Here is a 144,179-nt window from a genome sequence, read left to right as displayed (position 1 = left end):
ACCAACTTGAGGGGGAGTGTTGGCATAAGTTGTCTCGTTTCACTTATGACTGATTGGCCATGATTGGTGTTAGAATATTTGATGTATATTTTTCCTTCTATCTTTCACACAGATATTTTATTTTTAGGAGAAGATTGTGCATTTACTAAAATTAACTTCCCTTGTATCTGTATAAATTGATGACTGATAATCATTGAATAATAAGGAAAAATGAGTAGTGACCTTTTCCGTGGACGTAGGCTCAAGTCAGCTAAGCCACGTAATTATCATGCGCATTTTCTTCTTGTTTTAACATATTGTATATTTATTTCTAAGTCAATTTTCACAATTTTACATAGTAAAATTATAGACAATTATATTTCATTTCATTATCTTTTTGGATGGCAAACAAGTCACTCATGCTGAATTTGCTGAAATTTTCTCCCCCACCCCCAAGAAAAACCCGAAATAAAACATCTTTCTTATTTTAATACTATTAATTTGACATTGGCATAAAGTTTTCACTGGGTTAAGGTTGCAAATGCTTAATAAAACCATCCATGTCCCGCAAGAATGTAATGGAGGGGTCAGCATCGCAGACATGGTCCACCATTATGACTAATTGAGGACAAGTGGTAACAGTCCCCATCCCCATCACTGATCCATCCCATGAACTTTTTCAGCAGTCACTTACTATGCTGCCTTTATTTTTATTTTTGCAGAAAAATATGTTGTGTTTGATTTTTATATGATAGAATGATTTTAAAGTGGGAAATCATATCAAATGATTATGTGTATTCTACAGACAGAACGATCAATTTGCTTTCGTTTAATAATCAGATTCAAGTTAAGTGATTAAAGTCAAACATCATATCAAATGTATATTTAAGTTTAGAAAAAATCTAAGTGCCTAAAATAATACGCTCAGTCTCTTCCCTAAAATTGAGCCATATAAACTTATTTAGATTACATTGTATTGGAACCTTAACCCGTATTTAAAAATATCAATTGATACGATATAAAAGAAACTAAACAAAAGTTCACGAAACAAGTCACTCAACAATGTGCGATGGAGGTTTGTAACCTTATGGTCATTTAGACACCAATCAATTCGTACTCGTAATAGTCTACTAACTATTAATACCCCACTCATGGAGCACGATAATTAATTAAATAATCATTACAGTGGCATTGCATGTTTGGTATGTAAGCAAAAATACGAACACATTCGGGAAGTAGTTGAAATGATGATCGATAAAAAGCTAATCAAGTTAGCGTGAAAGACTAGCGCACAAGCTGCTGCCCAGTTATCGCTACAAGCAGACATAAAACGGTCACTTGACTCTGTCTGTGTGCCTGCATTATTATGCAATGTTAGGAATTAATTGATTAATTAATCGACAGGAAGGGTCGGTCAGTTGATTGTCCTTGAAGAGATATATATGAAAGATCTTATTATTACTTTTCAACCCAATGCAACCCATCAATGTGTACATATCAGTCTTTGTCAGCTGCCAGCTGCATGCATGCATGTGCTTTTAGTCTAATTAACTAAACATGCACTCACCCACGCTTTTATCTTTGTTCAGTCTTTTTAAGCAAGTAAACTCATCCATCACCATCCATCATGGAAAGCTTCAAATTAATCAAAATGAATTATGAGTATATATATAGCATAAAGAGCAAACTGGATTATCAATCATTCCCCCAATCTAATTACTTTAAGCTAGCTCATCATCGATCTGCTGTTGGCTTAGTTCCCTCTCTCTCTCTCTCTCTCTCTCTCTCTCTCTCTCTCTCTGTCTTCATTATTTTGCCTAATATCCTCATTCTACCTATCACCTTGTTAGGGATGCCCAAGCTGTTCCTAGAGAGAGAGAGAGTTAAATAAGTGATTTGTTGATAATATAAAGGACAATTGACGATGAATGGAGGAGACCCACGGCCACGTGAAGAAAAATCCATCTTATCCCATAAACAGGCCTGGGTCGATGTTAGATTCGTGATGATCTTGTTTGGTTCGTTGTTTAATTTAATAAAAGCTAATTATTTTTTCGCAGAGACTAATTTTTAATAATTTAATACAGTATATTATCTGAATAATCAAGTAGAGGGTGAGGGAGATACATAAGAAAATTATTAGTTGAAAATTTTGGAAAAAGAGAGCATGCGCGCAACATCCCAGAGGGCCGACGCCCGAAAACGGATAGGAATTGAATTATCGGGTTGTCTAAACCGAGTGATAAACTTGATATTATATTTGAAGTCTATTGTAATATATGGATTGAGAAATAGGTTATTTAAAAAAAAAAAAAAAACTGGATAGGGATTGAATCATCGGGGTTGTCTAAACCGAGTGATAAACTCGATATTATATTTGAAATCTATTGTAATATATGGATTGAGAAATGGGTTACTAAAAAAAAAAAACTGAGTTGCCACTAACCTATTTATTTTAGGTACAGTTAAAACACCTATTCAATGAGCGGTACCTAATTAGCCTAAGATAACCTTCAAAATTTACCGATCAAAATTTTAATTCTTCTATTTATTCATTTACCTAATCTTTAAATATCGGATACCCCTGCAAGATATTAGAAATACTGAACAAGTATTATTGTATTTCTTATCTATAAGAGTATACATGGGTGCCTATTTATATAGGAGGCACGGAGTGCTATACAAGTGTAGTACAAGTGCAGTACAAGTGCAGTACAAGTGTAGTACAAGTGCAGTGCAAGTGCAGTATAAATGTAGTACAAGTAAATAAGGAATACATGTTAACTAAATAAAGAATACATGTTAACAACCCCCCTCAAACTCAAGGTGGGTGGGAGATCAACTTGAGGTTGTCAACCAAAGCACGATGGCGTCCCTTAGGATGTGACTTGGTGAAGATATCTGCAAACTGATATTTAGAAAAAACTGAGAAAAGTTTGAGAGCATCATGGACAAGATGATAACGGATAAAATGACAATCAATCTTGATGTGTTTAGTTCGTTCATAGAAGACATCATTGTGAGCAATGTGAATGACACTTTGATTGTCACAATAAATAGGAGTTGCAGGAGATGTGAACACACCTAAGTTCTTGAGAAGCCATCGTAGCCAAATGAGCTCAAATATTGTATCAGCAAGGACATGATATTCTGATCCAGTACTGGAGTGGGCCATAAGGGTTTGTTTCTTACTTTGCCAAGAAATCAGAGAAGTGCCAAGAAGAAAACAATACCCAGTGGTGGACCTGCGATCAGTGGGATCTCCAGCCCAATCAGCATCAGAGAATGCACGGAGAACAAGCGGAGACTGAGCAGAGTAGAAAAGGTCATGGAAGAGAGTGCCCTTCAGATATCGAAGAATGCGCAGAACAGCAGCATATATAGTGAGTTGATCGTGGAGCAGGCAGATACTAGCTTACCTGGTAAACAACATAGGAGATGTTTGGACGAGTGAGAGAGATAAACTAGGCTGCCAACCAAGTGTCTATAAAGAGAGGGATTAGACAATGGTTTCCCCCCCTAAGGGAGTTAGATGCATATTAAGTTTAACAGGAGTGTCAACAGTCTCGCTATCAGTGAGTTTAGCTTTCAGATGCATACCTGACCTGAGAAATGTAAAAACCATCTATGGAATGAGTGATTTCAAGACCCAAGAAGTAGCTGAGATGACCAAGATCTTTCATCCCAAACTGCTGACTGATAAAATCCTTGGCTTCTTGATTGCGACTAAGGTCATCACCAGTTATGATCATATCTTTCACATATAAGAGAAACAAAATGACACCTTTGTTAGTGCGACGAAGAAATAAAGCGGAATCATAAGAACTGGCAGTGTAATCCAAACAAAAGATAGTGGAGCTGAACTTGGCAAACCAAGCTCGTGGAGCTTGTTTAAGACCATAAAGTGCACATCGAAGGTGACAAACCTTTTAGTTCAACAGAGAGACCAGGTGGAGGTTGTATATAAACTTATTCACTTAACTCCCCATTAAGGAATACATTTTTTACATCCATTTGAAAAAGGTTCCATTTACTAGAAGCAGCAATAGCTAAGAAGGCACGAACTGATGACATACGAGCAACTCTGGAGCAAAGGTCTCCTTATAATCAATCCCGTACTCCTATGTAAAACCTTTTGCAACAAGACGAGCCTTATAGCACTCAATGGACCCATCAGAGCGAGTCTTGATCTTGTAGATCCACTTACAACCAACAACGAATTGTCTAGGAAGGAGAGTAACCAAGTCCCAAGTATAGTTTTTAGATAATGCATCAAGTTCCTCTTTCATTGCAATCTGCCATAAAGGTCAGTGGAGGCCTCATGATAGGTGTGAGGCTTGTGCAGTGTAGCAAGGGCAGTGTAACAATGATAGTCAAGTAAGTGAACAGGAATAGATCATACTCGAGTTAAGTGACGAGGTGGAATGTCTTCAATAAGAAATTCAGGTGAAGCAGAAGCAAGGGACCCATGCTCAGGATTGGGTGGCTCCTCGTCGACCTGTTCATCTTCCACCTATTCATTAAAGGGTGAACTGGGAAAGGGATCAAAAGTATCTGGTGGTTGGACAAAGAAGTCTATAGGAGGATCATGAGCATCTATAGAGGAAATAGGCGACTCATCTGGAAATATTTTTGACACAGAGGAGGTAGATAGGGAAGAACGAAAGTGAGAGAGCTCAACAAAGGATCGATGTTCCCAAAAGACAACATTACAGGAAACATGAAGATGATAAGAGACAGGATCATAACACAGATACCCCTTTTGAGTTTCTCCATAGCCAAGGAAACAACAAAGTCTAGATCAAGGCTCAAGTTCGTTATGCTCATGTGGCTGAAGAAGAACGAAACAAACAAAACTAAAGAAGCGAGGGTGATGATAGTCAGGAGGTGACCCAAAAAGATGCTCATATGGAGTTTGATTTTGGATGACAAGACTGGGAATGTGATTGATAGTATGAACAGCATGAAGAACAGCTTCACCCCAAAAAGAAGCAGGAATTGTGGTAGAGAGAAGGAAAGCACGAACAGTGTCCAAAATATGACAAAGTTTTTAGTTCGGCTCTACCATTTTGCTAAGAGGTACCTGGACAAGTTAGGTGATGTACTGTGGCATAGGAATGCAAAATGGCTTGAAAAGCATATTGAGTATATTCAAGAGCATTATTAGATCGAAAATCTTGATACGTTTGGAAAGTTGTGTTTTAACCATTTTTGCAAAGTTACTATAGATTGGTAATGTAGCGACCTGAAAATTTAACTGCTAAAAATATAAAAATGCTCTGATACCACTCGTAGCGCCCCGCACCCGAGAGTGGGCCCGGGGTGTTATTTAAAATAAAATAAACATTTCTCATACCATAAAGTCACAACCCGCCCTAACAAGGGAAATCAGGTGTTCCTGTCATTACTAAATATAAAACATATAGTGGAAGAAAACACCTCAATCACATTACCAGAGTTCTAACTATCCACAAAACACACATGCATAACACTACCTATCAATATATTACAACCCCAACATGACAAAATAAGATATTTGGTATCTCACCAGTTCTAACAACTACTCCCAAAAGTCTAATCCCAGCCCCGATCGAGGTAAGCTAGGTACGGTTCCCTATAGGACCTGAAAAATTAGATGGATAATGGGGTGAGACATTTCTCAGTAAGGCAGATTAGACTATCATCAGTGTGTGGCTAACATGAGTTTTCCTGTGAGTATAAAACTTCCATTATTTAATTGTATCTAAAATGACATTTAAAACTATACTGAACTGTATATCTAAAAATACATATGATTTCTGAATAATATACAAGTCGGCTTAATATAGCCCATTAATAGTAAATTTTCCCATATATGCATAAAATAAAACACCTTGTACTGTTGAAGTAGCATCATCATGCTTTCCTTGCCAACATGTTTCCCCCATGACAAGTTGTGCGGCCCGAAGGCTAGACTTAACATATGGCCAGCCGACCATAGCCGTGTTAGAAAAAGGTAGTAAGTATATCGGTGCGCGACAGTCACGAGTCATGTGGCATGGCTTGCCACAACTGTAACAGTTACGCCCAAATGACTAGAACTCACCTTCATGCCATCTGTGGCACCTGATACAACGATCACGCGATTAATCCACTTGAGAACCTTGACACTCGGTATTCTGGCGGTAACCCGAGCCCTTGTTCTTCTTCTTCCATGATCCCTGACTAGAACCTGATGGCACTAGCCTCTTCTTCGGTTCTTGATCCACCTCATCCTCCCGGATGTTGGTCTCGATCACAGTGGCCTTATCCACCAAAATCGAAAACTCACGGATCTGCAGCATACCCACTAATCTACGGATGTCTTTCCTCAAGCCCTTCTTGAACCTCCGAGTCTTCTTGTACTCGTTCGAGATCAAGCACAACGTAAAACGGGAAAGCTCTATATACCGAGTAGCATACCCTTGCACAATCATATCTCCTTGTGTCAGAACAGAGAACCCATCCGCTTAGCATCGCGTGTGGAGGCCGGGAAGTATCTCTCAAAGAACACTTCCTTGAAGCAACTCCATGTCATCTCTGTAGGACTGGCTCTATACTTATCCAACAGACTCACCATAGTCCACCATCACCCAGCCTCCCCAGACAGTTGGAAGGTAGTGTAAAGGACTCTCTGCTTTTCTGTGCAGTGTAGGACCTTTAGAATCCTTTCGGTCTTCTCAACCCAGTCCTCTGCTATCATTGGATCAGGTCCTTCTGAGAATGTTAGAGGGTGCATGTGTGAACCTCTCGATGGTACACCCCACAGCAATAGGAGAACGTTCACGTCTCCTAACACTCCGCCCGATCTCCCGCATAACCTTCCTCGTCAACCCTCGAGGCACAGAAGGTGACTCATCGCTCGTAGTCTCCTCGGAGCCACTATCCATGTTGTTTTCCTTGGGCTCCATTATGAAAATAGAATAGGAATCAATTAGAATCCTTATGTCATATACAGTTTATGCAATCATTGACATCTAATCATGTTAACTACCCTACTCACGGGTCCAGGTCTGTCCTATCACACCAACACAAAATCATCAATGGTTTGCTATGATTTTATTGAAATCGTCGTTCTAGGAAAAACACAGAACACCGCCATCAAGTCCCTGTCTAGCAACAAAACAACTCTCGACCTACTCTACCCATTTCTTACATCCTATACTATGGTATGTACCCACAGCTACGCCTAACCAAGTCTACAAGACCTACCAACCTGATTAGCTCTGATATCAAGTTGTCATGCCTTGAACCCAACAATGGGACCCAGGGTGTTATGTAGTAACCTAACCTATCCATGTATTATACAAAGCACAAATGATACTATAATGAATAAGGGTCCAACCCCGTGGGGTTCCCGTACACCCTATACACATTCACATACACGACATATACACAGTGAAAAAGTTCATTCCATACATACATAATATCATACCAGAGTCTATACAAATAGAGTTTAAGCTCCATAATACAAAACATAACCCAGGGTGCCAGCAATACCCAAAATGACAACCCCATTACAGTCCAAGTACTTACACTAGTACTCTACACAGTAAATCGACCACCATGCTTCCAACACAAGAACGCTAGTTCCGGTTACTCGAAGGACCTGAAAACATGTGCGTGTGATAGGGGTGAGACACCTCTTAGTAAGGAAGAGTCAGGTTATATCGGTGTGTGGCACATAAGTGTTATCATGAGATATAAAAATATACACAGTTCAGTTCCAGTATTTCCAAAAATAAATTCCCAATACACACATGGTCAAGTAATCTGATGTCGTCACACCCTTTGACACGAAGTCGGCCCACATTACACGGTGTCCTCGGCATGTGGCGCAGCCCTAGGCTCCCATGGCATCGTATCGGTACATCTGGTGGATCCACACCCTTCAGTGATCAGCCAGTAAGAGGCGATATTTCACACCTTCGGATATAGAGCCGGACACTCTTGCCACTGGCAGGTGGTATTTCACACCCTCGGATATAGATTCGAACACTCTTTCACAATCCGGAACAATTCAGAACTCACGTTCCCATATCTCATTTCAGCAAATCACAACTCATGCATATTCATATAATAGTTCATTCCACACTCATTTGGTAATCACAAAATCATGATTTCAAAATACAGTTTAAAACAAGTCAAGGCACGGCCATCTCCATAACACAATATATAAAACAATATATCCACGATTTTCCAACAAAACTAGAGATGCAACCCGATGCCCCATTTTCCCCAAAACTGTAATATGAAAACCCCATAATTTTACCCGTTAGATTTCCCTAAATAAGTAGTCAAAACACATATACGATTGTGAACCACAGTTCTATCGAATTCGATTTCAAAAATAACCGATATAAACAGAATCCCCTTACCTTTCCCCAAAAATCCAAACACGAACTCTATGGCTCCTAAATCAAGGACCGAGTTCCCAAAACCTACAAATCACAGTACAATAATTACTTACAATCCTACGCTCTACAGATCTACCGAAACGAAAATGAAAACCGAACCCTACCTCAATTTTTGGGTCAAAACCCGAAGACCTCAAAAATGAAAATCCATTCCACAAAACACGTAGAGATTTCTTCCCTAATCCTCACAGTAACGTTGGTTTGTCGATTTTAACAACGAACGGCGAAGAAATCTAGAGAGAGAGTGTGTGGCTTTGAGTTCTAGAGAGAGAGGGAGAGAAAACCTTAATAACTTAGCTTCTAAGCAAAGAAATGGATATTTAGAGCACCTTTAAATTGGCTAACTTTGTCGATGAGGCGGCGTCTTCGTCAACGAGCCAGCGAAGGAAGTTCATCAACATAGTGGTGGTCTCGTTGACGAGCCTACGATTTTCAAATTTTCCAAAACCTCTCGGCTTCTCCTTATCGACGAACCTCTGAATTTCGTTGTCGAACAATAGAAGTGCCTTCGTCGACGAAACTCTAGCTTCGTCGATGAAACCTACTCAATTTATTGTTTTGCCCTTTTCTTATTTATTTATTCCATATCTCACGGATCCGGTTCTTATATTGTTGAATTTTTGAGTCCTATATCTGTTTTATGATAGACCACATCTCATGTGTGCATTTAGTTTTTGAACAGATTTATAATGCAGAAGGCACAAATAAGAGATGAAATATGAAAGCCTTAAATGCACACCAACGATCATATTCCAAGGTGTATCCCATGAACAATCAGAGGAGCAGAAGACTTGAAGACTTTATTTATTATTTTCTTAGTTGTAATAATTATTTAGGTTTAATGTGTGCATGCATATCATATGATCTAAATTGAAGCGTAACTTAGACCTTAGATTGACCATAGAACCTCCAAGTAACATGAAAAACCTTTTTCATAAAATGCCTAACTTATACAAAGGTTTTAAAATGGTTTTGAAGTTGAAAGAAGGCAAAAACTATTTTTTACAAAGGGGTTAGTCGACTGGCCAACTGACCGAATAGTAGAAATGAGCGTTTTTTTCAATCCATAGCTACTTCTCTTAAAAAGTGTTGAACATGAAAGTTGTGGGATTTTCTCTTAGCCTTCTGTTGATACCAATAAGGTCCAATTTAAAGTCATATAGAAAATGTTATGACCAAAATACTGAAAGGTGTCCGTAGTAGAAAAATTCCCTTCATGTTTCTTCCGTCTCATTGATGGGCATTTTTCTCAATCCATAACTTCTTATCTTAAAACTTGATCAACATTAAAATTGTGAGATTTTTTCTTAACTTTCATTTAATATCAAGAATGTCCAATTTGGAGTTGTATAAAAAAGTTATGACCAAAATATTGAAATATGTCTGCACGGAATGCTCCTCGACAGCCAAAAAACAGCTAGTTTTCAAATTAAATCATATTTTAATACCCCAACGGCCATAAAACAGCTAGTTTTGGTTTTTCCCTATGAATACAAGCTAAATAAACTTGAAAAATTGAGAAGAAACATCTTGAGAGCATATCTACACATTCTTTATTTCTCCCTCATTTTTCATACCTTATTTGTGCATTAAATTTCATATTTCTCCTACTCTCTCACTTTGAAAATTCTCTTTGGGAGAAACTATTGTGGGTTATTGAAGGAAGCTTGGAGCATATATCTACTGGTATATTTCTACTTCAAAGGCTTCTTTTTCTTAAGGTAATTTTGAAAAGGTTTGAGCATATATTCAACTTTATATATATTGCCTGAAGGTCTCTACTTTTTATTCTTATTGTTTTTTAAAGATCAAATTTCTCCTACTCTTCTTGAAAATCTTTTTGGAGAAAAATATTTTGGAGGTTTTATTTAGAAAGGTTTGAGCTTATATTCAAGTTTATATATATAGCTCGATAGCCTTTTTATTGTCATGTTCTTCAAATATCAAATTTCTCCCATACCTTTTATTTGAAAATATTTTGGAGAAATTTATTTTGAAATTGTCATGAAGGCTTAAGCATATATTTAAACTCATACATATATTTTTAGAAAGCCTTATTGAATTTGCTTTTGTAAAGGTCAATCATTTTAAATGAAAACCCTAACTTCTTCTATTCATTTATTTGGAAATATTTTTATTGGAGAAAATCTATGGGTTAGTTCAAGAATGCTTTGAGCATATATATTCATTGATATACATATTGTGCTTGAGAAGCTTCTTGACAATGGCTTGATCTAATATTCACTTTCATATATTTTGCTCAGAAGTCTTATTTACATTAAATTTTAAAAGGTCATTTTCATAAAGAAAATCATTTTCTATACTCTCATTGGTTTACTTGAAAAATATTTTGAGAGGAATACCATACTCTACTGAGTTTCATTTTAATATCATATGAGAGTGCATTTTAGTTCTTCGTTGAGTACATATTTGCTTAATTTGAGAAGCATTTATTTGTACGCAAATTTTTATTATTATTGTTGTATTCCTAACGTGTGGTCAAAAGAGGATTGCACTGGCCTTTAATGTGCACCGGATTGGTTCAGACTCGGTTAGGAGAACTAGAAGCACCATCCTGTAAGTTGTAGTTATTGGTTGTGGCTCAACCCCGAAATTTAAGTTGGGGTTTACCTCGCCCCTTAAGGAGAGGTTGCAACGATGTTGCTCCATCCGGTAAGTGAGCAAAGGTAATGGAATCCTCTAAGCTGATTTGGCTTGAGGCGGGGACATAGACAGGATTGGCCAAACCTCGATAACAAATCTTTTGTGTGTGTGTGTGTGTGTCTCTCTCTCTCTCTCTCTCTCTCTCTCTCTCTAAGGACCCGAACCCGAGTGGATTCCTACATATAAAATTTTCAGCGGACGCATATAAATCTAAATTATTTTTATTACCAGAGTACTAATTAGTTTTATTACAAATATATGACTCAACTATTAAAATGCAAATTTCTAAAATTCTAAAATATACAAATATATTCTAAATTGTATTATGCTAATTTTTTTTTTTATTCTACTCTGCTCTTTCTATTCCCGCACATGCACTTGCTACGCCAAATTTCTGGTACACTCTTCAAAATGATTTGAAATATAAAATAATGATTGAGGTGAGACGACGCTCTGTAAGTAAATAAGATTATCATTAGTGTGCAGCCAAAATGAGCTTTCATAATATTTTAATTTCGTAAAATAATATTTAATACTATAACTTCAAAACTGTTTTAAAAATAAATTTAAATTTAAAAATTTCTGTATAAAACTTTTACTATTATCTGTATCAGTAAAATTTTATAATCATATATTATAGTTGTTAAACTAAACTTTTTAACTTTTAAAACTATAACTATAATATTCAATCATATATATATACTTTTCCTTATTAAATCATTATCTAGGTATAAAAATGCCCCCGTTCACATAAACATATAATTTTCTTTCAATTCATCAATAATTATGTATACGTAATTAAATATGTATATACACGTACTGTAAAAACCACCCATAGACCTGTTAATCGTAAGTCATGTTTACTCCCATGATTGGGTTGTGCGGTCCGAAAACTGAACTTAGCTGGCTGGCCGGCCAAACTAAATCAACGTATATCATCATTAAGTGAGATTTTTCCTATTAAACCTTGGTCCGACCCATGTGTGTACTTAGGAAAAATCCACTACCATATAAACCACTTTGTAAACAGTGTAGGTGCACTATGATCTGTTTAAATTTTAAACTACGGTACCGAACATTTGTAATTTTCTGTATCATCTAAGCAATAAGGGGTTTTAAAAATATTTTTATTATATAATTTGTACAATTAAAATAATATCATGAAAATCTCATTTTTACTCATATATTTGTGAAATATGTAATGTATAAATAAACTCATGCCATACAATTTTCGTGTTAAAAATATATTATTGAATAGAAATTTATGATGTAAAATACCCGAAGGGTTTAGAACATTTCTTAACTAAAAAATAAATGCAAGTATATTAAAGAAAAAAACTAGTATAATTAAATATGCGTAAAAATAAACTCACGAGAATTTTATGAAATTAACATAATTGAAATTTACTTACAAATAAAGTCAGGTATGAATTTTAAATAAAAATCTAACATAATCAAATTTATTTATAAATAAACTCGTGTATGAATTTTAATAAAAGTCTAATATAATCAAATTTACTTATCTCTTACTTAACCTTGTGATATGATCACAACGAATATCTCTAAAAAATGAGATCGGAAAGAATGGATGAGTGAGAATTTTAATTATAGTAAAAAATCTCCCTCCACCACTAATTCTTTCACTCACTAATCCTTCTCTTCCTTTGAAAATTTTTTTGTGAAAAATGAAGGTTGAGAGGTTCCTATTTATAGGAAAATTTTGGGGAAGAAAATTGAATTTGCAAAAATGTTGGGAGAGTGGTGAAATTATAATTTTTTAAAATTAAGGAATGGGCATGAGATGGGTTAAACATGGGTTAGGTATGTGATAAGGATAGAGATCATGTGGGAGTGCTTGCCACCACTCCCATTTAATTAATTCTTAATTAATTTTTAATTTTTTTTAAAAAAATCATCATTATTATTATTATTATTATTATTATTATTATTATCATTGTTATTGTTTTTAAGCTATATTTTAGTATTTTTTTTTAAAAAAAATTATGTTCGAATTTCAAAAATTCATGTGGGCTCCACACAACTTCGAGACTCAAGTGAATCCTACGTAACTCCAATAGTCCTTACATGATTTTATGAGCCCTATGTAACTTCGAGATTCATGTGGACCCCACACGACTCTGAAACTCATATGGGCCTCACACAATCTTGTGGGCCCCACACAGTCTTATGGGCTCCACATATGATACTTATATTATTATTATTATTATTATTATTATTATTATTATTATTACCTTGTATTTTTACAAATTATGTCTGTCAAAATACTATTTTGTGTATATATACTTATTTATGCGTACAAACAATGTTTATGCTGTTTATCTTATGAAATTCCATTTTGATCAAGTCGACCTCCAAAGAGCGACTGAGCTGCAATGGTCTCTGAGCACTCGTTAAGACAATGTCTTTCTTAGGCATCAAACATAGAATTAAGGATCCTACAGAAAAGAACTTCTGCATTGATATTAACTTAATGACCATTATTATTATTATTATTATTATTATTATTATTATTATTATTATGCTTTAATCGTATATATATTTTTGGGTCATCTCTCTCTCTCTCTCACACATTTTAATTCCACACTTTAATTTTTGCATATTTATGAATGTTTATTTATTATTATTCTCATTTTTCATACACGTTTTAATTTTTAAATGAGATTTAATGTGGTGAATCGATGAAGTTTAAATTAGTAAAATATTTTTTAAATCCCAATTCACCCCCCCTCTTGAGATCACACGATAACTCTCATAATGACTAGATAAATTGGAGTGTCTACATGCCTTCTTCATAATAATGGTGGTGTGGTTGTTATTTAGAGATTGATCGTTAACGTCAATTTCGTGGTTAGGATAGTATCACCTATTTTTGTGAGAGACTTGATATTTATTTTTCACTCTAATTTGATTCCACCTTATGTGTGTGACTCATGTTTTATTGGACTTTAAGAAATTTTTATTCTTGATGGTTGTGATCAATGTATGCCTATATTTTCAATTAGGAAAGACTTATTATAACATACTGTTTTGATATTGTTGGTATTGGTGTATTCCCAAGAGGGGGGTGGATTATAATTTTAAAACTTTCTTCCGAGGTATAACTAATCCAACAGTAGTATACCACAACCTAGGGTTTGTCTAGAACATATACCAATCCAACAGATGAATTACTGAACAGATATTAAAACAAATAAACAATTCTCAATAATTCACAATCATTCAAGGTGCATATGTAAAACAGTTAGAGCATTAAACAATAACATATAGGTGTGGAAATTAAATTGCGGAAATGTAAAGTGCACACACGATATGTTATCGAGATTCAACCAATACTGCCTATGTCCCCGTCTCAAGCTCATAAGTAAGAGGATTCCACGAAGTTGCTCACTTGTGGGTAGAGCGACACCGTTTACAACACCTTACCAGGATGGTGCACCTAGTTCTCCTAATCGGGTCTGAACTAGTTCGGTGCTCTCTTAACCGGGTTTGAGCAAGTCCGGGACTATTTACAGGGCTAGTCTTCCTCTTCTGACCACACGTCGGGAATACAACAGATAATAATTTGTGTACAAGGAAATGCTTCTACTATAAGCTTATGTGTACAACAATAAACACAAATACACTCACGTATGATATGCAAATAAGTTCAATGTGAGAATGCGACTCTCACAAAAATAATCGTTGAATAAAAATGTATATGATGAGTGCTCAAAGATTTTATGCCAAACTAAAACTTTTTCTCCAAAATATTTTTCCAAGTGAAGCGTTGGAGAATCTAAGGTGATGGCTCAAAATGTTTTTGCAAGCACAAGCACGTGAACCTTTGAATCTTGCAATGGATGTGCAAGATCCACAAACAAAGATATGGATTTTCTCCAAGGATATATATATATCAATGAATATATATGGAGAAAACTTGGATTCATTCTCAGAAATATGATTTGAAGGGATAAACAAGATATGAGAGTCAACAATATGAATTGTAAAAACAAATGCTTAAGATAAATATAATGCTCTCTTGAAAGATTTTTCAAAGTAATAATAAAGAGAGAATCAAAAATTAGCTTAGGAAGATGAAAATATGATATAGAAATTTGAGAGGATTTTTTAACTAATCATCTTGCTAATTATGAGTTATGAAGGGATATATATAGATATTAGGAAAAATATGACCATTGAGGACATAACGAGAATTTTGAAAATTATTTAATTATGTTTAACAAAAATTAACCCTGTTTAATTGCGGTAAAAATTTCACCAACCCGAGAGGTTCAGTCGACCATATTCAAGGTTCGGTCGACCATAATGTTAAGTTCGGTCAACTGTGTCAATTTTGAACTATGGATTTAGTCGACCATCTCAGGGCGATTTTCAAACCCTTCGTAGGTCTGGTTGACCAATGTGACGCCCCGATTTTCATACAACTTTTTTTTAAAACAATAATAAATAAATATTCATTCGTCATCAATAACATCCATAAATCGGCCACGTCAATAACCTTATTACCATTCATATGACTCGACCCGTATTGAGTACCAGGTAAAAAGTTATTCTATTTATATAACCTAACAGCGAAGACAGTATATACATAACAGTCAGAATGCAATACCCAGAGTATCAACATACATATATGTACAAATCCATCACATACCCCAAAAATAACTCAACTCTAGGGAAATTACATCTCCCTAGTCCAAAAACTCACCCTATGTGTCAGGGTCCCAACTCCCTATGATCACGAAGCTCTATCACCCGACCTATCCATGTTCCCTGAAAAATTTAGATAATTTGGGTGAGACACATCTCAGTAAGAATGAATAAATTATTTACAATGTGTGGCCATATGAGTTCAGTTATAATACTTTTTACTTTTCAAATCAACATTTCATCTGAGAAAGAATATACTGATAAACATATTCTCATATTTATATAGATATACAACACAAGTTTTTATAAGCTTTAAACCATTTCTCAAATTCAATGATTTCCATCACATATTTACCCGCGAAGTTCCTGAGAATAGGGAAGATTACTCGCCCATACAGGTAGTTTCCCTCTACCCTAACACGTTATGCAGTTAGGTATGACCACATCTGATACCTATCATGGCATTCACCTACTCAGTAAGCCCTCAGACGGAGAGTTTCACTTCGCCTCAATTATTTATTTTATAAAACGCACACTCTTTCATTTCTCATAATTATTTCTCATTCTAACACATTACATATCTATGTATACATAAATTCACATTTATGTACTTTACATAATACAATAGATCACATAATTCTCACTTTCAACACATTCATGATTTTTGTACTGAGCATACCTCCCCAATGACATCAGTAGGAATCTCACAACACAATTTCCATACTGAACATACCTCCCCAATGGCATTAGTAGGAACTTCACCACACAATTTCCATACTGAGTATGCCTCCCCAACGACATCAGTTGGAACTTCACCACACAATTTCCATACTAAGCATATCTCCCCAACAGCATCAATAGGAACTTTACACACACAATCTCCCTACTGAGCACACCTCCCCAATGACGTTAGTAGGAACTTCACACACACAATCTCCATATTGAGCATACCTCCCCAATGGCATCAGTAGGAAAGGAATACCACCTACCCGCAGTTATTATGCGATATTGGCATATCATCAATCATATATCAGTATATACGTTTCAGAATTCACGTTCTCATTTTCACATTTCAATATTTCCATATCAATATATATTATTAATCTCATATCAATATATCTCAATTCATTTCAACATAAATGTTCTCATCATTTTCTGTGCACATTTCATCATCTCATAATAGTATATATTGTGTTTCACGTATTTCAACATTTCTCAAAATACGCATATCAATAATTTACAAAATCTCATTTTTCATGCAAAACATTTCTACTCACATATAAATACCATATTTCATTATTTTTCACTAATTACATCAATAATTCTCATTTCAATATTTTTTTCAGAAAGTACTCATCGTTATATTTCACATTTTTCAACATACATCGTATGCCACACAGTATTCATCTATTATTCATAAAATATTAATTTCACACTCCAAAATATCACAATTTAAAATTACTTAAATGCCACACAATTTATCTTATATTTATATCATAATAATTTTCAGACAAAATACCATATGCTCATATTCACATATTAATTCAAACAATAATTCTAAAAATATTGTTATAATTTATTCCCCTTACCTGACTTACTGAGAGTCTCGTTAACACCCATATCCTACGCCCTTAGCGCCCGAAACTCAACTCCTGCAATTCACATTTTTTCCCAGATTAATTAACTTATTTTTTCCAAAATAATATTCAACTAACCTTTGCTAGGCTCCATATACCCCAAATTATCATTTAAACTATTATTTAACACCCTCACTTAATTTTCTGAATTATGCTTGCGGGTCTCAAAATTACACCCGTGGCGCTCACCCAGGCCCTAAATTCCGAAAATCCAACTTCAACCTCAAATGTTCAATATTCTAGCATTTATAAATCAACCCTAATTAATTAAAAATAAACCCCTTAATAACCCCCTTATCCCAAATTTGGGGTTATGCCCACAACGACCCCATGAGAAATTCGCTCTGCTAGACTTGTAGAAAATCATCCATAGATTCTTGTGGTGGTGTCCGATCGTCGATTGGGCTTATAATTTGCAAGAAATTAAGGAAAAATGGGAAATTAGTTTACCCCAAGAGATACGCCTACGCCGCTCCTACCACCAATCCGCTTCGGTAGAAATGACGGCAGCGGAGAATGGAGTCCAGTGGTATCTTCCGATTTTCGATCGAGCGAGAATCCATCACAGAACTGAGGAGAGAGGGAGAGAGAAGGAGGAGTGAGAGAAAGAGAGATAACGCTCTGCAACTGGGAAACTCTCAGTTTCCATCTCAGGTAAGATTGTCACTTCCTTTATTTTTTTTTTTTTTTTTTACCTTTATCCATTATTACCATTATAATATGCTTTATATATATATATATATATATATATATATATATATATATACACACACACACAATAACTTATCCTTATATATATTTAAACATATATGTATACACATAATCCTCAGATGTCTTAATTTAAATAATTTCCTTAATAATGTTTAATTAATTAGTTAATTAATTAATTATTATTATTATTATTATTATTATTGAAATCACCCCACTAATCTTGTATAACCATTTTTGGGATTATTACAACCAAGGCAAAGGTCGATTGACCATTTTTAAGGTTTAGTCGACCAAGGCAAGGTTCGTTCGGCTACTCAACAAGGTTCGGTCTACCGTGGCCAAAATGAACTATATATTTGGTCGACTGAGTAACTAGGGTGTCAGACATGTGTTGATTTGGTCGATCGTAGATGACTCGTTCATTTCAGAACGGTCGATCGTGTAAAGTCAAAATGTTGATTCCCGAATGGTTCGGTCGATCGTGGCAATTATAGCTCCATAGGTTCGGTCGACCGAAGCTTTGACTTTTGGTTAACTTCTCAGTTCGGTCGACCAAGGTCAAATGACCTTGCAATGGTCGGTCGACCGAGGCAAGTGAAATTCCTATTTTGCCCCTGATTTTGACCTTAACAAAATTTTCCCTTAAATGTATGAGTATGGTTTTTAAGTGAGGGATTTTTCCATGAAAGGTTTTGTGTCCTAAGGTCAGTCTATAGCATAGGCTTTTTAATTAAGCCCAAAAAATTTAACATCGATCGACCGAAGTCTGAGTCCCTATGGTCGTTTGATTCCCTCTAGTCCGACTATGGCCTTTGAGCTCATTCATATCATGCATGTCATGCATTATTACAGACCTAATTAAAAACAATAATGCATTTACAATAAAGAGCAAAATGTCTTCTTCTTCTTCTTTTGCTCCTCGAATTCGTCATGAAATACGCCAGATGATATGGTCTTTATGTTCCTCCTGACTTCCATCTCTTCCTTATATGTGAGCTAAAGTATTAAGCCTACTCAAGTACTGAATATACACATACGATACTTGCGGTTTGTCATTATCAAAATCAGGAATCAGACTCAAAAAGTCAACAGATATGGTAAAAAATTTGAAGTCGATTCGATCCACCTGATGGTTTTTCCTTCACATAAAAGGTTTTTCATATAAATTGCATTTGGGATATAGATTTAAGCCTTGAATTTGAAACAAATTTAATAAAATCTTGCATTACATTTTGTATAAATCCATACATATGTTTCAAATCCCAGACCTAAAATCCATACTCTCAAACATAGGGGGTTAGTACTTTTGTGTAGATGTGGCTAATTTGTATTATTAATTTCTCAATATTTCTAATTTTTGGTAAATTGATTATTCTCTTTAGTATTGATTTGAACTAAGAGAAAGATTATTTAGGCTATTATTTTTTCACCATTGCCTCCATACCCACCCTTCCACATATGGGTGTGTAAATGAAACAACAAAAAATATAATGTACAGGGTATGTTTGCTCAGGGAAAGCAATTTCATTTAAAAAAAAAAATTACAAAATGATATCTTGCTTTTATTTTTTTCATTTGTAGAAAAAATAGAAAATTACTTTTCATTGTTTTTAGCTTTTACAAGTAAGTGTTGAAAAACTGAAAAACAACTAATGTTAGAATTTTTACAAGGAAACTTTGAAAACTAGGCCTATTGTTTAGTTTAGATGAACCAAAAACCAATCTCCTTTCTCACTTGTTTGAAGTTATTATTTGACTAGGAAATGGCTTAGAGGGAATCGACTTGAACCTCAATTTACTTGGACAAATAAGCTCAGATCAAAATCAACTCAAAATATATACTAAGTTGTGGCTAGCTAGTGCACTGGTTCACTTCACAACCCAATTGATAAAAAAAACTTGCAAGTCTAAGGTAGTGTTTGAGAATATTGATTTTGAACTTTAGATTTGGGTTTGTATGCTTGGGACGAAACTTAGTACAAATTTATATTGTGTTTTGTCCAAATCCACACAAATGCAAATCCAAAAACTTGAAACTCAATCTCCCAAATATAGGGTAATAGTTAGTGCATCATAAATTTGACTCTTGTTGGTTTTTATCATTGTTGCACTTTGTTGTTTTAGTTTTCATGTCAATATTTTACAGTTTCGCATCCTCAAATACCTCAACTTCACTTGCTCTCATTTTATAGTTGTTCTTCATCTCTCAAAACCCATCCAGCGACAAGGTTTCTTCGATCTATTGTTTTCTATGAGAGTATAAACAAGTGATAAGCTAGAGGTACAATTTCATTAAATAGCAAATAATGTTCTAAAAGTCTCGAAGATCATTATTTCCAACAAAAAAAAATGAACATAAATATGTCCTAAGTTTATAAATTTGGTATTTATATCCTTACTTTCAAAAATATATATATATATTTAATATTCACAAAAAAGCTGTTTGGTTACAAATGGAGAGTTGGGGCAAGTATTTTGTAATACAATTTTCATTAATTAAGGATTATTATTTTGGTATTGCACACAAAATAGAATTTGTATGTATAAATATATAAACCTTGTGTTTAACAACATAAATTTGATAGTTTGAATTTGAATTTATGTAGGGTTTGGGTAAAATGTGATATAATATATATTGAAATTCTTCTAAATTTCATATGAATCTAAATCTAAAGTATCAAATTCATACTCTTAAATATTAAGAAATTACTTTCTTCCATAGTTTCATAATTTCAAAGAGAGAAAAAAACAAGGTTGAAAAGAGATTATAAGAACCTCTTAATTTAGGTTTTGGCACTCATTAAGTACAGTTAATAAATCTCTAACTCAAATAGTGTATGAGGGAATGTATTTTTAGTTTTCAATTTAAATTCATGTGAATTTAGAGGATACACAATGAAATTTGTACTACTTTTTTTTTTTCAAATTTACACAAATTTACATCTAATATCTGAAATCTAATCTCCAAATATTTTTTTTAAGAAGATAGTAATAGAGCTATATAGATGGTGATGAATTCTAGGTAGTTTTTAAGGAATACAAATTTACTAATTATTTATTAGTTAATAATTTTATTTTCATTTTAAACTTGTAGAAAAATGGTGTTTTGGGAATAATAAGGGAAAAATACATGTTGAAAACTACCTACTATTTTCTTAATTAATATTAAAGATTGTATATATTTTTACTTTTTATTTTTTTTATTTTCTTTTTTATCATTTGTTTTTAACTTTCATATGCTTTTTTTTTTTTTCCAATCCCTAAAATTATTTAAAACAAATAAAGCTACATGCCTTCAATCATTTTTGGACAATAGAGGGGGACTGCAATCCAGAAAAAAGCTTGCTTTGTGTAAGCCTTTTTCTCATAGTAATTATTTGGCAACTTTTTAGGACTAAGAACTCAAAAAATATCCAAAAAAAAAAAAAGAAGGAAAATATCAAGAAATTCATATTTTCATGTTTGGTTATCAAGAAAAATGAGAAAGAAAATAAAAAATATATTGAATCTATTAACAAAAAAATGATTTTACACATCATTGATATATAGTTTTTCCTAATTTTTAGTCATATTAAAATAATCTTTCATTTTTTATAGTATTTTATATAGAAGAAAAATATAAGAAAAAATAAGTTTCCTCCTTTTTCTTTTTGTTTCCTTTCTCCAAGCAAAATCCTTGATTCAAAAAGGCCCTAACTGTTTTCCCATTCGATCGTATGTTGATTCGGCCTAGGCATAATCCAATATTGAATGATGTCTTGAATTAATCAAATTAAAGTTTGGATTGGCTAGAAATCGAATTAAAATCGAATTGTTTCAAACCATTAAATCAAAATTTGATTAATCAATTTTTAAACTAATATCCAATAGTCAACTTAACTTAATAATTGGATTTAATTTAAAATTTAAAGCATTATTCATTAATATTTTTCCTGTATAATACTTAATTTGTAAATTTTAATATGTTCATTATTAAAATTTAAACATTGATTGGTGATGTATGTTCTTTTTGGAATCGTACTTAAGACATGCCTTCTGGTTATCCTCCTCATCCTCTCCTTTTTTGTGGTTCTATCTTTTATGCAATGGACTTTTCTTTTTCTTTTCTTTTTTTCCAAGCATTCCTTTCTTTTCTTTTCTTTTCTTTTCTTTTTTTATGGCTAGAATCTTGGGGTGAATGGAGTTCTTTGGACCCTTATGTTCTTATATTAGAGTCAGGACGAACGGATCATATCAATCACAACTAGCACCAAATAATTCAAAAGTGATCCATGAAAAAACAAACTCAGAACTCTTCTAATTCTTCATTTGACCTTATGATTACATTACACTACCAAACATTTTTTTTTTTTTTATAAACCATCCACTACTTGATTTCTTAACATAATTGTTGCATGTCATATGACTAGTAAATTGCATGCAATACTATTGACTTAACTATTGTCATATGACTTGTAAATGCAATACTATTAGCTTAAATGTTGTCCTATGACTTGCAACTTGCATTTAATAGCAAACATGATTATCAAATCTTAATTTGCAATATGTTGGTCTTGTTATACAATCTTGATATTTTTTTTTTATACAAGTAATATACATATTTTGTGTAAAAACATTTTTTTTTCTTAAAAAAATTGTTAGCGTTGGAGGAGTCTATGGGTAAGCACCAACTTGATCCAAAAGCTTAAGTTTTTTTATTTTGGACCCAACCATGTATATAAGCACCCATCATCCACTCTATTTTTTCAATTTGAGACAAACTTATAAGTGGAATTCTCAACAATCTCCCCCTCACTTATGAGTTCCACCTACTCCATCTTGAACGGAAAGCATCTCTCTCATGAGAGTAAGCCTGTTGTAGATGTGGCTCATATTTGAGTGGAATATATGAACCAAAAGGCATAGAGAAGCATTGAAAAAAAAGGAGATACCTGCAGGAGGAAACCGTTGCCAGTTTGCCCAATGATTTGGCATCAACTAGGAAACCGTCAACAGTTACCCTGAAACCTTTGACGGTTACAAGAGCAGTCTACAGGGAAATTTCTTTCTATCTAAAACGGCCCGGCTATAACCGTCGACGGTTTGGTTCAATGAAAATATGGAAACTCGAATTGTAGATCAGTAGATTAGGGGGATTTGGAGGATTTTCCTTCCGGAATGGATGTAGGACCTCTTGTGCGCATAGGGTTGATATATATATACATGTTTATGCAACCCTAATGTAAGCTTGAAGAATCTGAATAGTGAAAAATCTGTCATTACTTTCGTGGACGTAGGCACATTGCCGAACCATTTAAATCTTGTATCTTTTGTCTATTGTTTTTTAATTACTTTGTGTATGATTGTGACATTGTGCTTGCTTGATCTGTATATTGACCATTGATTATGTTTGCATCAATTGTTCCAAATTGATTTGAGTTTTGCATGATTCCGCTACGTGTTCAAATCCAAAAATTGTTATCTTTGTGTATTGATTGTCACAAAAATTGATATCAAAGTTATTGGTTTTGCAATGGCTAGGATCTCTTCGGCAAAGTTTGATGTTGGTAAGTTTGATGGAATGGGAAATTTTGGACTTTGGCAGAGGAGGGTGAAGGACGTGTTGGTGCAACAAGGTATAGTGAAGGCAATTTAAGGAAAGAAGTTGGATGACATGGATGACGCAAGTTGGAAGGAGTTGGAAGCCAAAGCTGTGGCTACTATTAGAATGTGTATGGCCAATGAGGTGATGTACCACATCATGGACGAGGAATCGCCAACGGCAGTTTGGTTGAAATTGGAGAGCCGATACATGTCCAAGTCTCTATTGAACAAGTTGTATCTTAAGCAATGACTTTACGGGCTTAAGATGGAAAAGGGTTTAGATCTGAATCAACACATCAACGTATTCAATTAAATCATTAGTGATCTAAACGGGTCGATGTGAAGTTCAAAGATGAAGACAAAATGCTTATGTTGTTGAATTCCTTGCCTACGTCTCCAACGTATGAGAACCTAGTTACGACTCTGACTTAGGGAAAAGAAACCCTGTAGTTGGAGGATATCACAAGTGCCTTGTTGAGTTTCCATCAAAGGAAGAAGGTCAGTGAAGACAATACTCAAGGTGAATGGCTTATGGTGTAGGGAAATCAGGATCGTGGGAGAGGCAAATCTCGTGCTAGATCAAACAATTTTAGGGCTCGGTCCAAATCCATGAAGAGGAAGGATGTGTTGTATTTTAAGTGTGGTAAAAAATGGGCACATAAAACTCGAGTACCCAGAGAGGATGAAGGGGAATGCTAAAAATAAAGAAGGGTCATCAAACACAGTGAATGTAGTAAAAGAAGGAGACTTTAGGAGTAGTGATAGTGATATGCTCTCGGTTTCTTTTCGGTCGGATAAGTTTGCAAATGCTTGGATCTTGGACTCGTCGTGTTCTTATCATATGACGCCCAACAAGGACTGGTTCACAACGTACGTATTGGTGAGTTCTGGTTCCATTCTGATGGGGAACGATGCTGCGTGCCAAATGATCGGGATGAGAAATATCAGAATCAAGATGTACGATGGTGTGGTGAGAACGTTATGTGATGTAAGACACATACAAGAGTGGAGGAAGAATCTAGTTTCGTTAGGCACCTTGGATTGTAATGGGCTTAGTTACAAATATGAAGGTGGGGTAATGAAGGTGAGCAAGGGCGTTCTAACCTTGATGAAGGGGAAGAGAGTGCCGGGGAATATATATACACATTGCTAGGTACAACGGTTGTAGATGGAGCTGTAGTCACAAAGTTTGAATATGACAGTACAATTTTGTGACATGTGCGGTTACGATATATGGGTGAGCGTGGGATGAAGGAACTTTGAAATAAAAATCTTTTGAAGGGTGTAAAATCATGTAAACTGGAGTTCTGCAAGTACTGTGTGCTTGGGAAGCAAGACCAGGTTCAGTTTATGGCAGCCATGCACAAAATAAAGGGATTACTGGACTATGTTCATACGGATGTTTGGGGGTCGGTAAGAGTGGCATCACGAGGGGGATTGTGTACTTCATGAGTTTCATCGATGAATACTCACGAAAGGTCTGGGTGTACTTCATGTAGCATAAGTTTGAGATGTTTGTCAAGTTTAAATTATGGAAAACTGAGGTGAAGAACCAGACCGGGAGAAAGATAAAGTGCTTCAGGTCAGACAACGACACTAAGTACACAAATTTGGGTTTCGGAGAGTTTTGTGAGGAGCATGGTTTAAAGAGACACTTTTCAGTATGCCAGCAGTATGCCAGCCACCACAAAAAAATGGTGTGGCAAAGAGGATGAATCGAACCCTAGCTAAAAGGGCTCAGTGTCTTAGGTTGAATGCTAGACTTGCATTGAATTTTTGGTCTGAGACGATGAGTGTAGATTTTTTCTTGGTTAACAGATCACCAAGGGCATCACAAGATGGAAAAGTTGCTAAGGAGGTGTAGACAGATAACGAGGTAGGCTACGCCAGGTTGAGAGTATTTGAGTGTCCAACCTATATGCACATTCCTTGTGAGGATAGATCAAAGCTTGAGGCAAAGTCTAGACATTTTTTTGGAATATCAGAATAGTGTGAAAGGGTTCAAGTTGTGGTATTCAGTGGCAAACAAGGTGGTGATCAACAAAATGTGGTTTTTGATGAGAAAGTCATGTTGAGACATACTTAGGAAGAAGAAGAGAAATAGGTACCAGAAAACTATAGCAGTAACAAGCATGTGTTTCAAGTGGAGTTGGGGACTCAGGGGAGAAACGCAAGGGGTTCTAGCTTGAGAGATCAATAGGCGGCGCAGGTGGAGTCAGCAACTCAGGGTGGAGATGATGATGATGATGTTCAAATCACAGGGAGTTCTACTCAAGTGACCAACAGCCGTTGTGCAGTATAGTTGTAGACAGAAACAAATGCATCGTTAGGCCACCCCCAAGTATGGTTTTGATGATCTGGTATCTTATGCTTTTGTCACAAGTAGTGGGAATCCTACGACATTTCATGAGGCCGTGCACAACCAAGAGAAAGGTAGTTGGATAAGCGTTATGATGAAGGAGATGGAATCATTACATAAGAACCAGATGTGAGACTTGGTGGAGCTTCTAGCTTGGAAACAAGTGATTGGATATAAGAGGGTATACAAAAAGAAAGAAGCAATTTCATAAAAGGAAAGAGAGAAGTACAAGGCTCGCTTGGTATCAAAGGAATACTCGTAGAGGAAGGGAATTGACTATAATGAGATATTCTCCTTTGTAGTCAGGCACACTTCCATTAGGGTAGCGTTGCGACTGGTGGCACAGCATGATATGCATCTATAGCAGATGGACGTAAAGACGATGTTCCTCCATGGTGATCTGAATGAGCTAATTTACATGACACATCTATAAGTGTTTTTCCAAACTAGACAGGAGCACTTAGTTTGTAAACTAAAGAAGTCGCTTTATAGGCCGAAGTAGCCTCCGAGGCAGTGGTACAAACGATTTGATGCCTATATGATCCATATTGGCTACAAGAGGTGTGAGTGTAATTGTTGCGTCTATGTAAGGAGTATTGATGATGGGTCTCTCATATTTCTATTGCTTTATGCAAACGACATGCTAATTTCTGTTAAAGACATAACTGAGGTGAATCGATTGAAGACTCTGTTGGGAATGGAGTTTGACATGAAATACTTGGGTGCAGCCAAAAGGATACTTGGCATGGACATTCATAGGGATAGAGCTACAGGGAAACTATGGTTATCTCAGGGCAGCTAAATGGAGAAGGTGCTGGAGAGGTTTATCATGGTAGATGCTAAATCGGTGAGAACACCGTTGACGAGTCATTTAGGTTGTCTACCCCCCAGTGCCCTAAAATGGATGATGAGGTCTATGACATGTCGAAGGTCCCCTATGCCAATGGAGTGGGATGTCTGAAGCATGCCATGGTATGTACGAGGTCGGATTTGGCACAGACTATCACAATGGAGAGCAAGTTCTTTTTGAATCTGAGTCGATAGCATTGGGATGTTACCAAGTGGATTCTCAGATACTCGAGGGGTACGACTAGGTATGTCATCATGTTTCGTAGACAATAAAGTGATCCATCAGTAGTGCGGTATGTGGATGTAGACTACATAGGAGACTTGGATGACAGAAGGTCCACCACAGGGTACGTATTCACCCTTGTGGGTGGGCCCATTTTTTGGAGGTCTATGATACAACCACTAGTTGCCTTATCTACTACTAAGTTAGAGTACATGGCAGTGGCTGAAGCTGCCTAGTAAGTGTTGTGGCTCACATGATTAATCAAGGAGTTGGGTGTCCAACAAGATGGAGTTCAGCTACAATGTGATAGTCAGGGTGTCATCTGCTTGGCAAAGAATCAGGTGTATCATGTGAGGAAAAAGCACATTGATGTGTGGTTTTACAGGATCGGGGAACTAATTGATTCAGGTGAACTTTTGCTTGAGAAAGTTCACACATCTAATAATACAGCTAATATGTTGACAAAGCCTATCACAATGGATATGTTCAAGTATTGCTAAGACTTGATCAACGTCTCTAGGTGCTAGATAAAAGACAAGCCCAATCTATGGTATCGGGTGGAGCAACGAGTATACTTTCAGTTATTTTTCTCCTAAGTGGTGAATATTCACATAGGTGGAGATTTTTGGATATGTGGCTCATATTTGAGTGGAATACGTGAACCGAAAAAGCATAAAGGAGCATTGAACAAAGGGAGAAACCTGTAGGAGAAAACCATTGCAGGTTTGCACGATGGCTTGGCATCAGCGAGGAAACCATCGATGGTTACCCTAAAACCTTTGACAGTTACAAGAGCAATCTACATGGGAATTTATTTCTGTCTAAAAGCGTCAAGAATTTGGTTCGACGCAAATATGGAAACTCGAATCATAGATCAGTAGATTGGGGGGATTTGGAAGTTTTTACTCTGAGAATGGATGTAGGACCTTTGTGCCCATAGGGTTGATATACATACATGTTTATGTAACCAATATGAATAGTGAAAAATCCGTCGTTGCTCCTATGGACCTAAGTACTTTGCCGAATGACGTAAATCTTGTGTCTTTTGTCTATTGTTTTCTAATTACTTTGTGTATGATTGTGATATTGTGCTTGCTTGATTCGTATATTCATCATTGATTGTTTTTGCATCAATTGGTTCAAATTTGTGACGCCCCAGAACCCACCAAGTCAGGCACAGGGTGTTATGTGACCATTCATCCATCTCTAATACCATAAATATTGTCCAATTAGCGGAATATAATTAAACATCCTCAAATAAATACTAGAGTACTAATTTACACAACCCAAAAAGGAATTCATCTGTCAATATTACATAATTAGAATTTAAAACAACATTAACTTAAAGACTTTATAGTTTTTCAAAATACTCACGCTACACTAACCAACCCTGCCTTGAGCTCGGTAAGCTTGATCACATGAATATCACGAAAAATAAGTTGTATGATGAGGTGGGACACTTATCAATAATGATGAAATAAATTATTATCAGAGTGTAGCAACATGAGTTTTAGTGTATACAAAATATAATCATTTGTTAAATGACAACAACTGTTAAGATACTTATAGACTATATTCACACATGCAACATCTTTTATAAGCGAGAGTTCCCGATGATTAAGGAGATTACACGCCTATACATGTAACGCTCCTTTGCTCTGATACCTTATGTAACCTTGCCCATTTAGTTTGGGTGTAGTTACAACCGATACCTATTGTAACAACTTGCTTAATTTATCAAATAATAATCATAAATAATAACAACATCAACCCGAACTCATGGGTAGTGGGGATAGCCCTATCATAAAAAGCGAAAACCTAAACGGCAGTAAGTATAAAATTACAACCATCCAACCAATATAACATAATACCAGAGTCTACTTACACCAAGATAACATACATGTATTTTCAATCTCCCATAACATTCCAAGTACAACTAGGATCTCACAACAAAATAATCTTGATCCTAGTACAAAATCTTACCCTCCTAGTGGGGTAACTCAACAAACTCAACGACGACCACGACTCACTGATCTCTTAGGGTCTCCTGAAAAATTAATTAAATTCGGGGGTGAGACACATCTCAGTAAGGGAAAATAAATTAAATATAGCTGTGTGGTAACATGAACATTTGATGCAATTATATATATATAGTACATTTCATATTTTTGTAAACGTTCCCCATATCGTACTGAATAATCATATACTTTCATATTTACTAATAAATCATATCGTTCATAAAACATCTGTTATAACTGATAATACTGAAAGCATACCTAGAATGAATAGCTAGTTAATGTCATGTATTACCCCCCATGACGGGTTGTGCAGCCCGAAGGTGGGACCCGACAATGGTTGACCCACCACTACCGAGTCAAGAATGTCTATAAGTACGATGGGCCTGCCTCACCCTGGTTCATACTGCCAGTTGAATGTCTACAACTCTTCACTGAAAGCCACATCGACTATCCATCTCCCACCCCCTCGTGGGGTGGTTAGCACAAGTATGAACATAGATATCTGATCTATATAGCTACGGTACCGAGCTCCTGAAACTCAACTAAATTAACATCTGGGTTTTGATAACATATAATACATGATATTATAGAATTTTTCATAATTTCATAAATACGATCTTGTGCCGAAATCATTTCATAAATATGGCCTCGCATCGAACACTTCATAAATACGGCCTCGCGCCAAAATCATTTCATATATACGGTCTCGCACCAAACATTTCATACACATCATGCTGAAAATAATCAATTATAATGTACTTGTCAAAATCATCATAATATACTGTATCTTTTCATAATTCCTGAAATCATGCTTTACTCGTAAAATTTGTGATATCATTACCTTCCATGAAAAATAATGTTCATGCCACACAAAGTTAAGTAGTTCTGTATATTTCATTCTAAAATCACATTTTTCGTACGATAGTAGTATTTTTCCAATAACATACATTTTCTCAATAATATTTAAATATCATGCATATTCCCTGAAAATTACTTTGCTGATAATAATAATAATATGTGAGGAAAAATAACTGCTTTAGTTTATTCCCTTACCGACAACTAAAAAGCCCCTATAAACTCTGGTCTCACACCCGTAGGATTTCCTATTCAACACCTTGAAATCGACAACTTGAAGAACTAAACTTCGGTGTTTTCATGTGAATATCATTTCCTATAACTACAATAGGACCAAATTTGGTATAAAAAGTCTTACCTCAACTCAGGGATGATTTTTGACTAGCTTCCACCAACGATATGCTCTGGCAGATTTGGAGAGAACTTTCCCAGGAGCGTCGTGGTCGCCTCAGATCGTCAATCAGGCGAGCAACGGAGTCAAAATTTATGAGAGAAGGGAGAGAAATCGAAGGGAGAGAGAGAGAGTGAGAGATTTCTTAATTTCTGCGTTAAAAATCCAAATTTTGCTATTTATAGGACCGGATTCGTCGACGAGACATGTCACCTCATCGACGAGTCCTGTAGAAAGTTCATCGATGAACCTGCACATTTATCGACGAATTTCAGACTTCCCCAAAACCCTCTATCGATATCTTCTCGTCGATGAAACTTGACTTCATTGACGTGACCCTCTTATACCTTTGTTGATGAAGCCCCTGTGTTCGTCGACAAGGACCTGATGATTTCCCTCGATTAATATTCCCAAAGTGCAATGTCGCGTTCGTTGATGAAGTTTGCTGTCTCCTTCTGTTTCTGTTTCCATTTCTCTTCCTCTTTATTTAAATACCATTTTTATTATTCAGGTCATCACACCTATCAAGGCACTCGCCTTACTCAGCAAGCCCTCAGGCGGAGAGTTTACCTCGCCCCGATCACACGAAATACTATAGAATAATATACATTTAATACTTTGCTTTAATTAACTATCATTTACTAACTATAACTCACACATTCAACATCAATCATACCATAGAATCCGCATGCACATATACCACAACACATTCATAGTTACCATACATTCAACCCATATTCATGCACTCACACCCATAAATGAAAATGCACATTTACTTCACTTCCCAATACTTTCTTACACAAGTCTTCAACGATAGCATATACTTCACACAAAGTTTGTATATTGAGTTTCACCACTTCATCACGCCACACAGGCCTTCAGCATCAATATAGACTTCGCACAAAATTTCTATACTAAGCATCGCCACTTCATCATGCCCCATAGATACAACATACAAGACCCTATTCATAGTAAAACAGTAAGACGACCTCCTCATGCTTGCTAACGTCTTACCTCATCTATATAAATGACAAAACAGTAAGACGACCTCCTCATGCCTGCTAACATCTTACCTTATCTATATAAATAAAAATATAACAACCTCCTCAAATCCTGTCAACGTTATATTGTGATTTATAACAGGTACAATATAATGAACTCTTCACTCCTGCCAATGTTATATTACAATTTACATAGATAATAGCACAACACCATAACATATAAGATACACACCCCACAACAATCACAACCAATTTATTATAAAAATGTTAATTTGATGTCACACGATTTATGTATTTAACCATACTTTACTAAACTGCCTGTGAATAATAAATCATATTTTAATAATTCAAGACCATTAATTTCATCTGTTTAATTTATTCAAAAAATTCGTTATAATAATCCAGAAATCAAATACTTTAATTCAATTGGTTCAACTTTAAAATAATTATTATTATAAAATCTCTGGGCTCACAAACACTAATTTAATCAATTCAAAATAATAATAATAATCCAAAATCCAATTTCCATATGCCAAAATATTCAGAAAAACGTGTATAGAATTCCCATAATCTTATATTACAATTTAATCGATTAATTTATAAAATTTCCTGACATTATTTATTCCCTTTACCTTATCTCAGGAGTGGTTCTTGTGACACTCCTACAACAAATCTACTCCGGTTAAAATATTGATGGTTGAATTTGGAATACAAGGGTATTTTCCGTTTTTCGATCAACGCATGTTTGACCAAGAAAATTGAGGAGAGAGGGATTGAGGAGAAAGAAAGAGAGAGACAAAAAGAGATGTAGAGAGAGCGCTGGGGGGTTGAATTTGGATGGATGCTTCCTCTTGAAGCATCCTTGGTTGCTTATATGTATATATATAACATATATTATTATAATATAATATAATATAATATAAATATATTATATTATATTATTTAATTAATAATTAATTAATAAATTAAAATTATAATTTTAGTTTTAATTTATTATTATTATTATTATTATTATTATTGCACTTCTACATATATTATTTTTGAGGTCGTTACAAAATTAATTTGAATTGTGCGTTATTTCGCTGCGTGTTTAACTCCAGCAATTGGTATCTTTGTGTACTGATTGTCACAATAAAGCCCAATTATCCAACAATGGCTCAAGTGTGTCTTACCACTACGCTTTACATGCCTCGTATTGCATTCCACGTTCCTCCGAACCAATCCTACCTCTCACGTTTTGACTTTATTCGTATCCATCTTCCAAGCTTAGATGATCCTTATTAACTTTGGTCACACCATTAGCTTTGATATCAATTATAGAAAAACAAAACTCAATGAAATATTATTAAATAAAGATCAAAGAAAAAAACAAAGAACAAGAAGTCCAAGGAGAAAATACAAGCTCGGCAGCCATTGTATTATCACTATACAAATTTGCGACAACAAAATGTCAATATATATACCTAGGTTTTAACTTATGGTAGTTATCCAATGTGGGTAGTCCCATATTATCCAATTAAAATAAGCCAATAATAAATTAAGCTAACAAATAAAATCAATTCTAGACTTGGTTTATGGCCAACATTACCTCCCTTAAACCAAGCTTGTTCAAGGACACCATGCCTAGCATCTTTTTCAGTCTAAAGAATAATTCTGACTTCAATGGTTCGTAAGCAAATTTGCCACTAGATCTTGGGATATGTAAAATTTAAGGATAATATCCTTGTTCTTCTCTAGCTCCCTGATGTAGCAAAACTTGATATCAATGTGTTTGCTTCTTCCATGAATAACTGGGTTTTTAGATAAAGCAATCGCTGATTGATTATCACAAAAAAAATTTGTTGGTTCTTCCGTCCTATGCTGCAAAAAATCAAGCATCCATCTCGACCAAATTGCATGTGTTGCAATTCTCACCGCTGCAATATATTTTGCCTCTATGGTAGATAAAGCAACCACTTATTGCTTTTTAAATAACTTTAAGTACTCTTTTGTATTTTTGCATATCTAGCCCAGTCACTTTCTGTGTATCCAATAAGATTCAGTAAAAGCAAGACGTGTAGGCGAATCGACTCTCTAAAGGTAGACATAAGTGTAGGAGCACTTTAAAACTATTAGTCTGGGAATAAAAAAAACCATCAAACTGCGCACCTTTAATGCAATGAAGGATACACTTTACTGCTTGGAAGTGAAATTGATAAGGAAACTCCATAAACTTGCTAATTATACCAACACGAAACTCAATGTCTGGTCTAGTTGCAGTTAAATATCTCAAGCTACCAACAATTTACTTAAAATATGTACTATTCACATAGTTACCACCCCCAATTTTTCTTAACTTCAATTTTTCTTCAACTGGAGTCAATATTGGCTTGCAATTACTCATTTTGATTTTTTTTAAATATCACTAGTATATTTAAAAAATAAATAAATATCCCATCATCTGTCTAAGTAACTTCCATGCCCAAAAAATAAGACATTAAACCCACATAAATCATTTCAACATCTTTTATCATAGCCTCTTTGAAGCTTGAAATTAACTCAGAACGGTTTCTAGTAAAAATCAAATCAACCACATATAAACACACTATGATCACACCACCCTAGGAATTAATTTTCGTATATAAATTGTGTTCATGTGGACACCTTTTGAATCCACGTGAAAGAAAATAAGAATCAATCAAGGCATACCAAGCTCTAGGAGCTTGCTTTAACCTATGCAATGCTCTTTTCAATTTATAAATCTTATTTTCTTCACCCTTTTTTAACATAACCTTCAGGCTGATCAACATAAACTTCTTCCTTCTAATAACCATTTAGAAAAACATATTTAACATCCATTTGAAAAAAATTTCCATGAATTTTGTGCAACCAATAAAATAATCATATGAACAGTATCAAGTTGAGCAACAAGCGCAAACACCTCAAAATAATCAACACCTAGTTTTTGCTTGTATCCCTTCATTACCAATCTCGCCTTTAGTGATCCATGTAACACCCCGACCCCGAGGGGCCTGGGATATTAACTTTTTACTACTGATTTACAGCGGAAGCAAATAAACTCAATTTTTATTAAACCAGAGCACTAATATTCCATATTACAATCATTTATTTCAAAAGAAGACAAATTACACAAACGTAAATATCTGAAATCATACTATATTTCTAATTAATCTTTATTTTTCTAATCCCCACCCGCATGCTTGCTAAGCCTGATTTCCGACATGTCCTTCAGAGTTATCTGAAATAAAATATGATTGGGGTGAGACGACGCTCAGTAAGTAAATAAGATTATTATTAGTGTGTGGCCAAAATGAGCTTTTAAAGAATTTCGTAAAATAATATTTAATACTATAACTTCAAGACTGCTTTTAGAATAAACATAAATTTAAAAATTTTTGCCTAAAACTTTTGTCATCAATTTCAACAGTAAATTTTTACAATCATATACTACAACTGCAAAATTAAACTTTTAACTTTAAAACTGTAAAAATATTTAATGATAAACATACATATACTTTTCCTTATACGTTTTCCTTAGATCGTCATTTAAGTACCAAAATGATCCTTTTTACATAAACTTACACTTTTCCTTCAAATCATCAGTAACTTTGTACACGTAATTAAATATGTATAAATATATATTATAAAAACCCACCCTTAGGCCTGTTTGCCGTAAGTCATGTTTACCCCCATGACTGGGTTGTGCGGTCCGAAGACTGGACTTAGCTGGCTGGCCGACCAAACTAAATCAACGTACGTAAACTTTAAGTGAGATTTTCCTTATTAAGTCCTGGTCCGGAACCAGGTGTGCACTCAGGAGAAATCCACTAACATAAATAACCACTCTGTAAATAGTGTGGGTGCACTCTGATCCGTATAAACTTTAAGCTGCGGTACCGAGCATCTGTAACTTTGAACTTTCATTGCCATAAGGGGTTTTAAAATCATCTTATTATAATTTATGCAATTTAAAATAATATCGTAAAAATCTCATCTTTACTCATATTTTCATAAAAAATGCAACGTAGAAATAAACTCATGCCACACAATTTTTGTGTTAAAAATATATATAATTTTATTTTTGAATAGAAAGAAATGCTGAAAATTTACCCGAGGGGATTGGAACATTTCTTAACCCAAAAATAGATGCAAGTATATTAAAGATAGAACTGGTATAATTAAATGTGCGTGAAAATAAACTCATGAAAATTTTGTGGAACTAATTGACATAATTAAAATTTACGTACAAAATAAACTTGGGTATGAATTTAAAATAAAAAGAAACTAACATAATCAAAATTTACTTACCTTCTTCTTTTACCGTGTGCTACGAACACAATAATTATCTTTAAGAAATGAGATCAGAAAAAGTGGGTGATTAAGAATTTATTCAAAAATTCTCTCTCCACCACAAATTCTTTCACTCACTAATCCTTCTCTTCCTTGGAAAATTGTTGTGAAAAATGAAGGTTGAGAGCTCCCTATTTATAGGAAAATTTTGGGGAAGAAATAGAATTTATAAAAGTGTGGGGAGATGGGTGAAATTATAATTTTAAAAATTAAAGAATAGGCAAGGGATGGGCAAGGTATGGGTTGAGTGGAGGCTATTTGGGAGTGCTTGCTACCATTCCCACTAAATAAATTTTTAATTAATTACTTACCTAATTAATTAATCCATTACCTAACTAATTATTTTATTATTTTATTATTTTTCTTAATCATTATTATCATTGTTATTAATTTTAAACTTGAGTGGAGGCCATTTGGGAGTGCTTGCCACCATTCTCACTAAATAAATTTTTAATTAATTACTTACCTTATTAATTAATCCATTACCTAACTAATTATTTTATTATTTTATTATTTTTCTTAATCATTATTATTATCATTGTTATTAATTTTAAACTATATTTAGTATTTATTTTATTTTATTTTATTTTTGAACAAGAATTAAATTTAAATTTTAAAAACTCATGTGGGCCCCACATGGTCTTGTGGGCCCCATGTAGTCTTGTGGGCCCCACACAATTTCGAGACCCAAATGGATCGTACGTAATTCCAATAACTCTTATACGATTTTATGCATCCTGCATAGTTTTGAGACTTGTGAAAACCTTCATACGGTTTCGGGACTCATGTGGGCCCCACACAGTCTTGTGGGCCCCGCATAGTATACCTATATTATTATTATTTTATCATATATTTCTTCAAATTATATCAGTTAAAACATTGTTTTATGTACTCATTTACGTATATAAACAGTGTCTTGTGGCTCCGGGACTCATGTGGACCCCACATAGTCTTGTGGGCCCCACATATGATACCTATATTATTATCATCTTATTATGTATTTCTACAAATTATGTCTGTCAAAACACTATTTTATGTATATATACTTATTTACGTATACAAACAGTATCTATCCTGTTTATCCTATGAAATTCCATTTTGACCAGGCCGACCTCCAGGGAGCGACTGAGCCGCAATGGTCTCTGAGCACTCGCTAAGACAAGGTCTTTCTTAGGCATCAAACATGGAATCAAGGATCCTACAGAAAAACACTTCTGTATTGATATTAACTTAATGACTATTTTTATTATTTTATTATTATTGTACTTTAATCATATATATATTTTTTGGTCATCACAATCCACCTTAGCATTCGGCTTGTACTTCCTCTTAAAAACCCACTTGACTCCAATGGCTTTTACTCCATCGGGAAGTGTGGTAGGTTCCCAAGTCTTTCTCAAGGACATGAATTTCTTCTTCCATTGCTCAGATCTAGTGATCCTCCTGGGACACCTCACCATATGAAATAAGGTCACAATTTACAAATAAGGCAAAATTAACAATATTTTCATATGATAAATTAGTATCATCATTAAACAACATAATCCTTCAAGCGCATTGGCATAATGCTCTGTCTCTTAGATCGCTGAGATGACTCTGCATGTATAGGAGACCTAACTGATGAAGATGAATCAATAAAAGGCTGCTTAGACTGATATTTAGGTTCCTTAGGAATAGTAACTAGTGATTATGCCTTCTTCCTAGACCGATCCCTTGTAGTCTGTTCATCAAAAGTGACATCCCAACTCATAACTGTCTTTCTGTCTTAGTATTGTACAACTTGTAACCTTTCATTGTTGTACTATAGCTGACAAAAATATATTTTTTTACCTCTATCATCCAACTTCTTCTAAATAACATCCAAAACATGTGCATAGGCCACACAACCAAATACTCATAAATGATGATTATTTGGTTTGTATCTACTTCAAGCTTCTTACAAGGTCTTTTCATAAACACTTCTTGTTGCACTCCTGTTCAAAATATAAACAGCACAAGAAACGACTTTTGCGCAAAGATTTTTTGGCAAATTTTTAGATCTCAATATGTATTGAATCATATCCATAATAGTCTTATTTTTCTTCTCTGTCACTCCATTCTGCTAGGGAGTGTATCTAGTAGTTAACTGATGCTTAATTCCATGATTTTTCAAAAAATCATCACAAACAATATATTTTCGACTTTTATCAGTTCTTAAAATTTTTTCTTTTATTTTCTGTTTGCTTCTCAACATAAGTCTTAAAAGACTTAAAAATATCATAGGCTTCAAATTTTTCTTTAAAAAAAGAGCCTAAGTTTTCCAACTAAAATCATCAATAAAAGTAATAAAAGATCTGTTATTACTCATTTATGCTTCTTCAATTGGACCAAATAAATCTGAATTAATTAACTCTTCGCCTCGTCCTCCATGATTTTCCTTTGAGAAAATGTTCTTTGAATTTTTTCCTAGTGACATAGGTTTCGCATAACCTCTTAGGAAAATCAATCTGTGACAATTTTGAAACCATATTCTTGCAAACAAGAAATCCTAGACTTCCAAAATTCACATGCCCAAAACGCATGTGCCATAATCAGTCATCCTCAACAGTCACAAAACTATGGCAGAAAGTATATCCATAATTAATTTTCAAAGGAAATAGGCGGTTGGGAGCCATATTTACCTTTGCATGCAATTACAACTCCTTTCCGGTCATTATTAATAGTGCAAATTCCATTATGAATCTGCATGTCTTATATTTTTTCTGACAATTGTCTCACACTCAATAATTTTTAATGCAGACTCAGAACCTAAAATACATCAGAAATAAAATTGCGCGATCCATCTTTCAAAATAATAGAAAATTTTCATTTACCAGTAACTGGTACTGTGGAGTTGTTACCAAATTTTACCTCAGAAGGGAACAACTCGTCCAAGTTTGAAAAAATTTTCTTCTCATCGCACATGTGATTACTTTATCTTGATATTCGGTTCCCAAACATGCCGCTAAAGTAGTCTCTGATTTTTATTCATAATTTTTAGTAATTTTGGCTCAATAATCAGTTATGTTATTTTGTTGTGGAAACTAACACTCACTTGTATAATGCCCTAATTTTAGACAATTGAAGCACTAGATATTGGATTTATCTTGCCTCCAATGTCCTTTTTCATAACTTGATTCAAAATTTTTCGTACCCCTATTACATGAATTTTGACTTCCCTAATTTGATTAGGCTTGCTTCTGAGGTTTATCCCTTTTATTGTTAATATTCAACTAACTTTGCAGGGTTTCTTCAATTCCAATATGCAATTTCTCAATTAATCATTACTCATGTGTCTATAAGGATGCCATCAGTTCTTCTAGTGTCATCATAGTCAAATCCTTTGACTCTTTCAATTGAGGTAATTATGTACCCATACCTAATTGTCAGGTCCAAAGAATTTTCTCCATAATTTGCACACCTTCATCTCTTTGCCATTACATTTCATCTGATTTATGATAGCTAATGTTTGCAAAAAATAATTGAAAATTTTCCCAATTTCTCCATCTAAAGAAGCTCAAATTGTCTACACAAGGTTTGTAGACATACGTTCTTTGTTCTTTCAACACTTTGATACAATTTCAACAAAGCATCCCATGCTTGCTTTGCCGTTTTGGTATGCGCAACTTTCTAAAAAATCGCCAATGACCTGAAAAATGTAGTGTCGGGCCTTGACGCTCTTTTGACTAGAAGTAACTAACTTAGCTATCTGTGTTGCCGGTAAAACTGCTTTGTCATTTGGTTCTTCGTAACCTTGATTTACAATGTCCCATATATTTTGGAGCTCAAAGAACACCTGCATTTGAACCCAACAATGTTCAATATTCAATTTACCATCGAATCGTGGGATTGTTGATTGAATTCCCGCCATCTTGGATCGCAGGCTCTGATACCACTTATTAACGCCTTAGAAGAAGTCTGTGGTGGGTAGACTTGATTACACATGGATCAACATCAACTTGACTTAAAAGTTTAAGTCTTTGGGTATTGAATTCAATCATGTACATAAGCACTCATCATCCACTCTATTTTTCAAATGTGGGACAAACTTATAAGTGAAATTCTCAACAAAAATAATTTTACTTATGTGCATAAAAAATATTTGTTTAATACAATGAGGTTGACATAATATAAATTATACGGAGCCAAGTAGCGTGACATATTGCATATTATATCTCGAGCCTTTGTTGCTACAAGTTTTTCTACTTTCTTCTAAAATTTTTTTATATCACTTGTTAAGTTAGCCAAGTATTGACCTATGGCTTGTAGATTTCTAATGAGTCTTATTTCTAATTGACTTTTATTATTTTCTAATTTTTAAAACCATTATGAACATTTTTATTTTAATTATATTTTAAATTTATATAACTATTTTATTTTATTTTTAACCAAAAAAGCTATATAAAATGATTGATTTAAATCAAAAAATTGTTTGGACATTAAATTTTTTTGGCAATAATTCTCCAAAATAATTGAAAATCGTAAAATTTAATTTTCATTTTTTCACAACCTATTGGAAATTGATTAAAAAAACAAAACAATTGTTCAATATAAACAAATGCTATATTATAATTTGTATACTCGCCATACGGAAATGAAAACAAAAAATGAAAAATAATTATCATTGTTATTTTATGTTTTATGTTTATATTTCTTCGCAGTGAAAAAATAAATTATAAAAGCGCGTTTGTTTATATTGTCAATTTTTTGCTTCTGTTGCCGGTTTTTAGCCGTTTGCCAAAAAAACTAAAACTAAAATTTTATGGTTTTCAATGGTTTTGACAACCTGTTGCCAGAAATTTTAATATTCAAAAATAAATTTTTTGAATTATATTATTCATTTTGTACACTTTTAAATTAAAATAAAATTTAAATGATTTTATAAATTTAAATACAATTAAAATAAAAATATATATAAATTTCAAAAAATAGTAATAAAGCCAATTACAAAATACTTTTACTATTTTTCAATTGTTATGTCCAATAATTTTTTTTTGTAAAGTAAAATTCGAAAGTAGAACAATTAAAGTAAAATAATTATAATAAAATTTATTTTTATTATAATATTTTTAATGTGTATTATTTGTAATTTTATTATTTTAATTATATTTTTATAATATTATTTAATTTAAGGATGAAAATTAGCATTTGTAATTAAGTTTTTAATTTGTATTATTATTTTGATTATATTTTTGAATTTCATTTCTACAAAATTATAGAAATAAAATTAGAGACGAAAATAAAAAAAAGAAATAGAAACTAAAAATTAAACACAAGAACCTATTTGGTTAACATTTATAAAATTAATATAAATTAAAAACTTAATTAAGAAATGTTAATTTTCACCTCGAAATTAGTTAATTTAAAAAAAAAAACATAATTAGAGTAACAAAATTACAAATAACACACATTAAAAATACTATAATAAAAATAAAAAATATTATAATTATTTTACTTAATTGTTATACTTTAAAAATTTACTTTACAATCAAGATTTTATTAGATATAACAATTAAAAAATATAAAAAATGTTTTGTCTTTAGCTTTATTATTATTTTTTAAAATTTATGTATATTTTAATTTTAATAATATTTAAATTCATATAATCATTTATTTTAAATTTTAATTTAAAAGCGTATTTAAAGAATGATTTAATTAATATTTTTTTTAAATATTAAAATTTCTGATAATAAGTTGACAAAATGATAGAAAATTATAAAATTTAGTTTTTAATGTTTCACAAATAGCTGAAAAAAGATAATAAAAATATAAAAGTAACAATATAAATCATAAAAATAAAAATAATGGTATAAAAGATAAACTGACCTTTTTCTTACCAAATCTCAAATTAGTCAATGCAGCGAAGCATTTTATGAAAAAGATGAAACTTGCTCTAACTCGTATTTACATGATTTTTTAAGAATAAAATTAAAAATAATTAATTGATGGTATTCTCTGCCATCACTGGTTTCGCTCGCCGCTCTGCTTGGTGCTCGCCATCCTCGCCCTCCTCCAGTTTCAGCCTCATCCTCGTTCGCAGATTCGCCACCTTCGTCCCCGCCAGGAATCGGCACCGGAGCTGGAAAACAATGGCTTCAACGGCGTCAGCTGACGAGAAGCTCACTGCTCCTTACGGCTCTTGGAAGTCCCCCATCACAGCCGACGTCATCTCCGGCGCCGAGAAGCGCCTGGGCGGAACCGCCGTCGATGGCCGTGGCCGCCTTGTCCTTCTCGAATCTCGTCCCGCCGAGTCTGGGTATGTATGTGTATACTCACGCTTTCGGTACCAAAACCAGTTAATTTTCGCCCATTCCACTCGTACCCTCTGAACCCCTTGAACCCTACAGGTTAATGTACGATACACTCATACACTGAGTCTATATTGGGTTTTCAGCGATTAATCATGTGATATTTTTCTTTTTCGATTGAGACTGTATGGTTTGACTTGGTATTTGCTTGACGAATAAAACCGTTTATGCGGATTCGATTTTCTTGATTCAGACGAGCGGTTCTTGTTAAAGAAGCAGAGAAGCCAGGAGATGAACCGGTCGATATTACGCCGAAAGAGTTTGCTGTGCGGACTGTGGCCCAGGAATATGGGGGTGGTGCCTTCAAGATATTGGGGGACGTGGTGATTTTCTCGAATTACAAGGATCAAAGATTGTACAAACAGTCAATTGCAGATGCAGGTGGACTTTTTTTTCCAGTCATTTACACATGTAATTCAGTTTCGTTTGATCTTCTAAAATACTGCCATGGACAGGATTGGTCTCTTAATTCCTAAAGTACATATACATGATATGTGCCTTCTATCCCTTGTGCGGATTGTCAGGGGTATTATAATTTGGCTACGTACGGTCTGTTTTGGTGGAGTTTCGTGTTTCTTGTTCCTTTTTTTCCCCCAAAAAACCATTGTCCTCTTGTGTTTGCGTGTTTATTTACTTCTCATTTAGATATGTTGCATTTCTTTTTGTTTTCCTATAAAAAAAAATCCTAACGGTCTTTTCTTTCTTCCATTTAATTTCTTGTCTGAAGGTTTGCCCCCTGTTTTGACCTATTTTCCAAATTCTATTGACAAGTTGAACTAGTCTCAGCTATGTTCTAAGAAATTTATAATTTTTCTAGCAGCTTCTTGTCCTATGCCAATTACTCCAGACTATGGTGGGCCGCGAGTTTGTTATGCAGATGGAGTGTTTGATTCACGCTTTAATCGTTATGTCACTGTAAGAGAAGGTACATTTCTCCCAGGGATATTTTGGTGGAGTCGCATAACTTGTTTAAGCATTTATTTTTTAAAAATTAAGCAGTGATTTTTCACTAATTTTTATATTAATTCCATCTTGATAGATCTTCGCGAAAGTAGCTTAAATCCAATCACGACCATTGTAGCAGTAGGCTTGAATGACGAGAATATCCAAGGTAAAAATTGATTGGCAAACAATTTAGTTCTTTCATCACAAGGTTTTGATTGTTGTAGGCAATTAGCTTACAATCATACTTTATCATTTGTATTTATTTCTTTATATTTGTTATTATTGTCATGCCTGTTGAGGACTTATGATTTATTTTCTTGGATCATGTGATGTTTAGAACCAAGAATTTTAGTTGGTGGCAATGACTTCTATGCCTTTCCACGTATTGATCCTAAAGGAGAGCGGATGGCATGGATCGAGTGGGGTCACCCTAACATGCCATGGGATAAAGCAGAACTTTGGGTTGGCTATCTTTCTGAGAATGGGTGAGTTATGTATTTTTTTTTTTCTTTTGCCAAGTGCAATGGCTAATAGCTCTTTATGTTTAAGGATATTGTTGGCATTAAGAGTCAAATTTTATTTCTTTCTTCTGTGGTTTATATCCACTGGAATTAGATGCATATTTAGGGGATACTTGGAAAGGAAAAAATAGGGTGGAGGGAATTTAGCTCGACCTTCAATTAGTTGGAATTAGCTGCTTGTTCTTCTTGCAGCAATACTTGATGGGTTGTTTTTTCAACAAAATTTCTCATACTATCAAAGTTTAGAAATGATAATGTGCTGGAGCATTGTCTATGAAGACATTAGTCTGGTTTCCAGTCACAAATTAGTTGTCTATGACTCTACAGTCCCAAATCCTCCTATACGAGGAGCCATCCAGCTTTTATCTTTAGCTTGGTGAAGGCTGGTTGATCATTTTGTTATCCACACTCTTGTATACATGGGGGATGTGCTTAGGTGCTTCCATCACTGTTGGGCTCTTAGCTTTACTAATTTTCTAAAGCAATCTTATGAATTTAATTTTGGGACACAAGAGATTTTAGTTGGTAACAGTGGAAAGTGGAAACAAGTAATTATGTCATTATATTTTTAATCCATAATTTTTGGAGTGAATGGATTTTTTACCCTTGTGTTTGCTCATGTAATGTAAGTACATGAACTTGTACACATGGATATTGGTTGCATGGATAGTTGGATAATATTTTTAATCGATAATATGCTCTTTAGTCTTGTGGATTCCCCTTGAATTTATTTTGAGACTATTTATCACATCATGATGCTATATCCTATGTCTTTTTCGAATAAAATTTTTCATTTTCTTTGGACTGTGTATTACAATTTTATGCTGTCTAATTTTTATAAATTGCATTAATCTTCCTGATGCCATCATACAGGGATGTACACAAGCGGGTCTGTGTTGCTGGTGGTGATCCGACACTTGTTGAGTCTCCCACGGAACCCAAGTGGTCCTCTAAAGGTACTTCTTCATAGCAAATTGGTCTAGTGAAATAATTTTGCAAGGCAGTGTAATTTTTCATATGTTTTTGTGACCAGCATGTATCTTTTATAAGCACTGGTCTGTGTCTGTTAAACAAGTGTTTTTTTTTTTTTGCACTTTTTAAAGTACACATTCACTGCTGTAAAACCATATGATATATGAAGCCTTAGATCGTATGACCCATTTTTATCTCTATATCTATGTCCTCTATGTATCCTCTTTCAACGTTTATTTATTGTTTCTGATGTGATCATTCAAGTCCAGTCTTGTATTATATTATCCACATCTTCCCAAAATTGTGACATTTGGTTTGCCATGGAATGACGTTCTTGGGGATGGATGCGTGCTTAATGGGAATATTTTTGTTTGATTTTTTTTTGAAGATTCCCTAGAGTGTATGCAAGATGACATTTTGATGCTTGGTCCAACATGGAAACCGCGACAAATATTTCCTAAAATGAAGGGAGAGTAACGAATGGTCTTAGGATTGCAGGAGGACAGTCTAGGGAATTTCTATTCACAATAGATGTACATCAAGGTTTTATTTTGAGCCATTATGATGTAGGACAGATATTAGAATTAATATATATTGATAGAATAGAGAGAATTAGAAGAGATAGAATTTATATATATGGATAGAAGAAGAAGCAGCAGCAGCAGCAGCAGCAGGAGGAGGGAGATGGAACAAAAAGAGGAGAACAGAGAAGGGGAAGAGCAGAACAGAACAGAAGAGAACAGAGGTGAGAGACAGAATTAGAAGAGAGATAAGAGAAGGAAGAAGGAGAAGAGAGGAGGAGGAGGAAGAAGAAGAAGAAGAACAGCGGAACCTGGAGGGGGGGGGGGGGAGAGAGAGAGAGGGAAACTGCAATCTGATTCAAAACAATAACTGTATAATAGCTTACATGTCTAGCACTTATACCCACTACTAGAACACATATTTACATAAAGGCCCCAATAGAACAAGAAATTCCAATAGAACAACCCTAAAGTACCTAAATACACAAAATAAACCAAAACTGACTAAACTTCTAAAATAACAAGACTTTCCCAAACTAAAATATAAAAAACTAGATACAATATGAACATCTAAAATCCTCCATTGGTAGCTCTCCATCAAACTCCCCTTGTTAGACAAAACCCAACCTCGAGTTTTGTAATGGCGTAACTTTAGCTCCATATGTGGGAACAAGGTCAAACATGCAGGCAAATTAATAGGAGGCGTGATCTGCATTGCATCGTCAATCACCATTGGAGAATATGTTGTAGATTGTCCAACTGCAAGTAGCATAGGAGGCTGTAATGTCCTCTAATAAAATAACAAGTCCTCCAAACAAGAAGTCAATTTAATATCCAAATCTATTGGCAGCTTAAGCGTATATGCCTTTGGTCCATAATATGGACAACGTTTCACTACATTTGGTTAAGGAAAATGTAGAGGGAGAAGATGAAAAGGATCGAAGAGCAAGTTTCCTGGATTGTGGAGAAATAATCTCAAGAGGAATTTCAACAATAGGTTCCATGATTGAATAATTTTCAACAAACTCTACAGTAGACAATTGTTTCTTGCTCTTTGGGTTAGAAATGAAAAATTGAGGTTGAAGCTATCTGTCCTAGTAGTTGGCAACTCATCTTGCTGTTCATTGCAAGTTTCAATGACTAAGTGTGATGACAAATCAAGGCCCATCTCTGGACTAGAGGCCCCAACAGTGCTTAGGTCACTAAAGACAAGTCTATGACCTTATTTTGAAAAGATTCATGACTCACATCAACAGAATAATAAAAAAATTGTGCACTAGTTATATGCATGTCATTTACGTAGTCATGATATTCTATTATGCAACAATTTGGATGGGCACTTTTGATATCCTCAACAAGTTGAGTTTTTCCTTGAACATCTTTGGTGAGCCTAGGGCTACCTTTTGGCCATTGAGAAGATTATTGAGTCACGCCCACTGAAGAATAAAAAAATTGTTCATTAGAAATATGCAAATCATTTATGTATTCATGATTCTCAATTACACAAGAATTTGCATTGACACTTTCGATATTTGATTGTTTATCCTCAACAATTTGAGTTTTCTCTTGAACATCTTGTGAGGATCTAGGAATACTACATGACAATGGAGAAATTGATCTAGAATGATGAAATTCTTCAACATAGGAAGTGGTGTTATAGGTTGGTGGCTGGAGAAATCTCTCAGCGTCCAAAGCCATGTGGTAAGCCTCAGATAGAGTAGTGGGATATTTTTGGATTCGCATAATCATAAACCTTTTGATTTCATCCCTCAACCCTTTCTCAAACAAAATTTCCATTCTGGGTTCCTTACTAAGAGCACACCGATAAATGAGGTCTTAAATCTAAGGTAATAGTCGGTGACACTAGAAGAAAGTTGTTTATAAGACTGCACAGTTGGTCTTGTAATTGTTGAGAATTGCCAACTATGTAGGAATCACATACACAGAATTTGCTCTTTTAATTTTTTTTTTTTTCAAACAGAGAGTAAATATGTACCAATGCAAACTCGAACAAGTACCAAATAGATGAGCAACATTAAATCAATTTCTATAGAGTCCAAGTAGTGTAAGTCCATACAATGTTACCAAAATCTCCTTGCTCTGACTTTGCAGTTTCGAGATTTCAAATATTTCACTTCAACTTCTCACAGATGCTTCAAGAACTAGGATAGCACACTGATTTTACCCTCCAAAAATATGTACTAAGCAATTCAAGATTAATTTCTTCAAATCAGCGTCAAAATCTCACAGAGGAAAACCAATTTGTTGCAGTAAAATCTCAGAACACAGCAACTAGGCCTCAAGTTGGATGTTGGCAGACCTTCAAAACTCTGAAATTTGCTCAGCAGCCCAAGATTAGGCTGTATTCCACCTTAGAATGCAATCCAAGCTCGCTACTTCAATATTCACTCAGAATGCTTCAAAATATCAGGTAAAATCCAAATTCTTGAAGCTGGAAGCAATTTCTCGCAAATCTGAGCAAAACAAGGAAAGTCAGCCAACTTCCCCATTCGCGTGGCCGATGTGTGCCCTGCGTGAGCTGCCTTCAGGGCTCCTCTGGTGATGAGCTTCTGGGTGGAACCAGATCAGAGGGTGGGGATTCCTGTGAGGGTGGCTGTGCCGGAAGAAAATTACAGGAAATGGGGGATTTAGAGGGTAGTCGGCTGGAAAGTTTTCCGGTGGCATGTGGGGCCACTTCCTTGTCAGATGGAGATGATATTGTAGGGGAAGGGGTTTCGTGGGGTGTCTGATTTTGGTGGTAAGGGAGGTGTTGTGGTATGGTTGATGGAAATTAGGGTCTCAAAACCCAGTGGCACGACTGTAATTTCCTGGAAAAGTTGCAGGCTAAAGAATGTTTCTGTTTTCTAAGATTTTCCTGCTACTTCTGAGTTGCTATTGTAGCAAGGGAGCCTGTTAGAGAATGCAGTTGTAGGGTGGATGTGGTTTGAGTTTTTGGATGAACCTTAATGGAGATTGTTGTAGGGGTTCCAAATCTGATGGAAGAACAGCAGAAGGGAAGTCTGGAGCAGAACTGAATTAGGCTCTGATACCAATTTGATGTAGGTCAGATATTAGAATTTATATAAATAGATTGAATTGAGAGAATTGGAAGAAGGAGAAGAAGAAGAAGAAGATAAGAAGAGAAGCAGCAGCGGCAGTAGGGAGATGGAACAGAAAGAGAAGAACAGAGAAGGGGAAGGACAGAACAGAATGAAGTTGAGAGACAGAATTAGAAGAGAGATAAGAGAAGGAAGAAGGAGAAGAGAGGAGGAAAAAGAAGAACAGCAGAACCTGCGGGAGAGAGAGAGAGAGAAACAGAGAGGGAAACTGCAATCTGATTCAAAATTATAACTGTACAATAACTTACATGTCCAGCACTTATACCCTCTACTAACTAGAACATATATTTACATTAAGACTCCAATAAAACAAGAAATTACAAAATAACCCTAAAGTGCTCAAGTACACAAAATAAACCTAAATTGACTAAACTTCTAAAATGACAAGACTTTCCCAAACTAAAATATAAAAAACTAGATACAATATGAACATCTAAAATCCTCCATTGGTGGTTCTCCATCGCTTTTCTTTCTTGCTTTAGTGATTGATGATTTCACTAGGAATATCCAAAATGAGATCCCATGGTGCATGTTGTTTGCAAATGATATTGTTTTGATTGATGAAAGTAGGAGCGGAGTAGAATCTAAGTTATAAAGAGTGGCTTTAGAGTCTAAAGATTTTAGGATAAGTGGAAATAAGACAAAATATATGAAATGTAATTTCAGCAATGTAAGGAGGAATATTGGAGATGAGATTAAACTTGATGGCCAAGAAATTATTAGCACTAGCAGATTTCGATACCTTGGATCTATTATGCAAGGAGAAGGAGAAATTGAAGAGGATGTAAAACATAGAGTTAAAGTAGGATGAGTAAAATGGAGGAGTGCTTTGGGCATGCTGTGTGTTCGTAGAATATCCTTAAAATTAAAATAAAAGTTCTACAAGACGACCATAAGACCAGCCATGCTTTAGGGTAAGTATGTTGGGCAACTAAGAAAGAATATATCGAAAAAGTAAAAGTTGCCGAAATACTAATGCTAAGGTGTATAAGTGATATAACATTAAAGAATAAATTAAGGAACGAGCATATTCGCAATAAGTTAGACATATCATTGGTAGAAGATAAGGGATGAGCAACTTAGATGGGTTAGACATTTGAAATGCAAGTTGAATAAGTGCACTAGTTAGGAAGAATGAGCTAATAATTTTTATGGGTATTAGAAAGGGTAGACCTAGAATAACATGGAATGAGACAATGAGGAAGGATTTGATACCTTTGAACCTGGTTGAGAAGAATGCCCTTGATTGTGTGAATTGTGGAAAAGAATTCATGTAGCCGACCTCGTCTAGTGGGACTTAAGGTTTGTTGTTGTTGTTGTTGTATCATTATGTAGTGATATGTTTCAATACTGAAGAATAATCATACTTTTAGCACAAAAACCTACTAAAAATATGTATTTAATTAAATTCATATTCTAAATTTTCAACCATCATAAATTAAAAATTTCAACACTTAAATGTTTGAATCAATTGAAATAGTTGGGGGCAATATAGTCTTAGAATTTCAACTATTATATTATATTTATATAACATGCTAATAATATTATTTTTATTTTTATTTTTATTGTTTACAATTTTTAAATAATGTTTTACTATTTTAAATATAATAATGGTGTGTAATAATACTATTGTGTGAGTCCAAAAAGATTGGAAGGTAGCTTTAATGTAATTGTGTTCTTGCTAGTTAGTTCTCTGATTTTATGGAGAGGATATCTCACCCCCCATTCATTGTAATTATCTCTTTCATTAATAGATTTGTTTTGTTATTAAAAAATTACATTATGGGACCATTAATTTCCAACCAACCAGAATAGTGAGGGCAATCAGGTCTCAAAAATAAGATTTCCACTTGAATAGGATTCCCATGAAACTAATGGTGGGGGATGGGAATATCTCATGTTTTATGAGAATCCTTTTTTCCCTGGGAATGTGAGATTATTACCACGTTACATTTTAATCTCAAAATGAACATGGGAATGGGATGTCATGGACATCACATTTCAAGAATGTTGAAAGATGCCACGAACCAAATGCTCTTTTAAGGTTTTATACCCATCCTATTTGAGGAGCATAAGCACTAATGACATGTAGTATCCCTTGTTCCAAAACAATCTCGATTTTTTGATTCTATCTCTTACCCTTTTAACTTGTACAACACTATCTTTTCAGTCTTCTTCTGTAATAATTCCTACTTCTTTCTCAATGTACTAAGGTTTATATAATGATTTTTCAATTTCTCTAGCTTTTCCACTTACCTAGTAAGTTTCCTGAAGGAAAATTATGTTATTTTTTTTTCTTATAATCACTGTGTCAATTAACTCCATATATGCTTTTACTAATAAGGACTCCTATGTTCCAAGTAGCTAATCTAATCTTAAACTCTTGGTCCTAAATGATGTGGGAACTTTCACATATTCGAGAATTTACCCGGGTGTCGACACAACGTGTTGCTTGATGAGTTAGCTCACTTCACATTTTTAATTGTACCAGAATGGTAAAAGTGCAGTGCATCACTTGTAAAGGATACCCCAACCAATAATTGGTAAGGATTCATTTCATATAGATTTGACATTGTTTACACTGGCTCTCAGCTACCTAATGCAATCTCCCTCCTTTACCTAGGCTTTGGGTCAGCTGTGTGTGGGAAAAATTAAGATGCTAGCTATGTTAGAAATGGAGTTATTTTATTATAACCTAATCTTTATCCACTGCAACTCCACTTGTGATGCACTTAATGTCCTAATTATTTCACACACAGTTGGTCCCAAGCCCGCCTGGGTAAAGGAGGAGGGTTGCGTTAGGTAGTTGACAGCCAGCGTAAAATTTGTCAGATCACTATGAAATGAATTTTTACCGAATATTTGTTGGGGCATCCCCTACGAGCGATGCGTTGTACTTGTACCACCTGGGTGTAGCGAAAAGTGGGTGAGGGTGGTTAGGTCGTATCCCGGGTACGGTGTCAAATATGCGAGGGTTCCTGCATCATTTTGGACGTGGGCAGGTAAAGAAGCTAGTTCAGGAAACTAGAATTAGATTAGCAACTTGGAATATAGGGACACTTATGAGTAAAAGTATGGAAATTGTGGACACGATGATTAGAAGAAAAATTAATATAATTTGCCTTCAAGAAATTAAGTGGGTAGGGGAGAAAGCTAAAGAAATTGATAAATCAGGATTTAAACTTTGGTACACTGGAAAAGAAAAACATAAGAATGGAGTAGGAATTATTGTAGATAAAAACTTAAAAGATAGCGTTGTTGATGTAAACAGAGTAGGAGGAGATAGAATTATAAAAATCAAGATAGTATTAGGCCAAGAGATGATAAATATCATTACTTCTTATGCTCCTCAAGTAGACTTAGCAGAAAATCTTAAGAGACAATTTTGGGAAGATATGGATAATATTATACAAGGCATACCAGGTCATAGGAGGAGATATGAATGAACACATTGGAAGGATAATATGGGTTATGAGAGGATATATAGAGGATATGGATATGGAGACAAAAATGAGTCTGGGGAGAGGATCTTAGAGTTCACTATGTCGTATGATTTTATTATAATGAATACTTGCTTTAAGAAGAGAAAAGAACACTTAATAACCATTAAAAGTGGGCAAAATAGAAGTCAAATAGATTATTTTTTTTAAAAACTAGGAGGGTAGATTGTTTATCATGCAAGGGATTGTAAAGTTATTCCAGGTGAAAGCCTAACCACACAACATACAGTCTTAGTGTTAGGTATATGTATTAAAACATGGAAGGAAAATGATAAAATAAACTAGTGTAAAAGACCTAGGTGGTGGAACCTAAAGGGAGAAAATGTAGTAAAATTTAAAGATAAAATGATCAAAGATGGGAATTGGACTATAGAGGATGGGATAGATACAAATACTCTTTCGAGTAGATTAGCTAGCTCTATTAAAGAGATAGTAAAAAAGATTTTAGGTGCATCAAGGGCATGGTTTTAAATAACGGCCGTTACGTAGCGTAACGGCCGATACGTAACGTAAATCAAGGGCTCTGAAACCGATCAGGGCCGATAATGCGGTTCGGAAAAATTCACAGCCGTAACGGCCGTTACGTCTCCGTAACGGTCCGTAACAGCCGTTACCCCTACGTTACACTCCGTAACAGTCCGTTACGGACCGTTACATACCGATAACTTGCAGAATCTGCTTTTTGCTGCGCAGCGTTCCTTCCCCCCTTTCCCGAGTCCCAGGCACCCATCTACCATTCAATCTACCTAAATCTAACATTCAAAGAACAAAAATACTTACTTGCAGTTTTGTTGGCCGAGCCGCTGAAGCTTTAAGAAGGCTTCACGCCTTCACTCCTTTGAAGCCTGAGTTACTCATCTTCGCAGCCTTCGTTTCCTGAATCCTGAACCTAACAAAGTTCTTTGAAGCTTGAGAGTGGCCGAAGGCAGCTTCATCCGCCACCGCCAGTCGTCGCACTCGCCGCCACCAACCAGCCCTCTACCAGTCGTTGGCGTCGTCGCACTCGCAGTCACCAGCCAGCCCTCCACCAGTCGTCGCACGAAGCTTCGAGGCTTCGAGGCTCCTCCATCCTCCGAGTCGCCTCCCCTCTCTCAGTCTCACTCAGAGTCTCAGACTCTTTGCCCTGAGTGCCCTCTGCTCATCTCGCATATGAGATAAGCTTTATTTCAGTAACACTCAACACCCACAACCACATCTTAAACATTTTATTATGTTTTTTTTTTAATTATAATTTATTGTAAGTAATGTTTGTTAAATTGAATTAAAAAAAAAAGAGTAATTTAATAGAGTAAAAAGCTTTAAAATTTCAGATTCATTTAATATGCAAATTGGTTCCTAAACAATTTAAGCATGTCATATTCTGTTTTGATTAACATACTTTTATTCATTCTTTACGTATTCTTTCTTTCCTTTTGGTTTCATTGCATATAAAATATATATTATTTTAAAATAAATGACTATGACATGGCATTCCAAAAATATGGAGTGGACAATTTCTCATGTTCTATTTCTATGCTATTTATTATTTGTGAGTAAAACAACATTTTGCATAATTATTTCCCCTAACAGCATTTTTTTTGTTGTAAATTATTATATTCATATACAATATCAATTTCATTTATATGTATCGCATTAACATTTTTTGAAAGCTGACACCGTTAGAAATAGACTAATAGTATTATGGTTACAGACTTCCAAGATACAACATTAGTACAAAAAATACTCTTTTCTAGTCTTATGCCTTGCCTATAGATGCAGCTCTTGTTTTTTTTTTTCTTTTCAAAGATCAGAAATCTCCCACATCTTAAACTTTTTATTATGTTTTTTTTTTAATTATAATTTGTTGTAAATTATGTTTGTTAAATTGAATTAAAAAAAGAGTAATTTAATAGAGTAAAAAATCAAAAAATAGTAATAATTATGTAAAATAAAATTTTCTTAATTTATAAATATTTTAATTGTCTTATATTTTTTGAAAGGTAATTAGGAAAATTTAGTTTTATCACATATTTCCTATTTATAAATATTTTTTAAGTTTTAAAATATCATTTTGACGTTAAATTTAAAATTAGGTAAAATAAATCGTTACATGATCTATTTTTTGTTTTTCAGTTATCAAATAAAGTAAAAATTGATAACTTAATAAAAAACATTTTAACCTAATAGTTAATATATTAATAATTCAGATTTTTGCTAATTACTAGTTTACTACTGGAATTTGTAGGAAAATTTTATTTTAATCCATAAATTGAGAAAATACTTAAAAAATTAAATAGAAAATTTGTACTATATGGATCTCTATTAGTGATGCTGTGATGTATATAAAAGTAGAGCAAGTTTTTTCCACCTTTAAAATTACAATGTTAATTTCTTATAGTTATAAATAAAAATAAAATCAAGTTAAAAAAATAATGAAAATACCTTTTTAAAGATAAATGAATATATTTTTTTGTAATAAAATATCTAATATTTTATAATTTTGCTTATTTAAATATCAAAATAAATTAAACATTACTTATTATTTTTAATCAAATATTATATTTTATTTTTACGTAATAAGTATTTAAAATTAGAAGGACTATTTAGTACTTATTATTTAATATTTACTAAATTACTAATTATAATATTATTCCTGTCATTTTTAGAAAGGTTGTAACTTTATATTTTCTCTATGTTTTGTGTAGAGATCATCAAATTAAGTCTATCAATATGTCACGTGATAGAGGAAATGAGAACTTACCTAGTGAGGATATTGGATGGCATTTTGGTACTGCGGTGGACGGTAATAGACATGTTATTATGTGTAAGTTATGTGGGAAGATAATTAAAGGGGGCATTACACGCTTGAAACAACACTTGGCACATAAAAAAGGTCAAGTAGCTGGATGCTCAAATGTGACCACACAAGTCAGAGAACAAATGATGAAACATCTACAACAGTATGCTGAGAAGAAAAGAGATAAACAAAAAAGGCAAGAAGAAGCAGAAGCCCAAATTAGAGGAGATTTTGAGAATTTGAGCGATGAAGAAGACTTGGAAGAAGAAAGTATGAGATTTGCTCGACAAGAAAGCATACGATCACAGCAACAATGGGAAGAGAGACAAAGATTTCGAGCAAGAACATCTAGAGGGGGTAATATTTATGAAGAGGGAGGTGGCTCTGGCAGTGGTGCTACCAGTGGTTTCAATAGAGCAGGAGCTCGATCTTATAGTGGTCGAGAAGCTGGAGGTAGTGGACGACAATGGATCAATCCTGATGCCCCTGAAGCTAGACTAAAGGCAATGGATCCTATTTTAGAAAGAAGTAAGAGTGCGAAACAACCAAAAATCAACACAAAGTTACTGAAAAGTTTAAGAAGTAAATTAGGAAAAGCAGTTGGAAAATTCCTAATTTATAATCGGATTCCAGCAAATGTAGCTGACTCTCCATTTATGCAGCCTATGCTTGATATTGCTGCAGAAGTTGGAAAGGGGGTGAAGGGTCCATCACCCTATGAGATATCTGAAATTTATTTGGAGCAAGAGTATCAAGAAATGAAAAATTATATAGCTTCTTTTGCTGGAATTTGGAAGGAGAGAGGTGTAACCCTTATGTGTGATGGTTGGTCAGGACCAACTAGAAAACACATTATAAACTTTTTAGTTTATTGCGATAGAGGCACCGTGTTTCATAAATCAGTTGATGCCTCTGATGTACCAAGCAGAACAGCTGAATATTATTTCAGGTAATTTTTTAATTTTAATTGTATATGCAAATAGTATTATGAACATGCATGTTTTTAATTAAATAGTAATAATTATTGAATCTATAATTTCTTTTCAGATTAATGGACGAGGTGGTTGAAGAAATTGGAGAGGAGAATGTTGTCCAAGTAGTGACTGATAATGAAGTTGCAATGAAGGCAGGAGGAAAATTATTAATGCAGAAGAGGCCCAATCTCTATTGGACAGCATGTGCAGCTCATTGCATAGACCTTATTCTTGAAGATATTGGTAAGAAAAGTAACGTGAAGAAGGTCTTAGAAGATGCAAGAACAATAACCTCGTTTATTTACAACCACACATGGACAGTGAATTTTATGAAGAAATTCACAAATAATAGGGAGTTACTTCGCCCTGCCATCACTCGATTTGCCACAAATTTCATTGCTTTGGAGACTATTGTCAGGCATAAACAAGCACTAAGGGAAATGTTTACATCTGATGCTTGGAAAAACTCAAGGTTTGGGATGGCAAAATCAGGCCCAGCATATGATTTAAAGAAAATTATCTTAGGCAAAGAGTTTTGGCAAAAGGCCTCTGATATAATTAAAGTGCAAGAACCCTTAGTGAAAGTTCTTAAATTGGTTGATGGTGATGAAAAACCAACCATGGGCTTCATATACGAGGCAATTGATAGGGCGAAATTGGCCATTCAAAAAGATTGCCGGTTTTACAAAGACTATTGAAAAATTATTGACAACCGGTGGAGTTTTCAGTTGCACCAAGATTTGCACGCTGCTGGTAAGTGTAAATCAAATACAATTTCTTATTATTTTAACTTTTAAATTATGCATAGTTGAATTAGAAAACTATTGATTAATATGTTTCTAAATTTAATTGTAGGGTATTTTTTGAACCCACAATTTCTTTATGGTGCCCCACCCTCTCCTGAAGTTGCTAGAGAAGTCATGGATGGAGTTAAAAAAGTGATAATCAAGTTGGTACCCGATATAGATACTCAAATTCGGGCTATTAATCAAGTAAGTATTGGTTCCATTAAATTGAATAATGAATTGTTCTAGTATTTAGTAATACTTTTAAGAATAATTATTAATATATCTAATTAATTAATTATATTTCACAATCATCCTTTTTTAGTTGTTGCTATATTGAGATAGGCAGGAGACTTTTGGAACCCCGTTGGCTCAAAGGGCAGTAAAACAAACAAATCCTGGTAAATATGGCTATATAGCTAAATAATAGAGAATTACTCTATTTTCTCTCTTTGTGTTCAAATTTGACTTTTGAAATACGCTATACTAACATAAAACTCTTTTTAATTATTCATGCAGCTGAATGGTGGATTCATTATGGCTTGTGTGTTCTTGAGCTTCAAAGAATAGCAATTAGAGTTCTTAGCCAGACCACATCAGCTTCGAACTGTGAGCGTAATTGGAGCACCTTTAGCCTCATCCATACGAAAACAAAAAATAGATTAAAGTACATGAGACTACAAAAACTTGTTTTCGTACATTACAACATGAGGTTAAAGTTAAGACGTACAATGAGAAGAAGCCAATGAGAAATTGAAGAGGGTTTCAATCCTATCAATTTGGACTACATTTTCGAATAAGATGATCCTTTAAGTCAATGGTTAGAGGAGAGAGAGACACCACTACTCGACGGTCAGGACAATTCAAATTGGTTAAATGAAGAGGTTGGTGGTACTACAGAAGGAGGTGATCAACCACCAATAAACGCGCATGATGATTCAAGTTCAAGTCCTGAACGCACACAAAGTGATGACAATCTTGGTTTGAGCCCACCAAGTGATGATGATGGTAATAGTGGTGCTGGAGCTGGGATTGGGGGGGATGGCAGTGGTGGTGGTGGAGGCGGCGGTGTAGAATATAATTATGGATATGATACAGGGACATCATTTGGAAGGGATATATATCCTTCTGATCCTTATGGACTACATGACATATCTGAAAATTATGACTTGGGTATTCCTCCAGGGAACCAATCTTCACAATCCAGGAGAAGGAGTGCTCGTGGTGACCCTAGCGATTCTACTAAAGATTCATATGGTGTGGTTCGTAGTTTTGGCGACTTTGGTTTAGATGGTTCATCATCACAATCATATGGATCTCATCCAGCATATCCACATTATGCATCTCGTGACTCACATTTTTATCCCAGTGGATCAGGAATCTCAGGATCTAGTGAGTCTTCTTCTACACACTACCCAGAGCCAGCCCCTGCCCCAACTTATAGACATTATTCAGGAGAATTTTCATCACTAGTACATTTTCAAGAGCAACAACAAAATGACGCAAACTTGGGTTCATTTAACTATGTATTTCCACAAGGATGGGGAGATAATTTCCCATCCCAATCTCAAGATATAGATGCAAATTATGAAGACCCTCCACGTCATTCTTTTTGGTGGTGACATGTGTTATGTTATAAATTTGTAATATTGTATTCATGTATTTTCAACTATTTATTGATATTTGATATTAATCACTTTTTAAATTCATGTATGTGTAATCACTGTAATGTGTATATTGAGTATTAAGTCTATTGAGTATTGATTCATTTTTAGTAACTTTATGACTTTAATTAATTGATTCTTACATTTCTACATCTTTTTACTCATTAAACTAATGTAAACTATAAAAAAATATGCTTTTTTTTGTAAACAGCGCACTAAAATTAATATAAAAATCATAATGCCTATTAAAAAGCATTTGTAGGGTGAATGAAAGCCTTCAAAATTCATTAAAAATCATGTATTAATGGATTTCATGCTTATTTTTTAATTTTGGCATGGTTGTGCATGTGTGAAAAAAATTCACGATCGTTACGCCCGCTTCCTGTTACGTAACACCCGCGTCTCCCGCGACCCGCGACGTTACCCGCGACCGCGATTTCGAACATGATCAAGGGGAAGATTCTAGAATTGCAAAGAAAGTTATTGGTGAGATAAAGATGTCCAAAAAGCCGTAAAGACAAAAAGAATTTGGTATAAAACGTGACAAAAATGTAGAAACATGGATAACTTTGAAAAGTACAAAGAGGTGAGAAAAGATGCAAAAAAGGCCATTAGTGAAGCTAAACACAGATCATTTAATAGTTTGTATGATAGATTAGATACAAAAGAAGGGGAAAAAGATATATTTAAACTTGCTAAAGCTAGAGAAATGAAGAGTAAGCACTTAGGAAATGTAAAATGTATAAGAAGTGAGGATGATATTGTCTTGGTGAAGGACGTAAACATAAAAGAAAGATGACGAAGTTACTTTAGTAAGTTGTTTAATAAAAAATAAATAGAAGGCTTAAACTTAGAATTAACAAATGAGGAATAGACTAAAAATATGAGATTTATTCGCAAAATTAGAGTTAAAGAAATTAAATTTGCACTAAAAAAGATGAAAAATGGAAAAGCTATAGGACTGGATGACATCCGAATTGAAGTTTGGAAATACTTAGGTGATAATGGAATTATATGGTTGACTAATTTATTTAACACAATTATAATAAGAAAATGCCAAATGAATGGAGGAAAAGAACTTTAATTCCTATATACAAAAATAAAGGAGATATTTAAAATTGTAATAACTATCGTGGAATTAAACTTATGAGTCATATGATGAAACCGTGGGAAAGGATAGTTGAACAAAGATTAAGGCTAGAAACGAAGATCTGAGAAAATCAATTTGGTTTTATGCTTGAGAGATCTACCACAGAAGCTATATATCTTTTAAGAAGATTAACGGAAAAGTTTAGGAAAAAGAAGAGGGACTTGCATATAGTGTTTATTGACTTAAAGAAAGCATATGATAGGGTACCTAGGAAGTTCTATGGTAGATTTTAGAAAAAAAAGGTGTATGTAGTAGGTATACTGATGTCATTAAGGATATATACGATCGAGTAATAACTAGTGTTAGGACTATAGATGGAGAAACTAGTGAATTTCCAATCACCATAGGTGTACATCAAGGATCTGCTTTGGGCCCTTATCTTTTTGCTTTAGTGATAGTCCAACTGACTAAGGGCATTCAAAATGAGGTTCCATGGTGTATGTTGTTTGCAGATGATATTGTATTGATTGATGAAACTAAGGGCGGAGTAGACGCTGAGTTAGAATTATGGAGAGAAGCTTTAGAATCTAGAGACTTTAGGATAAGTAGAAATAAGACAAAATATATGAAATGTAATTTCAGTAATGGTAGGAGGAATATTGGATACAAAGTTGAACTTGATGATAAAGAAATAAATAACACTTGTAGATTTCGATACTTTAGATCTATTATGCAAATTGAAGGAGAAATTGAAGATGATGTAATGCATAGAATTAAAGCAGGTTGAGTAAAATGGAGAAGTGCTTCAAGTGTGCTTTGTTATCGTAGAATACCTTTAAAATTAAAAGAGAAGTTTTATAGGATGGCTATAAGACTAGTTATGCTATATGGATCGGAATGTTGGGCGACGAAGAAACAAAATATCCGAAAAGTAAAGGTTTTTGAGATGAGAAGGCCTAGATGTATGAGTGATATAACACTGAAAGATAAATTAAGGAATGAACATATTCACCCGTAAGTTAGGTACAACTCCTATAGAAGATAAGATAAGGAAGGGACGACTCAGATGACTTGGACACTTGCAATGTAGGCCACATAGTGCACCATTGTTGGGGGGGGGGGGGACAGTAGAAGGGATAGGGGTAGACCTAAAATAACTTGGAATGAGATAGTAAGGATTTAATAGGCCTGAATTTGTCAAAAGTAATGGTCCATGATCACATAAATTGGCGGAAAATGATTCATATAGCCGACCTCACCTAGTGGGACTTATGCTTGGTTTTGTTGTTGTAACCTTTATCCACTGCGTACAGCTGGAAAAACAACATAAATAGCCTGACTTTTATGAAATTGAATTAAACTTCCATTCATTTAGACTAAATCTTTCAGTTTATCAATTATATTCTTCTGTTTTAGTGTTATTGTTTAGTTACGTGCATCCTATAAATCATCAAAATTTTGATTGTACAGATCAAGTTAAAACAAAATTTCTTTGTTTTTAACTTTCAAAGTTTGATGTTGCAGCAACTTCCAGTAAGTTTCGGAATGCTTTGTTAGGTAGCATGTTAGGTCTCTTTTGGAGAATGGGTAGTACCATTAGGTTTATTTTTTATTTCTTTTTTTATTTTTCTTTTTTGAGGATTTCTTGCCTTTTTTGATTGCATTCCCTTTCTTTCTTAATATAAATTTTTTTTATTCTTTGTGAAAAAAATTCGAATGCTTTGATCAAAACTTTAAAAAGTTAAAAAATAATTTTTTTGTTTATTAAAATTTGAAAATTTCATACGTTTAGGTTGCTTTTGACAAGGCATTAGAAATTTGATGCCAAGTATCCAACATTTCTTTGATGGAACATAATTCACTCAGGTTCATAACATCTGTTTTTTTGTGGAAAATTGTATTTACATCTCTTTCATGCAAAATAATTATTTATTTATTTTTTGGAAGTAGCAGAGGGATATGCATCCTTAGTTATAGTTGTACAACATTGTTGTATACATCTTTAATATGTCTTCTTTTCTTATGAATCTTATCTAAAAAAATTTATTGCCTCCATTCATTTTCCATTGATAATCAACGTCTTTAGACAAATATCCTATGCTGCACTATGGAGTCATGGACTCTGCTCAGGTTTCGTTTATGTTCTTGTGGATTCTGGTTTTGCAGTTGGTGGGTTGGTTTCGTTGGGAATTTTATATTTCATGTAGTTTAAGTTCAAGATTTTCCATATGAGACTGATAATAACTAACTGGATGTATCCTTATATATATTTACATAATATTCAGTAATTTTAAAATCGCAGTAGAATAAACTGTTTCATGAATTGATTCACTGAGTTTTGATATGTGCAGGTGAACTTTTTTTCATCACTGATAGAAAAAGTGGGTTTTGGAATCTCCATAAATGGGTAAATTTATATTTTGATACATAAGAATCTTCCATATATTGCAGCAAGTAAATGTAATGGTTGACTATTCTAGTATTCTTACTTGTATATATTCTTTTATACTTTTTTTAAGTGTGCGGCAATATGCACAAGCTAAATGCTAATATCCCAAGTGGCCAAACGCATTTGACACAAGGGTTAAATCATATGGCATTGTCCTTAAGAGGTTCATTTGATAGAGAATTACATTCATAATCTATCGATTCTTTAATATAGATTATTGAATTTTTCTTTTATTTGGCATTGTCCTTGGAGGTCCATTCTATAGTACAACCTGTTATGATGAATCTCATTAGTATACTGTTTAAAAATTACCTCTTGTTTCTGCGGTATGAATGGTAAAAAAAAAAATATTACCTGGGTGCCTACTCATAATGGCTGTTATTTAAAACCATGGTCATGGTTTTAAATCGCGATCGCTGGTAATGTCGCATAACAATTGCGGGATGCGGGAGATGCGGACGTTATGTAACAGGAAGCAGTCGTAGCAGCTGTAAATTATTTTCATGCATGCACAACCGTGTCAAAATTGAAGAATAAGCATGGAATCTTTATAACATGATTTTTAATGATTTTTTACCACTTTTATTCAATGAAAAAACATTTTTTAATATGCAACATGATTTTTATACTAATTTTAGTGCGCTATTTACAGGAAAAATCATTTTTTTTTTATACATTCCACTACTTTAATGATTAAAAAATTTAGAACTGTAATTGAAAATGAAAACCAATTAATAAAGACATAAAATGAGTCAATATACAATTATACATACCCAATAAATTCATTAATATTAGTGTACGAAATAGTTACATTTAATAGTTCCTTGAAATTTTATCAATTTCTAGAAATTTAATTTTAAAAATTTACTTTTCAAAATAACAATAAGCCAATAACGAAGCAAGCATAAAAATTTGGGACATTATGGGTTAGGCAATTTTGGCCCATTAAGCAATTTAAGACTAAATATTTAATACTTAATAGTTAATCCTTAATAGTTACATATTGTTTTGTATTTTCTAACAATTTTAATTTTTAAATTTTAATATTCAAAATATCAATAACTAAATATAGCAATTTAGGCCCATTGAGCAAATTAATTAGTTAAGCTATAAGCGTAGCAAATTAGCAATTAAAAGTAAAAGTAACTAAGTACTAAGTAGTAAGTGGAAATAGTTAACTTATAAACATTGCATATGCTTAAGCTATAAGTAGCAAATTAATTAGTTAAGCTAATAAGCTGTCTAACATGTTTTAGAGAGAAAAAAAGATGGGGTGGAATAAATTGCACACTCTGGCAGTAGGCAAACCCACGAGCAGGAAGTCAGGATCATGAACTCACGAACACAAAGCACCTCCCATTCCCGAACTCTATTCAAAGCTCAAAGCCTCAAATCCTCTTCGGATCTACCCAAACCCCGATTTTATAGCTTGATTTCTTACTCAAATCTACCCAAGTCACTTCCAAACAGCGACAAATTTCTTCCCAAATGGATAAAATTTCAAATTGAAGTGGATGCAGTAAATCACCTTCATATGGCGATTTCAAGCATGAATTTCTGTTTTGGCAGCCATAGATTACTGGATCTAAATTGAATGACCTTGGGATAGGGAGAATTGCAGCAAAACTCCAAAAAATCAGGAGCAAATGAGGTGTTTTTCAGTATATAGGGCTGTCGGCAGGGAATGATGGTGTAATGGGGTGTGACGGCCCGTTACAGAAGCATAACGGCTGTTATGGCTGTGAATTTTTTCCTCACTGCTACAGAGGTCTGTATCAGTATTGGGGCCTTGAAATTCCATTACGTAATGGCCGTCATGCTACATAACGGCCGTTATTTAAAACCATGGCCTACTAAAAAAGTTTGTATTTATGCATCAAGAGTTTAATATTAGACCCTTTTACTATATTTGTTCCTTCTTGCACCTTTAATTTATCCTATATCTTTTTAGCAGATTCACATGTGGATGTGTGATTAAACTCATTAAATCAATTGCACAGTAGAGAAGGTTCATTGCCTAGCATTTAATTGCATTATTCTAGTAACTTCTATCCCATTTTGGTTCAACTCTAAGTACACAAATATTGTTAATCAATTTTTGGGAATGTGTGGACAGTTAATGTGTACTTTTAACAAATTTAAATCAATAGATTGAATATAAATTTCATTCAAGCCTCCCAATAGTGTAGTTGGTTCAATTAAATAGTGGAGGTATGTTTGTGAATTGCCCTTCAGCTAGCCCGTTGATTACTATGGATGCCATGTGACCTATAGTATCAGTCTAGAGCCTACTTTGACATCAGTCGTTGGCTTAGTGGCACCTAAGAGGGGAATGAATTGGTTGTTTACAGAATTGAAAGCAAATAATTCCATAAAAAAATAATCTTGCTGAATACACAAATGCATGCTACACAAAATATAAAAGAGAGTAGGAAGAGAGTAGCAAATGATGTAGATTGCTTTGGCCCTTAACTGAAATCCACTCCCCCGAGAGCTTGCGAAGGGAATTCACTGTCAATATTGTCTCACACGCATCGTGATGGTTGATCCTACACAATCTTTCACTTTTATTTCCAATTTCTCAATCCTTCTCCCTATAAATGAAAAGATATAGAAGTAAGAACCCTTTTAAGCAGAGTGTTAGGGCTTGAAAGTGCGACCTCGGTTAAATGGGGAGGAGAGATGTCTTCACTTGTCCTCGCCAGGGATTTTTGAAAGTTAAGGTATAGTCCCAAAAGGGGGGGTGAATTGGGTTTATAAAATTCTTTTAAGCCTTTTTACAAATTCACAATCTTCTGTATACTTAGCAAACACATAAGAATGTTTTGATTTTAAATGCTCAATTAAACCAACCAAAGATTTTGATTCGATCAACACGTACCAATGATTCAAAATATAATACTCTCAGCTTTTGAATAATTCAATCAATCAATCAAAACACTAGATACTTAACCAATTGCTGCAGCACTTCCTTATTTCAGCGTTTGCAAAAACTTAGTTTAAAGCCCTTTATGAAGGAATATTTGTGCAGTTCTTTTAACCAAGATTTTCGCAAACAATTAATCAATGTACTCCCTTTAAGGTTCCGCAAAAGATTAATCAATGTACTCTCTTAAAGTAAAAGTTTTTCTCAATCTCAGTTTTCAGCAACTTGCGCTTTGAAACACAATTTATATATGCTGAAAAAAAAAATTATATAGAAAGGGTAGAGAGTGAGACCGAGTTTTTTACGAGGTTCGGCTTATACCCAGCCTACGTCCTCGCCTTAGGCAGGACCACCTAAGGATTTTACTAGCACGTTCCTTTGCGGGGTGGAACAAACCCTTTACAATCCCTCCTTTAGGGTGGAGCCCCCTCTCTAAGCGATACGCTACGCTCGGTTACAACAATCCAATAACCTGAACCATCAGAGAAACAAGAAAACAAGAAAGGATTTCTTTTGTACAAGAGATGCTCTCAGATGGAGCTGGTTAGTACAAATAAAGCTTAGCTAATATACTTCAAAACAAATATCAAAGAAATTGAATTGAAGTTCAAGAATTATTTCACCGGCTTTCTTCTCTTGATAAGAATCAACAATTCAGAGGTTTGAACTCAGAGAAGATTGATTAGAGACTCAGATTATCTTAGCAATTCTCAGTATGAAGATGCAAGCAAGAGAGCTTTGAGAGAGAAAGAGCAACAAGGCTTGAGAGCAGATTTTCAATTCTTGGTACTGATTTGATTCAAGAAATCATGTATTTATAGGCTCAAAAAAGTTTAATTTGTGTTGCCCAAGTTACTTGGAGTGTTTCCCAAGTTTATATGAAGTTTGGGGCACAAGCAATATAAATTTGAATTTTAAAACTTTTAAAAATTATAGCCGTAAACAGTGGTCAGGCGCTTAAGGTCTCGGGGTCAGTCGCCTGAAGTTTCTTAACACAGTGTATATTTTCAACTGGAAACAGGGTTAGGCGCCTGGGCCTACACTGCCTCTTCATAATTTGTTCAGGAAATTCTTTAGGTGCTTGAGGTTTAAGCTTCAGTCGCCTGAACAGTTATAAACACTGTTTTTTCAAGTTATTTTCAAAACTCTTAGCCATCTTGCTTTGTTACTTTTAAAAAGCATTTTCTGGGGTTTTCAAAATAAGATTTCTAAGTCCATTTTAACCCCTAATGAGCTTCAAAGCATTTCAACATGATATTTAGAATGGAGTACTTACATAAGTTATCCTAAAGACTTAAACACTCTAAGCTTAAAGTCTTCATATAAGTCTTTGCTTTGAATCATCTTAGACTTAAGCTTGAGTTTCCTTTAAGCTTCCATATGTTTTGAACATCCTGGTCCTCTTGAGATTTCTTCTGATCACTTTGTAGATGGAGTGTGCTTTATGGTACTAGTGATCTTGAACATCCATTTCTTTGTTCCTTTTGAACATTGTCGTACAAGATTTCCTGAAATTTCATTACTTAAACAACAACTTTGTTAAATTAACCTTTATTTATTATCATCAAAACAAGATTCGAAAGCCATGTTAGGCCAACAATCTCCCCTTTTTTGATGATGACAAATAAGGAGCAAAGATGTGAGAACCTTGATAAGGCTCCCCCTTACAATAAGCATGCCTTTTAACAAATATGAAAAAAATGATGATTTCAAATATAAGTAAGGTCAAAAACTTAATAAGGCACAATCAAGTATATTGTATTATAGTCTCATTTTTCTTATGTTCTCATTGTTCTTCATTTTTGCTTTTACTCCCCCATGCTATGTGTTTTACATATTTGCTATATTCTCATTTTTCATGGTTGCTCTCTAAGATACTCTCTTCTTCTCATGTTTGCTCTCCAAAATATCTCTCCCCCTTTGACATCAATCAAAAAGTAATGAGGAGCATAGGCATAAAGAGTCTTTGCACATAAAGAGCATAGTCATATTACACAAAGTCATAAGCAATGGAGTTACAAGCCAAATGAAAACAAAAGCAAACAACTCAAGACAAAGCCAATACATAGATAGGATTTTAACACAAGGCAAAACAAATCAAGCATCAGCAGTATCATCATCATCAGCTTCAGCTTCAGCTTCCTCTTCATCACCTTCCTCACTTCCTTCCTCAGATTCTTCATCAGAAGAAACATCACTCCTAGGGGCAGGACTAGTATCCATATAGGATCAACACTACGAGATGAGCTAGCCCTATACTGCTCAATGTGAGTTAGGCGCTGATCAAGTGAAGAATAGGTAGTATGGAGTGATGATACATTCTCATGAAGGGATTGAAGACCTGATCGCATATCTTTGCTGAAAGTAGAGAATTCGTGATGGAAGGGGGTAAACCAAGAGGGAGTGTCAGCTGGAGGTCCTTGGTCCTGTGCTGGAGGAGGAGGAGGAGGAGGTACAACTGTTGGCCTTTGAGGTCGTCCTCCTTTCAAAAACCAACCCTGATCGTGCTTTTCATATCCCATTTGCTTGAGGGTTGTGGAAGTGAAAATGTCATATCTAGTATGCTTGATGAATAGTTCAGTAGGGGTGGTAACGTTGAGTTGAGCAAAGATAAGGTTTAGAACACCACCATAAGGAAGAGTTACACGAGTAGCTTCCAATTTGGCCTACATCCATTTCAAAATTAGGCTAGAGAGATCAAATTTCTTCCTTTTTAGTGGACACCATAATACAAAGCAATCTACATAGGAGAGGTGATCATAGGAGCCAACATTAGGTAGGATGTTGTTGGTGATGATTTTTTGAAGTATTTGGGCTTGAAGATTCAACTGCTTGTACATAGGAGGATGACCAAAGTAAACCGGTTCCTCTACCATAATCAGTGGTAAAAATTCTTCGGGTGTGAAACCTTGCTTTAGAATCCAAGTTTGAGCAAAAGCTGGACATTCAAATTCACCCGGGGTGACATGCAAAATCAGAGCCAAGATTTGTGGACTTAAGACGATCTTCTTTCCTCTAATCTCAGTGGCTAGGACATTTTCTCCATGGATCATATTTGCATAAAATTTTTTTACTAAGTTGGGATACAATCCTTTGGCTTGATATACTACAAAATTTTTCCAAACGATATTCCTAAACATAGGTAGGATTTCCAGAAACTCTGAATCGAAGAAAGTGGTATCTATGACCTTACTGAAAATTGGGTCCGTAGAATAGAGATGAGAACGATATCGAAGCTTCGATTGGGGAGTGACAAGCTATTGTTCGATGTTGTTTTCATCTTTTCCTGAAGAAGATCCTCAATTTGCTGTAGTTTTGGTATGCGGCATCTTTGATTTTTGGAGAATGAAAGAAATTAGCCAAGAGAAACCCTAGAATCCGTAGGAAGAGGTGTAGGAGAAGGATTTTGAGGCTTTGATTCGAGGGATTTTGAGTGAGGAGTTGAGGGAAATCAAGGGTAAGAGCCTCGGGCGAGTGATGGAGCAGGGTTCAGTAGCCTGGACTCTGAAGAGTTAGGGTTTTCGCCCTTAAAAGTATATAACCCGCAAGTTCAGGCGCTTGAAGATTTGGCTCAGTCGCCTGGAGATTTATAGAAATTGAATTCAGCAGGCCGTAGTACCTCAGTCGCCTGAGGTCTAATGGCTCAGGCACTTGAGCCTAAAAAACACACTGCTCAGTCGCCTGAAGTCCTTAATTTTTTAAATTTCTCATTTTACTCGATATGAAATCTTCCTAAATCACTTCCCTACTATGTAACAACCAAGTTCTCTTCTAATTGAAATCTTTCTTCGGGAAGAGGTTTTGTGAAGATATCCGCCCATTGGTCATTTGTATTTATAAATTCAAGTAGTATATCTTCTTTTTGAACGTGATCACTTAGAAAATGGTGTCTTATGTCAATGTGTTTAGTTCTTGAGGGTGATATAGGATTTTTAGAGATATTTATTGCACTTGTGTTATCACACTTAATTGGTATGATGGAATATTCTAGATTATAGTCCTTTAATTGCTGTTTCATGTTCAAGGTTTGTACACAACAACTCTCAGCTACTACAGATTTAGCTTCAGCTGTGGATCAGGTTACGGAGTTTTGTTTCTTAGAAAATTAAGATACTAAGGATCTTCCTAGAAAGTGATAAGTTCCGCTCGTACTTTTTCTATCAATCTTACAGCTTGCATAATCGACATCTGAATAACTAATCATTTTGAATTCGGTGTCCTTAGGATACCAAAGTCCTAAATCAATTGTACCTATCAAGTACCTTAGGATTCTTTTCACAGCTATTTGATGTGATTCTTTAGGTGCTGATTGAAACCGTGCACACATGGATACACTAAACATTATATCCGGCCTACTGGCTGTTAAGTATAACAAACTTCCTATCATACCTCGATAATATTTCATATCTACTGGTTTTCCTTTTTCATCTTTGTCAAGGCTTATGGTAGTACTCATGGGGGTACCTTTTGGTTTACTACTTTCCGTGTTGATTTTTTTAAGCATATTTTATATATATTTGGATTGATTTATAAAAGTTTCATTCTTTGCTTGTTTGATTTGTAATCCTAGGAAGTAGTTCAATTCTCTCATCATGCTCATTTCAAATTTCTCTTGCATACATTTAGCAAATTCCTGACATAGATTATCATTAGTTGCACCAAATATGATATCATCTACATAAATTTGGATTATGAGCATGTCATCTTTCTTAGTTTTGATAAATAAGGTACTATCAATCTTTCCTTTAGAAAACCCCTTTTCTAGTAAAAATCCACTAAGTCTTTCATACCAAGCCGTAGGGGCTTGTTTCAAACCATATAAGATCTTAGTTAACTTGTATACATAATCAGGTTTTTGAATGTCCTTAAAGCCCGGTGGTTGTGCTACATATACCTCTTCATTTATTAAACCATCAGGCACTCTTCACATCCATTTGATACAATTTGAATTCCTTATGAGATGCATAAGCTAAAAGCATTCTTATTGCTTCCATTCTAGCTACGGGAGCAAATGTCTCATCATAATCTATTCCTTCTTCTTGGTTGTATCCTTGAGCTACAAGTCTAGTTTTATTTCTTATGACAATTCCATTTTCATCCTTTTTATTTCTAAATACCCACTCAGTTCCAATGATTGAATGGTTATCCGGTTTGGGAACTAATTTTCATACTTTATTTCTTTCAAATTGATTTAATTCTTCTTGCATGGCTATTATCCATGAGTCATCACTTAGAGCTTCTTCAACATTTTTTGGTTCATCTGGAGATAAGAAAACATAATGATTACATAGATTTTTCAAAGAAGATCTTGTAGTTATACCTCTTGATGCTTCTCCAATTATTTGATATTTTAGATGATTTCTCACATATTTCCATTTTTTGGGTAATTCAGTATTTTTAATAGCTTCATTATTTGATTTTACTGCATTTTCTTCTTCTTTTGCTTCTACTATGTTTAAGTCTTCTGGTTTTTGAGTGGTTTGAACTTCTTCTCCTTTTATTGATTTATTGAATGAATTTTTTTCATCAAATGTTACATGAATTGAGTCCAAGATTGTAAGAGTTCTTTTATTGTATATTCTAAAAGCTTTGCTTTTTAATGCATACCCTAAGAATATACCTTCATCAGCTTTTGCATCAAATTTCCCCAAATTATCTTTATCATTTAATACAAAACATTTGCATCCAAAAACATGGAAGTAAGAAATGTTGGGCCTTCTTCCTTTCCAAAGTTCATAGGGAGTTTTATTCAAATTTGATCTTATTGAAACTCTATTTATCACATAGCATGCGGTGTTTACCGCTTCAGCCCAAAAGTTTTTTGATAGATTATGTTCATTTAGCATTGTTCTTGCCATTTCTTGAAGAGTTCTATTTTTTCAACAACTCCATTTTGTTGTGGAGTTCTAGGTGCTGAAAAATTATGATTAATTCCATATTCATTGCAAAATTTTTCGACTTCTTTGTTGTTGAATTTTCTTCTTTGATCACTCCTTATATTTGAAACATTATATCATTTTTCATTTTGAAATTTCTTGCATAAATTTATTAACATGTTACAAGCTTCATCCTTGGAGGTTAAAAATAATACCCAAGTAAACCTAGAGTAGTCATCAACTATGACAAAGACATATTGCTTACCTCCTATGCTTTGAGTTCTAGTAGGACCAAACAAATTTAAATGAATAAGTTCTAAGGGTTTACTAGTAGAGATATGTTTCTTCTTTTTAAAACTTATTTTAATTTGCTTTCCAAGTTGGCAAGCATCACAAATTTTATCTTTTATGAATATTGTATATGGTAAACCTTTGACTAACTTCTTTCTAGATAGGTTTGATAATAGATCCATGCTTGCATGTCCTAGTCTTCTATGCCAAAGCCAACTGATTTCATTCATGGCAGCCAAGCATCTTACATCTTGAAAGATTAAGTTTTCAAGGTTTATACTATATACATTTTTTACTCTATAAGTTGTAAATAGAATTTCATGTTTTCTTGGATTTTGAACTATACACTTATCTTGCTTAAAGATTATGTCAAACCCTGTCACTAAGTTAACTTATGCTTAAAAGGTTATTCTTTAATCCATCAACTAACAAAACATCATCAATTGTAAGTGAGGGTTCTTTACCAACTTTACCAATTCCGACGATTTTACCTTTAGCATTATCACCGAAGGTCACATACCCTCCATCTTTTTGAATTAGGGTGGTGAACTTTGTTCTATACCCGGTCAAATGTTTTGAACACCCGCTGTCTGAGTACCATTTTTCCTTTGATGGAGTGGTCCTAAAGGATACCTACAAGGAAGGATTTACGGTGTTATTTTTGGAACCCAAACCTTCTTAATTCTTTTTAAGTCATATCTATTTTTAGTGTTCACTTTCCATTCATTTTTGATTTTGACATATTTCTTTTTAAGTGGACAATTAAACTTTATGTGTCCCTTATTTCTACACAAGAAACAAGTAGTGTTTTCATGTATATTTGTAGAGGATGTACTTGCATAGTATTTTGCTTCTTTTACAAAGTATCCCATAAATAAGTTCTTCTTCCTTTTGTTTTCAATTCCATTGTAACAAATTCCTTCTTTGTTATTAAACATCCTTTGTTGTCCAACTATCTTTTCAAAATTCTCTTTCCGTTTAGTAAAGTTGTAAATGATTTTATCTTCAATTTTACTTTTAAGATCACGTATTTCTAGGTCTTTCTTGCTTTCTCCATTTTCTTGTAGTTTTACTAACTCTTGAAACATGTTAATTTTCTTCATTAGATCATCAATATGAGATTCTTTTTCTTTTTCAGCTGTTTTAGAACTTTCTAGTTGATTTTTAAGATTTTCATTTTGTTCTTTCAAGGCTATGTTCCTTTTAGACATTTTAATGAACCTATTATGTAAGGTGAATAATTCAGCTTGGATTTCCTTGTATGAAAGCATACTATCACATGAATCATTACAACTCTCCACTAGATTCTTTCGATGAACTATAATAGGAGTTTACCTCAGCATTGTGTGCCATAAAGCACATGTTGGCAACTTCTTGTTCACTTGATTCATCTGCTGATTTGTTTGAGCTTGTATCATCCCATGTAGTTTTCATTGCCTTCTTTTTCTTCTTCTTGTCTTTCTTCAGCTGTGGACAATCAAGTTTAATGTGTCTGACCTTCTTACAGTTATAACATGTAGGTTGTTCATTTTTAGTTTCCTTTGTGTTTGTTTCTCCCTTATTAGTTTTTGATCCTTTAAACTTGTGTGGGAATTTCCTATTTTTCCTGAAAAAATTTCCAAGTCTTTTAGTGATTAAGGCTAGTTCTTCATCATCTAATTCGTTGTCTTCATCTTTATCACTAGAACTTTCTTTGCTAGCCTTAAGGGCTATTGATTTCTTATTTTTATTATTGTTCTCTAAATTTCTTTTGTTCATTGCCATCTCATATGTGAGAAGGGATTCGATTAACTCATCAAGAGAGGTATTTTTCAAGTTTCTTCCTTTCGTGATTCTGTGGCCTTAGGTTCCCATATCGGAGGAAGTCCTCTAAGGATTTTCGAATCATTTCATATGTTGAATAATTTTTCCCTAAAGCATTTAAGGAATTTATTATGTGAGTAAACCTAGTATACATGCTAGTGATAGTTTCATTAGGATTCATTTTAAAGGCTTCATACTCACTAGTGAGCATGTCGATTCTACTATCTCTAACGTCTATAGTTCCTTCATAGGTTATCTCTAACTTGTCCCAAATTTCTTTAGCTGACTTATATGCCATGACACTATTGAATTCATTAACGTCTAAAACATAATATAGTGCATTCATGGCACTTGAGTTTACTTGCATCATTTTATAGTCATTATCGGTTAAGTCTCTTTCTTCTTTAGGAACTTCTTTACCATCTACTAATTTAGTAGGAATGTAGTCACCATGTGTGACAATTATCCATACTTTCCAATTCATAGTTTGAATATATATTTTCATTCTTTGTTTCCAAAACGTATAGTGTAAACCCCAAAATATAGGTGGTCTAGTTGAGGATTGACCTTCAGCCAAAGGGGATACACCTAGGTGTGCCAGTTAGACCTTTATATAGCTTCTAATTAAGATTTGCTATAACCTAGCTCTGATACCAATTGAAAGTTAAGGTGTAGTCCTAAGAGGGGGTGAATTGGGTTTATAAAATTCTTTTAAGCCTTTTTATAAATTCACAATCTTTTGTATACATAGCAAACACACAAGAATGTTTTGATTTTAAATGCTCAATTAAACCAACCAAAGATTTTGATTCTATCAATACAAACTAATGATTCAAAATATAATACTCTCAGCTTTTGAATAATTCAATCAATCAATCAAAACACAAGATACTTAACCAATTGCTGCAGCACTTCCTTATTTCAGTGTTTGCAAAAACTCAGTTTAGGGCCCTGTATGAATGAATATTTGTGCAATTCGTTTAATCAAGATTTCCGAAAACGATTAATCAACGTACTCACTTTAAGATTTCCGCAAAAGATTAATCAATGTACTCTCTTAAATTAAAAGTTTTTCTCAATCTCAGTTTTCAGCAACCTGCACTTTGAAACACAATTTATATATGCTGAAAAAAAAATTATATAGAAAGGGTAGAGAGTGAGACCGAGTTTTTTATGAGGTTTGACTTATACCAAGCCTACGTCCTTGCCTTAGGTAAGACCACCTAAGGATTCCACTAACACTTCCTTTGCGGGTGGAACAAACCGTTTACAATCCCTCCCCACGCTCGGTTACAACGATCCAATAACCTGAACCATCAAAGAAACAAGGGAATAAAAAAAGATTTCTTTTGTACAAGAGATGCTCTCAGATAGAGCTGGTTAGTACAAATAAAGCTCAACTAATATACTTAAAACAAATATCAAAGAAATTGAATTGAAGCTCAAGAATTATTTCACCGATTTTCTTCTCTTGATAAGAATCAGCAATTCAGAGGTTTGAACTCAGAGAAGATTGATCAGAGACTTAGATTATCTTAGCAATTCTCAGTATGAAGATGCAAGCAAGAGAGCTTTGAAAGAGAAAGAGCAATAAGGTTTGAGAGTAGATTTTCAATTCTTGGTATTGATTTGATTCAAGAAATCATGTATTTTTAAGTTCAAAAAAGTTTAATTTGTGTTGCCCAAGTTACTTGGAGTGTTTCCCAAGTTTATACGAAGTTTGGGGCAAAGGCAATATAAATTTGAATTTTAAAACTTTTAAAAATTATAGTCGTTAACAGTGATCAGGTGCTTGAGGTCTCGGGGTCAGTCGCCTAAAGTTTCTTAACACAATGTATATTTTCAACTTGAAACAGGGTTAGGCGCTTGAGGTTGCAAGGGTTAGGCACTTGGGCTTGCACTGCCTCTTCAGAATTTGTTCAGGAAATTCTTTAGGCACCTGAGGTTTAAACTTCAGTTGCTTGAATAGTTATAAACACTGTTTTTTCAGGTTATTTTCAAAACTCTTAGCCATCTTGCTTTGTTACTTTTAAAAAGCATTTTCCGGGTTTTTCAAAATAAGGTTTCTAAGTCCATTTTAACCCCTAATGAGTTTCAAAGCATTTCAACATGATATTTAGAATGAAGTACTTACATAAGTTATCCTAAAGACTTAAACACTCTAAGCTTGAAGTCTTTATATAAGTCTTTGCTTTGAATCCTCTTAGACTTGAGCTTGAGTCTCCTTTAAGCTTCCATATGTTTTGAACATCCTGGTCCTCTTGAGATTTCTTCTGATCACTTTGTAGATGGAGTGTGGCTTTATGGTACTAGTGATCTTGAACATCCATTTCTTTGTTCCTTTTGAACTTTGTCATACAAGATTTCCTGAAATTTCATTACTTAAACAACAACTTTGTTAAATTAACCTTTATTTGTTATCATCAAAACAAGATTCGAAAGCCATGTTAGGCCAACAATTTTTATACTGGATGTCGAATTATTCAGATGATGGCTTGCGTGGTTGTCTTGTTGATTGAATAAAACAAATAGTTCCACATGTCATTGAGTATGGCGGTCGCTTGTCTTCATGAATTCATTATTGTTGGAGCTGATATTTTATGACTATGAATGGCTTCTGAAAACCTCTTGAGTGTTCATGACATCCGGATTGAATGTGTAGTTATTGGCGGACTCTGTCAAGGGAGAGTCTCGACGAGTGCCACGCGGCCCGTTAATTGATTTTAAATTCGGGTTCCGTGACAGTTGGTATCAGAGCATGGTGTACATAAGCTGGGTGTGTGTGAACACTATGAGTTGTAAATTGAGAATTTAAATTTTTTTGTAAAATAGAACAATCCGGAGGCATGTAAGGCAGGGATGACTCAAGAGAAAGGCGTACCAAGAGAGTATGCGGCCGCCAAAGGGAAAATTGATTTTGAAAATAGAATTGTGGAACTTGAGTAAGTCACTCCATTTATAAGAATCCTTGGTATGGAGTAGTTGAAAGCCTCGAGAATATGTTGAAATACATTGAGGACATGATGCCATCTCCTATCTCATGAAGGAGAAAGAAAAAGGAGGATTGAGTAGTCGGAAACTCAATGAGGGCGTGATGTGATACATAATCCTAAGGGGTAGGGCCAATAGAGCTTGAGGCTTCCCTACGGGAAGCAGACCAATAGAGCTTAAGGTTTTCTAGAAAGTATTGAGCTGTCGCCTTGAGTAGGCTGAAACACATCGAGGGTGTATTGTCATCCATCATCCCAAGAGGTAGTGCCAATAGAGCTTGAGGTCTCCCTACGAGAAGCAGACCAATAGAGCTTGAGGTCTGCCAGAGAATATTGAGTTACTGGAAGCCTTAAGCTGGCTAAAACACATCGAGGGTGCGATGCCAACCAGAATCCCAAAGGGTAGTGCCAATAGAGCTTGAGGCCTCCCCACCTGAAACAGACCAGTAGAGCTTGAGGTCTGTCTGAGAATATTGAGTTGTCGGAAGCCTTGAATAGGCTGAAACACATCGTGGGTGTGATGCCTTCCATAATCCTATGGGGTAGTGCCAATAGAGCTTGAGGCCTCTCTACGGGAGTAATGGAGATCATTGCTTATGTTTGTGCGTGCAGAAATTGGAAAAGAATCCATGGCAATTTGATGGGAAAGTGAGCAGAGGACTTCCAGTAGGACTACAGAGAGATGGTAATGGTTCCCACCAAGCACCCAGGAAAGTAGGCAAGGTGTCATGCCAAGTGCTAAAGGGGTTGGCCGGGTCAACGCTGCACACTTTGGTAAGTCAACATGGCAGAGAAAGGGTAATGGTTCACGCCAAGCGCCCAGGAAAGTAGGTAGGGTGTCACACCATGCGCTAAAGGGTTAGCTAGGTGAACGATGCATGCTTCGGTTAGTATGGCAGGGAAAGGATAATAGTTCATGCCAAGTACCTAGGAAAGTAGGGAGGGTGACGCGCCAATGCATGAAAAAGGGTAGGCAGGGTGAATGTTGCATGCTCTGACCAAATTAATATAGAGACTTGGAAGCCTCTGATGACTTGAACGATGGTATGATGCAAGATTTGGTAGATTTCAATACCCAAAAGACAACCAATTGGAGTAGATGAGTTGTTTACCTTTTTGGTTCTTTACCTATCAATTGTCGTAACTACCTCATATAGTTAATGAGTCATATCCTTTTCAGATCCTTAACTGTTAGTTGTCATGGTTATCTCATACAATCGACAAGTTGTATCCTTTTCAGTCCTTTGCCAGCCAATTGTCGTAGTTACCTTGCACAGTGGATGAGTTGGATACCTTTTTCAATTCTTTACCAATCAGTTATTGTAGTTACTTCGCATACGTATCCCTTTTTAGTTCTTTACAAGTCAGTGGTTGTATTTCTCTCATACCGTGGATGAGTCAAATAGAGTAGAGAGTAAATATGTAGAGTATAACCTGGTAGACATGTAGTCAATGACGAAGGTCATCAACAACAAGAGTGGGAAGTCTTCTTACAAATACATCGACGAGGTTGTCGATAGAGTGAGTGGGGGAGAATGTTAGGGCTTGATAGTGTGACCTCGGTTAAATGGGGAGGAGAGATGTCTTCACTTGTCCTTGCCAGGGATTTTTATACTGGATGTTGAATTATTCGGATGATGGCTTGTGTGGTTGTCTTGTTGATTGAATAAAACAAATAGTTCCACATGTCATTGAGTATGAAGGTCACTTGTCTTCATGAATTCATTATTGTTGGAACTGATATTTCATGACTATGAATGGCTTCCAAAAATCTCTCGAGGGTTCATGACAGTCAAATTGAACGTGTAGTTATTGGTTGACTCTGTCGAGGGAGAGTCTCGACGAGTGTCACATGGCCTGGTAATTGAGTTTAAATTGGGGATTATCAGATGCCTCAGAGTCTTAGCTCAATTTTGATAATCTATGAAGCAAGCTTTGCATGAAAATTTTGAACCTTGCATGAAACTCATGTAGATAAGCAAGATTTGCATGAGCACATGTAAATAAGTGAGCTTTGCATGGCCCTTATGTAGATAATATAACAAACACACCGAATAATATTTCTACTCTATGGTATCATTAAAGATAATTTAAAAACTTAAAACTCAGGCAAATTGATTATCCTGCACACAATGTATATATAACAAATGCTAATTATTTGTGTTCATGGTTATTTTAGTTATTAAGTATTATTAGTGTGTTAATGTTATGTTAAATAAGTGAGAGTGAGTAAAGGTTTTATGGTAATTATAATGTAGTTGATATATATTGTAATTTGTAAATAGAGGGAGAGACCTATAGTTGTGTTAGGTCTTTCATTTTACCAAAAGTCTGAACACGGTATCAGAGCATGATCTAACCTAAACCCTACCACCAAAACAAACTCAGCCGTCACTAGGAAACACCCTTCCGCTGCTAACTTTATCAAATGCATGTACTGAAAGTATTTTGGAGTCATGCTATACTTACTGCTTGTTATCTTATCAACAAGATGCTGTCCTTTGTTCTTAGTGGCAAAATTCCTTACTTCGTTCTCTTTCCCAATTCACCTTTATTCTCTCTACCTCTTCATATATTTGGATGTGTGTCCTTTGTTCATAAACTAACTCTCAAGGTGGATAAGTTGGATCCTTGTGCTATAAAATGTGTCTACTCATGCACTTAAAATGGATATCATTGTTGTAGTCCTACTCTGTATCGCTTTTTTTTGTTTCTGTAGATGTTACCTTCTTTGAGTCTACACCAGAGTATTAGTCCTCGAGTGCTTTTAATCTCAACAAGTCTCTTCCTTTGCCTAATTTTCTAGATTCTAGTTTGTTGTCCTTACCCAGTCATCCACCTACGTCTCCATGTAGTTTGAGTCCTCATCGTGTCGATTGTCCTAATGTGCAGGTGTATTCAAGATGGTGGCTCCAAGGAAGCGAGTCCTCTCTAGCTTTAACTACCATGTCCTTGGTTTCCTCATCTGATGATTATATTTCCACAATGTTGATCCTCCCATTGTTGTTCGGAAATGTAAATGCACATGTACACAACATAAAAAAAGGCCGTACCCAGTGCACAAGGCTCCCACTTTGAGTGGGGTTTGGGAGAGGTGGATGTCGGCAAGCCTTACCCCCATTTTTCGAGAGGCCGCTCCCAAGTCTTGAACCCGAGACCACCCGTACCGAGGCGGAGGCACTTGCCATCGCACCAAGGCACGGCCTCCAAATTTGTTTGCTATAACTTCTTATCACCCTCCTATTATTGTTTTGTTATTACTCTATCATTTGTTGCCCATAATTTGTCTCAACATATTTAGCTCACTTTGGTGGAGGAATGCAATGATTGAAAAGATGAGTGCCTTACAGGACAATGATACTTGGGAATTGGTAACTTGGTATCTCTTCCTCCTAACAAATCTATGGTTGTTTGTGGTTGGGTATGTATTGTGAAAGTCAACCCTGATGGTTCTGTGGCTTATTTGAAGGCATGTCTTGTTGCTAAGAGGTATACTCAGATGTATGGTTTGGATTATTCAACACTTTTTCCTTTGTTGCCAAACTTATATTAGTACATCTGTTCATATCCTTGGTCACCACTTGTCATTGACCTTTGCATCAGTTAGATGTGAAGAATGCCTTCTTGCATGGTGATGTTGGAGGAGGTCTATATGGAGCAACTACCTGGGTTTGTTGCTTAGGGGAGGAAGGCTTAGTGTGTCGGCTTAATAAGGTATTATATGGTTTAAAACATTCTCCCAGAGCACGATTTAGTCGAATTAGTGCTATAGTGCTTGAGTTTGGCCTTCGACAGTGTGCAGTGGATCACTTTGTGTTATGTCATCATACTTAATCAGGTAGGATTTGCCTTATTGTGTATGTGGATGATATCGTAATTATAGGTGATGATGATCAAGATATTCAGAGCCTTAAATATTTTCTATAGAATAAGCTTCAGACTAAAGATTTGGGACCATTGAAATACTTCTTGGGTATAAAAGTACTCAGATCTCGTATGGGAATTGTTATGTAACAAATGAAGTATATGTTTTATCTTTTGGATGAGACTGAGCTGTTGGGATTCAAATCAGTTGAAACACCTAGGGATCCAAATAGCAAGTTAGTGTTGGATATGGGTTATTTGTTGCCTAACCTAGGATGATGGCCAGGATACTAGAGAGTAGAGACTTGTTGGAAAGTTGAATTATCTCACAATCTCTTGACCAAACATATCTTTCACAAGTGTTGTGAGTCAACTTTTGGATTCTCCGAAAACAAGTCATTGGGATGCAGTAATTCGCATCTTGAGATATCTCAAAGGTGCACCTGGGAGAGGTCTCTTATATCAAGATCAAGGTTACCCTTATATTTAGGGATATGCTGATGTAGATTGGGTTGGATCACCTTCAAACAGAAGATCTACTAACTATAGCTAGGTAGTAGTGCATCATTTTTGGTGGTAACTTGGTTTCTTGGAAGAGTAAGAAACAAATTTTAGTGGCTAGGTCTAGTGCTGAGTTAGAGTATAGGGCCATGGCTCACACTACATGTGAGCTAGTTTGGTTGAAAAACATGTTGGTAGAATTGGATTTTCCATATTCTTGGTCTATGGAGTTGATGTGTGATAATCAAGCTGCTCTTCATATTGCGTTCAACTCGGTCTTCCATGAATGAACAAAAACACATAGAAGTTGATTCATGGTTGCCACTTTGTTCAGGAGAAATTTGCACAAAAGCTTATTACCACCACTTATGTGAAGTTTGATATGCAGTTGTTGATTTGTTTACCAAATTTTTGTAGGTTGCTCATGTTAAATTTTATTTGTTACAAGCTAGGAGCATATGATACCTATGCTCCAGCTTTAGGGAGAGTGTTAATGGTTATTTTAATAATTTTAGTACTATTAGTGTTGTACTGTTGTTACTAGGTGAAAATTAGTAAGGGTATTATGGTCATTAGAATGTATTTGATATATGTTATAAATAGAGGGAGAGGCCTATTGTTGTGTTAGGTCTTTCATTTTACCGAAAATCTCAATCTGATTTATTCAAGTTTGAAAAATTAATCTAATGTTTTTTCAATTATCAAAATCATCTATTGGGCCAACACTAACTTCTCACTTACACATCCTTTTATGCCCGGGCAGTCCTATCATATTATACACACAAGTTGGGCTGCCTAGTACTGCCATCTCATCTTTGACATAGATTACCATTGGTCCCTAAATAATTCTGTTCTAAACATAGACAACTGAAGCTATTGCTCTTCTCTCGATAATTGCCTTTCCCCAATAACAGGGGAAAAAGACGATGGAAAAAACAAATTTATAAAATATTTGTTACATAAATTGTTGGGAAAATGTCAAGCAGAAGAAGTGCCTTATCCATTCCTTGCCTTTATGTTGTTACTCATCTTGATTAGCTGCCATTATTTTTTATGGAAATTGTTGTGCTATTACTGGTCAGGTAATGTTTTGGTACTTAACCGACATGAACTGGTGAAAGTTAATCCTTTCATGTACAGTGCAAGTGTTCCTTTTATTAGCATTATAATATTGTTGAACATCATACATATATATTGGTTTGGGGATAAACTCTAAATTGATTGTCATGCCATCTTGTATTTTCCAATAGATTGAATCCGACAATGTGGTGTTATCACTTTATTCATTGGATGCTGAGTTTGCAAGGCCATTATGGATTTTCGGCATGAATTCTTATGACTTTATTCAGAGCAATGAGGAAGAAAATTTAATTGCTTGCAACTACAGGTGACTTGGTGAAAATTACTACTAGTTTCGCGATCTGTTTTCATATTTTACTTTTTTATTAACGTCTAGTTAGTGCATATTTACTTTGTTAATGTAATTAGTACTGTGGATAATGTTATGCAGGCAGAAGGGAAGATCTTACCTTGGAGTTCTGAATTGTGGACAAAGCTTGCTATCTCTGCTTCATGTTCCTTTCACAGATATAAACAATATTGTAATATAAAAGACCTCAATTCTTACTGGTTCATTGCAATCAAAAATAATTCAAGCAGATAACCTGCTCATAGTTGTCTAAGATGCATTGTTTGATAGTGCAGACTTTGGGGATTGATTGTTTATACGTTGAGGGAGCATCAGCAGTCCATCCATTATCAGTAGCTAAGGTGCTCGATCCTTTTAATCTGTATGGAAACACTAATGTTGAGAGTTTCAAATAGTTAATGTTCAATTTGGTTCCTTAGCATTCCTCTGCGTCTGTGTGTTTGCAGGTAACTTTAGATGAAAATAAATCAAAAGCAGTTGATTTTGATATCGTTTGGTCTTCTTCGCCTGACAGTTCAAAGTACAAGTCATATTTTAGCTTGCCAGAGCTAATTGAATTTCCAACGGAAGTTCCTGGCCAAAATGCCTATGCATACTTCTATCCACCATCCAACCCCATCTATCAAGCTAGTCAGGAGGAAAAGCCTCCACTGTTATTGAAAAGCCATGGTATTTTGTGGTTATTTTTCTCATAGTAAGATTAACCATGTTATTTTCATAATTGCAATTCATCTAGTTTGATGCATCTTTGTTAGAAATGGATCTATCTTGCCTTAGTTACATTACAACTGAAAGTTGTTATGATGTTTTATGTTAAGACACCTCAACCCTGTATCAAGCAACACACTGATACTATTGTAATTTGCACATTTTTTGTGGTGAGTCATCTTTACAGAGTGGGTAGCGTTATATAATTTTAGTTTGAATGGCGCATTCATACAGTTAGCAGGTGCACAAACATGGAAAGGTTGTTAGGCTCCCTTTTGATTGATGAATGAATGTACTCAGCCATGTGCTTATATGTGCTTGTGCACATGTGTGCTTCTGTGTGCATGTGTATATGCACATAATTATGCATATGATGCAGGTTTAATAGCCATTGGTTTTTGAGCCAAGTAGAAGTTTGAAGCAGGCCATGGGGCTGAGCTGCTGACACACTTTTGAATTATTTCATAAACAATGTTAGCTTGATCATCTCCATGATTGGTTCGAAATATATATATTTCAAAGTCTAATTAGAAGCAGAGTGATGGCATGAATACTTTAATGAGAAGAATTCTCGCACTCTGGTAATCATAGACCATAGCTGAGAATGTCAGGATGCCAAGTTATTCTCCATTCAAATTTTTTATTCCATTCTATTCCCATCTCATCGCATTCTGCAAACCAAATGTGATGTTGCTTTTGATTGGGCCATAGGGCTTTTTGTTGAACTGGTAATTTCAGAGTCCATTATTTTACATATTTATTCTGCTTCGGATGAAAAGTTCTTGTTGTTGTTTTTTTTTTTGTATTATTTAATTTAATGTATTGCAGGTGGACCCACAAGCGAAACACGTGGAATCTTAAATCTGAGTATCCAATACTGGACTAGTCGAGGTTGGGCATTTGTGGATGTTAATTATGGTGGAAGCACGGGTTTGTTCTTTGCCTTTGCTGCTGTCTATATTTTTAAATTTTTATAGGGTTTCATCCCTCAATTGTTGGGCTATTAGGCTAGTAGATCTACGACATTTATTGATACCTACTCTAATTTATACCTAACTTTATTTTGCTTTCTATTTTTGTAGTTTCATTAAAACATTGGTCCATTTTTCAGTTAATTCAACCAATTAACAATTGAATTATGAACTTCTGCTAAGTGTGACGTGAAACAAATTTGAAGGTTATGGTCGAGAGTATCGAGAGCGGCTTTTGGGGCAGTGGGGAGTTGTTGATGTTAATGATTGTTGCAGTTGTGCCAGGTTTTTGGTAACACTCAAAATCCTTTTTTGGTTTTTGATAGATGGACGGGCAGTTCACTGTCTAACACATCATAAGTTCCATTTGGTTGTCTAGGTGGACAGTGGAAAGGTAGATGGGGAGCGATCATGCATAACTGGTGGGTCTGCTGGTGGGTACACAACATTAGCTGCACTTGCGTTCAGAGAAACATTCAAGGCTGGAGCTTCCTTGTATGGCGTAAGTGCTTTTTATATAAACTTGGTTTCAGTTTTATTTTATTTGTTTTGGGCTATCAAATTTGATGCATCATACTTGGTTTTTCTAGTGCTGATTAGTTGGGTGATACTCTATTAATATATGTTGGAACATTGGAACAATGCAAAAAAATATGCAAATGAAAATGACTTTGTTGTGCATGAGGGACGGCTATATCTTCCACCAATGACTTTTTACATGAAGTAAACAAGAAATAATTACCTGCATCATGCCATTGTTGTACAATAAAAAATGTCTGTTATGAGTGATGGGTTAATAAAATATTGAAATTGTCTAGTTTGTCATCCTTTCCTTATATATATGTATATAAGATATAACATGTATGAAGAAATATGAAGATTGTGAGCATTTTAGCTCTAATATTACTTTAGTAAAGAAATAGAATATAATCTTCTTGTTATTGTACATGTCAATGGTTGTTTATTCAAACTTTGGATAAAAAATATAGATGCTATTAGAATAAGAAAAAAATATACAAGCAGAAGGATAATAAATCCTTCATCAATGTGGAAAAAGCTGAAACAAAAGGAAGCACAATTAAGATAAAGCCTAAAGGAGCTTTTCAGTCCCATTGCACATCCAAAAAATACATCCCTTAAATCACCCCACTGCGAAAGCCCATAGAGATGCCGTATACTGTATCCTGTCCCAAAGCAAAGAAATATTCAACTATTTTCTGTAAAAATATGCGCATTTTGTTTCAACCAGATACCCCCACAAAACAGCCAACGTAGCAGAACTCCAAAAACCCTACCTGGATCCTTACTCCTCCCAAACCCTCTACAAGAGCTCCAAAAGATCTCCTGGAATCTTCATACAAATCCAATCTTCTTTAAACATATCAAAAAACTTTTTCCATGAAACCCAAGTAAAAGAACAGTGTAAATAGATGAGAAGCAGTCTCAGTACTGTTAATACACGACAAACAAACATCTGGGGACAATGCCTTTAAAGGCCTCCTACTTTGCCACAAATTGTTGGTGTATTGATCTTAGAAGGAACTTTGGCCTTCCAGGTATGACAATGGAGCGAAAAAAGCAAATTAGATATTTAGATTTAACCAGAACATTGAAGAAATATTTACAAGAGAAAAAAAAACTGGAGAATTTAGACTTCACAACTGAACAAAGGGCGACAATCCTCCAAGAGAGAAAGCAAAAAAGAGCTACTCTTCCTCCCTATCATTTAGATTTTTTTGAAGGTGAAAACCTTATAGTATGAGTATTATCACTAGTGAGCAAGAAGGAAGAAATGATGGCATCATGAAACATGGAAAGGCAACAAGTACAAGGAAACAAAATAGATAAGGTGGGATCTCCAAACCAGATGTCATCCCCAAAACAAATATGACACCCTTTACCCAATTTATATCTAGTGCAAGGAATAAATGATAAACTTAAGAAATAAATATCCAAGAACTTTCATAGGAATATCTAGTACCCAAATTAGCATCCTAACTGTTCAAATGCATGTGAAATTTACTAATAATAACTCCGTGCTACAGTGAGCTCACCTTTAAGTGTAACTGCCATACCATTAACCCAAAAGAGCACACCAGCCTACTAAGGCTCAAGCTGCCTTGCTATTTTACGTACGAATCACTTCCCAACTAACTTAATGATCCCTCTTCTCTCCTACCCCAACCAAAGAAATTCCTTTATTATCTTCTCCATCTTATTAGCCATTCAACAGGAATTCTAAACAATGGTAATTAGAACAAATGGATGATGGATAGACATGCTTGAATAAGGGTGATACAAGCACCTAAAGAGAATAAATCATTTTTCCACCCATCTAAATGCCGAAGATTCCTAGTAACTGTACTCACAATAGGATCCCAGAAGCCGAGAGACCGAGGATTACCACCTGAAGGAACTTCTAAGAAAGTAAAAGGCCACTCTAAAATCCGACACTCAGCTAAAGAAGACTACTCCAGAACCCTGTTAGGACTAAGATTAATAGCCTCAATCCCACATTTCCCCAAACTTATTCTTAACTCAGAAACCTGCTAAAATTTCTGAATAATAGTAAGGATATTTACGAAAGTCTCTTGATACCCTTCTAAAAAGATAACCATGTCATCAGCTAACTGTAAATGAGACACATTCACCCCCTCACTCCCTGCCCCAACACCGCTCACAAATCCTGTCCTATCTATCTACTCAAAGCATCCACTACAACAATGAATAGGAATAGAGAAAGCAAACCATGTCTTCTCACTTGACCTCTGTTGAACAAAGTTTTTATATCTATGCGTATTGTCAACAGTGTTTTGACCAGCTGTTTGTTAACTTCCTATTCAGTGTTGAGCCAAACTTGGATAATTTGTTGATAGATCCCAAATTTGAAAGCAGACTTTGCTAGTTGACGCATGTACTAATGGGGAACCCACCTCCTTGCAAGGGCAGCAGGCCTCATGGCCCAAAGAATAGGAAAAGGCTTCTGGCAGTATCATTTCAATCATTAGGATTGAGTGAACTGCTAATGGAATTTGACTGTTTGTTGAATTCAGATCTAGAAGCTAGCTTTTCGTCTGCAATACCAGATTTATGATCAGTCTCATTGAATCTAGTTTTGTCAGCAAGTGAATTACTTTGTTTGGATACTAGTTCTTTTTTTTTTGAAATGTAATGTGGTTCTTATTGACGTAAAGTCTGAAATCCAATTTTTTATATCCTTTATCCCCAAGAAAACTAGGCTTGCAACATCAAGAATTTTTGCCCTATTAGTATGGTGGGTAGTATCTAAGGCTTAGGAAAGCAATTGCGAAGGTCATTGGCCAACACCAACATGCTTTTGTAGCATGAAGGCAGATGTTGGATGCTGCTATTATTGCTAATGAAGTTGTGGATGCCTTTAAAAAGGAAAGGAATAATGGGTTTGCAAACTTGACATGGAAAAGGATTTTGACCACCTGAATTGGGATTTCCTCCTCCAAATTCTCAGAAAAATGGCTTTTGGGGATTTGTGGTGTAGTTGTATTCATCAATGCATCTCAACCCCATGCTTCTTTGTTCTTCTTAACATCTGCCCTTTTGATCTTTTTCATTCTTCCATAGGCTTCAGGCAGGGGGATCCTATCTCTCCCTTACTGTTTATCTTGGTTATGCAAGTTTTAAGCTTGATGTTGAAAAGGTCTTCTAAGGAGGCCTTCTCAAGGGTCTTAGCATTGGAATGAATGGAACGAAAATGGAAGTTTGCCATCTCTTGTTTGCGGATGATAATATTATTTTTTTGAAAATGAGCTCGTCAATCATCAATCTTAGGGGCAGCATCCTCTTGGGTTTTGAAGCAGCATCCAATTTAAAGGTGAATTTGGGAAAAAAAAACATGCTTATTCTTCTTGGGAACATAATGGAGGGGCCACTCCTTGCGGGCCTTTCGGGGTGCAAACTCAGGGCTCTTCCAATTGAATACCTAGGCCTTCCGCTTAATGCCAAATTCAAGGACAAAGGTGTTTGGATTTGAAAGAAAGTTGGCTGGTTGGAAAAGGAATTATCCCTCTGAGGATGGGAGACTTTCTCTTGTAAATAATACTTTATCTAATCTCCTACTCTACTTTATATCCCTCTTTCCTATCCCTTGTTTAGTTGCTAAAAGTTGGGAGGGAACTCAAAAGAGATTTTTTGGGGGGAGCTCGGGGGAGGAATTCAAATTCCACTTAGTAGAATGGGGGTTTGCTAAACAACCTCCTGGGGCTGTTTGGTTCATGGCGTAAAAAATATTCCCTTGTGACATTCCTGGGAATCTCATTCCTCGGAGTGGGATGCTTGGATCATGGGAATATTTTTGTTTGGTTTGTGTTGTGTCACTCTTAGGAATGTACACATGATTCCCATGCCAATATTTGGTTTAACATGGGAATCTTGGTAGGCACTTCAAGCAAGGAGTTCCATTATGCACTTGACATGTGTAACCAATATACAAAAAATAATTATATTTTTAACAGTAAAACATACTAAGAATATGCACTTAATTTAATACATATCCTTAACTTTTCAACAATCATAAATTTAAAACAATATAACACTTAAATAATCAATTAACCCAAATATTTGAGGGCAATATAGTGTCCACATATTAACTATTATATTAAATTATTACAACACAATAATAATGTTATTTTTATTTTATTAATAAGTTATTATTTTAAATATAATAATAGCATGTTCTAATAATAAATATTATAGGGGCATTGTTGCCTACCCATCAAAATGATGGGTGCAAATTGGTCCAAAAAGTATGATTCCCATGGGAAATGAGATTCCCATGAAACTTACTCATGGGAGATGGCGGGAATAGGATGCCCATGTTTCATGAGAATTCTTTCATTCCTAGGAATGCGAACATTCTTACCATGTCAGATTTCCACGTTTAAACAAACATGAGAATGTGATGCCATGGACATCACATTTGTGAGAATCTTAAAAGATGCCGCGAACCAAACACCCCTCCACGCTTGGAGGTTTTGGGATTAAATCGCTATGTACTTTTGAAAAATGCTCCTTGGTAAATAACTTTAGAGATTTATGAAGGAGAAGGATAAATCACTGGATGCCCTTTAATGAATTTCCTTTTTGCTGATAAAAAATGCATTCAAGCCCTTTTTTGAATAGGATTATGTTATGATGAGCTCCATGAAAAAACTTGTTTACAACTTCTGTGACCTTGTCTTTCTATCTGTTGGGTAGGCTGAGTTTTTGAGGTCTGAACTGATGAGGTGCCCTGCCGATGAGTTAGTGTAAAACTATAATTATCTACACTTTACCCAAAAGTGGAACTAAATGGAAAGAAGAAAGAAGACAAACAACTTGTTTAAGCAATTTTATGCAATCCTCTGAATATCTTTCTAAATTTCAATTGCATTTAGTTTCTTGAAGTTCTCAAAAACGTTGGATTTGTTAATTATTTGCATGTAAAATCATTTTTCATAGTTCGAAACATATTATTATGACCCTAGATGTATTCTCCATGAAATTAAAGATTTGACAAGTTTTTAATCTTATTGGTTTATGAACAGGTAGCTGACTTAACCTTGTTGAGAGCAGAAACTCACAAATTTGAATCTCATTATATCGATAATCTTGTTGGTAATAATAGAACTACATGTTTTGTGCTAATTGATTTTTGAATTTGAGTTCATTACATTTAGTATTGAGGCAATTCTTGATTTCTGCAGGAAGTGAAAATAATTACTTTGAGAGGTCGCCCATTAATTTTGTAGATAAGTTTTCCTGTCCTACGATTTTATTCCAAGGATTGGACGACAAGGTATGTGCAATACCATGTTTATGATTTTTTTCCCCGTTTGAATGTCATATATGCAAGAATGATAATTAAGGGGATTTATCAGGTTTTGAACTATGGATATCAGAGAAGGATTGTTGCAAATAGTAATTGCAGCTGATCCTTCTGAGTGTGCATAGACAAACTTGAACAAGGATGATAGTGACATTTGGTTAGCATTGTCTAAGCAAAGATTAAAATATCTAAAATGGATTTGATAAAATGTTTATGTTGCTCCTGGGTAAGATGCATATTTTGCCATCTGAGCACAACCAAACTACTAGAAAAACAAGGAAACAAACCTAGCAAACAAAAGTATAAAGTAGCAGGTTACATGGACGCATTCATTGTTAATCAACTACTTGGCCTTTTAAGCATGTTGGCATTGCCAATCTGCTACAGGTCTGGTGAGAAAATATCCACCCACAACCAGAAGTGCTTAGCCATTAAAGGTTCCCAATAGATGAACACCGTAGGCAGTAAGCACTAACCTATTACCATTGGCATCCAGTAGAGACATGTGATTTCTGATAAATCTAGCACATTTAACGGGAAATGCAGACATTTCTGTGCTTGTTGCGTAAGTGCCTTGAAAATGTTGCATATCATTTATGATCCTACTTATAGAAATGAACCCCACGTCTCCAACCCAGAACTTCATTTTTAAGAATTATTTATGTAGTTGTTATTACGTAAGACACATGAAGCAGTGGAATAAGCTCAGGTGTCCTTTGAAAGAGCATTTTCCTGGTTTTCTTAGTTAGCAAGGTCTTAACTTTCAATATCGACTGAAATTTTTAAGGCTACAAAGATGCAGAACTTCTGATATAAGTTTTGATATCAATGTCAATTTTGATTTTGATTTTAAAAAATGATGGAAATTACCATAGTTGTCAAATTGAGATTTGAATAATAGTGAATCGAAATCCCAATTTTCTTGAATCGAGAATCGAATTCCAAATGACTTGCATATATGTATAAGAAGTAAAATAGTAAATAAATTGAAATTTCAACAAATATGGATCAACCATGTTCATAATTGGAATGGTGCTTGCCTAAGCAAGTTTTGTAGGTCTAAATCCTACCATGGTCTATTTAACTCGAACATATATTGATATAAAAGGGAAAACTAGCCATATAAACCAGATATACCATCATCTAATCATTCCACCTCTATTAGGCATATAGTTAAGCTAGTTTCTATGAAACTATAACATGTGTTCTGTGACTCAAAACTGAAGCACTGACTCTTAAGAGTTCAAGATGCACTAAAAAATGAGATAAGGACCCACAAAAAATTTTTAAAATTAAAAAATTTATGTTATGGTGTTAGTTTACATGTTTAACAATAAAAGTTCATGTGTATTTCTTTAAAAAAACAAGGAGAGCAATCAAGAAAAAATTAATGAAAAATTGAACTTGGTTTTTAAGGGAATGAATCAATAAAAAAAAAAAAAAAAAAAAATTTGAACTTTATGGTGTTTGATAAAAAAAAAATCATTTTTCATGCATGGGCTTTCTCTAACAACTAAAACAAGATAAAGTAAATAAAAAGCATAAACAAAACTATTTAAAATATAAAAACTTATAAAAATCAGACCTTTAAATTTGAAGAATGAAGGCAATGTGCCAACCAAAAGCTCACCGACCTAGTACTTTGGTCTTCTTCTAAACACTGGTTTCTGTCTCTTAACTCTGGTTTTCTTCTAATCTCATCCAATGGCAGAAAACAAAGGTGCAGAATGAGAAGGCCAACAGGCTTCTTTCTCCATCTTGGAGGACCGAACTCTTGTACATTGAAAATAGAAGGTCATTGTGCAAAAAAACAAATGGAAGTTTAAAGAAGTGTTTAAGTTGGGTTTTAGAAAAATAGGATCTGAAACTAATGATTCATACGATTCGATTTGATTTATTGATTCACCTGTTGAATAGTATGATTCACCTTGATTCATAGCCTTATGTGATACTCCCATATGATTTGAACTGATTTATGCCTTCCTCAGTACGAATTGTCTGATTTGAATCAAGCAGCGTGTGATTCTAACAACTATAGATATTACTATTAAAGTGTGATTTTTTTTTATATGAAACTTTAGAAATTGTCAATGAACATTGTAATGCAGGATTTAGAACTAAAATATTATAAATGAAATACATCAACGGCACGTTTGTGTTGTATAAGGTGCAGTAGTTTTAATATAGAAGTTATATTAAACATATTCAGTTAAATGAAATTCATGAATTAGTTAAATATTATTTATTATGTGGATGTCAATAATTTAGCTATAAATGATGAAATAAAATGTTGTATAGCTAATATCTGACTTTAATTTCCGTACAATTTCAAAAGTATGAAAGCTATCATTCACAACCTTGCAATAATGTTTAGTTTCAATAATAAAATAAGATTAATCAAGAGATAAATTTCTAGTTAGGCTCTGAATATCAAATTTTAATTTTGAGAAAATTTTTTTTTGTAGTTAAAATTTTGCTGAAATTTTGAGAGTTTGATAAATTTCAGATGATTTACGGAAATTTCAATAAAAATTTCGTTAGACAGACACTTCCATTTTGATTTCGAGAGTGATGGAAAGCAGTAACAACAAATTGTGTAAATTTTAAGACCATGTTTATATGATTAAGTTGCAGAAACAATGTTATTCCTAGGGTTTGTCAAGTATTAAATGAATGAGATAGCAACACAGTAACAACAAATGAGTGCTTACTTGCAGAAGTCCTAAACAAGAGAAAGAACATTTTTATCTAACTTTTGATGGATGAAATGATCATGTACCTCTACCTGTCGTCCTGTTTTTCCTAAACAAGAGAGAAAAAATATCAAAACTTCTTCTTTTGATGAGCAAAATGATCATCTACCCCCAGCTCTCCTTCCGAGTACCCTTTAGTGAAGATTGCTGCTGTGTTGATCTCAAGAAAGATTGCTACTATAATAATAGTTTCTTTTCCTCTACTCATCAAAATATTTCCACTAGTCCTGTGTCTAGCTTTCTTGAGATGCTTGTTCTTATATTGATGTAGCTACAAGTTGATTTGGGAAAGCTTCTAAAAATTGCGGTACCCTTATCTTCTGACTTCAACAAGAAATGTTGAATGGAAATATATATTGATTTGGGAAGACTTCTAAAAATTTCTGTACCCTTATCTGCTGACTTCAACATGAAATGTGGCAAGGAGTGTATATATATGATTTCCTTTCTAGAAAGCCACAAATTTTTTCTGATAGAAAGTCACCTTGTGTCTATTTAACTCTGTTTGGTTAGTAAAATGGGCTTGCTTTTGTTTTGTGTGTTTTCTTTTAATTTTGAAAAAAACTAATAGATAACAATTAACATTCTTGTATATATTGGAAAAATGGCTTACAGCCTTGTGTGCTTGAGATGAATGCAGAAAGCCCTAAAAAAGGTCTTAAGATAGGAAAATTTCAATTACCATACATAACCCCTCAATATCCTTGGAGATGGGTCTCCTTGAAGTGGGAATGAGTGCGATTGGCAATTCCAGTCTAACCATTCCTACTCCAAGGGAATTAGATTGTTTCACTCCCTTTCTTGCATTTGCACCATTTAGGAAGAATCTCTATTATTAGGATATTGAAGGTGTTTGTTTTATTTTTTTTTGGTTTTTTGGTTTTTTGGTTTTTTTTTCCATTTTTTATGTTTTTTATGTTTTTTTAAAATTGTAATAGACGGGACATTGCTATTTTGAAACATAAATACCCATTCCTTCCATCGTGATTGCTGTTCCTCCTGTGGGAATTCCGATCCTGATATCCCAGATGGATTCCCACTATAATATTGGTCAGTCCTGCAAAACTCATTCCCTTTTCCTCATTCCCATTCCAATTTCCGGACAGCTCCTTAAATTGGGGATGCAATTTATTTCAGCGTGCACGAAGAAAATAGTTCATGATTGATGGATCTGTATAAATTAAATAATATGAAATAGATAATGTTAATTATATAGAAAGAAATTCATCCTTTCATTTTCTATAAATAATGCTGTCTTGGTGATTCCATTCTGCAAGTATCCCCAGCGTGGAGTTCCAAAAAAGTAAAAATAAAAAATCACATCAATATGTTCAGGTTGTGCCACCAGATCAAGCTCGTAAAATCTACCGAGCATTGAAGGAAAAGGGTTTGCCTGTTGCTCTTGTGGAGTATGAAGGAGAACAACATGGTTTTCGTAAGGTTTGTGCTGTTTTACATTTTATCTAATCACAGTATTTGTGAGAGGACAACAGTAGAACTGATCAAGTAACACACACAGGCTGAGAACATTAAATTCACACTGGAACAACAAATGGTATTTTTTGCGCGTTTGGTTGGACACTTCAAGGTGGCAGATGAGATTTCACCAATTGCCATTGATAATTTTGACTAAGCCTCTGCTGCAAGATATCCAATTCACTTTCTGTATTTCTGAATATATGAAGTCAAGATTTTTGTGCAATCTGAGTTTTGCCAGAGCAGTAAATTTGCTTGTGTTCAGGAAGTTTGTGTACCTGTTTTTATAGAAAGATGGCAATGATTGGGCTTGAAACTTTGTAAATGAGATGTGCGTTGACATTGAATGGGGCAACCACTTTGCAGTTCTTTAATCTTGTTAACTCAAACTCTACAATTATCAGTTTGATTTTCAATCTTGTTGTGTGACAGTAGAGAAGACATTGTTATTGTTTAATGAGTTGATAGACATTGTTCTTCTTGGTCCGATGGATGTCTTCTTTACCTGTATGCCTGCTATACCATCTGGTAGTTATTTTCTATGTACATTCCATAGCTTTCAGTTGAATAAGGTTCTTAACAAAATATATCAATGTAAGTCTCCTCCAAATGAGTTTAAATTCAGTTAGTCTCATCTGCAAAAGTATAGTTTTGTGGGTTCGCCATGTCTGCCACATTTTCTTCTTCTAGAGTTACATATTGTTCATGTTGATGGCAAAACGAAGGTGACTTTCAAATTTAAAAGTACCTAGGCCTTGTTTGTTTTATTGTTAGTTGCGGAGTACTAAATGAAACTCTTAAAGATCGGATAAAATAAAAAAAAAATAAAAAAGATCAATGGACTGCATACTGACGGATTAGTATTCAAGAAATTTCCTCACCAGGATTCCACCCTTCCTGATCAACAGGTCACTGAAATTTCCAACTGATCGACAGATCAAGAATTAAAAAAAGTAATCAAGGAAACAAAATCAAATTTTCAACAATTTGAATGCAAAAATATTTCTTCACATTTTCCAACATTTTCCCTAACAATCAAACAATCAATTCACTAGGTCTGTGATTTCACTACAGTAGCAGAGAAATTGTTGCCTCTTGATTCTTCTTCTTCTTCTTCTTCTTCTTTCCACAGAATTCACAGAAAACAAAAGCAAACTCTCAACTGCCTGATATTTGCTCAAAAAATTACATTGGACAACCAAATCGTAAGCCTAGCCACTATTGCACAGAATGTCTCTCTCTCTCTCTCTCTCTCTCTCTATATGTGTGGCCCATTGCCAGTGGCTGTAATGAAGCTCCTTTCTCATGGTGAAGTCACCATTGGATCAACAGATCAAGAATTAAAAAAAGTAATCAAGGAAACAAAATCAAATTTTCAACAATTTGAACGCAAAAATATTTCTTCACATTTTCCCTAACAATCAAACAATCAATTCACTAGGCCTGTAATTTCACTACAGTAGCAGGGAAATTGTTGCCTCTTGATTCTTCTTCTTCTTCTTTCCACAGAATTCACAGAAAACAAAAGCAAACTCTCAACTGCCTGATATTTGCTCAAAAAATTACATTGGACAACCAAATCGTAAGCCTAGCCACTATTGCACAGAATATCTCTCTCTCTCTCTCTCTCTCTCTCTCTCTCTCTCTCTCTCTCTATGTGTGGCCCATTGCCAGTGGCTGTAATAGAGCTCCTTTCTCATGGTGAAGTCACCATTGGATCAACAGATCAAGAATTTTAAAAAGTAATCAAGGAAACAAAAATCAAATTTTCAACAATTTGAACGCAAAAATATTTCTTCACATTTTCCAACATTTTCCCTAACAATCGAACAATTAATTCACTAGGCCTGTGATTTCACTACAGTAGCAGAGAAATTGTTGCCTCTTGATTCTTCTTCTTCTTCTTCTTCTTTTCACAAAATTCACAGAAAACAAAAGCAAACTCTTTACTGCCAGAAATTTGCTCAAAAAATTACATTGGACAAAGCCAAATCGTAAGCCTAGCTGCTACTGCACAGAACATCTCTCTCTCTCTCTCTCTGTGGCCCATTGCGAGTGGCTGTAATAGAGCTCCTTTTTCATGGTAAAGTCACCATTGGAGACCTGGTTGAAAGAGATGAACGAGTGAAGGGACGTGGGAAGCAGGAGAGGGATGGATTTGTCCAAATTGGTTCTTAACGAGCTGCTAAGTGAATCAGTGATGTGTCCAACACTGATTTGATATGAGGGATTTAGAAATCATTAAGAGGCTCCATTAAGCATGATCTGCCTCTATTCAGAGGCCATTTAGTGCAAACAAACATCTACTTAGTAAACCATCCGCTGATTTTAATACGAAAGTAATTTTTTCTTTTAAAAATTGCATTTTGATTTTAGTGAAAGCTTCATTTCCTGGCATTTTAAAGTTGCTGTTAATTACAAAACAAGTTACAAGTTGTATTTAGTTTCTCTGCAGGTGAACCATACACAGTTTGTTCCCTTCCTAACTGCTCTGACATACATCAAACTGTTAGGAATATACGAACAAATTTCGAAACCTGTGAGAAACAAATAGAGAAAGAATAACGCCAAAGAAAAATTCAATCACACGCACAAGACAATATTTACGTGGTTCGGCAATTTTGCCTACGTCCACGGAGTTGCAGGGATTTCAATATTATCAGGAAGAAAGCACAGAGAGTGTGGCGATACAATTCTCTCGCTCTCGTTCTCTCTCGCGGTTACAACCACTTTTTTTTTTTAAAACCCTAATCACCCGAAAGCACCCTTTTATATGTTGCGCCTAGGGTTCCGTTCCGAACGGGCTCCAAAAATTTTCCCCGAGGGCGTTGCCCCCGGACCCCCACAAGTACAGCTTATACCACTTAGTCCATGAGCGCTACGGTTTTCGCTCCATGGACTAAGCCTTAGGATAAAAATCTCTAATTAAATAGAGGTCGGATCATCATCCAAATCAAAACATAACTAGGCTCCACAAAAGCCCAACACAAACATCTTGACTTACGTGATAATATGAATTCTAACCTGCAACATGAAAGTGTTTCCATTATATATGAACTTTTCAGTTTCTAGTTTTTGGTGATTTGTCCTGACACCTGATAGCCCTAGGTTTTATGATCTGTTTTAAATTGAATTGCAGTAAGAGGTGTCTGTCTCTTGCTCCCTATGAGATCTTGCTTTGAACCTTGCAGTTTCACTCCTATTATTATATTTTGTCTTCGGCTATTCAGCCGACTTCCAACTCTTTTTCTGGGCATTAACCACCAAAATATTGACTTTGGGACTCACCCCTTACAAGTTGATCATATATTACAATTTGTGATGGATTGAAAGTTCTGACCATGCTGACTGGAAGGGAAAAAGTTCCTTATTAGGCATGTACACCAACCTCTACTTGTATTTCCATTAACTTTTTCATGTTAGGATAACAGCTCCCTTGTTTTGTAATCAAGCTGGCCACATGGTAGTTGGATAGTAGCCATGATCCTATTAAGGTCAGAGGTATGACATGCAGACATCTCAAATTTGGTTTGCTTGATAAAGCCTTCCAGTTGTTCATCTCTTGCTTAATGTGCAATAGCAAACTTTACATGTGTCCAACACCCCCTTATGGAATTGTCAATAGCTCTAGAAAGTATGAGGTGCCATCTTGTGACATATTTGACTTCTTGGATAATTGAGACAGCAGCAGCTGTCCATGGATAGGTCAATATTTGCTTTCTTGACTTCTGAATGTATGTATTTCATTTCAATATTCGACAACGTCACCATTTTTATATGACAGTAATATTATTTAAATTGCCATTTCTTTCTCTTATTACTTTTTTATTTTTAGATATTTTTTATGATATTTTTTCTTTAAGCGCGTTAGGATACCCAACTGATGAGTCAGGCTGTGCCTGGTACAGGTTAGTTCAACTTTCATTTGATGAATTTGACACATGCGTGCGTGATGACCTCCTAATTTTGGCGTGAAAGCATATTGTGTTCCTGCTCTACCTTACCAAGAAACTGGTGATACAAAGATTATGATTTATGCGTAAATAATTTAGGAAAACAAAAAAGCCATGGAACATAGAATATGAATCCTGATTTTGTTCTAGTACCTATGATATCTGCTCTTACATTCTTACAATTACAAGTGTATACTAAAACAACAGAAGGAGATCAATCACCCCTCACACCATGTCCTTAACTACATGCAGGATGTTGAATGATGATCAACTTAGTTCCTCCCGTAAAACCCCCATGAACCAAAAAGATAAAAATTAAAAAATAAAGAAGAACTCAGCCCCTCAGCTGGTAATTTGATGCATATTGGAACAGATTATGACCTTTACAACAAAATGAAAAAATATTTTATGAGCGAAACATCAGAGGATTCATTTACGTGTAGCTGAATTGAAAGGCAGTAGCCCCAAAATACCCTGCTTGTAAGGCAAGAAAGTTTTCTTCTTCAAATCCGCCGACACTGCCCGGTTTGCTGTGTAATGCAACTCGTGTGCTGAAACTGGTCCCCTTCTCCTTGAACTTGATCCTGAACCAGAGCTGTCGGTGGACCTGAAGCTTGAGTTCTTGCCGTCCTCATGCTTCTTGAGCAAAGTCGTGTACTTCTTGAGAGGATCTTTATCTGTTGCTCGTCCTTCCGAGGCGCTCCGGAACAGTAAGAAGTCCTTCAGTTTCCATTTTTTGTAGCCCTTGGAAGACATCAATGGTGTAGCAGCAGCAGTAGTCGTGGAAGAGGAGGAGGCTTTTGAATTCATTGGAGACTGATTTGTGTTCTTCAGCAGCACTTCGTCTTCCCACGGATTCTCGGAGTCCCTGAAAGGAGAGAGCGATCGTGCTCCTCTACGGCCCGACCCTGGGGATGACGAAGTAGGTACTTTCTCCCTTCCTCTTTCGTGTTCTGTCCGCTTGCGCGTATTCTCAACCGCTGCTGCAAACGGGTCGAAATCTTTCTTCTGTTTCGGTGAGAAAGCATCTCGGATAATCTTTTTACCGTGTGATAATGGCGATCTCAGTGACCTCGGAGATGAAGCTGGACTCCTTCGGGTTGCTCGCTCATTCTTCCCACCAATTTGTAGCCTTGGCGGAGGCTTCAGAGGCCGAATTTTGCCACCATCAAAGAGTTCTTCGGCCGAGCGAGAAGCTCCCTCCGAGGCCTCGCTAAATTCAAATGCAAACTCATCGTCAATGTCGGCTGCGACTGTAAACTTGGGTGTCCCTGGAGTTTCCTCCCAGTCGAAGGGGATGGCGGAGGGGGTCCCGCCCCTTCTGCTGCCGCTGTTCATGGAGAACTCATCGAAGTCGCGGTAGAAGTCAGAAAGCCGTGTAGGACTCGTGGGAGCACTGAGATAGAATTCGCCAAAGCGTTTAGGGGTGGAAGGAGCGCTCAGGAATGGCGAGGGAAGGGCACGGGCACCGTTGAAGTCGAAATTCATGGGTTGTGTAGGTATCATCACCTCCATCTTCATCTGTTGCTCTCTATGCTTTCTCCCGCTCAATGGGGAGGGGATTCCCAATCTGGTATCAGCGAAAGGCTCAAACAATCCCGGAGGTATTTATAAAGAAGATGATAGGGGGGGAGGGAAGAGTGAGGAAGGAGGAGAGAAGGGAGCATGGCAGACAAAGACAAAGAGAGAGCTAAAAATTGTTGACCAGGGGCGTCGTAAGAAGCCGCCTTTTAATACTATACGCAAAGGTAAATTGCGCTGCCGGAGCTGTGAACTTTCCATGAAAGGTCTGAACCCAAAATAAAGATAAAATGGTGGGGCTTAGCGTATCAACACTTCATCAACTGCGTTTTCACCTGTCACCTTTCATTTAATAAATACAAGTAAACCAACAACTGCTGCTACTAAGAGAATTCAAAACACGAGTGTGAATAGGCTTGGGAAGCAAGAAATGTCTCAACGGGGCAATTAAGCACACCCAATATATTAATATCCACTAGGAATTTCTTTAATTTTGATTTTGGGATATGGCGAAAATGATTCACCATTTTATAGAAATATAATAATTTATAAAAAAACTGTGGTGTCATTATTAAATAAAATGACATGCCTTGTCCTTAAATATCATTATTTTTTTAATGTAAATTATGATTTTTTTTATTTTTTATTTTTCAGTTTGCTTTTTCTTTGTTATACCTAGGGGCTTAAATGTAACAAACTTGATTTCAACAAACACTTTATGGATTTAGCTTACATCCATTGCATTATATATATATATATATATATATATATATATATATATATATATATATCAAACAATAAATAAAAATTTCAATTTTACACATGCTTGATATTTAGTCTTTAATCATTTTATAATAAAATTTTATTTTTAATGGTACTTGATAAAGAGGGAAAATAGAATGAAAAATACAATTTTTATTATTTTTAAAAAATAAATTTCTTGATAAAAAAAAACCTTTAAAAGATAAGAGGAGGACTTTATTGGTGGCTCGTGGCCCTGAAAAAAATTCCAAATTATTTTCCGGGGATTATTAGGACTTTGAAATTTCTGAGCTGTTCATTGTTTAATCATTTTATTGGGAGGTTGAGAGGTAATGACATGTGCTTAAATTTATAAATTCATGTTGCGACTAATTCATGGCTTTCTAGATGCACTGCGCACTTGCTGGGTATTTGTTTACAATATTTTGGGCTTATGGCCCCAACATCTCTCTCTCTCTCTCTCTCTCTCTCTCTCTCTCTCTCTCTCTCTCTCTCTCTCTCTCTCTCTCTCTCTCTCTCTCTCTCTCTCTCTCTCTCTCTCTCGCGCATGACTTTTTTGAATTGGACACTCAACTAATTCACCATGATAAGAGACTCGCCCCTCTACCCATTTCCACTTAAATACAAAGATAATTTTTAAAATGGAAAGTTATAACCCTTAAGAATCGAACTCTATTCATTTAACTCGAAAAGTCTTGAGTTTACTACTTGAGCCACCCTTGAAGGGAGAAAGTCTTATTTTTAGTTTTTTTTTTTTTTAAAAAAAAATAACTCAAGCTGGAGTGGAAACTTGCATTGTACTACACACTCGACACAATGCAATCATTCATATAAGCAGATGGGTTGGGTAAATCTTAGCAAAAATATAATTAGCTCATGTCGTTCGAAGAAAAATGTTTGCTATGGAATAAATTGACAATCTATAAAATTTTAAATAATTTGAATAATGAAAGTATTCTAAATTTTGTATAATTTGAATAATAAAATCTAGCATTAATTCTACAATGTAGCATTTTTACTTTTCCTTCAATGCTCAAAAGTGAGCCTATTGGCTTCTATCCCGCATGTGTTGTTAAGAAAATAATAAGGAAAAAAAAAAAAGATAGCGAATGAACTAAAAGGAACAATATATTCATCATAATTTATTTATCGCACGCTTTAAGAAAATGTTTTCTATGTGAACTTTATAGAGCTAAATCATTTAAGATATCAATACATGTCACTTTTTTTTTTTTTTTTTAAATTTTAATTTTGTAAAAGTGTATCAATTAGATGATTTATTACTTTTTAGTTAGTTTTTTAAAAATAAAAATGACTTAAAATAGTTGAAGCTTTAATTTTATTATTTTAAGCCAAACTACCAACCAACCACCACAAATAAACAAAACAAATACAAAAATGCTTTAAAATGTCTGCAAAGGAGAATGGAGAGATGGAGCATATAGCCAGAGGCTAGGTTTGGTCAAGCAAATTTTAGTTGAAATAAAGCACCCTTTGCCTTTTTGAAGGACAAATGTTTACTACAAGCTTGAATTGGTAGGTGACTGTGTTTAAAACAATTTAATTATAAAATTTAGTAATCCAACCTAGTGGTATGATATTTTTTTCTTTTCTTTTGAACGGGAGATTATTTACTTGTATGTCACATGGGTTCTCGAGAAATTCAAGGAGGATAAATAAGATAAAGAGAGAACAAAAAAGGTCAAGATGTTGACTATAATTTATTCAGTACACATTTCAAGAAAATACAAATTACGTGGGCTTTATATAGCTAAATCATTCAAAATATTATTCATATTTCAGCTTTTTTGAAAACATGTCGAGTAGGTTGTTATTATTATTATTATTATTTTGGTTAGGTTTTTTCAAGAAAAATCAGACTCAAACATAAAATATTCCCCATCTTTCTTTGAGAAAAAAATAGTTGCTACCTGACGAGTTATAAAATCTTAAATGCTTTAATTATAGTCTAATTTTCCAATTGGCAGCACAAATTGTTTTTTTTTCTTTATTTTATTTTTGATTTTTGGAAAGCGAGCTTATTCACCTGTACCTAACATTGGTTTTCAAGAAAAGTAAGAAGAAAAATAAGACGAAATAGAAGTAAAATGGTCAAAATATTAGCTGTAACTTATTCGTTACGCATTTCAAGAAAATTTGCATTATGTGATCTATACATTACTAAATCATTTAGGATATTAATACATTTTTATTTTTTAAAAAATTATTGAGTAGGTTATTCGTTATCTTAAATAGTTTAACCATAAAGTATAGTTATCTATTCTAGCAATAATTTTTTTTTGCTTCCCTTGATCCATTTGGACGTCCTGTCAAGTTTAGCCTACATAACTTCATTATTGCTCATTCTAAATTCATTTATGCTCATTTTCAAGGAATTTGAAACTATTGAGAAATTAGCATCCTAATATTATCCGCGCGCGCCCGCACACACACAAAATATGAAAATTAGAGAAAAATCAAAGAGAGAAGAAGAACATGAATTTACATGGTTTGAAAATATGTCTACGTCCACGAAATTCTCGTGCAATTTCCATATTAATAAAAAACTGCCTTTTGAGCTATTTCAATCCTAGTCTATAATGTGTATATATAACCCATATGAAACCCCCTAAAATACCTTCATATGATCTACAATTGTATGTATTATACTATGACTCTAACATACTACATCGTCAGGGCCGGCTTTGCCTTTAGGCAGTTGAGGCGCCCACCTAGGGCCCCCCAAATTTTTGGAGCTCCTAAATTTTTTCTTAATATAGTAATATAGTTTTTGGGCTTCAAAATTTTTTTTAATTAAATAATGTTAACATTATTTATTATGCTCTATTCCCATAATTGACTTCCCAACTAACAAATAAATGAAATTATATTTTAAAATATAAAATAAATACAATTTAATTCTTTTTTTTTTCAAGTCTTATACTTTCCAACTAACAACTTTATTATATTTCTAATTATCTATTACTCTCTCATCTCTCTCTCTTAGTCTTTCTAAATTTTTTTTTCGCCTCTCACACTCTTAATTAGTGATTTTACATCTCAAAAAGTTATAAAAATTAATTTAAAATAAAAATAAAAATTAAACAAAATATTAAGGGTCATTGATTAAATCATTCGCCTATGATCCCATATTATGAAGAGCCGGCCCTGTGTATCGTACCCTCATGTGATATACAATTGTATTGCACCATGACTCTAACATACTGCACTCTCATATGATATACAAATGTATTATACAGTGACTTGAATTTGTAATCATCTTTAATTGTATACCTTCGGAACATGAGTAACAATTCAACAATCTCTACCTTGACGAATATTTACCCATTTGGAGCTTTCATACTATACCCTCTAAATATGAACCACAACTCAACATTCTCCACCTTGGCGAATATTCGCCTCTTTGAAACTTTCAGACTATGCCCTTTGAATATAAGCCACAACTCAACAGAAACCTTAACTTTAAAATTTTATCATCAAATGATAAGCTATCTCTTAAAGTTATGTCTGATACATAAAATGTGTATGTTTGAAATACAAGCCATAACATACGAATTTGATTACTTTTAAAAGAAGCTTTGCTATTCTAAGGTAAATGATAATATAAACAATTTTATAAATCCATTATAGGGAATAGGTCAGGAATGACTACTCTTAATTTCACTCTCAAAATTTACCATTTTTCTAAAATTATTATATTATATATATATATATATATATATATATAGATTAATACAATTTTTTTTTCATAATTTTATTTTATTTATTTTAAAAGTAAAATTTGCACGAATCAAACATTGTTAATATATAACATTTTTTTTTTGATTACATAGGAATTCCAGCCACTAACAAACTCTTCGGACTCCTTGGTATGGTACCAAACATACGGATCAGCGTCTCCCCCTAGGTTTCGCTGATCAAGTAAAGTCTGGAATGCGGAGACGGCTTTTGTGTATCAGTTGGATGTTCAGCCAATTCGATCTCCGGGACACATCTCCATTATCATCTACGGTCCTCATGAGAACTTATCCGACGTTAAATCTTGTCCTATATTTATTACTTTATAATATTTATCTTCCCAAAAAATTATTAAGTGCTTTAAAGCGTGCAATCATTATTTTACACGAATGTGACCATCGTGCTAATAAGTTTTACCATAAACAATGAGTACATGCACCGTGTGCATCCTTTACTTTTCTTAACTTCTAAATTAGTTTTAAATATTTTTTTTATTTAAATTAATTATCAAGCACACACGTGTCTGTTATGTTTCTTTCATTTATTTATTTTTTAATGTTGTACTTTCATATTTTTAATATATTTAATAACTTAATTAAATTATCATTTTTTTTTATGTATTTAAGATTTGCTCCCAATCTTCCTATATGTTTTATTGACTTGTTAGGCAAAATATACTCAATTAATAATTATTTCTTTAAAATTTAGAATTTATATATGAATATTTTAAAATTTTAAAAAATAAATTGAAAAGCAGAATAATAAATTATAAATAGTTATAAGTTGACTATGAAATGTTTATTTGTTAGTTAAAAGTACTTAGTATCATAGCCGGACAAATTCACTAATTATTTTTCATAATACAACTAATTCTTTTTTCTATGTCTCGCTCTCTCTCTCTCTCTTTTTTTTTTTTCATTGTGAATTATTGTAAGTTGTTGGAGCAAAATATGGTCAAGTAATTGTAATTATATTAATTTTAGATTTTGTATAGAAATTTATTTAGGATATTAAAAATAGATATCATGAAAGGAGTTTTAAATTTATAAATAATAATGATCGAGTTGGTTATAGGATATTTATGTTTAAATTAAAAGTAGTTATGGTTAGTTATGAAATTTTTTATACATTTTTAACCTACTAAATTTGGTTTATATTCAACTAATATGTATATAAGAATATTTTATACAATTAATTAAAATAAATTAAAGTGGGAGAGTATAAAAGATGCATTTAAGAGTTTTCAAGTTTAGGAATTTCATATTTGAACTTGAACGGATTGAAATTAAAGTCAATATAATTTTGTATTATCTTTTATTCAAATTAAAGTTTCAAACTCTAAATTTAGTTTTGAACACAAAATTATTAAAGAGTGGGCACTGTTCATAAGGTTCGAAAACATGCCCAACTGATGAGCATTGCTAATGAGACCACTTGAGAGTGAGCACGATTCACTAGGAATGACTCAACTGATAATCACCCCTCATGAGGCTCGAAGACATGCCCAACATATAAGCACTGCTCATGAGGCAACTTAAGAGTGAGCACGACACACCAGGAATGACCCAATTGATGAGCACCTCTCATGAGGCTTGAAAACATGCTTAACTAATAGGCACTGCTCATAAGGGAACTTGAGAGTGAGCACGACACACCAGGAATGAGTTGAATAAATGAGATCATCAATAGCGGCTTGAATCAAGCCATCCTCCCTAAATACCAGCTCAGATTGGGTTGAACAATAAACGCTGACTCGAATTGAGCCGAACACCAAACACCGACTCAGATTGGGTCGAATGCCAAACACCAGCTCTGATTGAGCCGAACGTAGACACTGGATCAGATTAAGACGAATGCTAGACACTGGCTTAGATTGAGCTGAACGCCAGACATCGGCTCGAATTGGGTTGAATGCTAGACACCAACTCAGATTTAGCCGAATGCTAGACACTAGCTCGAATTGAGCCAAATGCCAGACACCGACTCGAGTTGAGCCGAACTCTAGATGTTGTTTGAATGCCAGATACTAGCTTGGATTGTTCCAATTGCTAGATATCAGCTTGGATTGAGCCGAATGCTAGATACTAGCTCAGATTGAGTCGAGCACGTGACACCGACTCGGAATAAGTTGTCCACCCTCAAAATTGGCTTGGATGGAGTTATTCTCATCAAAAAGTGGTTCAGATTGAGCCTTCCTACCTTAACATCAACTTGAATTGAGTCGAATGCCATATATCAACTCGGATTGAGCCAAATGCTAGATACTAGCTCAGATTGAGCCGAGCGCATGACACTAGCTCAAAATAATTCGTCCACCCTTAACATCGGCTCGGATGGAGCCGCATGTAGGACACTAGGCCAGATTGATTCGTGTGTATGAAATTGGCTCGGATTAAGTCGAATGCTCGACATCGGCCTAGAATGATCCATTCTTAAAAAAAGAAAAAAGAAAAAAAAAAGAAGGGGTTCACGAGCCAAAAACATGGAAGATTGCCTAAGATCATAAGGTGACTCAACATACTCTCGATTTTTCTAACTCAATTCCTTTTATTCGATAGTAAAAGAGGGGGCAACTAATATGGTCAAGATTAATGGGTATATAAACAAGGAGTTACAATCAATAAATCACCAATACTCCCCATCATAAATGTCTCTAAATTAATCCATAACCCTTGTAAACAAAATAATGTACCTATAAATATTGAATTAAAGAAAGTGTTAACTTTAGTGTATTCCCAAGAGAAGGGGGGAGGGGGGTGAATTGGCTATTTAAAAATTACTTCCTAGGTTAAACTAGATCAGCAGTATTACGCAACCTAGGATCTGTCTATGTAATAATAAACCCAATCATTCACAATAAAACATACATGCGTAGTAAATATAAATTGCATAAATATAAACAGTGCATACACGATATGTTATCGGGGTTCGGCCAATACTGCCTACGTTCCCGCCTCTAGCTTGCAAGCTCGAGGATTCCACTAATGCTCACTTAGCATGTGAAGCGGCACCGGTTACAACCAGGTCAATTAGCGGGGCTGACCTCAACCTACACCTTACCAGGATGGTGCACCTAGCTTTCCTAACCAGATCTAAGCCAATCCGAGACTATTCAACAGGGTTAGTCTCCCTCTTCAGGCCTGTGCTTGGAATACAACAAATGTGAAATATAAATTTTTGCATACATAGAAATATGCTTCTTACACTAAGTAGATTATGTACCACTAAGCACAGTATAATTAATCAATCAATGCATCTCAAGAATGTATGAACTATAAGCTCCGTGCTTTACGTGTGCAATCAACACTCAGAATAATGATTTTATCTAATCAAGCACAAGAGTGTATTTTAGAATAATCTTTGAAACTATGTATCACTATATCTCAATCACAAGTTTAGGGTTTCAAAGATTTCTACCAAGGGTATTCTAAATATCTCTAAATAATACTTTCCCAATATTCAAGCACAAGAAGATATTTAAAAATAATCTCGTAAAGAGATTTTTGCACACACAAAATACAAGCCCAAATGAGTCTTGCAATAATAATGCAAAGACCCACTTAGCTATAGGATTTTTCCCACAAAAGATTTATCAAATTAAATTGGTGGAAAAATCCTTACTTAACCTTCAAAATGAAAATCAAATATCTCAAAAAAGATTTTCAAAAGCTCAAGCACAAGAGGTATTTTTGAAAAACAAGTTTTATCAAAAATATTTTTCTTCACAACACAAGACAAGCTTTTGAGTCTTGTAATGAGAATGCAAAGACTCACAAGCTTAAGAAGGTTACCACCAAATGAATTTATGAATTAAATCACTGGGAACACCTCTAGGCTTACTCTCACTAAAATTAAAAATCAATGCACTTATATGAGAGTATAAGCACGTAGGAAGTATACAGAACAACTCAAAATACTCTTTCTCAAAAGGATTTTGCAATAGAATGATCAATGGAAGAGTGTATGAATTTGACTATGAAGAATATGGAAGTAGGGAAGATTTTGGCTAGTAAAATTTTCAGAGAATTTTTTACTAATCTAAAACCCTAATCATCCCTTAATTTTGCAATGAAAGACTATATATAGAAATGAGAAGAATTATAGTTGTTGAGGACATATAAGGTATTATTAGTATTGTTTTAAAACGATCTAGCACAATTAACCCCGTTTAAAAAATTTAACTACGGTAAAAAAAATTTCCAACCTGAGAGCAGTGGTCGACCGGACTTGAGGTTCGGTTGACCAAGTGACAGAGTTCGGTTGACCGTGCAAAAAATGATTTGAAAGTTCGGTTGGCCAGACTAAGGGTCTCAAGGGCGATTTTTCCAATTTCGCCCAGTTCGGTCAAACAGATGATTTTAAGCTATGAAGTTCAGTCGACCAGACAGTTGGATTCTCCCACGTGGGGGTTCAGTCGACCAGGGCATTGTTCGTATATTTCTGGTCGGTGGATCGAGGAGTCAAATGTTGACTCAATGGGAGTTTGGTCGACCAAGTTATATGAACTTGGCACGGTATGGTTGACCAAGCTATGGTCAAACTGTTGACCTCTGACTGGTTCAGTCGACCGAATGCTTTTATACATTTCAGTTCGGTCGACCAAACATGCATTTTTAATGCATTTCGATTCTAATCCCCATATACAGTAACCCTATTCATATAATGATTAATGTTAAGACTATAGGACATGTTTTTATGAAGTATGAGGAGTCCTAAGGTTAGTCTAGGTCTTTTGAGGACACCAAAAAAATTCGGTGCCGGTGGTGCCCTAATGACATTCGATTCCCTATGGTCTTTTTACGGGTATTTGATTTTCAAGTGATGTGTAGGGACCTAGAGTCGTTCTAAGGCCTTTGAGCTTGTAGTTCCTACATGCATGATATGCATTAAAATATTACAGTCCTTTTTCTCCTAATTACTATTGCAGAACCGAATTGAATAATAATTAAATACAATAAAAATGATCTTCAGAGTTTTCATGCTTTACTTCATGTACTATCAGTGTATTTGCTAATATAAACCTGCACATGAACTAGATAGCCATCAAATACAAAGAGTATTTGTTGTTATCAAAATCGGGATATGACCCAGAGGGTCAATAGAAATGCATGCCACCATTACTATAATAGGGGAACTCTGGGAGGAGGTAAGTATCTCATTCTCATCCATTCTTGTAACGCCCCAAAAAATTAATATGCATGGAAGCGTAAAAAAAATAAAATATTTAAATAATTAAATAATAGATATGATATAATTATATAATAATATAATATAATAATCTAATGTTATATTATATATGTGTATATATATATCCTTCTTGAAGGAAGGATTGATTTTTTTTTTTTTCTAGAGAGGCTGGCCCCTGAACGTCTCCTCGTCTTCTCTCTCTATTTCCTCTATTTCGTCAGCCAAATAGGTGCCGATCGAAAAACAAAAAATACCATCGGGTTCCATTCTCCGCCACCAACATTCCTATCGGAGTGGATTTGTCGTAGGAGCGACGTAGACACCATTCCTGGGGTAAGGTAAACCCTTTTTCTTTCCTTATTTTTTCCTTAAATCTTTAACCAAATCGACAACCGGACACCACCATAGGGTCCTAGCTTTGATCGTCGTCATTTTAGTAGGAGTGAATTTTTAATTTGGGTTTCCTAGGCACCACTTCAAGGCTAGGGTAAGATTTAGGAAATTTAGTAAATTTGCTATTTTTGAAAATTTAATTATTTATTTGGAGTTTATAGGCTTAGGAAATGTTAAATAGTTATTGGGAATTTTGTGAGCTTAGGAATATTAAGGAAATTATAATTTTGGGGTTGAGTTGATTTTATTGGGGATAATGTGATTTCAGGGTTTGGAGTTTTGAACACTTCGGGCGTGGGTTGGAATTTTTACTAGACTTTTCAGGATTCAGGTAAGGGGATTGAGTTAAGTGAGGATTTTTATTAAATATGAACTGATTAAACTGCTATATATTTATTTATTTATGAGTTCAAAGATTATTTTGAAAACCAACTGTTCAACAGGGATTTTATAATCTTAGGATATATGGTACGGTATTTTGAATAATATGAATAGTGGAAAATCTAATTTATCTTACGAACTAAAAATACAATGTTTTCTTGGTGGTCTCCTGGACCGTGTTTGAATATTGAAATTGTGTGGTAGGTGAATAAATTTATATGGTTTATCGTGTAACCGAATTTGTGAATGATTGTGAAATATACTGGAACTGTTTGTGAAACATACTGGAATTGCTTGTGAATAATATAGGATTTGATATGACGGCTGTGAGCTAGGTTTTATATGATGGTTGGGGGTTAGGTTTTATTTGACGACTGTGAGTTGGGTTTATTTGACTGCCGAGGGCCGGGTTTTTATTTAATGGCAGTCTGAAACGAAATGATTTAAACTACAGTTTTTAATTACTTAAATTACATGATATACTTTAGGAACCTTGGAGACCAGTTGTTTTTTGAGCATGGTACAGTTGCTACTGATTGATTATTAGATCATGTGCACCCACACTGTTCTGGATAGAAGTGTAGGGAGTCTCAATTGATTGCCTGCGTGAGATTGAAGTAAGGGCGTCGAACTTGCAGCTTGGCTGTAAATGCCTGTAGACGTACTTGCAGAGGATGATGTTTTGACTTTGTTTTGGGCTAATCACCCAAGCTTAGTCCAGCTTTCGAGTTACACAACCTGTGCCATGGGAGAAGTAAATGGCGTTAGTCACAAAGAGTTGTCTTATATGCATATCTGTAGATTTATGTAAATGGTGTTAAATATTTACTGAATTGGTTTATACTATGGAAATGAACAAAGATATTTTCAATTGTATGGAATGACTATATATTTTTTAATGTTTTTTTTGGTTAAATGAAGAACTGATTATTTTCTGTATACACTAAAATTCATGTTGGCCACACTGATTTTAACTTAGTCTTCCTTACTGAGAAGTATCTCACCCCAATATACAAATTATCTTTTCAGGAAAGACCAGAGATCGTGTTTAGTAGACTAGAGGGGCCGAACTAGCCGTTTAGTTTATGTATGTAGTGGGTAGACTGAGTTTTCTTTTTGTACAGTGTCATGAGTTGTAATATGGATTTTCTTGGAGACCCTTGTGTATAAAAGTAGTTCAGCACTCTGGTAATATATGTTGAAGATTTTTTCATTATTTCTGCTGCATTTATGTATTGACTATGGTATCAAGTACACAGACGTCATTAAAGTAGCACTTGAGTCCCACGTGGCGGGTCGGGGCGTTAGAATTCTTCTTTACTGTTGCAGTCTAAACTTCCCTCAATTCTTAACTTAAACATTAGAGCGATCCCTCGGAGTACACTGCTAACCCCACAAGTTATTTTTATTTGATTCCTTTCATGTAGTCATAGTCGAAGGTCAATCCTTGTAAGCCATTCAATTTTTGATAGCAACATTGCCTAAATTAGTTAAAAGCATGCACATGAAATTATGTAAATTTAGTATATACACCTGGTATATCTAATAATTTCTTGTCATGAACGACTCCATAGGATGATTTATCAGAAAAAGAGAAAAGAATAATGGAAAGAGCATTAATTGATGCTAAACTTAACACAAATTTTCTACATAACATTAGATGTTTAAAATAAGATTAACAGTAAATTGTGCAAAAATCCTTTGTCTTTTTGGACATGACACAATCATAAAAAACAAAAAAAATATTTTTTGATTTAATGAACGTCAAATTCCTCGATCATGTGATTGAATAAGGATATATTCATATGAATATGAAAAAAATGTGAACTTCTTCTAGGTCTTGTTTGAAACTCGAAAAATACTGAGAAAAGGAAAAGAAAATATTAGGAAATACGCATTTTCTTTTTTGGTATCAATAAAAGTGAAAAAAAATATATCAAATTTATAATGAACAAAATTTTAGTTCTGCACATGATTAATATTTATTTTTTAATCACATTAATATAAAATTTTATTTTAAATAGTATTTAATATAAAAGAAAACTAAAAATGAAAAATAGTATATTAAAATTTATGATCTAATATAATTAATTTCTGTGATTCCTAGCCACATATTAAATTTAGGACAGACTGAGTTTAGATGACTGGACCCCTAATTGCATGCAAATTAATAATAATAATAATAATAATAATAATAATAATAATAATAATAATAATAATAATAATAATAAATGTACGTCTATTCCAGTACCTACTAAAATTAATCATGCATGGGGAGATGGATCAGCAGCAACAAGGTGGTCAAGTCCAAACGCCCTACAGGAGTCGTCGTGATGAGTGATGCGTAGCTGGCTCACCCATGCAAGTCTTGGGGAGTCATGTCATGGTCCTAATCTCAACTTTCTCATATTCAATATATATAGCTCAGAAATGTCCTAATCTCAACTTTCACATATTCAATATATATAGCTCAGCTGGCCCAGCAAAGATGATAAGGATGTACTTGTAAGTTTAGAGACTCCAATATCACGAATTTGATTTTCCTTCATGGGTGGCTGAAGTTTCCACGTCGAGGGGATACTCTGTCCATATAATATTTCACCAATACTAAAAACACTTTGACCAAACCTCAGAACCATACATTAATGTGGATGGGTGCGTGCATGCAGTTAATTAGCTAGTTGTTGGCTATTGCCCTATTGGGAATGTGGTTTCCTCATTAATAATTAACCACACATATGGACCATTACCATTGATATTATGTCTCTAAATTGTTTCATCAGCTGTATTAAAACTTTCCACAGGCTTAATTGCCATCCCAAGTTGTTGTTGACTGCAAGTGGGACTAATATGACCCCTTGCAGACTCTTTTAATATATTTTCAGGCTTCAATTTTGTTCTTCACCGCACCAACAATTATTCGGTCAGATACTAATTGTTATACTCAACAATCAGTCTTCTGAAACTAATTGTCGGCGTGAAATGTGCACAGCGAAAGGCCTCACACAAACTCTCACGAACAATCAATGGAACAAACAAATAAAAACTCGATGATGAACTATACAAATCTAGCAATCATTCAACAATGAGAATCAATGAAAGTAACAATCAAAATATAAGAAATTTACGTGGTTTGACAATTTGCCTACATCCACGGGAATAGCAACTATTTTTCACTATCAATAAAGCTTACACCAAGCTTAATCTCATTTAGGGTTACATAAATTAAGATGATTATATATCAATCTAATGTGTAAAGAATGATTGCTTTAATACAAAGTCGGCATGAGATGTTATCAAAGTTAGAGTTCCAAAGTTTGATTGGGTAAAGTGGGTTTGGAACAAATGGTTACCGAAGAAAATTACTATTTGTATGTGGAAGGCAGCTTTTGAGTGCTTAATCATTGATGAAAAAGTGAGAAATGTGGGGGTATCACTTGCTTCGACATGTGATTGTTGTGAGATGAGGCAATCAGAGGATGTTGAGCATGTTTTGAATAAGGGAGATCTTACTGCTGATGTATGGAGGAAGGTTTCGGTGGAGTTAGGTATACCGTTCCTTAGGCACCAAAGTTGGAAAGAAAGAGTCTAAATGTGGTTTAATAGAGCTTCATGATACTCTCAATTGGGAACATTGATGAGTTTGATTCCTTGTTTAGTAGTTTGGAAGTTATGGAGAAGGGGATGTGTGGCTAGAATAGAGGGGAAATTGGAGAGTAGTACATATGTGTGGCTATCCATTAAGAATTGGGTGAGGGTTTTGAGTGAGAACATGATAGTTATGGCTCATTTAAATGATGCTGATGTTTAGATATTGCAGAATCTGGAGGTATAAATTGTGAATAAAAAGAATAAAGCTGTGCAAGTTGTGAGATGACTAAAACTAAGGTAAAGGAGGTTGAAACTAAATTTGGTTGGGAGCAGCTTGGGAAACTCAGGGTCGGCGGGTGGTGGCGGCATCCTTAGAGACTGTACAGGTCCTTTTATTTTTTGTTTTTTTAAAATATTTTGGTTCGTATTCTAATAATGAAGTTAAATTGAGAGCAGTAATGGAAGGAATAAAGATTTGCAAACAGTTGAGCCATACCAGTATTGACATTGAATGTGATTCGAATATTGTAGTAAATTAAATAAAATCCAATAAATGTTCTTCATGGTATTTATGGGACTTTTGGGAGCAGCTTATTGGTGTATTGGAGGGTGTAGATTTTTTGATAAATCATCTTTGTAGAGAAGGGAATAAAGTGGCAGATGCGTTGGCTCGACAAGGTGTCAAGGGGAGGAATGGTTTATTTACAAATAATAGTCAACTTCCTAAAGTTATCAAATGTTTGTATAGATTGGATAAGATGTGTACGACTTATATGAGGTACGTTTAGTTGGTTTCCTTTTGATATTGGTATAGGATTATTTTCTTCTCTTGTTTGGTTTGATGCATGGGGTGTTTTATTGGTTATTTGTAAGCCACAAGTGTTCTTTTGTTTCCACGGTATTCCTCCACCATAAGTGAGGGTTATTAATAAAATTAAGAAAGGAGGCGCTGCCATCTTTTTCTTTTTAAAAAAAATCTAATGTGTATAGAAGACCTATAGTTGATTTAAAACACTTCTGTAGCAATCCCCCAAAGGAAATCTCTCTGATTAGCCCAATCTACTTATCTCGAATTCAAAAATCCATGACGTTTGCGAGTGAAATCGTCGACGGTTTAGGAAAAACGGTCGATGGGTTGAAGCCGGGAAGAACACCTTGTAGCTACTGCTTGAAACCGTAGACGGTTACACCCTAAACCATCGACAATTTGCCTTCATGGCTGCACCCTGCATTTCTCTCTTGGTCCTTCGCTTCACGGTGTTTTCCCTAGTGCATGTGTTCCACTCATAATATGTAACGACAAAAAAAAAAAAAAACATAATATTAATTATTAATTTGTTAATTAATTAAAAATTATCAAGGAAATTAATTAAATTAAGAAATATGAGGGTTATGTGTGTGTGTGTGTATATATATATATGTATATATATATATATATATAATATAAAATAATATAATATTATTAAGTTAGTGGATGGAATATAATATTATTTTGTTAGTTAAAGTGTGTGTATATATATATAATAATCTTATTATAATATTCTTCTTAAGCAACTTAAAATTGGAAATTGAATTCCAAAAGTCAGAGATTATATATATATATATATATATATATATATATATATAATAATCTTATTATAATATTCTTCTTAAGCAACTTAAAATTGGAAATTGAATTCCAAAAGTCAGAGAGCATTCATCTCTCTCTCTCTCCAACTCTCTCTCCATGGCCACCTCTCCATAGCCGATCAAAAATCGAAAAATACCACTGGGTTCCATTCTTCGCTATCAACATTTCTATTAAAGTGGATTTGTCGTAGGAGCGACGTAGACATGTCTCTTGGGGTAAAGTAAATTCTCACTTTTATTTCAATTTTTTTTGAAATCTTAAGTCAAAATGACGATTGGACACCACTACAAGAATCTAGGGATGATTCTCTATAAGTATAGCAGAGTAGATTTCTCGAGGGGTCGTCGTAGGCATAGCCCCAAAACTAAGATAAGGAGGTTATTTAGAGATTAATTGTTATTTAATTATTGTAAATTTGGAAATGTTAGAATATTGGGCATTCTGAGATTGAACTGTGTAAGTAGGGTTTTTGGAATACAAGATTTGGGTGGGCACCGCAGGCACAGTTTGGGGAACCCTACAGGCGTGGTTCATGAAACTAGGTAAGGGGGAATAAAATTATATCAGTATTTTATTAAGGTGAATCGGTTATTTACAAGCATATGAAACCTAGTATATATCTATATGATTTTCAGAACAACCTGAGTATTGCAAAATGATGATTTTGTTTATGGTTTATATTTGGGATAATTGCATATGATATTAAATCCATGTGGCATGAGAACAATTTTTCCTAATAAATTGAATATGAATTAATGTGGTATTTGGGCTTGCATATGGGGATGTTTGTAATAGTTATGGCATGATGAATGAATTGTTATGTTTGATTCCCGTGTAGAAATGTATTGATATATTGAATTCTTGTAAAGAAATGCATTGATGTGTTTGTATGAATTACCTGGTGTGGTTATTCATATGCATCACAATATAACGTTGGCATGGGGAGGTTGCTATATTGCCTAGTTATAAGTCATGATATGACGTTGACAGGCTGAGGAGTTCGTCATATTGTCATTTATATAGGGTAGGGCATTTGCAGATTTGAGGAGCTTGTTCTACTGATGTACTACGGGTAGGTCATGGAGATTGGATGCTGGTGAATAGTTGTGTCTGTGTGTGCCACGTGTCGCGGAAGCAAGAGTGTGCCTGTGTGGGCCACGTTATATCTTGTGTGGATGATGGCACCTGTGTAGGCCATGTTATGTATCCTATGTAGACGATGGCGTATCTTGTGTGCAAGATGACGTCTATGTGGGCCATGTTATGTACCTTATGTGGATAGTGGTTCCTGTGTGGGCCACATGTAGATAAGAAGTACGTAGGTGCCTGTGTGGGCTACGTACTGATATGTATGCAGTTGCTCTGTGTGGGCCACATACTGAGGACATTAGAAGACGAAGTATGAGATGCATGATTCTTGTGTGGATGTGTTGTGCACATGTGAATTTAATTATGACATAATAATAATGGTATAGCATGTTGTGAATGCTTGTGTGTGCATGTGACGAGGTAAACATATCATTGGGGGCTTGCTGAGAAAGGTGAGTGGTCTGATAGGTAGTTTCTTGGTATCAGTGTAAATGGACGCTACTTGTATGGGGGGGGGGGGTAATCATCCTGATCCTCGGAAACCTTCGCCTTTAAAAACAATAAAGATGTGTACGCTGGCAGCGAGGTAATTTTTCACCTGAGGGCTTACTGAGTAAGGTGAGTGCTCTAGTAGGTATTTTTAAGTACTAGAGTAGAGGGAAACTACTTGTATGGGCGGGTAAACTTCCCTATCCATGGGGACTTTCGCCTGCATAAAAATTATATACTTGTGCATATTGGATGTGTGTATGAGATTAGATGTTGGTGAGGTTAATAATGATGCGTTTTCTTAGCTGTTATTGATATTATACGAGAAACAATTTATTTTGATATATATATTAAAACTCATCTACCACACACTGTTATAATTTATTCAAACCTTAGTGAGAAGTGTCTCACCCTAGTGAATTATAAACATTTCAGGTTCTTCTGGAGATCAGGCTTGAAGGCCTAGGCTGGGAGTGTTTTTGGTAGTTTTTCTTTTTGGGGTATTGTGAGATACTGGTAAATATACAGATATATTTTTACGAGGTTATGTTTTAAATGTTGGTTGTAGATATGGATATTTGGATGTTGTAGTGTTCATTTTTGGGATGTTATATAGAACTCTGGTATTTATTTGAGGTTATTTATTTATATTCCGCTGCGTGTATGTTAATTATGGTATCAGAGATGGAGGATTGAATAGCGTGGCACTCAAGTCCCACCTAGCAAGTTTGGGGCGTCACAGGGTGGTATCAGAGCCAGGTTATAGGTTCTGCAGACTTTAAAATTGATTAATACCAGAGTATAAATACACATAAGGATAAGGATAGGAATGGGTAGATTAGGATGTTGATAGGATATTTTGAGTTTTGTTTTGTAGCTTAGAGGCAGAAATCCCTTGATGAACTTCTGTGAGTTTTTGAATTCGGCTAGTTTCAGAAAACCACGGTAAATCCATTGACGGTGATGTTTCCAAGTAGAGAAACTGGAACTCAAAATTAGAACTTGATGGTTAGGCTAATTTGGGGATAAGATGGTTGTTTGATGTTTTAATTGAGGATTTAAATGTTAAACCATTTCGTTGTTCTATAACTGTACCTGATGTGATATGAAGGTTCTACATTCGATTTTGTTCTATCTACATGATGGATTCTAGGGGAAATGATGTTGATGCTGGAGGGGAGAATGATGTAGGAACTACCAGTATAGGAGAGATTGATACCTCCACTCTACTGCAAGGTTTAGATCGGCAAGTTCAGGAAGAGATTAGGTGAGACTCCGAAGGACAGAACTGCCCGCCTGTGAACTGAGGTTGTTCAATTGATCAATTTACTCACGTGAAACCTTCTACATTTGCGGGTGGTGCTGACCTACTCGTAGCGGAGAGCTGGGTGCAAGAAATGGAGAAAACATTGGTAGTGTTGTCTTGCACTGAGGCACAGAAGGTTCTCTTTGCTGCCTTTAAGCTAATAGGGGAGGCCGAACGCTGGTGGCAAGTAGTGAAGCTGCTAGAGGAACAGCGGGCAGTACCCACGGATATGACGTGGAGTCAATTTAAGGAGCTTTTCTATGATTGGTACTTTTCCATCACCACTAGGGCTGCAAAGGCGAAGGAATTCTTCAAACTGAATCAGGGGTAGCTCACGATTCGGTAGTACACTACGAAGTTCATGAAACTCTCCCGATTTGCATCCTTTATGGTTCTAGATGAATGCCAAAAGGTGAGGTAGTTTGAGAGGGGTCTGAAACTGAGAATTCACGAATAGGTGGCAGTCCTAAAGGTTTAGAGCTTTTCAGAGCTGGTGGATAGAGCCACCATGGCAGAATTGAACCTGTAGAGGAGTGCAGAGATGACAGAGCAAAGGAAGAGGCCTATGCCTCCCAGTTTTTCTGATGATTCCAGATAGGGCTTATGGAGGAGAGACAGAGATGTTGGGGGTCAGAGATCATAGAGGGGAGATTGAGGACATTGGGGTGATTCATCACACCTTTACTGCGCTCGTTGTAATCTAAGGTATTGGGGAGAATGTTAGGCTAGAAGTATTAAGTGCTATCAGTGCTGCAGATACGGTCACATGGTCCATGATTATTGGGGAACGCCGAACAACGCACCCGCTCATGATCAGCACCAAAGGAATGAGCCATTGCCTCATGGTGGTCCGGCGCGTGTGTATACCATGGTTCTAACTGATAAGGATACTGCTCGTGGTGCAGGAGCAGGTATGATTTTATATTATTGGTTGATTTGATTTTAGATTCATATGTGTATTATAATTGTAGAGTATACCGAAATGCATGGTGTGTGATTGATTCATTAATAGTAGAATATAGATAGAATTATCGGTTTACAAATTTCAAGGACGAAATTTTATAAAGAGGGGAGAATATAATGACAAAAATAAAATAAAATAATTAATTAATTAATTTAAAATTATTAAGGAAATTAATTAAATTAAGAAATTTGAGGGTTATGTGTATATATGCTTAAATACAAGTAAGGATAAGTAATTATATATATATATATATATATATATATATATATACATATATATATATGTATGTATGTATATAATCTTATTATGATTGAAGGTATGCTTTTTTCTTAAGCAACTTAGAATTGGAATTTGAATTCCAAAAGTCAGAGAGCATTCATCTCTCTCTCCAACTCTCTTTCCATGACCACCTCTTTCTCTTTCTAAAATTTTTCGGCAAATATCCGGCCGATCAAAAATCGAAAAATACCACTAGGCTCCATTCTCCGCCATCGACATTTCTACCAAAGTGGATTTGTCGTAGGAGCGACGTAGGCATATCTCTTGGGGTAAAGTAAATTCTCACTCTTACTTCATTTTTTTAAAAAAAAAAAAAAAAAAATCTGAAGCCAAAATGACGATCGGACACCACCATGAGAATTTAAGGATCATTCTTTACAAGTATAGCGGAGCGGATTTCTCGAGGGGTCATTGTAGGCATAGCCCCAAAACTAGAATAAGGGGGTTATTTAGAGATTAATTGTTATTTAATTATTGTAGATTTAGAAATGTTAGAATATTGGGCATTCTGGGATTGAATTGTGTAAGTAGGGCTTTTGGAATATAGGATTTAGGTGAGCACCGCAGGCACAATTTTGGAAACCCTACAGGCGTGGTTCAGGAAACTAGGTAAGGGGGAATAAAATTATATCAGCATTTTATTAAGGTGAATCGGTTATTTACGAGCATATGAAACCTAGTATTTATCTATATGATTTTTAGAACAGTCTTGAGTAGTACAAAATGATGATTTTGTTTAAGGCTTATATTTGGGATAATTGCATATGATATTAAATCCGTAAGACATGAGAACAATTTTTCCTAATAATTTGAATATGAATTACTATGGTATTTGGGCTTGCATATGAGGATGTTTGTAATAATTGTGGTATGATGAATGTATTGTTATCTTTGATTCCTATATGGAAATGTATTGATATGTTAAATTCCTGGGGGAAATGCATTGATGCATCTGTGTGAATTACCTAGTGTAGTTATTCTTATGCATCACAATATAACGTTGGCATGAGGACGTTGTTATATTGCCTAGATATAAATCATGATATGACGTTTGTCGGCCGAAGATTTCGTCATATTGTCATTTATATGGGGTAGGAGATTTGTAGATCTAAGGAGCTTGTTCTTATGATGTACTACGGGTAGTGAAATTAGGAATAGCTTCCCAAGAGGGGGGTGAATTGGCTTTTAAAAATTTCTTTTAATTCCTTTTTAGAATTTGTTAAGCACTCAAGAACTTAGTTTCTTTATTTAATCCTTAACCATACAAACATCCAATCATTCAACCAAACCAATCAACTATAATTAGAAAGCAAACAAACAAGCCAATACACAACATTTATGTAATATAAAAACTCAAAATGGTTGTTTGTTGATATTAGCCAAATTTGAACCAAGCCCTGTAGTGAATGAGAATTTACGCTTGCTGATGTAAAGCCCTGCATAAATGAATCCAATCACTCTTTCCAAATATTTAGAATTCGAATAAACTCTTGGTAAATTTATCTTTGGGATGTTAACCAACTAACGTACTCCCGTATGGTTTCCGCAAGATATGGTGTAACCAACGTACTCCCTTTCAGTTTCCGCAACCCAAATCAAAATTGGACTCTAAGTTTACTTGATTTCTAAATGTGCGTAGTGTATGTATAATTTAGATATTTAAAACATCCACGTAACTGTATATGAACTGAAAATAAAGAATAGGGAAAGAGAGAGTGAGACGGGATTTTTACGAGGTTCGGCTTATACCCAGCCTACGTCCTCGCTTTTGGAAGACTACCAAAGGATTTACTAAACTTGTTCCATTTATGGGTGGAACAAAACCTTTACAAGCGATACCTCACGCTCAAACACTCCTTCACTAGGTTAGAGTCCGCCTCTCCAAACGATGTCCCCTCGTTCGGTCGCTCCTTTAGGCTAGAGCCCGCCTCTCTAAGCAATTTCCCCTTGCTTAGCCAATGATCCAAACAATCCTTGGAACGTCAAAGAACTACAAGAAACACAAGATAAGATCTGTATATAAGTATACTCTCTCAAAGAGCAAGTTAGTACAATTTCAGGACTATATACTTCAATGTAAAATATCAATATGAAATAGAATGAAGGTCAAGTGTAAAATTCACCAATATCCTTCTTAGATGAGGATTAGCAGTAGGAATTCGAAGGAGGAAGGATTAGCACTTCAAAATATCTCAGAAAAAGAGATTTGCAATGAGTGAGCAAGAGAACTTTGGAAGAACAAGAGTGCTTTCAGCTTCTCAAAACAGATTTTTCAATTCTTGGATGTGTTTTGATTTGCAAAACCATGTATTTATAGGCTTTCAAAGAAGTTTCCTTATTACTAAAGTTTCCTTAGAGAATTTCCCAAGTTGTTAGAAAATTTGGAACTCAAACGGTTATATTTTAAAAAAATTAGATTTTAAAAAATTTGCCCGTTGAACAGTGTTTAAATGTCTGAAGAGAGGGTTCAGACGTCTGAAGTGCCGAGTTCAGATGTCTGAAGTGCCGGGTTCAGATGTCTGAATAGCTACTACCTATTTCAGTTCTGTCTCAAAAAATCTTTCGACGTCTGAGCTTATTCTTCAGACGTCTGAGGTCGTTTTGTGTGCTGTTCAGAGCTGAAGTTCCTCCCGTAAACAGTGTTCAGATGGTTTACAACTGTGACGCTACTTCAGTGTTTTGGACATAACTTTTTCTATATAACTCAAAATTAGTTTTTCTTAGTGTCAAAAGAAAGCTAAGAAAAAAATCTTACAACTTTAATTTTGAACATATTTTAAAATAAGGCAATTTTGATAGAGAAAAATTCACCTCAATGCGGATGTATAAAAACTGACAGTATTTGGAAAAACTCTTTTTGGTGCTTTTTATTCCAAAAATGTTTCTAGCCTTTTAAAAATAATTTTTAACCTTATAAAAATATTTTTCAAGTATTTTAAAAGGTATCTAGGTTCAAGAAGTTAACCTAAGAGCTTCAAAATATTTCAAACAATATTTTAAACATTAAAGCACTTACATGAGACTTCTAAGACATTAACATTCTAAACGCTCAAGTCTTCATGCTTGCTTTGGCCCTTTCTTGGTCTTCAAGCTTTAATATTCTTTGAACTCTCTCACTTTGCTTTTCTTTGACTCTTTTGTCTTTAAACATTCCTTGGCTTTCAACAAATCATGCATGACCTCATATTCTTCAAGGTTTAATATATCATCTTTAAATCCATGCTTTGACTCATTTAAGTTTCATTTGATCCTTGTGAGTACTTTGACCTTACTTTCTCATATGTGAGCCCTGAAATAACATTACTCACACAAATATGTTAAATTTCACTTGTTTGGTAGTATCAAAACAAGATAATAAGATTTTAAGCCTTGTAAGGCCAACATGTAGGTCATGTGGATTGAATACTGGTGAATAGTGGTGTCTGTGTGGGCCATGTGTCGTAGAATTCGGAGTGGTGCCTGTATGGGCCACGTTATATCCAGTGTGGATGATGACACCTGTGTGGACCATATTATGTATCTTGTGTGGATGATGGCGCCTATGTGGGCCATGTTATGTATCCTGTGTGCAAGATGACGTTTGTGTGAGTCATGTTATGTACCCTGTATGGATAATGGTGCTTGTGTGGGCCACATGTAGATAAGAAGTATGTGGGTACCTGTGTGGGCCACGTTCTGATATAAACGCAATTGTTCTATGTGGGCCACGTACTGAGGACATTGGAAAATGAAGTATGAGATGCATGATTCCTGTGTGGATGTGTTGTGCACATGTGAATTTAATTATGACATAATAATAACGGTATAGCATGTTGTGAATGCATGTGTGTGCATGCGGCGAGATAAACATACCGCTGGGAGCTTGCTGAGAAAGGCGAGTGTAATAACCCAAGAAAAAAAAAGAATAATAATAATAGTTAGTATTAAAACGAAAGTGTTTCTTTGTTAGGATCCTTGATTCCATGTTTGATTCCTAAGAAAGACCTTGTCTAAGTGAGTACTCAAAGACCATTGCGGCTCAGTCGCTCCCTGGAGGTCGGCTTGGTCAAAATGGAATTTCATAGGATAAAACAGGGTAGACACTGTTTATATACGTAAATAAGTACATAAAATAATATTTTGACTAACATAATCTGTAGAAATATATGATAAAATAATAATAATTTAAGTATCTTATGCGGGGCTCACAAGACTGTATGGGACCCACATGAGTCCCGAAGCCATGTAGAGGTTTACACGAGTCTCAAAGTTATGTAGGACGCATAAAATCGTATGAGGATTATTCGAGTTACGTAGGATCCATTTGGGTCTCGAAGTTGTGTGGGGCCCACAAGACCATGTGGGGCTCACATGAGTTTTTAAAATTTAAATTTAATTCTTATTTAAAAATAAATAAATACTAAAAGTAGTTTAAAAGTAATAACAATGATAATAATGATTAAGAAAAATAATAAAATAATTAATTAACTAATTGATTAATTAATTAGGTAAGTAATTAATTAAAAATTTATTTAATGGGAATGGTGGCAAACACTCCCACATGGCCTCCATCCCCATCCCATACTCAACCCATACCTTGCTCATCCCTTGCCCACTTTTTAATTTTAAAAAAATTAGAATTTCACCCATTTCTTTACACTTCTACAAATTTCATTTCTTCCCCAAAATTTTCCTATAAATAGGGAGTTCTCAACAATTTTTCCAAGGAAAAGAAAGATTAGTGAGTGAAAGAATTTGTGGTAGAGAGAATTTTTGAGTAAATTCTCACTCACCCACTCTTTTCAATCTCATTTCTTAGAGATAGTTATTGTGTTCGTATCATAAGGTAAAAGAAGAAGGTAAGTAAATTTTGATTATGTTAGTTTTTTTTTATTTAAATTCATACCTGAATTTATTTTGTAAGTAAATTTCAATTATGTTAGTTAGTTCCATAAAATTTCCACGAGTTTATTTTTTTTACGCATATTTAATTATACCAGTTCTATTTTAATATACTTGCATTTATTTTTTTTTGGTTAAAAAATGTTTTAATCCCTTCGGGTAAATTTTCAGCATTTCTTTCTATTTAAAACAAAAAATATATACATTTTTAACACAAAAATTGTGTGGCATGAGTTTATTTCTACCTTACATTTTTTTTTATTATGAAAATATGAGTAAAAATGAGATTTTCACGAGATTATTTTAAATTGCATAAATTATAATAAGATGGTTTTTAAAACCCCTTATGGCAAAGGAAGTTCAAAGTTATAGATGTTCGGTACCGCAACTTAAAGTTTAAACGGATCAGAGTGCACCCACACTATTTACAGAGTGGTTATTTATGTTAGTTGATTTCTCCTGAGTGCACACCTGGTTCCGGATCAGGACTTAATAAGGAAAATCTCACTTAAAGTTTACGTACGTTGATTTAGTTTGGTCGGCCAGCCAACTAAGTCCAGTCTTCGGATCGCACAACCCAGTCATGGGGGTAAACATGACTTATGACAAATAGGCCTAAGGGTGGTTTTTACAATATATGTTTATATATATTTAATTACATGTACAAAGTTATTGATGATTTGAAGGAAAAATGTAAGTTTACATGAAAAGGATCATTCTGGTGCTTAAATGACGTTCTAAGGAAAACGTATAAGGAAAAGTATATGCATGTTTATCATTAAATATTTTTACAGTTTTAAAGTTAAAAGTTTAATTTAACAGTTATAGTATATGATTATAAAATTTTACTGTTGTAATTGATGGTAAAAGTTTTATGTAGTAATTTTTAAATTTATATTTATTTTAAAAGCAATCTTGAAGTTATAGTATTAAATATTGTTTTACGAAACTTTTTTAAAAGCTCATTTTGACCACACTAATAATAATCTTATTTACTTATTGAACGTCGTCTCACTCAAATCATATTTTTATTTCAGATAACTCTGAAGGGCATGTCGAAAATTAGGCTTAGCACGCATGCGGGTGGGGATTAGAAAAATAAAGATTGATTAGAAATATTAGTATGATTTCAGATATTTATGTTTGTGTAATTTTTCTTCTTTTGAAATAAATGATTGTAATATGGATAATTAGTGCTCTAGTTTAATAATAATTGAGTTTATTTACTTCCACTGTAAATTAATAGTAAAAAGTAAATATCCCAGACCCTTTGGGGTTGGGGTGTTATAGGGAGTGCTCTGATAGGTAATTTTTTGGTATTAGTGCAAAGGAATGCTACTTGTATGGGTGGGTAATTATCCCGATCCTCGGAAACCTTCGTCTTTAAAAAAAAAAATAAAGATGTGTATACTAGTAGCGAGGTAATTCTTTACTTGAGGGCTTGCTGAGTAAGGTGAGTGCTCTGATATGTTTCTTTTAGGTACCAGAGCAGAGAGAAACTACTTGTATGGGCGGGTAATCTTCCCTATCCTTGGGGACTTTCGTTTGCATAAAAATTATGTACTTTTGTATATTGGATGTGTATATGAGATCAGATATCGGTGATCTTAATAATGATGCGTTTTCTCAGCTGTTATTGATATTATATGAGAAACAGTTTATTTTGATATATATTAAAACTCATTTGCCACACACTGTTATAATTTATTCCACCCTTACTGAGAAGTGTCTCACCCGTGAATTATCAACTTTTCACGTTCTTCTGAAGATCGAGCTTGAGACCTGGGCTGAGACTGTTTTGGGTAGTTTTCTTTTGGGGGTATTGTGAGTTACTCGTAAATATATAGATATATTTGTATGAGGTTATGTTTTAAATTCTGGTTGTAGATATGGATATCTGGATGTTGTAGTGTTCATTTTTGGGAAGTTATATAGAATTCTAGTATTTATTTGAGGTTATTTATTTATATTCCGTTGCGTGTTTGTTAATTATGGTATCAGAGAAGGAGGATTGAACAGCATGGAACTCGGGTTCCACGTGGCGGGTTCAGGGCATCACATTATATGAGTCACATCCTCAACAATCTCCACTTTGGCGAATATTCACCACCTAGGAGAAATCTAAAAGCATAATCCCTCGCTGCTCCACCTGAGCCAATATATCAAGACTTGCCTCCCATCTAACACCTGGAGATGTAAACCAAGTCCAAGCCACACTTGAACTTGACCGTGGTGATAAGAACTCCACCTAGCTAAACACCCAACTCCTTGAACGATCCTTTAAACCACAAAGCCATGTTGGCAGCCTCAGCCTCAGCCAAGAACTCCGATTCAGTTGTAACCAGTGCACCCTGAGACCGTACCCCGAACTTCCAACAATTAGGCCTTCCCACAACATACCCCGTTGCAAGCCTCCTGTCTTCCAAGTCCCTTGTATAGTCTCCATCTACGAACCTAACAATTGATAGTACCCTTCGTTGCCCGCTGAAGTATCCAACTGCACTGGTGTAGGAAACCTTTGACACGGCCCGAATATCATCATTCGTCCTCGAGTATTGAACGGTAAACTGTTTGCTTAGATTTGCCAACGGTGTACTGGTGACCGGTTTAAAATTAATCATGCTAAACCTATCTAATACCTAATCCCTAAAACCACCCTGAGATAACTATAATCTCCATGTAGTTTTGTCCATACAGCCACCCTGAGATAACACCAATCTCCTTGTAGTTATGACTACAAAGTCACCCTAAGATAATCCCAATCTCCATGTAACTTTACTTTTGTGAATATCCAACCCAAGTATACTCTTGCTAGCACCCAACACCTTCATGTCAACTTCCTTTCTCAACATAGTCCCTGACTAATTTACCTTAGTCAGAACCTTCCTAGCAATATGCATGTCACTCACATAAAGTAATAGAATATTTACCCACTTGCACCTTATCTTCTTCTCCCCCTCTGGGAGCTTCACCAACCCCCTCTGTCTAATTCTTGTACAATACCTCCATCTCCTCCACCATGGCACCTATCCACCAACCCTTCTCCTAGTTGTGCACTACCTCCTGAAAGATAGTAGAATCCTTCTTGGTAGTAATGGTTGCATAAGACATCAAATCACACTTGGGCAGTAGCCTTATAGTGCCTCTGAGCCCATTGTAAGCCTGCTAGTTTCCTTAGTTTGAACTCCTTGCATTTTTTCCTTGAGTCTATAACTCCACCTGCACCACAATCTCCTTTATGCTCTAGTTTACCCCGTGATACTACAAATCTCTTGATTTAGAACTCCTTGCACTTCTGCCCTGAGTCTCCAACTCCACCTGCACAACATGCTCATTACTGCTATTGCAGCTTTTTGGCACCCATTTCTCTTCATCTACCTGAATACACTATCCCATGACTTTAACACCTAAAACCATGTCTTCATCAATCACCACCCTATTTGCCGTTGGATCACCCAGCTTGAACGCATCTTTCTTATATACCCAAAAGATGCACTGTCCGGACATCACACCAAGCTTAGATCGCACCTCACTAGAAACGCGTATGGTTGGACCTCCAAAATCACTTAAACTAGAGAAGTCTACCACGTAATCTGTCCAAGACTCTTATGCGGCTCTCCTATCTAGTGATATCTTTGACAACTGATTAATTAAGAAACACACCATACTCGCTAACTCCACCAAGAAGTCTCTTGTAAGCCCTCCATACTCCATGCCCTGCTCACAAAACTTTTTGAGTACCAGTGTACTTAGCACCAATATTTGACTTGAGGAACTCTCTCCCGATTTGGTACTCCACCCTAGCCACAAGTTAGACCTGACAAACATCTCTAACTTGTGCTGCATGAGATACCCCCAGACCTTTTGTGATAACCTCACGAAGTATCCATGTACAACCCGTGATGTTGCCCTCACTGGTCCCCAAACATCCATAACAATGCAGTTAAGAATATATATCATTTTGTATGTGGTTGTATTACATAAAACAGTGTTATCTGACTCAAAATTCTCAGCTGCAACTCCACTTACAACGTCTTTACCATACCATTGTACATCTTGATCCTGATATCCCCCATTTCGATAACTTTGAAGACCGTATTGTTTCCCATTAGAACAGATTTAGGAATCACTAATCTGTAAGTGGTGAACCAGGCTTTGTTGGATGTCATGTGAAAATAACATCCCGAGTCTAGGATCCAAGAACCCGTGAGGTGTTCTGAACCTGATGAAATAGAAAGCATCTCACAATCACTGCTCCCTAAGTCCCCTTCCTCAACTACATTCGCATATTTTGACGAATCCACTTGGGCTTTTGCCTTCGCCTTCTCCTATTCCGGAAATTTTGATTTTATGTGCCCAAGTTTCCTGAACTTAAAATAGCTAATGTCCTTCCTCATCCTGGACTGACTTTTATTACTACTCGATCCACTCCAGGACTTGCCTCTTCCACGATCCTGATTACCTTTCGCCATGAGCCTTTCACTATGTGAACCCTTATTGCTGGTCTTGTTCCTTTGATGGAACCCCAACAATGCACTCGTGATGTCCTCTAACTCTAGGTTTTCTTTCCCCCAAGTTAGTGTCATAACTAGATTCTCGTATGTAGGCGACATAGGTAGGGAATTTAGCAGCATCAACATTTTGTCCTCTTCCTTGAACTTCACATCAACTTGACCCAGATCACTAATGATTTGATTAAATGTGTTTATATGCTGAGTCAAGTCCGAACTCTCCATCATCTTAAGCCAATATAATTTTTGCTTCTGATGCAACTTGTTCATCAATGACTTGGACATGTGCTAGAGCTCCAGTTTAAGCCAAACCATTGCCGGCGAGTCCTCATCCATGATGCGATACAACACGTCATCGGTTAGACATAACCTTATAGTGGGCACAATCTTTGCTTCTAGCTCCTTCCAACTTGTGTCATCCATGCTTTTCGGCTTCTTTTCGTATATACCCTTCACCATCCTTACTGCACTAGCAAGTCCTTCACCCTCCTCTGCCACAGATCCAAGTTTCTTGTTCCATTGAACTTACCAACCTTAAACCTTGTAGAAGAAATCCCAACCATTAAGAACTTGCCTCTAATACCAATTGTTGTTCACCACACCGATAATCACCCGGGTCAGATACCAATTGTTATGCTCAACAATCAACACCTTGAAACCAATTGTCGGAGCTGAATATGTGCAGCGGAAGACCTTGCACAAACTCTCACGAACAATCATTGGAATAAGCAAGCAAGCATTTGATGATGAACCATACAAACCTAGCAATCACTCAAAAATGAGAATCATTGAAAGCAACAATCAAAATATAAGAAATTTATGTGGTTCGACAATTTTCTTATGTCCACGGGAGCGACAATTACTTTTCACTATCAACGAAGCTTGCACCAAGCTTAATCCCATATAGGGTTACATAAATATGATTATATATCAATCTAATGCGTACATAAGACCTATAGTTGATCTAAAACAATTATGTAGCAATCCCCCGGAGGAAATTCCTTTGATTTTCCCAATCTACTGATCTCAGATTCGAAAATTCGTGACGTTGGCTAGTGAAATTGTTGACGGTTGCTGAGAAGAATACCTTACAGCTACAACCTGAAATCATCGACGGTTTCACCCCAAACTGTAACGACTTAGTTTTTCATGCCATTTTTTCCCTCTTAATATATGTAAAATATATAGCAAATCTCTCTGTATTACCTGCTGGAAACATCTCAGGCCCAAAGGGAACGCTGAGGGAAATTTTTTCACATTACATTCCTAAGCAGTGGTAAACGTAAAACTATAAACAATACTTACAATACTAGAAATCTAAAAGTCCCAAAATATACATCAAAAAGTACCCAATGACATCATCAAAAATCCTGGAATCTGTCCAAACAACCAACACTCTGGAAACACTCACCTTTCAAAAAGGGCAGCGCAAGAACCTCTTTACCTACAAGCCTGATCAGGTCCCCTAGTTGGATCACCTGAAAAATGTTAAGCCACTGGGATGAGACAACACTCAATAAGAGGAAATATGCTATTACTAGTGTGTAACAATTGAGTTACACATGTGATATACTGATATAATACTGAAGCTGTAAAACTAATAGTCTAGTATATCGTATATATTACATTTATTGTAATTTAAAATAAATATGTATATCTGAATTTTCTAGTTACATATAATTCTAGTATCATAGTAAATCTGCTGTTGTACTATACATCTGTATATATATAAACAACTGTGATAATACCCTAGAATCTGAATGTCATGATTTAAACCCTCATGACAGGGTTGTGTGGCCTGTAGGCGGGACTTAACTCTGGTTGGCCTACCAGGTAAGTCAATTCGAAACTCTACCAATCAACAATCTGGTCCACTACAGTCTCTTCGGGCACGATACTACTATACCTTGTCAAACCGGCCACCTCAACCCAACTTTCTATGGAGACTGCAATCTCTCCTAACACGGTAGACGAAATTCACATACTTTTTGAGATATGTGGTTGCATTCTGATCTGGAATAACAATGGTACCGTGCTCTACTGTCTGAATCTGACTGAATATTTTCTTAGGGTCTGATACTATTTAATATTGATATATATGATTATCTTACTGTTTTTACCATGATTTTGAAATAACCATAATATTTTTAAACTGATCTGCATAATCTGAATTTCTGATTGAATAACTGAATAATTGAGTGTTATGGTTCTGAAGGCATGACATTCCGAATAATACTATAAATCATATTTTATGAAAACTTTATATCAATATTTTCTGTTAATAAACTGTAAAACATGATATTTGTAAAATTGTATAAATACTATACTGAACTTGTAGTGACCCGAAGAATAATAGCATTTTAATAATAAAGAAGGAGAGAAAATAGATACAAAAATAGAAGGGGGCCGTAGACTTCGTTGACGAACACAGGGTTTCATCGACGTAGGTTTAAGGAATTTCATCGATGAATATAGGGTTTCGTCGATGAGAAAATACTGAGAAAAGGATCGGTCTGCTTTGAATTTCGTCGACGAATACAGGGCTTCGTCGACGAATTTACTAAAGGACTCATCGACGAGGTGACATGTCTCGTTGACGAATTTGGCCCTATAAATAGATAAAAATCGAATTTTTATTCATTTCTCGCGCCGCTCTCTCTCTCTCCTCACTCTCTCCTACGCATCCTCTCACTTCTCTCTTTGATTCTGGCCCCGCCAATCGTCGGATCGAAGATTTGAGGCTACCATGACGCTCCCGGCGAAGTTCTCTACAAGTCTGCTGGAGCGGATCGTCGGGAAAACGAAGTTAGAATTCATCCCAAATTCAGTGTAAGACCTTTTAGTACCTTTTTGGCCTTATGACAGTTGTAGGAAATGATATAGGCAGAAAAATACTGATATTTTGTTCTGACATATGTTGGTTTCAGAGTGTTGTATAGGAGGCCCTGCGGGTGTTAGGCTAGTATTCCATAGGAGCTTTCCAGTAGTCAGGTAAGGGAAATATGCTATGCTAGGTATTTCTTAAAATATTATACAGTTTATTTAATTATGAAAATTATGTATTTAGTATGGTGTGGCTTGTGAATATAAATATGGTATGGGGATATGTTTTACAAATTTAGTTTCATGATTTTATGAATTTCAGTATTATGATTATGCAAATTTTAGTACTATGATTTTATGGAGTTTAGTACCATGATTATACGAATATCAGTATTATGATTATGCAATTTCAGTGTTATGATTATTCAGTTCTCAGTATTACGACATATAAATTACAGTACAGTTATGCAGTATCATGGTTATTATGATTACTTCAGAATCATGGTAAATCAGATAGTTATGTATAGAAATATATTATATGATATCAGACCCTGTTGGACTTGCAGCTACAGAGCACGGTACCGTTGCTATAGATATTATGTTACTTTATGAGTGCAACCACCTATTTAGATAATACGTGGTAAGGTCGATCACCTAGGCCCTTGAAGAGGTTAGGCTCCCTATCCAAATATGGGTTGAGGTAGGCAGATCGACTGACGGAGTATAGTGATTTATTCTTGGTTGGCTAGCGAGGGTAAATCCAGCCTATGGGCCGCACAACCCTGTCATGAAGGGGTAAGTCATGACACATAGATAGCCACAGGGAACAATTTCAGTTATTATTACGTATGTATAGATTTACAGAAACAGGGAACATACATACTTATACTAGAAGTATTTTGAATAATAAACTCCAATACTGTCGATGTTAAACAATAGGGACAGGGGTGGTGTATCACTTGTACCTTATTTATATACTCAGTTATACATGTTTGTTTGATAACATATTTTCATGATATAGTAGCTCATTTGTCACACACTAGTAATAGAATATTTCTTCTTACTAAGCGTTGGCTCATCCCAGTGTTGAAACATTTTTCAGGTGATCCAGGTAGGCAAGTAGACTAGGCTCACAGGTAGAGGGGAATCTGTAGTGCCCTGTCAACAAAATGAGTATAGTGGAGGATTTTTGTATTGCCCTAGCTAGCTGAGGGTATTTTGGGGATTCAGTTATATATGTATATTTTGGGAGGCATATTAGTACTCTGGTATTGGTGTTGTATGGTATGGTGTTGTATATATTTACATATGGATATGTTTATTCAGTTTCTGCTTCTTGCTGCTTAGGTTATTAATTGGGTTTATTCCCAGTATGGTATCAGAGCATGTAGAATGTTTTAGTATAGAATATGATAGTATAAAAAAAAAAAAAAACCCATTAATTAAGCAGGTTGGTACAAAACTGTAATAAACTCACGCCACACAATTAAGTAATTAAATCCCATGCTCTAAAATTTACATCTTATGATATAATAATAATATTCTGGAAACTGAAAAATAATACTGATATATACATAATTTTCTAGTAAACTTTCTAAAATTCCTAGCATAGCATATTTTCCTTACTTATCTGATTGGGAGGCTGGCCTCCACTTCACTCCACTCTCGCACCCTTGGTGTATCAACCTCAAAAACTTGCATTTACATATACAAATTCTCCAGTAAATCAATACGCCCATAATTCATGAAATTGCCTATTTATAAATTCCTTAAACTATAATTTACCTAAGTTCCCGAACAGATACCTACTGGGGTCCTCAACCCATTACTATAGGGGCCCAAAACACCTTATTCCTGAAAATATGACACCCTAAATATATTCCCCAAAACACTAGTATGTTCTCATGGTATACAAAATCTGGCCTCAAATAATACTGGTAATACTGAAAATACTTAAAAATCCACTTACCCAAATTTTAGGATGGTTCCTAAACTGCTCAAATTGAATTTTTGTTCCAGTTAGGTTGTAGAGAATCTCTCCAAGATTACCGTGGTAGTTTCTGATCGTCGAATCGGGGAGAATCAGAGCCATAAATTTAGAGATAAGTTAGAGAATATGATTTAGAGAGAGAAATAAAACTGGTGAAATGAAGTTTTTTCACAGGAAATCTGATTTAGGGCTATATATAAAATGTTGTCCACGTGACCTCGTCGACAAGCCACGTCCCCTCGTCGATGAGTCCATGAAGGTGGTTTATCAACAAAGACGGTGCCCTCGTCGATAAATTTCAGGCCCTGAAAATAGCCTCTCAGTAAATTCTCATCGACGAGATACATGTCCACGTCAACGAACCCAAGAAGACGATTCGTCGACGAACGCGAGACCCTGTTCCCTTTTGTGAAATTCCCCTTTTTCTTTCCTCTTATTATTTATTTAATTACTATAAATTCTCTGAGTCTCTACATTCTCCCCTCTGTATAAAATTTCGTCCCCGAAATTTACTATCTTTATACAAAGCACCTGTATTGAACATCATCCATTAAGGAAAATAGGCTACTTATTTTATTAATTACCCTCACTTGTGGCGGAGTAATATAGTGGTTACATTCAAGGTCCTGGGAGATTACAATATGCACAAAAAGAAAATTCTCCCAAAACCAAAACATTACCTATCCTATAATCTAAAATACAACCATATATATATATATATATATATATATATATATATATATCACTCTTGTAACGCCCCGAACCCTTAAACCCAGGTCCGGCGCGTTATATCTGATAAAATTATTGATAACCCATAATTAACATATATGTAGCGGAAAACATAAATATAATCTCCCAATTATAACATAACACCAGAGTTTACTAATTCTAACTATAATCCATATTAAATCATTCATCACTTGCATTTCCATAAATCTACATAACTCCCAAAACAATTCAGTAATTTCACAATCATTCCTTACTCAATAGCCTTAAAACATAAAGGCATAAAGCATAAATATTTGTATCCCAAAACTAACATTGAAATATACCCTTTTCTTTTTCTATTTCCCAATAATGCTATAAAAACCTCGAGCTCTCAAAACTCGATCTTGAAGAAATCCTAAAAAAAAATAAATAAATTTATATTCGGGTGAGACACATTTCAGTAAGGGAAGAAACCATATATTAAAACAATGTGTGACCAACATGAGTTTATATATAATATAATATTTAACATTTGAAAATCTTTAACATAATTTTCGAAATCATTCCCTGATCCTAATCAAACACATGCAAATGTTTAACCCACGAAATTACCCGGGGATAGGGGTGATTACCTGCCCATACAAGTAGCACCCCTCTGCTCTGATATTTTTGACAACCCAAAGGTCGCAGTTAAAGCATACCAGGGCACTCACCTAACTCAGTAAGCCCTCAAGTGATAAATTAATCTCGTACTCACACTGTTCAACAATAGCTTATAGGTAAAGGCCCTAAGGATAGGGAAATCTACCCACCTATACAAGTAGGTTCCCTTTGCCCTAGTATGTTATACGGCTACTGCCACATCTGTAGCTACTAGTGCACTCGCCTTACTCAGCAAGCCCTCAGGCGAAAGGTACGCCTCGCCCAATCATAACATGTTCTACGTACATACATACTTCTAATATCATAATACATCATTCTTTTCTGTCATTATACATTCATGCACATTCAATCCTGTTCATAACTTAACTTTGCATTTCGTTTCACTTTAAGTGACTCTTTCCATTTACATCATTTACCTTTGTCATTTCATCGTCATTTCATTGTATAACATTTCATTTCATTACTTCGTACTACAGTTGGTCTTTAGCCATCATCAATTAGTCTACGTAGAAACGTGTTTGATCTGCTAACACAGCTCTTTTTAGCTGTCATCAGTCAATCTACATAAAAGTATGCTAGATCTACTAACATGACTATCTTTCAGCTGTCTTACATTTACATGATTGCATTTAACATACACAGACAACATTGTTCATATCATATTTTATTCTCATTGTTTTACTTACTTAGTTTGCATCTCATACATTTAACATATATTTGCACAGATTCTCATGCCACACAATTTAACAGTAAAATTCATACATTACCTGTAAAATAAGCCAACCAACATTTAACGTTTATATACTGAAAATAGCTTTCATTTCTTATATTATTATCCTGAAAATATTTTTCCACTTTCATCAATTCATTTTCGCATATACATATCTAATAAACAATCCTAAACTCGAAGGAAATATAATTTAAACAGTTGGCATTTTACCCATACCGAAACATATACACGTACATATAACACAATTTATTTTTTAATTAAATTCATAAAAATTTTGATTTAATAGATATTTTTCCCCCTACCTGATTTTTTGAACTACGCCAATAGGGACTCCGAAAAATACCTGCGGCGCTCACCCGGACCCTGAAATTAAATTTCTAGTTTCAATAAATTATTCATGAATAAAATATTAATTTAATACTTCATAGGGCCATAATTCCTAAATAAATAATAATACTCTTAAATTTAGCCAAATTGCCAAATTTCTCAAATCCCACTCTCGCTTTGGAGTAGGGCCTAGAAAACCTCAATTGAAAAATTACCTATATCAAAATGATGATGACGACGACTAGGACCCCGTGGTGGTGTCCGTTCGTCGAATTTAACCACATATTAACGGCAAAATTTAGAAAATGGGAAAAAATTACCTTTTCCCAAGAGCAGTGTCTAAGTCGTTCTCGTGAAAAATCTATTCCAATAGAAATATTGGCAACGGAACCAGGATTCCAACGGCACCTTCCGTTTTTCGATCCGTCGCAAACTCACCAAGAAATTGAGAGAATGAGAGAGACGGAGACGGAGGTGGTTGGATGCAGGAAATATATTCAGGGGGGGTGTGTCTGCGCCTCTGATCCTTCTGCAGACTTCTTCTTCTTTCTTTCTTTTATCTTCTTTTACTTTACTTTATATATATATATATATATATATATATATATATATATATACATACATATATATTTATATATTATATTAACTTACTATACAAGTGTATATATGTATATTTGTCTTATTTCAATTAGTTTTTTTTTAATCCAATGTAAAAATGTTTAATTTAATAACTAATTATTTAATTATTTAATTTATCTTAATTTAATTTAATTTCTTTAATTTTAATTTTTTTTCTTTTCCCGCGTCATTCCTTTTATTTATTTATCTATTATTTTATTTTTTTTCTAAATTATTTTAATCCTTTTAAATTTTCGGGTCTTCACAACTCTACACTAAACAAATTTTATCTTTATCTAAACAATACCGACTACTACTATAATTCAGTAAATAAATGTGGGTACTTTTGTCTAATTTCTTCCTAAATCTCCCACGAAGTCTCTTCTATAGCATGGTTCCTCCACAAAACTTTCACTAGTTGAATTTCCTTGGTGCGCAAATCTTGTGTCTTTCGGTCTAAGATATGTACTGGTACTTCCTCATAGGCTAATGAGTCTTTAAGCTCTATTTCTACATAACTGATTATGTGGGATGGGTCTGGGACGTATTCCCTTAGCATAACAACATGGAATACATCGTGTATTCTAGACAAAGTCGGTGGCAGAGTTATCCTGTAGGCAATCGACCCCACTTTCTCTAATATCTCAAAAGGGTCAATATACCTAGGGCTCAACTTGCCATTCTTCCCAAATCTCATAACCCCTCCTAGAGGAGCTACATTTAAGAATACCCAAGCCCCCACATCAAATTCTAACTCCCGACGATGAGTGTCTGCGTAGCTCTTCTATCGACTCTGAGCTGTATTGATTCTTTCTTTAATTATTCGAAGTTTATCATACACTTGCTGCACCATCTCTAGACCCAAAACTTGTTTCTTGCCTACTTCATCTAGAAAAAGGAGAACAACACCTCCTACCATACAGTTCCTCGTAAGGTGTCATGCCGATGCTGGCCTGATAGTTGTTATTATAAGCAAACTCAACCAAGGCGTAAACTGGGTCTAGCTACCCCCAAAATCTAGCATGCATGCATGAAGCATATGCTCTAATGTTTGGATCGTCCTCTCAGTCTAACCATCCGTATGAGGGTGAAAGGTAGTGCTGAATGCTAACTGTGTTTCCATAGCCTCCTAAAAGCTTTTCCAAAATCGTAAAGTAAACTAGGGATCTCGGTCTAAGACTATGGATACCGGTACGCGAACTATTTACCAAACATATATTTCTACCAATCTGTCCATGAAATTGCCAACTTTAATAGGGATGAGGTGAGCGGTCTTCGTCAGACAATCAACGATCACCCAAATAGCATTAAACCCCTGTCGCACTAGTGGTAGCCTAGTGAAAAAATCCATAGAGATGTGATCCCATTTCCACTCTAGAATGAAGAGTGGTTGCAACTGCCCCGCGGGTCTCTGGTGTTCAACCTTTATCCGCTGGCACGTCAAGCACTACTTTACAAATTCAGCGATATCCTTCTTCATACCGCTCCACCAAAAGGATTCCCATAGATCCCGATACATTTTAGTACTACCTGGATGTACGGTGTATAGGGATTTGTGAGCCTCCTCCAATATAGTTCTTCTGATCTTGGCATCTGTAGGAACACATAATCTAGTATGGAACTGCAGGGATTCGTCATCTGATATGCTGAAATCCTCCACATGTCCATCTTGCACTTTCTCTATCAACTCTACTAACTCTAGGTCAAAATTTTGGCCAGCTTTAATCATTTCTTGCAATGTAGGCTAAATCACCAGGTTAGCAATGAATAACTGGTGATCATCCTCTATTAGCTCTACACCTAATCTCTCCAAATCCATTAGAATAGAATGCTGAATCTCCACTTCTAATAATACTGCTCCCACTAACTTTCGACTCAATGCATCAGCCACCATGTTTGCTTTCTCTAGATGGTAGCCAATACTACAGTCATAATCTTTAATAAGTTCCAGTCACTTTCTTTGCTTCATATTCAGTTACTTCTGAGTGAAGAAATAATTCAAACTTTTGTGGTCCGTAAAGATTTCACATTTCCCTCCATACAGATAATGCCTCCAAATCTTGAGAGTGTACACCACTGCAACTAAATCCAAATCATGCACAAGATAGTTTTTCTCATACTCTTTAAGCTACCTAGAAGCATATACGATAACCCTACCGTGCTACATCAATACACACCCAAGTCTCTTCAGGGACGCATCGTATATCATGAACCCGTCCTCTCTTGATGGAATAGCTAATACTAGGGAAGTGACTAACCGCTGCTTCAATTCCTAAAAGCTTTGTTCACAGTCATCGGTCCATTCAAACCTCACATTTTTTCTCGTGAGTGGCGTCAGCAGACCCGATAATCTGGAGAAATCGTCAACAAAGTGTCAGTAGTAGCCTGCCAAACCCAGAAAACTTCTGACCTCTTGGACATTCCTTGGTCTCACCCAACTCACCACTGCCTCTATCTTACTCGGGTCAACTGATATGCCATCCTCGGAGATCACATGACCAAGAAATGTAACCTACCTTAACCAGAATTCATATTTCTTGAATTTTGCGTACAACTTTATTTCTCTCAATGTCTGCAACACCATCCTCAAATGATGCTTGTGCTCCTGAAAACTCCTCGAGTAGACCAGTATATTGTCAATGAATACTACAACAAACTGGTCCAAGTATTGATGAAACACCCGATTCATCAAATCCATAAATACTACTAGTGCGTTAGTCAACCCAAATGGCATCACTAGAAACTCTTAATGTCCATATCTAGTTTGGAACGCCATCTTCAAAATGTCTTCTGCCCTAACTTTCACCTAATGGTTACCCGATCAAAGGTCAATTTTAGAATAAACCTGGGTCCCTTGGAGCTAATAAAATAAATCGTCGATCCTGGGAAGAAGATATTTATTCTTGACTATTAATTTATTTATTTCTCTATAATCTATGCACATCCTCATGGTCCCATCTTTCTTCTTCATGAATAGAACTGGTGCTCGCCAAGGCGACACACTGGGCTTGATAAATCCTTTATCAAGAAATTCCTGCAATTGATCCTTCAGTTCCTTTAACTCGGCTGGAGTCATTTGGTAAGGTGCTTTAGATACTGGTGCTGACCCTGGTAGAATATCCACGATGAATTCAACTTCACGATCTGGTGGTAAATCAGGTAATTCTTCTGGAAAAACATTTGAAAATTCTCTGACCACAGGAATATCTACTTGTTTCAGTTCTTCTATTGGAAATTCTTTTATATAGGCAACAAATCCCTGACAACCATCTTGAATCACTTTCCTCACCTAAATAACTGACACAAGTTGTGGTGAAACATGCACATGTGAATCAATAAATCTGTATTCTTGCTCACAAAGAGGTCTGAAAATTACTTCTTTCAAATGATAATCAATACTGGCATGATTAACTGCCAACCAATCCATACCCAAAATTACATAAAACCCCTGCATATCTAATATCATAAGATCAGCTGGCAATACTTTTCCGTGAATGCCACTGGAAAATCCCTAAGTACCTTCCTATACTTCACCACTGATCTAGTCAGCGTAGGTACAACCAACTCGACATCTAACAACCGTACCTTATACCTAGTCAATTTAGCATACCCTGACGAAATAAAAGAATGGGTGACACCTGCGTCAAATAAAACAACAATTTTATACAAAAAAAGAGGTAAAGGTACCTGTAACTACGTCTCCAGTTGCCTTGGCATCACCCGACGTCAACGCATAGACCCTCTCCGTTGCAGTGTTCCTCTACTGGCCTCCACGGGGCGCCTGATGACCACCCTAAAATGGTCTGGGAGCTAGTGCCTGGGCCGGCAATCATAAGAAAGAAGGCAATGTAGGTTTAGTTCATTTAAAGAAACATTCATTTTTATATTTTTGGTCTTATAAGCCTAAAGCATTCATTGCCAAGCCTAAATCATTGAAATCTTAAAAACACTTGGCTAAGGATTTGAAAATTAGAAAAAGGCATAAGTTGAATATATACATAACTCAGAGGGAGCATCATCTTCGTAATTCTTTAAATTAAATGCTCTCATCATCTTATAACATTCATGTCTATATGCCTAGATGAATAACAATGCTACACTGAACTCAATACTATCCACTATTCTCTACTATTTATATTTTTAATTTAATGGATAGATTATATATTGTGATTTGTTGATTGCTACCTAATTGCATGCTAGTCTAGAATGCCTCTCACCTGGTTGATGCAATTGATGTGTATTGCATGCTAGGAGTGGATATAGGTTCTTGTGTGCCTTGAACTGAATTATAAATGACTTATTTGAACCTATCAGGTATAAGTTTTATGGGAAAATGTCCAATTTACAGATGGCATGCTGTCGAAATTTTGTTAAAAATTTTTCTAAAAAAAAAAACCATATACAATGATAATTATGATAAAATGAATGTTAAAATATTTTTGAAAGGATAAGTGAAAGTTAGGAATCATAAGAAAGGAAGCAATGTAGGCTTAGTTCATTTAAAGAAGCATTCATTTTTATATTTTTTGGCCCGATAAGCCTAAAGCATTCATTGTCGAGCCTAAATCATTGAAAATCTTAAAAACACTTGGCTGAGGATTTGAAAATTAGAAAAAAAAAAAAGCAAAAGTTGAACATATATATAACTCAGAGGGAGCATCATCTTCATAATTCTTTAAATTAAATGCTCTCATCATCTCATAACATTTATGTCCATATACCTAGAAGAATAACAATATTACACTGAACTCAATACTATCCACTGTTCTCTGCTATTTATATTCTTAATTTAATCTATAGATTATATATTGTGATTTGTTGATTGTTACCTGATTGCATGCTAGTCTAGAATGCCTCCTGCATGGCGGATGCAATTGATGTGTATTGCGTGCTGGTAGTGGATATAGGTTCTCGTGTGTCTTGAACTGAATTATAAATGGCTTATTTGAACCTATTAGGTACATGTTTTATGAAAAAAATGTCCAATTTACAGACGGCATGTTGCTGAAATTTCGTTAAAAATTTCTATAAAAAAACCATGTACAAAGATTATTATGATAAAATGAATGTTAAAATATTTTTGAAAGGATGAGTGAAAGTTAAATGAAAAGTCATTTCATTAAGCACTAAATTTGCATCTATTAACATACATGACAAATCATTTGCTTTTAACTATGGATAAGCATTATCATTTGTCCACCACCAAATATATTCTATTTTGAGAATGAGTTAAAGTGTTTACATGCGTGGTTTGATGCATGCAACTGTATATATTCATACGTATGTCATTCACATTTATTTTAGTTATTCGTTTAAGATTGAAAATTATTATACGATGTACTCTTTATATTTTTATTTCATGATTATACTGAGCGCCAGCTCTCCATTTGTATACTAATTTTTTTTTATGATTCGTATTTTGTAGCGTTTGCGGCTGTCATAACATTAGCACAATGCCATGTATGCATGCACTACAATCGTCGAATGCAACTTTTGATTATTTCTTTGTAATTTTTATTGTTATTTGAACAAATGGAATTTTTGTATTTTAATTTGAATTTGTACTAGTATTTGTATTTGAATTTTGAATATTTTGAAATTTTTTTGTTATCTGAACATATGTTATTTCTTTATTTTAATTGAATTTGTATTTGAATTTGAAATTTTGAATGGTTTATGAATTTTTTAGTAATTATGATTTCAGGTTATGTATGCGAAAATGTAATTACAGACTTTTATAGGAATCGATGATTAAAAAAAAAATAGTATTAAAGATTTTTTTAATTTTTTATTTATTAGTGAAGGATTCAAATTCGTCACTAATAGTGGGGTATTAGTGACGGTTTTTAGATTCGTCACTAATAGCCCACTATTAGTGAAGGATTCAAATTCATTACTAATAGTGGAGTATTAGTGACGGTTTTTAGATTCGTTACTAATAGCCCACTATTAGTGAAGGATTCAAATTCATCACTAATAGTGGAGTATTAGTGACGGTTTTTAGATTCATCACTAATAATGGGTTATTAGTGAACAAATTTGTCACTAATAGTAGGGTATTAGTGACGAATCTAAAAACCGTCACTAATACTCCACTATTAGTGACGAATTTCAGTAGAGCCGATGTAGAATTTATAGTGACAATATTAGGGTTTTAGTGACAGTTGTAATTCGTTACTAATAATGTATTATTAGTGATGAATAGTTAGTAGTAACTGCAGATATAACAACTAATTTAAAACTGTCACTAATACTATTAGTGATGAATTTATAAGTATTAGTGACGAATTTATAAGTCTTAGTGACGGATTCGATCCTTCACTAATACCCTGATTTTTTATAGTGTGGCGTCCTCAACCCATGACTTTAGGGGCCCAAGACACCCTATTCCTGAAAATATGACACCCTAAATTTATTATACAAAACACCAGTATGTTCTCATGGTATACAAAATGTGGCCTCAAATAATACTAGTAATACTAAAAGTACTTAAAAATCTACTTACCCAAATTTTAGGATGGTTCATAAACTGCTCAAATTGAATTTCCGCTCTAATTAGGTTGTAGAGAATCTCCCAAGGATTACCATGGTAGCTTTTGATCGTCGAACCGGGGAGAATTGGAACTAGAAATTTAGAGAGAAGTGAGAGAATACGTTTTAGAGACAGAAAGAAAACTGATGAAATGAAGTTTTCTCGCAGGAAATCTGATTTAGGGCTATATATAAAATGCTATCCATGTGGCCTCGTCAACGAGCCACGTTGCCTTGTCGACGAGTCCATGAAGGCGGTTCGTCAACGAAGACGGTGCCCTCATCGACGAAATTTAGGCCCTGAAAACAACCTCTCGATAAATTCTCGTCAACGAGACACACGTCCACATTGACAAACCCAAGAAGACGATTCGTCGACAAATGCGAGACCCTCTTCCCTTTTGTGAAATTTCCCTTTTTCTTTCCTTCTCTTATTTATTTAATTGCTATAAATTCTCTGGGTCTCTACACAAACCATCGATGGTTTGCCTTTATGGCTTCACCCTATAGCTCTCTCTTGGTCCCTCGCTTCACGGGGCTTTCCCCAGTGCATGTGCTCCACTCAGAATATGAGTCACACCCCTAACAAATTTATGATGCTTTTATACCATCATTTGTGTTCCGCAAAAGAGGCAATATTAATTGTTCCTAGAAAATCATTTAATTTCTCCAAATCTCAATTTCGAAATCATCTAATGTAGAGACTCGGAACAAAATAGCAATAAAACAATAAAGGAAAATAAAAGAACGAAAAGGAATTTTATTAAGGAGCATCAACCGGAGTTCGTCGACGAACCCAGGGTTCTCATCGACGAACATCCCTCTAGACCTTGTCAACGATGTACATGTGTTCATCGACGAGGAGATACCAAGAGAAGGGAATTCAGGCTATTAAGGGTTCATCGATGAACTCATTATCTTCATCGACGAACACCCTTATGTGACTCGTCAATGAGTACACGTGTATCATCGATGAAGCCACGTGCCCAGTCCTCTTTATATATGCAAAAATCACATTTTTAGTGAGAATTTCAAATTTTCTTTGCTTCTCACTTTAAATTTTGGTACTCCTACATTCTCTTTTCAGATTCTGCTCCATTTTTCCCTGTTTTGACGATCAAAAGTTACCACATTGATCTTGAGGAAATTCTCTACAATATAGCCGGAGCAGATTGTTGGTTTGGAGTTCTTGGGCTCCAAACCAAAGTCAGGGTAAGTGAGTTATTTTAGGATTTATATGATTATTAGGTATTTCTGGGCCTAGGAAATGCATTAGATGGTTTTATACTGGGGTTTGAGTTGATTGAACTAAAGTTAATCTAATTCCTGGATTTGGAGTTTTGGGACGTCGTACGCGTGGTTTAGGATTTTAGAAGGCTTTTCAGGAAACATGTAAGGGGATAAACTAAGTCAGGTATATTTAAAAAAACATTATTCAATATTTAGTATTTAATTCAAAAATTATGTATAGTTTTGGGAATACTGAAATGAAACTGAGGAAACTTTGAAAAACAAATTTAATATTATTTTTTTCAGAAAAATATATGTTTTCAAGCCAGATAATATGTTCAGATGATGGAACTCTGAGGTTCCGTACCAGATTGTGCGTGCCTGTAGATGCTGAGATCAAGAAGACTATCTTGGAGGAGGAGCACAGATCCCTTTACATTGTTCATCCCGGTAGCACTAAGATGTATCGGGACCTCCGAGAGTCATTTTGGTGGAGCGGCATGAAGAGGGAGATAGCCGAATTTGTGGAGCAATGTTTGACGTTCCAATAGGTAAAGAATGAGTACCAAAGATCGGCGTGATAGTTGCAACCACTTTATATCCCTAAATGAAAGTGGGATTATAAATCTATGGATTTTGTTTCTTACTTACCGCCGGCATTGCATGGACAGGAGGCCATTTGGGTAATAAAAGACCGACTAACGAAGATTGCTCACTTTCTCCCTATTAAAGTCAACTACTCTATGAGCAAATTGGTAGAGTTATACATACATGAGGTAGTTCGACCCCATGGAGTGCTAGTATCTATAGTTTCAGATTGAGACCCACATTTCACATCATGATTTTGGTGGTGTTTTCAGGAAGCTTTGGGGTCGCAGTTATCATTCAGCACAACCTTTCATCTTCAAACTAATGGACAGATGGAGAGGACGATCCAGATATTAGAGGATATGCTACGAGCATGTGTGCTAAAATTTAGGGGTAATTGGACCCATTTTATGTCGCTGGTTGAATTCATGTATAATAACAGCTACCAAGCCAGCATTGTGATGACAACTTATGAGGCAT

General features: G+C 35.0%; 3 protein-coding genes across 3 annotated transcripts; 2 read left to right on the top strand and 1 right to left on the bottom strand.

The window, feature by feature from the left end:
- The first annotated feature begins 41,579 nt into the window (after nucleotides 1-41,579).
- LOC131161527 (uncharacterized) lies at nucleotides 41,580-93,282 on the top strand. Its single transcript, XM_058117348.1, has 18 exons — nucleotides 41,580-41,997; nucleotides 42,243-42,430; nucleotides 42,870-42,974; nucleotides 43,089-43,160; nucleotides 43,332-43,479; nucleotides 44,389-44,471; nucleotides 61,268-61,323; nucleotides 80,867-81,003; nucleotides 81,127-81,217; nucleotides 81,321-81,386; nucleotides 81,492-81,714; nucleotides 82,582-82,683; nucleotides 82,931-83,016; nucleotides 83,104-83,226; nucleotides 88,286-88,355; nucleotides 88,445-88,536; nucleotides 92,655-92,759; nucleotides 92,839-93,282. The coding sequence occupies exons 1-18, from the start codon at nucleotides 41,687-41,689 to the stop codon at nucleotides 92,950-92,952; spliced, it is 2,172 nt and encodes a 723-aa protein (XP_057973331.1). The 5' UTR covers nucleotides 41,580-41,686; the 3' UTR covers nucleotides 92,953-93,282.
- On the top strand, nucleotides 54,318-57,871 carry LOC131161528 (uncharacterized). Its single transcript, XM_058117349.1, has 5 exons — nucleotides 54,318-55,352; nucleotides 55,451-56,130; nucleotides 56,233-56,369; nucleotides 56,488-56,563; nucleotides 56,682-57,871. The coding sequence occupies exons 1-2, from the start codon at nucleotides 54,337-54,339 to the stop codon at nucleotides 56,073-56,075; spliced, it is 1,641 nt and encodes a 546-aa protein (XP_057973332.1). The 5' UTR covers nucleotides 54,318-54,336; the 3' UTR covers nucleotides 56,076-56,130; nucleotides 56,233-56,369; nucleotides 56,488-56,563; nucleotides 56,682-57,871.
- A 3,583-nt stretch (nucleotides 93,283-96,865) lies between the features above and the next one.
- On the bottom strand, nucleotides 96,866-98,450 carry LOC131161526 (uncharacterized). Its single transcript, XM_058117347.1, has one exon. It carries the CDS (start codon nucleotides 98,267-98,269, stop codon nucleotides 97,178-97,180), a length of 1,092 nt encoding a protein of 363 aa, XP_057973330.1. The 5' UTR covers nucleotides 98,270-98,450; the 3' UTR covers nucleotides 96,866-97,177.
- Between the last annotated feature and the right edge of the window lie 45,729 nt (nucleotides 98,451-144,179).

This window comes from Malania oleifera, chromosome 8, assembly GCF_029873635.1.
Source record: "Malania oleifera isolate guangnan ecotype guangnan chromosome 8, ASM2987363v1, whole genome shotgun sequence".
NCBI classification, from domain to species: domain Eukaryota; kingdom Viridiplantae; phylum Streptophyta; class Magnoliopsida; order Santalales; family Ximeniaceae; genus Malania; species Malania oleifera.
This window is presented reverse-complemented; position numbering and strand designations above follow the sequence as displayed.

Bases quoted from the DNA above. Each gene is read 5' to 3' on its own strand.
- LOC131161526 (XM_058117347.1), bottom strand. From the start codon at position 98,269: ATGAAGATGGAGGTGATGATACCTACACAACCCATGAATTTCGACTTC.
- LOC131161527 (XM_058117348.1), top strand. From the start codon at position 41,687: ATGGTATTCTCTGCCATCACTGGTTTCGCTCGCCGCTCTGCTTGGTGC. The intron at 61,324-80,866 runs GTAAATTTATAT...ATTTTCCAATAG, and splicing joins TTTGGAATCTCCATAAATGG to ATTGAATCCGACAATGTGGT. The intron at 82,684-82,930 runs GTTTGTTCTTTG...ACAAATTTGAAG, and splicing joins TAATTATGGTGGAAGCACGG to GTTATGGTCGAGAGTATCGA.
- LOC131161528 (XM_058117349.1), top strand. From the start codon at position 54,337: ATGTCACGTGATAGAGGAAATGAGAACTTACCTAGTGAGGATATTGGA. The intron at 55,353-55,450 runs GTAATTTTTTAA...ATTTCTTTTCAG, and splicing joins ACAGCTGAATATTATTTCAG to ATTAATGGACGAGGTGGTTG.